This window comes from Balaenoptera borealis, assembly GCF_965194805.1.
Source record: "Balaenoptera borealis genome assembly, chromosome: 1".
Taxonomy (NCBI): Eukaryota; Metazoa; Chordata; class Mammalia; order Artiodactyla; family Balaenopteridae; genus Balaenoptera; species Balaenoptera borealis.
Window position 1 is genome coordinate 182,199,778 of NC_138860.1, and position 101,838 is coordinate 182,301,615.

Genomic DNA, 101,838 nt, shown 5'->3' on the forward strand with positions numbered 1-101,838 from the left:
CCTGGGACTCGAGCTGGTGGCTGCCCTGCCCTGGCCACTGCAGGAAACAGGAAGGAGGGCGAAGGTCCGGCCAAGAAGCCCCCAGGGCCCGAACCCCTCCACACAGTGCGTGCTGGGGGCAGCCGCCAGTGATCTGGACCCCGGTGTGGGCACAGAGCCTCTGATGGAAGAGCATTTGTGGAATGAATGAGGAACGAAGGGCCGAGCGGCCTGAGAGGAGGCGCCGGAGATCCCTCACCTCCACCCTGGTCAAAAAGGGCCAGTGACAAGTCTTGGCAATATAACATGTCTGTTTTATTTTAAAAAACAAAACCCAGGCCACCTGACCCCTTCCCCCAGAGGGCCGTCTTGGGAAGGACCTGGCTCCAGCCAGGCAGGGGACACAGGCTGGTGGGCTTTGCTCCTCTCCAAGCCCTCCTCCCTCCCCTTTGCTCCTGGCAAAAGGAGATGGCCTGATCCCTGGGTCCTACAGGCACTGCCAGGTTTGGAGGAGGGGAGGTAGGGGGCCGTGGACATGCAGGGCCTCCTGGTAGCCAGGGAGGGCCATCCCGGCCCCCTGCAACCCCCCGGGCCCTGGAAGGCAGGGAGCAGTGTGCTTGGGGATGGAGCTAGTGAGGAGAAGACATGCACTGAGACCGCGGTGTTCCAGCTTCCCTCCCAGCCGGGTGAATGTTCAAACATGAACAGGGATGGCCGGGCACTCAGAGCCCCCAGGGCGGCCTAAGCCTCTGCCCGGGCCCCTGACCCAGGGGAGGAAGAGGGGCTCCTGCCCTCCCGGTCCTTCTGCCCCCCTCGTGGAGTGAGGCGGTGGCCCCGGGGAAGGGGGCCGTGCATCTGCAGAGCCCATAGGGCTCGGACCCTCTGCCCCCAGCACTTCCCAGTTGCCACCTGCCGGGCAGGAGGCCCAGGGTGTTGAGCACCCGTTCTGGATCCCTGGGAGGGAGACCTTGTCTCAAGCCCCACTCGGTGGTTCTGCTGCCCGGGAACGAGGGTGGGAGCCTGGCCCCGAGCAGCCGCTCGCCTGCCTCCCTCTCCTGCCCCTCCAGGGCGCCAGCCAGCTCCGCCTCAGCACCAGGGGTCCCGGGAGGCTCTGCCCCGGCACAGGCTGTCGCTCCGCTGCCAGGCGCTGTGGATGAGGCTCAGGGCGTCCTCGAACTTCTTCTTGTTGGAGGCTTCCTGGATGGCCTTACGGGGGAGGTCCACCTGTGTGGGGCGTGCAGGGAACCTGAGGGCTGTACCAAGAGCCCTCAGGGAGCCGAGGGGCCGTGGGGTCCCCCCGCACCAGGTGTAACCTTGCCCTGGAACTATATCCACGCTGCTGAGATCTCCTGCTCCTCAAGGAGGGGCTCAGGCCGACGGGGTGAGGCTCCCTGAGCCGCCTCCTTCCAGGGAAGGCCCCGGTTCTCGGAGGAGGGGGCTGGGGGTGGGGCCGGGAGGCGGGCCGTGGAACTCTGCCCAGGGCTGGTCCGGAGCTTCCGCGGGGCCGCCCAGCACGTGCTCAAACTGTGATCTGTCCAGGCATTCGATGAGGCCCTCTCAGCCTGGTGCTGAGCTCCATGCCCCCATCATCCGGGCACAGCTCTAGCCCCACCGGAAGCACTTAATGCCGGCTTTTTCATGGGAACTGAGAAGGTCAGGAATGGCGTTTCCTGGGCTCTATGCTTAGCTTTAGCCTCACACTCACTGGGAGGTAGGGTCTTGCCCCTTTGGTTTTACACATCCATGTCCATCCCAGAGCTCCTAGTACGGTGCTGCCCTAGGCCCCCAGCTCCTGCCTCGGTCTGTGCCGTGCAGGGCTCCTTCCCTAGGGAATGGCTCCGCTCCGCAGGGGCCTGGGCAGCCGGGTACCTGGTAGATGGTTTTCCACCCGGAGTTCAGTGCAGACAGGAATCGGTCCAGTTCAGATGTGCAGCTCAGGTAGATGACCCAGGGTGGGAGGGGCTGCTGGCTGTCCTGGGAAAAGTCCTGGGGAGAGCGGGGGCCCCAGGTGAGCAGACACAGCGCTCCTTCGGCAGGGCCTGCCTCCATTGCCCACCCCCCCCCCGCCACCGGCTCACCAACACACAGTACTCCTTGCCCGGCTCAGTGGAGACGGCGCTGATGTCGGCCAGCTGGGCGGCGCCCAGGGAGCGGAAGAAGCTGGTCTGGCAGTCCTCGTGGCACGTGAAGAGGCGGTCATCCGTGATCACCAGGCAGCAGGGGATGCAGGGGCTGGGAGTTACCCCCTGGGGGATGACCTGAAGGGCACCGGCAGAGCGGAGGGGAGAGGCAAGCTGGCGCTCTCCAGGGCTGGTCTGCACCAGGACTCCCCGCGTCAGGGGCCAGACAGCCCCTCTGCCCCTCCCTGCAGAGGCCAGGCAGGCTCCGCCCACCTCAGGAGTACAGGGGCCGACAGGGGTGATGGTGGGAATGTCAGGCCACAGGCAGCCCTAACCTCCAGGGTTCACTCCTGGGCTGGCCCCTGGAAGTCCCATCTTGGTCCTCAGAGGCTGCTGCATGACTCGCGTGGGCTTGGGGAAGGGACCCTAGGGACCCGGGGTCGGGTTGGGAGGCAGTGAGCGGTGGGGCAGGAGGCCCTCACCCCTTTGGACACGGCCTGGCAGAGGTGCTGCATCCAGTCGGCCATCTCGGCCTCGCTGCCGGCGCTCAGCTCCAGGCAGGGCCGGTCAGCGAGGATGACCTGGAAGGCGTGGGGCCGGTCCGTGGTGCTGGATCTCCGACAGCCACCGCACTGCTCCCCCCTGGGCCAGAGGCGGAGGGTGAAACTGGAGCAAGGGGGCAGGGGGGCAGGGGGCACGGGCGGAGCCCCTGGGGTTGGCCTGCCCCGGAGTCCCGAGGGCTGGAGGACACCAGAAGGTGGGCCAGACCCCTCCGGCTCAAAGGAGAAGCACAAAGCTGTTGGGCAGCCCTGCCCCTTTTCTGTGTAACACCATTTATCTCCACAATCGCCAAGGTTCATCTAGATACCTGACCAGGGCCAGGTGAGGGGTTGAGAATCAGCTCTTGGCTCCCGCCCTCTCAGAATCAGTGCACATTCATTCCTGCTCCCCTTACGGGCCTGACGTTTCCTCCAAGCGTGTGTGTGTCCATCCTCCCCATCAGGTCAAGTGCTTCCCAGGGAAAGGACCGCCTCCCCTATCAGATCGGGGGACTGCCTCCCCTACCTGACGGGATCCTTTCCGGGCAGGGGGCTCCTCTTGCTTCCCCACCCCCTCCCCGTGCACCCAGAGCTCAGCAGACCCCAGGGCACTAAATGGGGGTGGGGCCGAGGTGGGGGGAGGCTGAACTGACAGGAGGGAGAGCCAGTTCAAGCCAGGGAGGATGGGAGCCCTGAGGCTCAGGCCCAGCCGGAGCCTTGACCTTCAGGCAGCGACACAGGCCCCGACACCTGCCCGGCACCTCCCATCGCCCATGACACTCACCCCATGTTCACCGAGAGCAGGGGGGTGACATCAGTGCGGTCGGGATACTGGTAGAGGATCCCGTTGCTGCAGGGGCACAACGTGGCAGGGGTGAGGCCTGTCCAAGGAACTGGGGGCCGGGTGGAACCCAGATCCCAGGGACCCCCACAAGCTGGGGCCTGAACCCCAGAGGCCAAGGAGCCCGGGGCCTGCCTTCTACGGCAGGGACGGTGGAGGAAGAACTGCAGAGGCACAGCAGGAGCGCGTGCCCCCAGCCCGGGGGACAGCCCGAGTCTTCACCTGGGGCATTCTGGGCTTCCTTGGGCCCCAGATGGCTGGCTCTACAGAGAAGATCTGGGATCCCAGGGGATGTCTACTCCAAAGCCCTTGACGGGGAGGGCGCTGTCCCCCATCCCAACCTCCGGGCCAGAGCTGCGGGGGCTCCCACCTGAGCACCACAAAGCACGTCTTCCAGTGCTCCTTGCCCAGGTAGGAGGTGCCCGCCTTGTAATGCAGCATGCCTTCTTTGGTGATGGCACCCTCAGGGGGTGAGCAGTGGCAGGGGATGCGGCCCAGGGACTCATCCTGGGGGTCCTCCCAGTGCACAAGCCCGTAGAAGCGCACAGTAACGGTGGTCGCCTGGGGAGGGGGCAGGGGACAGAGCGGTGAGGTCTGGGCCAGAAGCAGGAGTGGCCGCTGGTGGGGTAAGGACACAACCCGAGTGGGGAGGGGGACAGGCCGGCAGGGAGAGCCCCTCCCAGGTGGGTGACGGAGAAACGCTAAAGACAGCTATCTGCACCTCTTGACCCTAATACCAGGGCTGTCATCTCGGGGACAACACCCCCTCCTCCCCAGGTGCTTACCTCACACTTAGATTCCTGGGCCACAAATTTGGCCAGTGCCAGCTTCTCCATGGTGGCATCAGTCAGGACGCTGGGGTAGGGTGGTTCCCGACAGCCCTTGATCATGGCTGACTTCAAAGAAGCCAAGAAGAACCTGTACGCGGAGTGGGGTTTGCTGTCAGAGGCCCGAGGCCCCCACCCCTCAAAGGGACATGGCATAGTCCTGGGGACTTCCGGCCTGAAGGGGGTCACAGGATCTTGGGGGGAGGACCTGGCTGGAACCAGAGCTCTGGGTGGTGGGTGGGGCAATGATGCGGCAGCAGTCCATGGTCATCAAACCGTGGCCGGGAAAGGCCTAACCCTTCCCAGTGGCCGAGGGGTCTTGGGTTGTGACCTCAAGGGAAGCAGCAGGACTTGTACGAAGACCTGATCTCAGGACAGACAGTTTCCGTATGGAAGCACAGGGGGCACGTGTGGCCCCAAGGCCCCGCAGCCGGGCTTGTGCTTTCTCTCCTGTGGGGATGACTCCTGCCAGCCCCCTTCCTCTCTGTGGGCCACTGAGGGTCTGAGGGCACCAGTCCGTCAGTGTGCCTGTCACCTCCCTGCTTCTCTGCCCGGCCTGCAGGCTCCAGAAGGAACTTATCTCTGCTTTCCACTCCTTCGTACCCCAATTCCCACCCTCCAGCCCCAAGGGTGTGGCCAGGCCAGTGGCGGATGCTGATTCTCCAGGCCTGCAGAAGGGGGCGTGTCACTCACTCGGCCAGGGCCACGTCTGCCGTGTCCAGCAGAAACTGCTTCCTGCGGTTGGTGCACACCAGCTTCACTGTCTGCTGGTCGAGGCCCACCTGCCAGAAACCACACCCTCACATGCACACGGGGCTTGGCCGCAGCTGCCAGAAGGGGCAGCCGTGGCCAGATTGAGAGCGGGCTGGGGAGGGAGGCAGCGCGCTCTGAGGTCACCACAAGGTGGGGAGGGATGGTCAGATGTACAGCGGAGGACGAGGTACCCTCAAGCCTGCTCCTTATCCCCGGCATCAGGTACAGAAGCTGCTCGGAGATAAGAGCTGGCACCCACCCCCGGGGCTGAGGCAGGGGTCAGCCTTGCTCTGCAGGGCTGAGGCGGGGCGGCCCGAGGAGCCCTGCCCTACAGCACACACCAGTCACCGAGCCTGAACTCACCGACACATAGTCAAGTTCATTGTAAGAAACAGCCTCTTCCACCAGGTATGGCTTCTCTGTGGCCCCTGAGAGAGGAGACCCCAATGTCTATTACCCGCGGTGGCCTCTCTGTCCTCCCGCTGCCCCTTTTTCTAAGACCTTTTCTCCACGAGGACCCGTCCCTGGCCTGCGATCTGAAATGATGAGGTAGGAGAACGACATGGGGTGCTCATGGAGGGGGGCCCCAGGCTCGTGTCCTGGGGCAGCTGGGACTGCTGACAACCCGTTTCATCACCACGTGCCAGGCAGCAGGGAGACACTAGGGGCGGGGGGAAGGGAATGAGGGCGGCGGCCAGTCTCATCCTCCACGTGCCCTCGGCAGCTGCCCTGGCCTAGCCCGGGGGCGGCGGGCACCTTTCCGGAGCAGGTAGACATAGCAGTCTGTGAGCAGCACGTACAGCAGCTGCAGGTTGCCCTCCATGTGCCCTGTGCTCATCCGGATCATCTGAGGGGCCGAAGCAGAGACGTCAGGCACTGCGGCGCCCGCCCTGCCCCAGACCGCCCGCTTCCCCTCCGGAGCGGAGGCGGTGGCCCACGCGGCCTCGCCCTTGCTGTGCCGGCTCTTGCTCAGTCCTGAGACCCTGGGACTTACTTTGAAGAGCTGCTCTTCGTTTTCTCGAAACACGTGGATCATCAGCAGGAGTAAGTGATTGTTGTCTACGCTGCGAGGGGGGCAAGTGCGGGGAGGGCGAGGTGTCAGCCTAGGGCAGGGGCGCGAGAGGCCACACGGGTGCACAGAGACGACACACACGCCCGGGGGCGATGCAGGCACCCCGAGGTCTCATGTTTGCAGTGGCTCTGCCCCCCACCGGGAGCCAAAGTGAGGGAGGGGAGGACCGCACCCCTTCCTACCTCCCAGCCCAGGCTAGGTCTTCCGGGAGTTGTGCTTGGTGTATCTGGAGGGCAGATGCCCAACGTGCCCTGATCAACGACAGGGGCATCTCAGGCAAGCGGCATAGACAGACTGGCTCACCTGAACTCTGCCGAGTGGCTCATCTCAGAAGGGCTTCCCTGCCCCTCATCCACCCCAGAGTCCTCGGCGCTGCTCAGACAAGGGCTGGGCTGGTCTCGCTTGAGTCGGCAAAGGGTTTCCTGGGCCCCAGGCTCCCGCTCAGACACAGGTCCCTCACCGACCAGGGGCAGCCGGGTCTCCAGCTCCTGGGCCTCTGGCTCCTGCGTCTCCCCCGGCGTGTCCTCTAGGGGCCGAGGCGCCTGTCCCGGTCCTCGTCCTCCTCCCTCTTCTTCTTGGCCAGCAGCCGCAGGGCTACCAGGAACATGCAGCGGTTGGCCAGGCCCTGCAGGGTCATGGTGGCCGCCACCTGATGCAACAGTGCTTGGACTCTCGACGGTAAAGCGGTAGAAGTCCATTGGGGCTGGAAGCCCCTCACTAAAGTCGCAAAACGGCGGCCTCTCCGGGGCGTCCCCGGGAGAGCCAGTCCGAAAGGACTGGTTGGGGGGCTCAACGTGGGAGCACCAGGCGCTAGGGTCCAGCTGCCCGTTGAGCTGATCAATGACCTTACTCAGGGGCTGCCCCAAGCGCTCCATGGAGGTGTCCTTCATCTCGGGGATAAGCAGGCCCACCTGGCCGGGCTCTGCGCGCTCGCTGCCCTCGGCTGTGCCGCCGGGCCCCTCCGTCTCCACCCGGGCGGAGGCGAGGGTCTTGTCTGGGGAGACCCGCCCGGGGCCTGGGCTGCTGATGAGGGTGTCACCACTGCCCCGCCTGGCGCATGTGTGCTGGGTAGAGGCCGGGTGGAGTGGACTTGCTTCCTCATCCGATCTGGGCTTCTTCTTCTTGCCAATTTTCTTCTTCTTGGTGACCCTGGATGGTAGTGATGGGGAGAGGTTTGAATCTGAGCACCCCAGTACTGAGGGCAACGAGACGGGCTGGGTCCAAAGAGGTGATCTGGGACTTCCCTGGTGGCTCAGTGGTTAAGAATCCGCCTGCCAATGCAGGGGACACGGGTTCGAGCCCTGGTCTGGGAAGATCCCACCTGCTGCGGAGCAACTAAGCCCACGAGCCACAACTACCGAGCCCGTGTGCTGCAACTACTGAAGCCCATGTGCCTAGAGCCCATGCTCCACAACAAGAGAAGCCACCGTAATGAGAAGCCTGTGCACCGCAACGAAGAGCAGCCCCCGCTCGCCGCAACTAGAGAAAGCCCGTGCGCAGCAACGAAGACCCAATGCAGCCAAAAAATAAATAAAAATTAAAAAAAAAATCATTTAAAAACAATGTCTTTCAAAAGAGGTGATCCTGGGCGAGGGACCTCTGAGAGCGCAGCCAGACCTTCAGTGGTCCCGGGCAGCACTAGGTGGGAGGCCCTGGGCTGGGGGCCGACAGCGGCTCAGGCCCCAAGTACTTCCCACTGCCGGCAGAGGCAGGGCCAGCACGAGGGAGGCACAGACGGCAGCGGCCAGAGGAAGCCCTGAGCGGGTCCTGTGAGTTCTAGCTGATGGCACCACTGGGCTAGCTGTGCTCTAGGGAACAAAAACAGGCCATGGCTGGTCAGACCAGTGGCCCCCCTCTACTCAGCCTCCCCCTAGGATGTGGGCAGCCGACCCTGAGCTGATCCTTCTTTCCGTTCGGGGTCATTATGGAAAATTCAAAAGAATCAAAGCCTTTTGAGCTCAAACTCCTGGCACCTTGGTTCCGAGTTGGCTGGAGTGGGCCTGGCTAAGCAACCCTGGGTCTGAAACCACTCAAGCTGCTCTAGACTCCAACCAGCCTGTGGGAGCTGGACTCCTGGCTCCAGTCACTGGGGAGCAATTCCCCCACCTTGGGCCGGCGAGCCTCTGGGAGGTCTGACGTGCACATCTTCTTATTCAGGGCGGAGAGACTCAAGAGCCGGAGCCGGGGAGGTCAGGGAGCCGAGGAGGCTCGGGGCCGAGAGTTTCCCAACCTGTCATCCACCTCCTCCTTCCCTGTTACGTCCCCAGCAGTATGATGAAGGTGCTCTTTTTTTTTTTTTTTAATTTTATTTATTTATTTATTTATTTGTTTGTTTGTTTGTTTATGGCTGTGTTGGGTCTTCGTTTCTGTGCGAGGGTTTTCTCTAGTTGCGGCAAGCGGGGGCCACTCTTCATCGCGGTGCGCGGGTCTCTCACTGTCGCGGCCTCTCTTGTTGCGGAGCACAGGCTCCAGTCGCGTAGGCTCAGTAGTTGTGGCTCACGGGCCTAGTTGCTCCGCGGCATGTGGGATCTTCCCAGACCAGGGCTCGAACCCGTGTCCCCTGCATTGGCAGGCCAATTCTCAACCACTGCGCCACCAGGGAAGCCCCAAGATGCTCTTCTTTCAGCAAGCCATGCTGAACTAGAATTAGTATGAATCTCAGAAATTGTGCTCTAATGGCCAAGAACTCCCTTGGAACGACGTCCAGGCTGAAGGTGCTTTCTGGATGGACCGGACAAATGCCCCAGCAGTCTGGGCGTGGCCCCAGAAGCCGGCCATGTTGATGCCTGTGTCACCCATCTTCCAGGCTCGGGCCCTCTGTTTCCTCTTGATCAAAGAACTACTGAGCAGGGGAGAGGTACCTAGTCTCCGGGAAGGTGCCCAAATGCCTTCGCGGGGAGGAAGGTCCTAGTCTGCGTGGACTAAAAAGTGATGCTAGGAGTGGACAGGACGGACTCCAGGACACTCACCCAGCTTCTCGAGGCCCCTCCCCACTGACCTGATGACCTCGAGCTCTGTGCAGGTGTCTGGCAAGTCCGGGGTGTGGGGCTCCCCCTTCTCCTGAGAGGCGGTGTGCACAGGGGTGGTGTCGGAGGAGGACACGGTCTCTGCCTGGTCCTCATTGAAGGGGTTGTGGCGCTGGGTGGGACTCTTGGTGGAAGCCTTGCTGCTGGTCGGGTCCGAGGCAGTAGAGCGGGGGCCACTGACAGTGTCTGTGAGGTCTCCATCTGGGAGAACAGGAAACACGAGACAGCCCGTCAGACACCAGCTGGGGAAAGCAGGCCCCCAAAGCATGCCTTATCTCAAGAGGGAGGCAGGTGAGTTCTTTTCAGGGAAATCTGATCGGGGTGGCCTTGTTTTAGGAGTAGAAGCCCCAGGCCAACAGGACACGGGATTTGTGCTTTAAGAGCAACTTGGAGGGATGCCATCACCACCACCACCACTGGGGGCCCCCGAGAGCTCACAACAATGTGGCCAAGTTTGAGTTAAGAGCTCCAAGGTTAAGCAGCCTCCAGGCTTAAGCCCCTTGTGGATGGTGACCTTGATGCCTCAAAAGATGGGCTGCACACCTCTCAGGCTAACCTTAGAGCCTCCTTTAGCGCCAGACACCCCTGACCAGACTGAGATACCCAAAGTCCTCTGAAGGGTCCCCCACAGTGGCAGATACAAAGGAACCAAGGGAGAGAGAAGAGAACCAGGATCAGAGAAAATGAGGGGTACAGAGGCTGCGAGGCCAGGCTAGGTAGTCCAAGGGTGAGGAGCGGGGGGGAGGGCAGGAAGGAGGGCCCAGAGCGCGGTGGAGACGGCAGAGGAAGTAAGAAAGGTGCGCAGAGTGACTGCCCCCTCGCCGCCACAGATGCCTTGTGGGCCCTTCTCCCTCGACATCCCAGCAGGCACCCCTTTAAGGCGGGTGCTGCCAACTCCATTTCATCCAAACCTCAGCTTGCCTACTGGTCCTCTCTGGGCACACTCTCTCCCAGGGCTCTACCCTGGGAGATGACGCAGCCCCTCTAGAGAGAAGCTGGTTTAACGGCTGCCCTCACCTCCAACCGTCCATCCCACGTCACTGGAACGGGACACAGAGGGGAGGGAGTGTCAGCACGAAAGCACATAGGGTGTTCATCCAGGGGCAGATGGGAGGCCGCCCATGCTGGCAGAATAGCCTGGGTGACAGTTAATGGCAAAGCACACAGGATGTTCACGCTCCATCTGCAGCTCACACACATCTTGCTGGCCTGTATCTGCCAAAGGAGACGTGGCAAACATGCTTCCTACCCTCAGCCTCATCTGGAAGGGCCAACCTGCTTAGTGGATCTTGGAAACCACTGGGCAGCTGTCTGCTGGCGCAGCACATCATCAAAAGTACACTGTCTTTTAATATAAGGACAAAGGAGGGGACAAAAAACAACTCCCAGCTCTGCCAGAAAAACACTAGTGAAATATGAGACTTTCTTCAGATGTCCAGGGACCCGAGCCAGAGCCCTAGTTCTCAGAAGCGGAAAAGCCTGCCCTTCAGTCTGAAAGAAGCCTCCTGCCAAGCCCACGCGTTCCTGGTCCAGCCCGAGATGTGCGGTTACATCCCCCTTGGGGAGGGGGTCCCAAGAGGTGGGCAAGCAGATCATCGGACGTGGTGGGGGTCAAGGCTGGGAAACCCACCAGTTCTTTATTTTTTTGGCTGTGCTGCGCAGCAGCCTGCGGGACCTTAGTTCCCCGACCAGGGATCAAACCCGTGCCCCCTGCAGTGGGAGCGCGGAGTCTTAACCGCTGGACCACCGGGGAAGTCCCTACCCACCAGTTATGTAAACGAGCCAAGGACCATGGAAAGGCCTCCCCAATCCCCACCCCAGGGCCCAGAGCTGCCCTCCAAATCCTGCTCTCCTCCAGGTCTGAGGAGAAGACAAAGCCTCCCCAAGTAAGCTTCCAGAACCGGCTCAGGGATTCTTCAGTGCTCTAGGAACTCAGGAAAGCAGGAGATCGCTGCTGGGACAATCTCAGCCGGCCCTGGAGCCTGGCCCGGCCCGCGCAAGCAGTGTGAGTGGGCTGTTAGTTCTCAGGCCACAGGGAGCTCTGGAGGGCTGCAGACGAGGGTCAGGCCCTGCTTGTCAAGTGACTGCAACAGGCAGCAGGTAGCTGGGTCAGGAGGGGGTTAGTTGTTAGATCGGGGGGGGGGGCGGGGGGGGCGGGGGGGCGGGGAATCAATGCCCAGCATGTGCGCTGCGAGAAGAGAGGCTGAAAGGATGAATGATGTTGTTATGATGGAATTCTGGATTTCAAGCTAATCTTAACTTAAAACAGGGGACTCTTCCATGGTACTCTGTTGGCCAGATGACATAATTTATTCTTCCCAATGCGGTATCTTATTTCCCTCAAACTTAAGCTATTGCACACTTGTATTACTTGGGAAAAGATCATCTATCACCCATGACTCAGATGACGGCTCTGACAACACGGGGCTCAGCTCCGAGCAGCAGGGAGAACCGCCGTCCCGCGGCTCCGGGTGACCAGTCGGCACCTCCTCCTCCAGAGGCTGCCCCCGTGCCCCCACCCTGGGTGGAAACGGCCCACAGGGCAAGAGGCTGTTTAGTAAGGGGGGGGTCTGGTTATGGCCTCAGCTTTAAGGAGGAAGGATTAACCTTCTCAGAAACATGTCCCCTGCTTGGGGTGATCCCGGGAATCCTGGGAATAGCTCATGACTGTTCTCAAGCCCAGAAGTGGCGTCACCAGCAGAAAAATGCCCAAGCATTGCTGCCACCTAGCGGACAGGGTGGGAGGGTTGACAGATTTTATTTTAGTCGGCCTTAAAACTTGAAAGAGAATCTCCCTAGAGGGAGTTTCAGTCATGCCAGGGCAATTTCCCTCGTTTGGACCTCAATCTCTTTCAAAAACACCCGAGAGGAAGCCATTAAGAACAGAATCAAGCCCTCTGCCTTTGCTTCCTGATGCTTCTGATACAGAAGTGCATCGGACCTAAATAGGAGCTTACAACCCACGTGTTCCAAGGCAGTGTTTCCCTGCGCACATCTGGTGCGTCGAGTGGCACTGGAATCAGGAAGGGTGATCCGTGTGTCCCCGGAACGCAGACACTTAGCGACTCCACAAGGCCACTGCATAAAGGCAGGAGTCCTGCACTGGGAGAAGGGGTTGGCCTAGGACTCAAGGTCAAGTTCTCCTACTGCAGAATTCCATCCATCAGAACACCAAACTTGGCTTTATTATGATCATTGACAGTATTATAAATAATGAGCTGATTTTGAATCATGCAGCAAGCTTGGTATGGAAACGTGGCAAAACAGGAAAAGAGGGTAACAGCGGACTCTGTCCCACCTTCCCAGTCTGTGCTGGGTACAGACGGCACTGCTGGAAACACATCTCCAAAATCATAATCTATAAAAATGAGGGACAAAACTGAAGATTAGAAACACAGGCAGTGGAAGGACAGGGAGGGTGGGGGCAACAGGGTGGGAGACATTGGGAGAAAACAAGAGAGGAAAAATTAAACTTTCTACATTTTATCTGACAACCTCAGGGGAACTTATGAGGACCCCAGCTCCTTCTCTGCTCCGGTACTGGCCCAGTAGCCTCTGACCAGCTAAAAAGACCTGGGGGCGATCGGTTCCAACCCCGGAAGAACATGGCTCCCCTGTACCTAACCTCCTTTCCTGTCCCTGCTTTCCTTCCCTCCACACCCAGCAGCTGAGATGCGGTGGGCTCAAGGGGACACTTCTTTCCCTGGGCAATCTGGCCGCTCCCTGGAGGCCCGGCCCTCCGGCTTCTCGGCGGCAGCCCCTGAGCCCAACCCAAGGAGACTGAGCTGCCGTCTCCTGCTTCTACAACGAGCAACACAAGCCTTGCTGACAGTGAGTCTATGTCCCTCCCTGGGACACAGCGCCACAGCACAGGCAGAAATAAAGAAAGAAGAAGGTCAAGGTCTCAATGTTAATGCAATTCTAGGGAGTCCCTGGGGCTGAACTTGTGCTTGGAGCCCCTTCCCTGGAGGTGGGGTGGGGTGCCATAAATGAAGAGCTCTGGTTTCCCACAGGGGACGAAGGTGGGAAAACAGCCAGTTTTATTAGATGAACACGGAGGCCGAAGGTTTGGAAGAAATCAGGCTGTCCCAACCAGTTGTTGGACCAAGATAACAAATGACCTACAGGCGTGAGGACGTTCTTTTTCAGTCTTTGATGGCAGGAGTGTGATCACCTCCAACATGCTGGCAGGTATGGGAGGGACTCGGAAGTCGATGGACCCATGGGAAAGGGGGGCGAGTCTTCCTCCAAACTCTAGACCCATCGGGTCCTCCCTTCTCCTTCTAGGGGTTGCATATAGCCTCTTTCCACCTAGAATCGAGGGTAGGATGAACTCCCCCGAAGTGGGTGGCACTCACCCCTGGAATGTCAGGAAGAGTTTCCAGGCTGCCCTGCTAGTCCCCCCCGACCTCAGAGAACTGCCCTGGGCACATGGCTACAGGTTTCTGGAAAAGGGTCTAACATTCATAAGATCTCATTTTGGCTTTTTATCCCCAATATCAGTTTTTGAGCCACCACAGGGACTCTGAGGAAGTGAAGATCTGGGAAACGACTGGCCCCGTTTCACTCCGAATTTCCACCACCGGACCAGAACCAGCCAAGAAAGACTCCCCTCAGCCAGGCTTACGCGGCTCAGAATCCCGTTTCGCCACAGAGACCAGACCCCTCTCTGCCCCGGGCACTCACCCTCACTAGATGGGGCGATGGCACTGTCGTCCCACTCTAGGGTGGTGGAGGTGACAGAGTTGAAGGAGTTGAGGGAGAGGCTGTCCGAACCATGGACCGAGCTGGGGAGGCGGTCTTCAAAGTCCAGCAGGTACTGGGGTTTGTAGTAGTCGGGCATGTAGGGGGCCAAGTCTAAGTAGGGGGCATCCTGGGGAGAGAGGGGGAGAGGCAGGTTTGGGTGACGGGAGGCCTCGGTGGGCCCGAAGGCACGGCCTTCCGAGGATCTGCCTTCACACCCTCCCAGGCTGGTGTTTCTTTGGCAATCTATGTCCTTAAGGTACTAAATCCAGAAACAAGCTGTTAAAAGGAGGACTGTGAACGGCTGTGGTTCATAAGGCTGTGGACTTGGGGCCCAGAGATGACAGTGCCCACTGGGCCTTCTGACCCTCCTTGACCTCTTGTATATTAGAGTCGCTCATTTGCTCCAGTTTCTACTACTTTTCAGTAGCCAAGTTCCTCTTCTGGTCTGTGCTGCTGGGGTTGGGACCTAGGCTGGTGACCCGATTAGGACGGGGCGGCTGCGTGCATCTTGACAAGACCGCAGAGGAGCCTCTGCAGCTCCTGGGCCGCCCTGCACCTCTCCAGTGCGTGACCGTGACCGTGACCGTGGCCGTGAGGGAGGCCGGGAAGCAGGAAGCTGAGAGGCTTGCAGGATCCCGGGAGGCACAGGGGTGAACCCGCCTCGTCTCTTGACGACTCACGTCCTGATCACGAAGGAGAATACTCCAGTGCTAAAATACTCCAGGCAATGCGGCTTTTCTCCAATTTGGGACAGAGAGACAGGAAGGAGTGCCCCAAACCAGGGATTCTGGCCAAGAGAGAATCACCTCAACCCCACACCGTTCCACTGGTCGGACCCTGAGCTGTTCCCTCACCTGAACGAAAAGGACGGCGCTCAGACTCAGCCACACCCGTCAGGCCCCCTGAGCGGGACCACGTGCCCACCGCGCCCACCCCTCTGCCCCCACGAGCGGCGAGAGCCGTGGCGCCTCACCAGGTCCAGGTCGAACCGAATGAACTCCAGCCCAGACACCAAGGTCAGGAAGAGGGTCAGGTGGTCATGGCTGCAGACCAGGGCATTCCTGCGAGACACGGGAAGGGGCGAGGGTAGTTCTGGGTCTGGTTACCAGCGCGGCCCCCCCTCCCCCGCAAGCCAGCTGCGCTGAGGTTCGGCGTGTGACATCCCTCCACCCCAAGCTTGATGCGGCCTCCACCCACCCCCTTCCAGCACTCTCCGTCTGGCTTTGGAGCCATATGACACTTTACTGCCCGTGTCTTCAGATCTGGGGCCCGCAGCAGCTCTCGGCAGCTGCTCTAAATCCTCTGTTCCCGCGGCAACCCCAGCAGAGGCTGAGCGCTCCAGTGAGGACTGAGGCCTGGGTGGGATCAGGCAGGGGCTGACTAGGCACCAAACGGCTCACAGGAGCCCGGCCGGAACCAGCACACCTGGCCAGAGCCGTCACGGGCAAGCTCCGCTGGCCCCCTGGCCATCACTGACGTGTCCTCAGCACGCACCGCCAGGCTAGGCCTCGGGGTGCCACGGTGTGGTGTCTGCGTGTGACAGGAGACTTTGGGACGGGGCTTGGGCACTCTGGAGGGCGTGGGACAGCGCTCCGGACACTCACTTGACGTAGTACTTGTGCAGGAGACCCAGGTTCTCCTGGAACAGCCGCAGGTAGCTCTCCAGGGAGTTCTCGTTGAGGGCCAGGTACAGCCAGGCCCGGCCTGCAGACAAAGGGCAGGAGTAAGGAGAAGGAAGGTCTGGCGGGGTGCTGGCTTCCCTTGGCCCAGCAAGGGCAGGAGGGGCAGGAAGAATGGCCGAGGGGAGCGTGCGCCCCAGCAGCCTTCTCTCCTGACGGAGCGCCGCACCCCGAGATCTTGATTTTCCCCGTCAGACCCTAGCCTGTAACTGGCCAGGAAACTTGGATGAACGGGGCAGATCGCAAACTCCAGATGGGCTGAGAAATGCAAGGACTTTTCACTGATCCTGTAGCTGACACTGACCCTGGCTCAGGGAGAGAGGCGAGACCCCTCACTAGGTGCTCGGGCTGGGATCTGGTAGGAGGCCAGCTCTCTTCAGCGTCTCACTTTCCCTCCTCACAGCCACGATGCTCCGGCCAAATGTCACGTGCGGGAAGAAGAGAGGCCTCGTGGAGGGCGCTGGCGTTTTAACAAGCCTCCGCCATTGGACACCACAAGGCACTCGGCCTCCCAGGCTGGCCCTGAGGTCACACCTGAGCCCCAAGCTGCCCACAGGGAGGGCGGGACCGGTCCCTTCGCCGAGTCCACCTGGTGCTACTCACTGCGTCCCAGGTTGGTGGCCACGTGCTGCAGCACCTCGATCTGCCTGATGGCCTCTCTCCGGGTGAAATGCACCACGAGCACCCAGTAGCCAGATGAGAGGTCTTGCAGTCTGAGAAAATAGGACAGGAGCTGCTATGACCTAAACGGGGCCACCCTGGGAAGCTGCAAGTCGGTTGGTCCACCAGCCTTCGTGTCAGGAGGAAGCTCAAGGCTGAAAGCAAGGGATTCCCAGCGGGACCCATAGGCAACCGCCAGGCCTTCACACCATCATTTCATCTGTCGCTAATCCTTTCCCCAATCATTCATGCCCACTCAGAGACGGATTACTGGGATAACCCCAGACAGTCTGCAGCCCACCCGAGTGAGACAAATCGTTTTCTGCTAAGGGAAAGAAGAAATAAAAGGCAGACAAGGCTAGGGACTTCCCTCTGGAGGCTACTCACAGCCTCAGGGGTCCTGCCCTGCTGCTCCATACAGCCCTCTCCAGAAACCACCTCCTTCTTACCCATAGAGCAGGGCATGGTCCAAGTGCTCACACAGACGCTGCAGGACCTTATCGTGGTTCCGGATGGCAGGGGTCTCATCTTCACATGCAGCAAAGTAGCTCTGCAACTGAAAGGAAAAAAAAAAAAAGTTCCCCCAGATTAGAAATGGATAATAAAGAGGAGGGCCATGGAAGTTCTGGAATCAAGAAGGTAGCTGAGAAAACCAGTCAAAGGATGTATCTGTGTTGACCAACAGAGTCGACCTCAAACTGCCTACACCAACTGCTTATCCTGTACTGCATGTTCCAGAGGGCACAGGAGGACACTTAGAGCCCAGGCCCCACGAGGCACTCAGTAAGTGCTTGGCACCATGACAGCTTGACGCTGGCGAGGAATTCATGGTCTATGATGTGGGTCTCCGGTGGTACCAGGCTTCAAGCCAGGGCCACCGAGCTACACAACTCCAGGGGCACGACCTACAGTGCTATGTACATAAATGAACACTCAGTGCCCAGTGTAAATCCCCCTGCCCCGCCCCTGGAGTTGGCCACACAGTGGCCCTGCCTGGAGCTATCCCTCTGCACAAACTAAGGGCCGATGGACGTGGGCACCTGCTCCGACGGCCTTCTTGCCAGAGGCTGACATGGGACGCTGGACTTACCTGAGGAAGCCGGCCAGGCTGGATATGGATCCAGGTACCTGGCAGGCTCAGGTCAAGCCCCTCACCAAGAAGGACACTGTTCCCAGGCTGGACTAAAAAGAGGAGATCTGGCCAGTAGGCGAGATGAGCTGCAGCGCTGAGGAAACCCCAGCAGGCCGATGGAGGCGAGGGCAGCTCGCTCAGCTCCGTTAAGGCCAAGAAAGCCCAGGTCAGGACTGAGTTCCCTGCAGCCACAGTGAGGAGGGGGCCCTGTCAGGCAAAGCGCCAGGAGCAAAGTCTTTCCCACCTCATTGCGGCCACACTCTGGTCTGCTGCTGCCCTTCTAATGGCCAGAAGGGGGAAGAACACACACAAAAAAGAGCACTCATCCCTGTACACCCGTCTCAGGTTTAAGCTCCTGGCTCTGGGGAGATGCGCTCTCAAGTTTTTTCTGGAAGCAGTGGTAGAGACAGCAGCAGCAGAAAGGACACACCGACCACACCAGCAAGCACGCGCTCTTGGCGAGAAGCCAACAATGCAGCTCCCACAACAAACATAGCTTCGCTTGCTCTGTGGCCCGGAGTAAAGCCCGGCAGCTCTGCTGACCCTGGACAGGCCTCGGTCCTGCAGGGTCTGCCCCTCCCCCCAGGAGGCAGGCAAAACAGAGCCCCAGGAGGAGAGGTTTCTAGAACTGAAAGGAAGAGCAAAGAGCCTACGAAAATTGCAGTGGCCGAAGGTATGCCTGCACGGGTTAGTACGGAGAACCATGACATCGGGGGCCAGCTTTTTTTTTTTTTTTTTTTTTATTTCAAAATCCAAGGAAATCTGAGATCAGAGATTCTTAGATGTTAGAACTGGAAGGATCTTTAGAGAACTAGTGCAACTCCCTTATTAAAGGAGGAAAACAGAGGCTTATTTATCTTCTTGATTATAAAAGTAGCCACACCCACCATGCTTGAAAAACATGGAAAAGTTTAAAATTTTACTGATTTATTTTTAAACGGAGAAGGTGACTAAGGCCAACAAAGGTTAAGTCCTTCACTATGATTTTCAGCTAAGTGAGGGAGCCACAGCTGGAACTCGGACTCCTTTTTCAGGTCAAGATACCTTAAAAAATAAATATTCTGAAAGCAGTATTTGCTCATTGTAAAAGTTTAAGCAACATGGAAGTGTGTATAAATGTAAAGACCTCCTCTCCCTTGTCCCCCACTGTGAACAGCCTGTGTGTGTGCCCTCCCAACTCTTTTCCTGCATACATAGACTTAAAAAAAAAAAGTGAAATGGGATCACGCTGTACTCATTGTTCTGAAACCTTCTTTTTCTTAACAATACGTCAAACGTATACTTCCATATCATTACATACAGATCCACTCCATTCTTTTTTACAGCCGCAAGTGTATTCTAAAATACGCTGTACCATGCCTTAACTGTTGTTAGATATAGCTGTTGTCTCTACTTCTTTGTTATCACACATAATATTGCAATGTACATCCGGGGATGCCTGGGTGGGTATTTCTGTATGGTGGAACAGTATATAGAGTGGAAACACAGAGCTGAAGAACACGCATATTTACAGTTTGGCTGGGTCTTGCCATTTGCCCTTTTCAAATGTTGGATTGATTTACACTCCATCATGCTGGCCAACACTGGATATAATTAGTCTAATTTCTGCCAGTCCAGTTGGTGACAAATAGTATCCAATTGTTTCAAATTGTACTTCTCTGATCACTAATGCAGTGGAACATCCTTATTAGCCATCTGTATTTCTTTTTCTGTGAATTGCCTATTTAGACCTCTGCCCAACCTTCCTTCTCCTGGTTGCTTTTTTTTTTAAAGGGTACAGCCACTCTGGAAAACAGTTTGGCAGTTTCTTTCTTTATTTTTTAATTCGTTAATTAATCAATTAATTAATTAATTAATGGCTGTGTTGGGTCTTCGTGGCTGCGCGCGGGCTTCCTCTAGTTGCGGCGAGTGGGGGTGCTACTCTTCATTACAGTGCACGGGCCTCTCATTGAGGTGGCTTTTCTTGCTGTGGAAAACGGGTTCTTGGCATGCGGGCGTCAGTAGTTGTGGCTCGAGGGCTCTAGAGCGCAGGCTCAGTAGTTGTGGTGCACAGGCCCAGCTGCTGCTTGGCATGTGGGATCCTCCCGCACCAGGGTTTGAACCCGTGTGCCCTGAGCTGGCAGGTGGATTCTTAAACACTGCACCACCAGGGAAGCCCTGCTTGTCTTTTTCTTATTGCTCTGTTGAAGCTCTTTGTTAAAGTTTTAATCTTGTATGTTGCTATGTGGGATGTTTTTGTTTTCATTTGTTTTTGCCCAGTGTCAACTGACCTTTCTTTTTTTCTTTTATTTTTCAATTGGCCTTTAAACCTTGCTTATGGTGCTTTTTTTTTTTCCTATTGAGAAATTCTTACTTTTTTTGTATAGTCAAATCTGTCAATCTTTTCCTTTATAGTTTCCCATTTTTCCCAGGCTAATATTACAAAAGTACCTTTATTCTTCTATAGTTTTAGGACTTTCTTGGTTTCTTTTTTAATGTTTAGATCTTTATGTGTGGCACGAAGTGAGGATCCAGCTTTATTAATTTCTGAATGGATAACCCATTTTCCACATTTATTAGTAGTCCCTTACTGATTTGTGATTTAATAAGCCATTTTTCTAGACTATTTTGTTTAATTGATCGATTGTTTCTTCCACTGCCGGTCCCCTACTTCTAAGTATTTTCACTTTGTTCAACATTTTGATATGGACAGAATGAGGCCACCCCATTCCCCAAGCATTCTTTTTCAAAACTGTTTTGACTATTCTGGCACATTCTTTTAGAATAACATTTCATTACAATTACTTTCTGGATTTGGAGGCGAATTATACTGAATCCAGAGATTATTTGGAGGAGAAATGGTATTTTTGCAAAACTGAGTCTTTCCATCCAGGAACATGGAATTTTTTTTTCCATTTATGCATGTCTTCTTTTACATCCTTTGGTAAGTTTTCCAGCTTTCTCTGGATAGGTCTTGCACATTTGAAGGGGAGAGGCTACATACATACACATGGTACTAAGAGTTAGGAAACAGTCTGTAACCAGGAGACAATTAACCAGGAGACAATTTCTGCAAAAAGTATAATAGAAAGAGTGTATAACATGGTGGTGAAGAGCAAGGGCTCTGGACAGGAAACATGGGTCCAAAGACTGGCTCTGCTTCTATAGAGCTGAGTACCTTTGGCAAATTACTTAACCCTCTGACCCTCACTTTTTTCTCATTTGTAAAATGGATTCAAAAGATTGTTTAGAGCTGAGCTGTCCAATACAGTAGCCACTAGCTACATGTGACTATTTGGATTTAATTAAATTTAAAATTAAACAAAAGTAAAAATCCAGTTCTTTAGTTGCACTAGCCCCATTTCAAATGTTCAGTGGCTAGTGGCTACTGTACTGGACAGTGTAGATATAGATAACAGTCCATTATTGCAGAAAGGTCTATTGGTTTAGGGGATCAAATGATATAAAGCATGCAAAAGGTTTAGCATAGATCCTGGTAAGCAGCGAGTGCTCAGTAAACATTAGCCAAGATTCTTTTATCTATCTATCTATCTATCTATCTATCTATCTATCTACCTATCTATCAGCTGCATTGGGTCTTCATTGCTGCGTGCGGGCTTTCTCTAGTTGCGGTGTGTGTGGGCTACTCTTTGTTGCGGTGCGTTGGCTTCTCATTGTGGTGGCTTCTGTTGCGGAGCACAGGCTCTAGGTAAGTGGGCTGCAGTAGTTGTGGCTCGCGGGCTCTAGAACGCAGGCTCAGTAGTTGTGGCGCACGGGCTTAGCTGCTCCACGGCATGTGGAATCTTCCCGGACCAGGGCTCGAACCTGTGTCCCCTGCATTGGCAGGCAGATTCTTAACCACTGCGCCACCAGGGAAGCCCCTAGCCAAGATTCTTAAGAATAATGAAGCCACGGTGACGGTTCATGCCGCATTATTTACAATAGCCAAGCTATGGAAGAAACCTCAGTGTCCATCGACAGATGAATGGATAAAGAAGTGGTATATATACAATGGAATATTACTCAGCCATAAAACAAAACAAACAAACAAATGTAACAAAACAGAAAGACTCATAGCTACAGAGAACAAACTGGTGGTTTGCTAGAGGGGAGAGGGGTGGAGGGATGGGCAAAATAGGTGAAGGGGACTAAGAGGTACAAACTTTCATTCATAAAATAAATAATTCACGGGGATGTAATGTACAGCAGCAGTCCCCAAACTTTTTGGCACCAGGGACCTGTTTTTTGGAAGACAATTTTTCCACGGACGGGGGCAGGAGGATGGTTTCGGGATGATTCAAGCGCGTTACATTTAGTGTGCACTTTATTTCTATTATTATTACACTGTCATATATAATGAAATAATTATACAGCTCACCATAATGCTGACAGGAGGCGGAGCTCAGGCGGAAATGCGAGCGATGGGGAGCGGCTGTAAATACAGATGAAGCTTCGCTCGCTCGCCCGCTGCTCACTTCCTGCTGTGCAGCCCGGTTCCTAACAGGCCATGGACCGGTACCGGTCCGTGGCCCGGGGGCTGGGGACCCCTGATGTACAGCATAGGGAATATAGTCAATAACACTGTAATAACTTTGTATGGTGACTTATCATGGTGATCATTTTATAATGAATGGAAATGTCGAATCACTATGTTGTACACCTGAAACTAATATAATATTGTAAGTTAATTACACTTCAAATAAATAAATAAATAGAAGGAACAGTGAACCCATATTCTTAGCCACACCAATAACACACCACTTAGCTAAACATAAGTTCAGGGGCAAAGAAGACTCAGTGATGTTCTCTGCTCTCAAGAACCAGTATTCTGTTCACCAGCTCATTAGCAGGTGGTTCCAAAGCCTATTCTTTAACCACTCGTTTACAGCAGGTTGATAAAAATTTTCCATTATCTCAGGGAACAAGGAGACCTTCAATCAATGTGACAACCCAGCACAGTTCTTGAGAGGAGCAGGAAGGCGAAAGGGACTGTCTCTGAGTCAGTGACGGAAGAATTTCAGGAGCTCTGTCAACAGCCTGAGCTCACACTCTGGGAGCTGGTCAGAAAGCACCACATAAAGATGCACAGCTGAAGTCTTCTTCCCCCGCCATGGAGAGGCAGCTGCGAGGAGCCACTCACGGCACCAGGAAGGTCACAGGCTCTGAAAGTGGGAGGAGAGCAAACATCGAGGCCTCATTTGAGGGCCCCTGAGCAAGCGAATCAATGAAATGAGGATAATGGACACAATGCTGCCTGGAAGCACAATTGCCAAATTTTATTCCAAGTTACTCTTCAGTTACACACAATACTTGCCGGTGGAGCTACCACTGGCTGTAATTAGAGCCGTCATTTATTGAGTGCTTGTTACGTGCACTAGGAAGGCGGCAGACAACTTGGATTTGAATGTGGGCTCTGCTACTCACTCACTGTGTGGCCTTGGGCAAGTTACTTAACCTCTCTAAACTCAGTTTCCTGCTCTACAGCCCTATAGGTTGTGTGAGGGTTCAGATAATAGCTGTTTATCAAACAGCACGATGCCTTGGAAACACTTCATAAATGTTAGCAGCTGTGATGACGTACTTCACAAACACTTCTTAACTTAATCATCACAGCAACACCATAAAGTAGGTCACAGAGCTAATAAGTGGCAGAGGCAGATTTTAAAGCCAGGTCTTTTCATCCAACCTGGCTTCAACATCCCCGAGTGAATGACGTATATAAAGTGTTGTTCTAATATGCTGTTCTAATATGTTGTAGGAGAACCCAAGAAAGTGAAACGCAGTCCCCTCTTTTTTAAGTCACAGGAACTAAAAAGCCCATGGTGCACATGAGACCCGTGTCTTCTGCAGCTCTGCTTCTTGGAAGATGGATGGAGGAGAAAGGCTGGTGCGGCTCCTTTAAGAAGAAAGCTTGCCTGCTCTCTCCATCCTTTTGCCCCACGTTGGCCTCTTCCCAGCAGAGACGAAGTGTACTGTTTGGTTAAATCAGCCACAGTTGCTCCAGGAGGAGCTTTCCTCACTTCTGGGAAGAAATTCATCCTCCTGATCAGACTGCCAAGTGGTTTTGAGTGTTTTCTTTATGCCCATGAAAATTTGGGGAAAAGGCTGAAAATTTCAGAATTAGTAGGGATCTAGAGCAGGGGTCAGCAAACTATGGCCAGTGGGTCCACCTCCTATTTTTGTAAATAAAGTTTTATTAAAACACAGCCACACCCATTCGTTTTTATTATCTACAGCTGCTTTTGCACTGTGATGGCAGAACTGAGTAGACGAGACAGAGGCTGTATGGCCTGCAGAGCCTAAAATATTTACTATCCGGCCCTTTACAGAAAGTTTGTCGACCTCTGGTCTAGAGCCTTAAGCAGAGGTGACAAGGAATGCACACCTGTCACAGGCTGGGCCAGGAGATGTCTCTTGCCCAATGCTCAGTTCAGCAGTGGCCAGAAGAGGAGGCTCGAGCCTTGAAGATTCATATATTTCCACAAAGATTTACTGAGCACCCGCTATGTATACACCAGCTGCTATTCTTATACAGAAGTCCCTGCCCTTGTAAAATGTAAATCGTATGCAAATATATAATATAGTGCCAGGGATTAATAATGCTATAAAAAAACAAAGCAGGGATCAAGGGTCTGTTATAAATATGGGGTCAGAGAAGATCTCACTGAGGAAATGACTACTGAGGTAACTAGGGGAAGAGTATTCTAGTTAGGACAGCATGTGCAAAGGTCCTGGGGCAGGGGGCAACTGTAAGGAGACTGGTGTGGCAAGAATGTGAGTGATACGAGCTCAGAGAACAGCCAAGGGCCACATCATGTGCAGCTGTACAGGCTGTGGTAAAAGACTTGGCATTTCATTGCTAGTTTGATGGGAAGTTATTGGAAGTTACTGAAAACAGGGATGTAATATGATCCAGTATGTATGTTATGAGGCCACTCTAGCATCTGTGTGGTATATATACGGACTCTGGAAGGCCAAGGTGGAGGCCGAGAGACTGGCTGGGAGGCTATCACCAGTGCGGATGGATAATGGAGGCTTGGAGCTGGCTGTAGCGGTGGAAGCAAAAAAGGGTTAGATTTAAGAGCTACTCTGCAGGTGGTGCCCCAGGGACTTGCTGATGGATTAGATGTGGGGAAGGAGAGAAAGGAAGCTGCCAAGGATGATTCTAAGGTTTTTGGTCTGAGCAACTGAATGGCAGTGCCATTTCCAGATCAGGTGGAGTTCTGCGCCGGCCATGGTTAAGTTTGAAACATCTATCAGGTATCTAAGTGGAGATGTCAAGGAGACAGTTGTATAAATGGGTCTGGAGTTCAGAGAGAGGTCAGCGCCATCAGCCTTTGGATGGTATTTGAAGTTGTGGAATTGGATGAGATCATCTTAGGAATGCAGAGAGAGGAGCATCTGAGCACTAAGCCAGGGCGCTGCAGTGTCAGACCAGGGGTCCTCCCCGAGTCTGCACAACAGGGCCACTTGGGGGACTGGAGGAAAAGAACAATGGCCCAGGCGCCTCTCCAGATCAACCAGAGCAGAAACTCCGGCGGTGGGGCCCAGGAACCAGCATTTCTTAGTAACACTCCCCAGATAATTCTAATGCCCAGCCAGGGCTGAGGATCACTGCTTTAGACTGAGAAGGCACAGGCAGCAAGGCAGGTGGACAGTCCGGACAGTGTGTGCTCCAGAAGCTACATGAAGACAGTCTGCAGAGGGAGGGAATGATCAGTCCATCGGGTCATGCACCCACATAAAGGGAGGGGCCGGGAACCTTGATGAAAAGCAATCGGGGTGAAGAGGTAGGGAAGAAAGCCTGGGAGGAGTCCGCCAGGGAGAGTCAGAGCTTTTTTGGATCCTGTTTCAAGCAAATGAGGTATTTGTAAACTGACATTGATGAGGCAATTGGAACTTGAAAACGGGAGATGTTTGATGACATGGGGTAAAAATTATTATTCAATTTGGTTAGAAGAGAGAAAAGAAGAGGAGAAGGAAGGAAGGAAAAAAGAGAAGACAGCAATACAGAAAACCCCTTTTACCAGCTTTGCCAAAAAGGTGGCAGGAAAATGGGGGTGGAGTAAAGGAGCCAAGTCCTTGAACAGGAAAGATGGGGTGGGATCCACTGCCCAGGGGAGGGGTGGCCACAGATGGGAGCCCAGGTGGGCTGGTGAGCTTGATGGTGGGAGGATGAAAAAATTCTCATGCGAGGAAAATTTTAAAATAAGCAAGGCAGGGCTTCCCTGGTGGTGCAGTGGTTAAGAATCTGCCTGTCGATGCAGGGGACACGGGTTTGAGCCCTGGTCTGGGAAGATCCCACATGCCGCGGAGCAACTAAGCCCACGAGCCACAACTACCGAGCCTGCACTCTAGAGCCCGCGAGCCACAACTACTGAGCCTGCGCTCTAGAGCCCACGAGCCACAAGTACTGAGCCTGCGCTCTAGAGCCTGTGAGCCACAACTACTGAGCCTGCGCTCTAGAGCACATAAGCCACAACTCCTGAAGGCCACCGCAATGAGACGCCCACGCACCTCAACGAAGAGTAGCCCCCGCTCGCCGCAACTAGAGAAAACCTGCGCGCAGTAACGAAGACCCAACGCAGCCAAAAATAAAGAAATAAATTTATTAAAAAAAAAATTGTTTTTAAAGCCATGGTTTCCTGAGAGTCCTTGAACCCAGGCCTTGTCTCCAAGTCATGCTCCCAGGCCACACCCGGACTGGCTAAGCTGCTCTTCTCTCCCTGTTCCCAGTTCTCTGGGTGCACTTGGGCACCCAGGCCAGGAAGAGCTGGGTTCAGCTCACCCCAGACTCTCACGGCCAGGAGGCCGGTGCTCCCTGCTGAGCCCTCTGGGAAGACTGGCCATCACGAGACTGTGCCAGACCCCGTGGTTGCAGGGACATGGGGGTGGCGCGCTTCCGCAAGCCAAGAAATGCCTGACTCAGGGCATTTTAATTAGGGTTAGTCCCACTCTCCGCTCGGAGCTGCCACAGCCGGGCCCTCTCGGTCTTGTCTCTCTCATGGATGCATAACCATGAAACAATTTCTAGTTCTGTGGTCGGTACCAAGAAATCCTTCCAGAATTGGTCCCTAATAGGTAACTCCACGGCAGCTGTGAAAGATTAAAAATGGCCAAGGGAAAAGGAGCTAGTTCCAGGTGCCCTCCTTTCCTTCTCCCTGGTCAGCTGAGACCAAAGAGGCCGTGATGCTGCTCAGCAAACAGCCGGGGACCTGAAATCTCGCTCTGCTCACAGCCTGCACTGGGGGGGGGGGGAGGGGGGCGGGGGCGGCGGCCGGGTGGGGGGAGGGGGGCGGCGGCGGGGGAGGGGGTCCGCACGCCTAGGTTTACAGAGCAGGAGAAACATCCCTGACCCCAACAAAGGCAGGAGAGTCTGTGAGGCTGGACAGACCCAGGCTGTCGACATGCCCGTGTGAGCCGCCCAACCACCATGGGGCTCACTGCTGGGCCCGCTCCATCCCTGCTCAGCACGCAGAGGACACCGACCTTGAACATGGGAGACTCTCCCGCTGCTCAGGGAGGAGGTCGCCAGGTAACAGCAGCCGCTCTACTGGCTCCACGGAGACCAGATGTATTTAGACGACAGAGTATTTAGAACAGCCTCCCCAGTGCAGGCCTAGGAAGTAGAAATCCAAAAGCAGAAAAGACCCCAGCTGGAGAGAGGTGGACCGCCAGCCGACCTCAGAGCACCTCTTTTACAAATTAAACCAATGATGGCCCCGGTTACACGAGCTCAACTCAAACTCGGAGCCACCCTGAGCTGCAGGACCCACTCGGACACCTCGTCCCCGGGCTGCCTCTCACCGGCTGCAGCTGGGGTGCGGCACGGGCGAGGGACAAGGCCTGCGGGAAGTGGGAGGCCTCTGCCGGCCTTGCCTTCGGAATTCTAGCCACCAGGGGGTCCCTGCTGGGTCAAGCTGCACCTGCGGGCCTCGCGGACGCTTGCTCTTCTTGCTGAGGCAGACCCTCCGAGGACAGGCAGGGGTCAAGCTGTGTGATACCATTTATTACTTTTGGGGTTAGGATGGCTCCAAACCTTGATGCCTGGACGCCCCCAGGGAGAGGGACCCCATGAGGGCTCGTCCATGGCAGACACGGCTAAAGAAGGGCTGGTGCGGCCGCCGAATCAACGTCCCCACCCTGATCCCGCACCAGTAGTTCGCACTGGCTTCAGACACAGACTCTCATGGATCTGAAGAGAAGGCCAGTGCTCATCAGCCGTCCTCTCAGAAATAAATGTAAACAAATAAATAAATACTAAGGCAGGCAGCCTGGACTCTTTTAAATCTTAGCAAAGCTTCTTAAAAACAATAATGCCGGGAATTCCCTGGTGGTGCAGTGGTTAAGAATCCGCCTGCCAATGCAGGCGACGCGGGTTCGAGCCCTGGTCCGGGAAGATCCCACATGCCACGGAGCAACTAAGCCCGTGCGCCACAACTACTGAGCCTGCGTGCCACAACTACTGAAGCCCGCACGCCTAGAGACCATGCTCTGCAACAAGAGAAGCCACCGCAATGAGAAGCCCACACACCACAACGAAGAGCAGCCCCCGCTCGCCGCAACTAGAGAAAGCCTGCACGTAGCAACAAAGACCCAACGCAGCCAAAAATAAATAAATTAATTAATTAATTTAAAAAAAGAGCAATAATGCCTGCTTTACATGATCCAAGGAAAGGAAGGCTACTGTCGACAGCATTTCTGGAAAGACTCTCCGTTGGAATCGAAGACAAGGCTGGGCGCTGGCCAGGATGAAGAATTTCAGAATCTAAGGGCATAAGAGCCCTTAGAAATCACCAGTGGTACGAGGATGGAGTAGAATCCTGTGTGTGGCGTGTTTTTTCAGGCTGTTGCTTGGCTTCCAGGTCTCTGGTGTTTGCGCAGGGACCTCTCTGGAGGGCCTCTTACTGTCTTCCTCTCCTGGAGCCTCTCATTCAGGAGGGTGTGGGGGGCAGTTAGAGTGAGCAAGGGAGAGGCTCTCAGTGAATGGAGCTTTAACCACTGAATGCACTGAAAATCAGAAACATAATCACTTAGCCAGAACCCTCATCTCGTGGGTCTGGGAGGCTGGGGCCCAGGGAAGTGAAGGCACTTCCTGCACCTCCTGGCTTTGTCCAGTGGTCCTTGTGCTTTACTGCAGTGTCTTGGCCCGGTGTGCTCAGATACCACAGAGGTAGCTGTTCCTGGAGCCCCTTCTGTCTGCTTCCATCCTCCCTGGGGATAAAGTGAATGTCAGGGGCACCTGCTGTGACCATCTGAAAAGTGCTCATCCCAGCGTCTTACTGAGGAGGACAGAGCAGTAGGGGTCTTGGGCCACTCCCAGGGCTCTATCGAATGGGAGCTGGGAGTTTAGGGGGGCGATGTCGGGAAGGTTCCAGCCACTTCCTTCCTAGACAACATGAGAATGTCCACAGAAGCTAAGGCCCACTGGGTGTCCAATGCTCCACCAACTCCAGGCAACCGCAATGTTTCTGACTCATTCTCCTCATTTTAAAATCCCTCACCTGAGATCCCACCCTACCTTAGCCTGGAAAATAGCTCATTCCCAACGACAATCAACTATAGTAGATTATAGAACTAGAGAACCCAGCCATCACCTCTGCACAAGAACCAGTCAGAGATCCTGCCATTCAGAAACGACGGGCCTGGTTTCTCGGTGGGCATGAAAAACACAGTCCTGCAGCCAATGCCCCCACCCGGGAAAGGCTTGTGCCCAGACTGGTGGCATCCTGGGACTGACTGGCACCACCACATGTAGGGTTGCCCTAAAGGGTGTGCTGTTTGTTTACCATGGACCTGCACCGTTCCTGAAGCAAGTTGGGTGAAATCAATGCTTCTTAACCATTCATTTGCCACTAAATACACCCAATTATACAGCTTTCTTTCCCACCTCCCAAATCACTGCTCACTAGCCTCTTTGCTGGAGTTGGCAGGCTCTCTGCTTTACTGGCAGCTCTGTTGAAAGATATACAGGGGAAAAGCTGAAAAGAGCAGGTACTTGGGAATTCCCTGGCGGTCCAGTGGTTGGGACTCCGTGCTTCCATTGCAGGGGACCCGGGTTCAAACCCTGGTCAGGGAACTAGGATCCCACAAGGCGCGCGTGGCACGGCCAAAAGAAAAAAAAAAAAAAAGCAGGTACTTGGATTATCCATGGATTTCATTTTTTGCGCTTTCTTTGGAGTGTTGGAACAATGACAGCAGGAGGGGACTAGCCTAGTTGGGCACAGATCTCTTGGTAACTGGGTAATCTGACAGAACATGGTTTCCAAAAGCAGTTAAATGCTCCTCCTTCCTGGCAGGGGAGTGTCCCAGCCCCGAGGTACTACAATTGTTCTGCCTCTGAACTCAGCACAGGGTTGACCTCTGATGGAGGGACCAAGGGGTCCTTTCAGAGTGGAGAGGAAAAATGTAAGAGGCCCTCCCGAGAGGTCCCTGGGCAAACACCAGAGACCTAGAAGCCAACCAATGGCCTGAAAGAACACGCCGCAGGCAGGATTCTACTCCATCCTTGTACCGCTGCGAAGGAAGCAGAAGCTGGCAGGAACGCTGCTCTGTTTTCTGAGCGCTACATTCAGTGCTGTGTGTAGCACCAGCGGGCAGGAGGGAGGGAGTTTTTCAAAGCCTCATTTTACTCAGTCTTCCCAAGCCTGGGAGCCTCCACTGGCTCTGTGGTCATCTTTCACTTCCCTCTTCCTCCGCCGTACCTGCAACGTGACCTCATGAGTACCTCCCCCACCCAGACAACCATACCGTTGCTGAGGAAAAGGGCCATCCAGTCACTGTCTAAATCACGACTTAGGTTGAAAGGACACCCTTGCCTCCTCCCAGGCCTGTGTGAGACAGTCAGAGACTTTAGAAGCTGAAGGTGTAAATACAGGGTCAGGGAGTGTGCCGAGAGCACCATGGATAGGTTCCTGAAGGGCATGTGGGAGGGCCTGGGGCAGGGCACACGCCCCATGCGCTGTGATTTGTTTAGCGCTGGTCTCGCCTTCTGGAGTGTCAGCCCCGAGGGGGCAGGGGCTTGGTGGGCTCTGTTCACTGCTGATTCCTAGTGACGGGAAGGGTGCCCTCATGTATTAAACTGGGGTCATGACCCATCCTGCAAGTCTGTTGTGAGCCTGACTGCAGAAGTGCGTGTGAACAGCAGGTGCTGAGTGCGTTGCGTGTAAGGATTCTTCTATGATCACTCCCCTTCCTGTTAGCGTGTCTGGACGTTTCACGCCTCAGTAGTCTGTAACAGCAAAAATAAAGAACTTAGGGTGAAGTGTGAACACAAGTTGACTACTTTGAATTAAGTGTGGATTTCAAGTCTACATTAGTCCTTCCCTTGCTCTTACATGTTACTGGGTTTCTTAGACTCTTTTAGTTCTAACTCTTAAGTACAGATAGCCGGGGACGAGGGGCGATTATAGGAAAGGACCACTTTCTTCCTTATACATTTCTATAATGTTTGTGACTACTTAGGAGCAAAAGGAATAAAGATGAATTACAAATACGTAAGAGGGGAGAATGTCTCTGTGGCAGAACCAGTTGCTTTGCTAGAAAGACAGAGGAGGTGCTCTTGGCACCCTAGGTGGTCATACCAACCAACTGATCAATGACCTAAACTCTCAGCTCCAGCCAAATGGACTCTCCCAGAAACTGTCCTTATTCTCCTGCCTCAAATGGAAGTTCTAGGACATCCAGACATCAAGCAAGCAGCAGTGAGGAAGAGGACAGGGCTGGAAAGGAACAGTCACCCAAACCAGCCCCAGGGAGGAGAGCTCTGGGCCCAGGGTCGCTCACTTCACCTTGTACCGTGGGGGGGGGGGGGGGGGGTCCCTGCTCCATCAGCATTGAGGTCACCTGGGAAAGCTTTTTATCCAAGGGGGAAAAGCCCAGTTGCTTTCCTTGGACATAAAGGCACTGCCAGCCTCAGTGGCACCACACTCTCCTTGCCATGGTGGCAAATCCTGATGCCAGAGATGAGCACTGAAGACTCGAGGGGGGGAGAACGACCCACCCAGAGCCCCCCCCCAGCACCTACAAACGCCAGCTTTCTCCTCCCACAATGCTCGCACCCAGAATACCAGCTCCTTTCTTGCCACGTGGAAACATCTTGACCACTCCACCCTCATTCAGCATTAGTTTTTAGGCCTGACGTTTCTGTCAGCCATCAGCAGCCTTTCAGTTTTGCCGGGAAATTTCTTTTCCCAATGGGCTCCAGCCGGATGAGTTTTGAGGGGGACCCGCAGGAATCGCCGCTGCTCCCTCCGACACTCCGTGTGTCCACTGTGATTACACAGACGGCTGGGGCCCACCCCGACTGAACGGAGCTGCCGCTGCCTGATGCAGACCTGTTTCTGCCTGGCCTCCAGTCATCAAACGGGGTCCTTCGAGGTGGCTGAGCCTAATGCTAGAGCCAAGGCACGGAGAAAGAGAGGGCCCAGGGTGTCCTCTGATGGGGTGGAAAGGACCACAATGTCACCAGCCTTCCAACAGAGCCCTAACATCAGAGAAGCATCTTGCAAAAGGAGAACCACAGGAAACCTCAGGCAGGGCTCAGAAAAACCAGTGACCAGTTCTCCACCAGCGTCTCATGCTGGGCCTGGGTGGGGTCACTCGGGGGGTCAGGGGCACACCTAAGTGGTTCCCGCTTGGGGGCCCTCAGGCCCCTCACATCCCTCTCTAGGTAGCCTCTGTGATGTGAGAGAGGAGAGGAGCAGAGAGACAGCTCCTGCCAACCTCAGGACTCGGGCAGGGGAGGCGGAGCCCTTAGCACTTCTGTTTATAACATGTGTGTGTGGATATTTATTATTTTATCGAGCTCTTTGCCCGGATGACTCAGGTCATCAGGGGTTTTCAGAACGCTTAAGATTTTAAAACTCTGAAGAGTTTTTCCATGAAGCCAAGAGAACAAAACTATTGACTGAAATCAAATGATGAGTGTAATTCCCACACAGATCTAACTACCAGGCCCTCTCTGGGAAAGAGCTGCCTTAGCTCATTTTTAATGTACTGGCAGATCTAACCTCTCTGGTGGAGTGGAAAAATGGGGGCAAAAAGCCCACCACCGGACCCAGCCGTTTCAGCTGCACTTCCAGGCGAGGTTGAACAGCTCTTAGACCAGCGTCAGCAGACCCCGATCGGGAGACCCCCGCTCAACGCAGGGTATGCCTGGCCAGAAATAGAAGGCCCCTCAGAGCCCACCCCGGTGGGGCAACCCGCCCAGACTGAGGGCGCTGGGGACCTGGGTTGTCCTCGGTGAGAGAAGGTGGTCCCGACCTAGGAACATTCTCTCAAGGAGGGTTACCTTACCAATATACATCTATTCACCCTGTTTAAGGGGATCCAAATTGGGGCTGAGGAGACAGAGAAGTGGGGTCGCTTACTTTTCCTTTTATACACTTCTGAGCTATTTGCGTATTTTTTAAAACAACTCCTCGTCTTCCTAGACTAATGTCTCACTCTCTCATCCTAGCCAGTGTCCCTTGCTGGAAGCAATGTCACCTCTTTGGCAAGTCTTCTCTGGCCACCCCCCTCTGCAGCAGATCCTCTGCCAGCTCACCACCTTTTCCTTACTGAGGCCTTCAGGACACATCACAATCTGAAGGTCTTTGTATCAGTTTGTCTGCTAACTTATCACTTTCTCCTCCTGAAACAGGAGGGAAGGAGGCAGGGCATAACCTTTGAAAGAATAACATAGCCCGAGGACATGACGTAAACTGATTAGAACCAAATGGGTCCAAGATGGCCCACTAGACCCAGAACCTCAGTATACGCTTTACATCAGCATGCTAAATGACACACCCACAGGGGCCATGACAGTTCCAAGACCAACAGTAAGGATCAAAAAGTGGGCGGTAGCCCAATTCCTGGAAATCCCCGCCCCTTCCTAAAATAGCTGGAATACTCCCTCCACTCATTAGCCTATGAAATGACCCACTCCTATAAAAACTGACAACCCCCATACCCTGGTGCCTTTCTCACCTTCTGAGATGGCCCACGCTCTGTCTGTGGAGTGTGTGTCTCTCTAAATAAATCCACTTCTTACCATCACTTTGTCTCTCACTGAATTCTTTCTGTGATGAGACATCGAGAACCTGAGCTTCATTAAGTCCTGAAACCAGGTGTGTGATCTCACTTGGAAGACTGTGGGTTTTGGCCAGGTTCAAGTCCCAGCCTCGTAGGTTCAAGTCCCAGCCTCGTAGGTTCAAGTCCCAGCCTCGTAGGTTCAAGTCCCAATCTGGGTTTGGGCTGGGTTCAAGTCCCAATCTGAGGTGCACAGTTTCACTCCTACTGGAAATATCCACTCCAGAGATCTTATCTGCCTTGCTCACTTCTACCCTTTTAGGGCCTAGGACAGTGAGGACAGAAGGAAGGTGATCAGTAAATGTTTTTGAAAGACAGGATACATGGACACACATCCAGTGGTATTTACGAGTGTCCGTATTCATTCCACAAGCCTGACATAGTGCAAAAACCCAGTGACAATAGAGATTTCGTTAACTATGGGACTGGCCATCACACCAGCTTCTCTGAAAGCGATCCCTAGCCTACCCTGGGGAGGACATTTTTGTGCACAAATACAAAGTCGCTCCGGGCCAAATCCAGCTACATCTATGGATAGTCTGTGGTTGCTTGTGAGCTACAAGGGCAGGACTGAATAGTTTCAACGAAGACCACATGGGCTGAAAATATTCACCATCTGGTCTTTGAAGAAAAAGTCTTGACAAACCACGAGCTTGAAGAAACAGAGAAGTGTAGTGTAAGACTTTGAAAACTGCACAAGAGAAAATGGCAGGGTTCACACAGACACTTGCAAGTGCCTGTGGTAGCTAATACCTTATTCAGGCCTTGTTATGCGTGAGATCTTGTACTCAGTGCTCTGAGTGTGTCATCTCCTGTAATTTCATTCTCATTACAACTATGAGTAGGTTCTGACTGCTGAGGCTAATTGAGGTCCAGTGATTTGCCAGGGTCAACATGGTCAGTGACAAACCCAAAGTTCAAACCCAAATCGAGGTCTGTGTACTTGTATTTGTATCCTGCGTTTGTAACCTGCATTTGTATCCACTGTGCTGGGCAGCTTCCATGGAAAGCACCTTCCAGCCATATCGAGGAGAACCCTCCACACTGCTGAGACTGGTCTGTCTCCTCACTGTCCTCAGAAGGCCACCTGGACGTCCCCACTGCCTTGGGGATGTTGAATGCCCACTACTTTCTATCTTAAATGCCCACTTCTTCTCTGTCTCTGAATTCTACCAGTTTGTCAAGACTCAGTTAAGCTTGCCTTCTCTGAGGCTTCTCTTTGCCTTGGTGACTTTTTAAATCCTCCCTCCAACCAATATATGAACTGTTGGAGGGCAGAGGCTGCCTTCCACTGCACAGAGCCTTTGCTCAGACTGCAAGCATATGCAACAGACACGCTCCTCAGAAACAAAACAAAACAAAACTCTCATGAAAACCACTGCCTCCCCTCCCCTGGAGAAGATGCTATTTAGTAGAACCACATGCCAATTCAAAATGCCAACACTCTTTGACTTGGACGTCTCTCTTTAGCTATTAACAAATCGGCAACCACAAGCTTTATTGTCTGCATCTGGGATGTTTCATATGGCACTTGCCTTTCATTGTTTTCATTATCATTTAACTGTGCTAACTATTAAACTCTCCAATTCTCTCTAACCCCCAGGAATCCTGCCTTCATATCAGAACACGGGTTCCCTGGATCAGCTACTGCACTGGTGTTACAGGACATGTTCAGCATCACAAAATCTAGGTGTGAAAATAGCTGAACTCAACAACGCTGCTTAGGAACAGTGGTTGCACTTGGGGGTGTAGTTTCTGGGATGATGGCTGTGTCTGCTTCTTGCTCTAGGTGCTGGATATGTGGATGTGCTCACTTTGTGAGAACTCACTCAGCTCTACATTTAGGAGTGTACGTATATGCTATTTTCTGTAGATATATTCTATTTCAATAAAAAGTTCTCAAATACCCTTTGCAAACATTAGCTAATACACATGGATCTTTTTTTTTGCAGAAGTTACACCTCATTTTCTTCATGCAACATCCTCATAAAAGGATCGGTTAGACCATTTTACTAGCGGTAGGATGGACGAAAAAGGCGAAGCAACTCTCAAGGTGCCATATAACAAATTTAGGAGGGATTGGTGTTCAAGGTCAAATCCAACCCCAAGATGGCTAGCCCTCAAAGCCTACTGCTGTAGCTGAGCCAATTCCTATTAGAAGCAGATACTCTGACTCAGAAAACCAAATGCCCTTCATACGCCAAAACCATAAAATAGTTCTCTGAAACGCAACATACAAAGGAAGTGGGTAACAAGGCCCAATGGTATTTAGCAATGTCTAGGTGGTAAGGTTGTTAGCCATCTTCAGACCTCGTGAAAGGGAGGAACTGGCTCTACCACAAACAAACAGAAAAAGCGACCACTTATGCTATAGCCTGAATGGTTGTGTCCCCCCCACAAGTTCATATGTTGAAATCCTAACCCCCAGTGCGATGGTGTTAGGAGGTGGGGCCTTTGGGAGGTGATTATGTCATGAGGGTGGAGCCCTAATGAATGGGATTAATTCTCTTATAAAAGAGACCCAGGAGAGCTCCCTCCCTCCACCCCCACATGTGAGGACACGGGGAGAAGTCAACAGTCTGCAACTCAGCCCGAAACACAGCCCTCACCAGAACCCGACCATGCTGGGACTCAGTGTTTTCAGGCTACCAGCCTCCAGAACTGTGACAAATAAATGTATGTTGTTTACAAGCCACCCAGTCTATCGTGGTCTGTTACAGCAGCCCAGAGAGACTAAGACAGCTTATTAAGACTGGGCTAAGCACCACGCTAAACACTGTGCATACATACTCTCATCAAATCTTCACAACATCCCTGCTTTACAGATGAGAAAACTGAGGCATGGAGAGGGTAAGGAACCTACCCAAGGTTACAGGGTTATTCATTGGCAGGGCAGGGATTCTGCCCAGGCCACCAGACTCCAGAACCCATGTTCTTATCCACGACGCTAGTCACGCCTCTTGTTGCGATTCACCCGTGGATGGGTTTCCAGTTTCTAGTGTGCGACATACCTTCTGATGCACCCTTCCTTGTCCAAACGCATCCAATGATAAGCATCTTGTCAAGCACACCCAACTCCTTCATAAATGGCAGGCTGGTTCACAGAGTGGATCGCTGCCCTCAAAAGATTCGTGCTTACACACATGTCCACCCCCTTTCTACCCGGACTTTCCCCATTTATTTATAAGTTGGAAATCTATAGATAAAACACGAGGCCTACGTGAAGCCATAACCAGCCCAGATTAGATTAGAAAGGACAGCAGTCTTCCTTTGTCTTCCATTACCAAAGATGGATTGCTTATTTATTTATTTATTTATTTATTTAAAAAATTTATTTATTTATCTATTTTTTTTTGGCTGCGTTCAGTCTTTGTTGCTGTGCACGGGCTTTCTCTAGTTGTGGCGAGCGGGGGCTACTCTTCGTTGTGGTGCGTGGGCTTCTCGTTGCAGTGGCTTCTCTTGTTGAGGAGCACAGGCTCTAGGCGTGTGGGCTTCAGTAGTTGTGGCATGAGGGCTCAGCAGTTGTGGCTCACAGCCTCTAGATCTCAGGCTCAGTAGTTATGGCGCACGGGCTTGGTTGCTCCCTGGCATGTGGGATCTTCCCAGACCAGGGCTCGAACCCACGTCCCCTGCATTGGCAGGCAGATTCTTAACCACTGCACCACCAGGGAAATCCCTGGATTGCTTTTAAACAAATTATTTGCTCATCCTACACTCCTTGAGTAAGCAAAAATAATACCCCATTGCATTAGCAAAGCTCAGGAAAACTAAATAAAACTTTCGTTGGATGTTTGCAATGTTGCTTTTAGTTGTACTTTTAGAGGAACCTTTTAGTAAGAGCACATTTTGAATCTACTTTTCTTTTTATGCCACACTGATCTTTATGAAAGGTAAGATTGCTTGCCTATGTTGCTTTTGAGGAATTTAAGTGGGGGGAAAACACGGTTATTTAAATACAAGGGTTGATTTGGGACTTCCCTGGTGGTCCGGTGGGTAGAACTCCACGCTTCCATTGCAGGGGGGGCTCGGGTTCGATCCCTGGTTGGGTACTAGATCCCGCATGCATGCCGCAACTAAGAGTTCATGCCGCAACTAAGGAGTCCACATGCTGCAAGGAAGATCCTGCGTGCCGCAACTGGGACCCGGCGCAGCCAAAATAAATCATTATAAAAATAAATAAATAAATATTAAAAAAAAGCAAATATAAGGGTTGATTTAATGAATTCTCTTCATTTTGGTCTGTTGAAGTAATTTAACCAATCTGATAAGCCTCCTCCTACCCATCAAGTCATCCCTGCCTCCACCACCATCTCATAGTTTCTGAGACTATCGGGTGAACTAGGAATTCAAATTAGGAAAACATTCCAACAATATTCCTCAAATGATTATCAATTCTGGTTTGGTTTTAAGTGAATATGAATTCTACCTTTTGCCCCTTACCTGGGACCCTTCCTCAGATAAGCTGACTCCTTCACATATAGTTACATGCCCTTAATAGGTCATATTTTTTCTCTACCTGGAATTGGGACATTGATCTCTACTGCAGGGAGCCCCATACACCGTAGTGTCACCAAGTTCCACAGGTCACTGTCCAAAATGCAAGGTACTTTAGGTTCTCAATCAAAGCTCTGAAATAAGCCTCTTCAAAACTGCCATCCTTAGGCAAGATTTTTCAAGGAACTTCCCAAGACCAGAGGCAGTGTCACCCAGAACTGGGAAGACTGGAAGCTGCTTATCACGGGCCTTCACCCAGACTGCCACTCCCGAGATGCAAACACAGGGGAGATCGAGAAGGCAGCGATGCCGCCCAGAGATGCGCTGCAGGTGGGGCCCTCCCAGAGCTTTTCTGCTGCTACCCCCGGAGTGGGGGGTCCTGGCGGGTGGCGGCCCCTCTAAGTGACTCAGGGCCCCTGGGCCTGGCTTGTAGAAGCTCCCAGGATGCTGACCTCAACTTTGTTTTTTAAAAATAGCTCGGAGGCAGCGGCGCTCACGTGAGCCGCCGGGCTTCCCCTCCAAAATCCCGGGGCTCCCGGCGGCTCCTCGTCCTCGGGGTCGCGGAGGGTAAGGGCGGTGTCCCGAGCCCCGGTGACAGGAGGGACCCCGGCCCGCGCGAGCGACCCGGGGGAAGAAGGGGGCGCTGGATGGGGTCGGGGGCCTGGACAGGGCGGGTCGGGTTGGCCTCGGGGCCCGGGCCGGGGAGGGCAGGCCGCGCTCACCTTCTTCACCGACAGAGAGATGTTCTCCAGGATCCGGTCCTTCACCTCCCGCGGCTCCATGGCGCCGCCGCCGCCACCGCCCCGCCGCCGCCGCTTCCCGCGCCGGGGCCCCGGGGCCGCCAGCAACCGCTGCCGCCGGCCGTACGGGGGCTCCGTCGTGCCGGCCGCGGGGCCCGGCGCCCGCCGCCCGGCCCTCGCCTCGCCCGGCCCCTCGCTCCGCCGCGGCCCGGCGGCTCCGGAGCGCGGCCGGCGGGGAAGGAGGCTGCGGGCTGTGCGCGGCGGCGGCGGCGGCGGCAGGAACTGATGTCAGGCGGGGCGGCGCCAAGGCCGGCGGTCTGGCTGGGACGCCGGCGCCGCGCCCGCGCCCGCGCCCGTAGAGCCGGGACCCCGAGACGCCGTCGGCCCTCAGACCCAGGTGCCCCGGCCTTTCTTAGAGACCCTGGAGGCCCTCCTCCGCTCCGCTCGGGGCCCCCGGAGGCCCCCTCGGACCCCAGGGATCTGGACACCTCGCCTCTCGGAGACCCCCACGGCCCAGACTCCATCGGTAGCGCCCCCTTCCTTAGCCCCGAGGTCCCCGAGACCCCTCAATGCTCAGACTCCGGCTCTCAGGCCCCTTGGCTTTTGGCAGCGCAGAGACCCCCTCCCGGACCTGCCCATAGACCCCAGCCGACTGGTCCCCACCGGCCAGCCTGGCCCTCACCAGCCCAGAGGACCTGGCCACTCCACTCCTCGGTTCCCCACCCTCACCTCCCCGTCCCAAACTTTCAGGCCACTCCGGGTCCTCGGTACCCCTCCCCACCTCCAAAACACACCCTCTTCGCCTCACCTTCATCTTCAGTCCTGATGCCCCTGCCAATTCTCACCCTGATACCACTTCTTCAGCTGGGCCACATATCCTGAGGGCCCCCCACTGCCTCAGCCCTGAAACCCACCGTAACAATTCCCCTTCTCCCCACACAACACTCTCCCCAAATTTCACCATGTTTTGAAGCCACTTAAAGTTCTCAGTCTCCTGCCTGGCTCACTTACTCATTTGGTTCCCAAATAAGTATATACCTGATACATCCATTAGTCCCTCCTTTCTATTCCTTTTTTTTTTTTTGTCAATATATATCATTGTATTTATTTTTTTCCGCTTTTTAAAAGTTGAGATAGAGTCATATAACATATTAGTTTCAGGTGCATGACATGATTCAGTATATGTATATATTGTAAAATGATCGTCGTCCTTTTTATTAAGATACCCCAATTCTGGGCTTCCCTGGTGTTGCAGTGGTTAAGAATCCGCCTGCCGGGCTTCCCTGGTGGCGCAGTGGTTGAGAATCTGCCTGCCAATGCAGGGGACACGGGTTTGAGCCCTGGCCGGGGAAGATCCCACATGCTGCGGAGCAACTAAGCCCTTGCACCACAACTACTGAGCCCACGTGCCACAACTACTGAAGCCCATGTGCCTAGAGCCTGTGCTCTGCAACAAGAAAAAACACTGCAGTGAGAAGCCCACGCACTGCAACTACTGAAGCCCGCACGCCTAGAGCCTGTGGTCCGCAACGAAGAGGTGCCCCCGCTCTTCGCAACTAGAGAAAGCACATGCACAGCAACAAAGACCCAATGCAGCCATAAATAAATAAGTAAATAAAATTTATTAAAAAAAAAAAGATACCCCAATTCTCAGCTATAGCTCCCCAGTGTCTCCTCTTCTCTGCTCAGACTACCCCTCCCTCAGCCTCCCAGACCCAGTCACCCCAGCACTGATCTGAAACACCGATTGTACAGCTTATCCTAGATGGACCCCACCCTATACACACCAGAAAGATACCTCCCCATCCCTCAGTTTCCCAGGAAAGACCCAAGATGGTAGTAGTTATTTTTTGTTTTTATGTGACTGGATAAGGGAACAAAAGTATGTGTCAGGAAAAGGAAGGAGAAACAGATTGCTGCATTCTATTACCACCCAGGATCATGATCAAGGGCAAGAGTTCTTAGTACCAATGATGATGATAATGATGTGTTGAGTATTGACTATGCGCCATGAACTGAACTAAGTGCTTTCCATACATTTGTCTCGTGTATCCTCAAATAACAATTCTTGGGACTTCCCTGCTGGTCCATTGGTTAAGACTCCATGCTCCCAATTCAGGGGCCCTGGGTTCGATCCCTGGTCAGGGAACTAGATCCCACATGCATGCCGCAACTAAGAGTCCGCATGCCGCAACTAAGAAGCCTGCATGCCACGACTAAGAAGCCCACATGCCACAACTAAGACCCGGCGCAGCCAAAATAAATAATTTAAAAACTAATAATATTACTGAGTTCAGGCAAATAGGAGATAACCGCCTCTGTGGAGCCAGGCAGAGGGCAGAAGGACAGGTGGGGATTGAGGCTGCAGTCACTGGACAGGTAGAGAAAAGGCTGAAGGCAAAGGACACGTTACTTTGAATTCGGAAAAAATAGCCTGGTGTCCAAAGGTGTTTGTGGCAAGCAGGAGGAAAGCCGGCTTGAATGACCGGTTGGTCTAACAGCTTTGGTGCACTCCCTTCCCACTCCACCCAGACAGGGTGTCTACAGGCCCCAACTTATCTGATGCAACTCCAGTTTCTGAGAATCCATTCAACCCAAAGTGGAACAAACTAGCTTTGCGATTCCTCCCTGCTGTTAATAGCAAGCCATCTTCTGGGCAGCGTCTTCTGCTGGTCACCACCTTCCTATAAATGGCTTGGGCACAAGACAGCTTCAACAGGTGTTATTATCACTTGTGATTAACAGGTGTGATGCAAGATGGTGGCATTTCTGCCATGTTGTTTCTATCTTCACGCATTGGGGGATGGTCAGATTCAACTTTTTACAACATTCAGGAGGAACTTACGGTCTCACTACCTAGCAAATTCCTAAGGTTTGCATAGGTATGTGAGTGGGTGGGAGAAGTGAGATATATTTTAGTCTCACAAGACTTCTTGCAGGGAAGGGGAGGGGGCCCAGTGTGTGTGTTCATGTGCAGATAATTGCCCCAGGCCCAGAGCTCAAATATGGAATCCATCCCCGCCTATCAAAAACAAGAAAAAGACGGGACTTCCCTGGTGGCGCAGTGGTTAAGAATCTGCCAATGCAGGGGACACAGGTTTGAGCCCTGGTCCGGGAAGGTCCCACATGCCGTGGAGCAATTAAGCCCATGCGCCACAACTACTGAGCCTGCACTCTAGAGCCCGCGAACCACAACTACTGAGCCTGCGTGCTGCAACTACTGAGGCCTGCGAGCCTAGAGCCCGTGCTCTGCAACAAGAGAAGCCACCGCAGTGAGAAGCCCGTGCACTGCAATGAAGAGTAGCCCCCACTCACCGCAACTAGAGAAAGCCTGTGCACAGCACCAAAGAACCAACACAGACAAAAATTAAATAAATAAATAAATAAACAAGAAAAAGAAAGAGAAAAAAACAGAGTGCCCATCAATCTGGGTATTGGGAGTCATTAAGTTCAAAATTGAAACCTATTCATTTATTGCACAAGACTTTGCTGATCATGTGGAAAGTGCACGAGACTCTGAGGCATCAAGATCCTCTACTGAGTCACTCTAGGGCCTCGGACAAATCTGTCTTAGTTTCCAAACCAGTGACACAGGAAAAATGATCTTTTTTTTTTTTTTTAAATATTGTCCGCACCTAAGTCTCCTACGGCTGAACACTATCAGATGAAGGAAGAAGTAGGGAAGGCAGGTAAGGTCGTAAAACTACCACAGACCTGGCCCACCAGGTCTCCTCTACTCTTCTTTCCAAAGGTGTGTACTGCCACAGAGAGGAAAAAAATAAGAACAAATTCCGGCAACTTCATCTTAAAAGATAATTGGAGGACTTCCCTGGTGGCACGGTGGTTAAGAATCTGCCTGCCAATGCAGGGGACACAGGTTCGATCCCTGGTCCGGGAAGATCCCACATGCCACGGAACAACTAAACCCGTGCGCCCTAACTACTGAGCTTGTGCTCTAGAGCCTGTGAGCCACAACTACTGAGCCCTAATGCTGCCACTACTGAAGCCCACGTGCCTAGAGCCCGTGCTCTGCAACAAAGACAAGCCACCGCAATGAGAAGCCCGTGCACCGCAATGAAGACTAGCCCCCGCTAGCCACAACTAGAAAAAGCCCACACGCAGCAACAAAGACCCAACGCAGCCAAAGAAAAAGAAAAAAAGAAAAAGATAATTGGAAGTGGAGGATGGTTTAAGGGACTAATTCCTCCCCTCCCCCCAACTCAAGGCAAATATATTTATAGTTCCAGAGGAGGGAGTAAATATTTCCTTGGCCATCAGCCTTGTGAAGCTGCTCTGCATCTGAGAAGGGGAGGGAGGAGGGGCTGATTGTACAAAACAGCAATGGTCCAGGTTCCCACACCTTAACTCCGGCACCTGCAAATGCCGACAATCTGTAACTCCAGGACTGGGGAAACCAAAACAAGGCAGCTTTAATCTAGGGGATTTTATTTTAAAATGTTGAACGTCCAGTTCCTTCCTCCTTATTGTCCAGCCAGCAAGACGGGTTGGTGAAAATTGGGATATCATTCAACCTCCCTGCTTCAAAGGCTCCAACAGCTTCCTGTCAGAGCATCTGGAATGACATCCACACTCTTCTCTGGCCTCCGAGGCCAGAGCTGATCTGGTTCAGCCTCTCCGCCTGACTCATCTCCTAATCTGTCCGCTGGTTTGTGCCAGCTCCCACCAACCTTCTGTTCCTTAAACAAGCTTGTGTTCACATCTGAGGGCCTCTGCTGGGAAAGCTCTTCCCCAGGGCGGCAGAAGCCTCTAGCCGTTCACCAAAATCTGCTCGCTCCACAGTGACAGCTCTGTGGCCAGGCAGTGCTAGACTGTATTTCCCAGCCTTCTTTGCAGCAGGCCTGGCTACATTATCACGTTCTCGCCAACGGCACGTGAACAGAAATAAAGTGATCCACTTCCAGGCTGGACTGTTAAGCCAGTGGGTATTCCTCCTCCATGCTGGCTCTTCTTCCACCAGGCAGGATGAAGCAAAGGGGATGTCAGACTTACAAAATGAGAAGAGGCTGGTTCCCTGAATACTGCCTGGAGGAGACCTATCAACGAGGAACACTTGTCTTGGACTATATAGCATAGGCAAGATAAAAACTTTGTAATAAATTATTGAAATTTTTGGCCTCTTTGTTCCCTCAGCCTAGCCTGATACAGTGCACCCCAAATCCTTACCTGGTAGGAGCCTAGCCAGCCAGGTCTCAGTTTAAATGTTAGCTTCTCAGAAGACCTTTCTCCTTCATTACTCCACATTTAAATAGCCTCTAATCCCTTATAGCACACCGACCTACTAAATTTTCCTTGTAGAATGTACTACTTTCTGCATTTTCTTGTCTGTTGTCAGTCTTCAGAGAGACTGCTAGAACATAAGCTTCACAGGAATATGCACCTTTGCTTAGTTCATGCAATGCTGCATTCACAGCACCAACTCAGTGTCTGGCACATGATACTCAATGTTTATTGAGTTAGTATCTTCTGATTAATTTTTTTTTAATAAATTTATTTATTTTTTGGCTGCGTTGGGTCTTTGTTGCTGCGGCGGGCTTTCTCTAGTTGCGGCGAGCGGGGGCTACTTTGCGGCGCGTGGGCTTCTCATTGCGGTGGCTTCTCTTGTTGCGGAGTACGGGCTCTAGGTGCGCGGGCTTCAGTAGTTGCGGCGTGTGGGCTCAGTAGTTGTGGCTCACGGGCTCCAGAGCACATGCTTAGTAGTTGTGGCACACAGGCTTAGTTGCTCCACCGCATGTGGGATCTTCCTGGACCAGGGTTCGATACCGTGTCCCCTGCATTGGCAGGCGGATTCTTAACCACTGCGCCACCAGGGAAGTCCCTGATTAATTTTTAATTCAATAGGGATGCAGAAAAATTTTTAGCTGGCCTTAGAAGTAAAAGAACAGAAAGAGAACTAGAGCCAAATATAAGGCTGCTTCTCTTTACATCTGATTTGGGCCTTTTCTATTCTAGGAAGACAATGGATGAGGAATTATGGCCTAAGTCTGTATAACCATTAGCAGAGAGGTGCTGTTTGCCAACATCCCGAATTAGTCTTAGATGTGGGTCTGATAAAAAGTACTAGCTCACATGGAAGCCTGCAAACTTACTAACCTCAGAATGTCATCCGCCTTTTTAAAATTTTTTTTTTTTTTTAAATTATGCTTTGGCCGCACCACACAGCTTGCAGGATCTTAATTCTCCGACCAGCGATTGAACCCAGGCCCACGGCAGTGAAAGTGCCGAGTCTTAACCACTGGACAGCCAGGGAATTCTTTGTCATCTGTCTTTTAAAATCCACGTTAAACTCAAGGTCAACAGTCATCCTGGGCTAGAATCCCTAAACCTGAAAACTGACCTCAGTGACCTGGCTGGGTTTCAGGCCGTTTGTCACTCTACTTATGGGCCTTTGAGATGATAAACTGTGTAAGCATAACGCTGCTCACAGATTTATTACTTCAATACATATCTGAGGGCCTAGTATGCACAAGGCAAAGTTCTAAGCACTGGGAGATAGCAGTGAAAAGGAGACATAAATCCCTACTCTCATGGAGCTTACATTTTAATGGGGGAGAAAGATAATAATTAAGAGACAGAAGTGAAATGCAGAGTATGGTAGGTAGTGTAGGTGTTAAGCAGAAAAATGAAGGGAAGTGACAAAGATAAAGCAGACAGAGAAGGCCTTACTGAGGTGGTATTTGAGTAAAGACCTAAAGGAAGTGAAAGAAAAACCCATGAAGCTGTTCGGGGGGGAAAAGAACATTGCAGACCAAGGAAATAGCAAATACAAAGGCCCTGAAGAGAGAGAGCATGGTGAACTCGAGGAATAAGGAGTTCAGGGTGGCTTAGTGAGTGAGGGGGAGGCAGGCAGGAGGTGAAGGCAGAGAGGTACACAGGGGTCTTGGAGGCATTATAAGGGCTTTGGCTTTCACCCTGAGTGAGATGGGGGCCCATTGAGGGGTTTTAAGGAGAGGTGTGATCGGATTTAACAGAATCATGCTGGCTGTTGTGCTTAGAACATTATGTAGACAAGGGCAGGAGCAAGGAGACTTAATGCGATAACCCAGGTGAGAGGTGATGGTGCCTTGACCACGGTTCTAGAAAGGATCAGATTTCGAATATATTTTGAAGTGGAGCCAACAGGATTTAGGATGGGTTGACGTAGCCATGAAAGAAAGGAGTCAAGATTTGACTGAACAACTGGAAGGGTGAAGTTGCCATTTACTTCTCAGGGAAAGGCACAGAGGAGCAGGTTGGGGCAGTGAAGTATTTCTGGCTCAGGGAACTTCAACTTCAGGTATCTGGAGTCGAAAAGGGAAAATGTTGGCTTTTAGTAACTTTCTAGGAGGAACCTAGCCACCCTAGCTCTAATTTTTTTTTTTCTTTAGGACAAAAATCCATAGTTAAGGACTGGTATAGTTAGTTGGTTAATCCCATTAGAACACTAATAGTTCTGAACAGGGAAGCAGTATCTGGTGACAGTTTAGCACTTTTATGTAAGATGGCAATATGTTCTGCTTAATTCACATTCTGAAATTTAGAACTATGTTCTTTTTTGAACTTTTTTCCCATTTCTCTGTATTTCTATTTTTAAATGTATATCCTACCCTTTTCTTAAATTTTCCTCCTCCAAGCTGTAGATACCTAGATTCCTGCCATAAACCCCCCAATGCATTTATTTCCCTGATACTTTTTAAACCTTTTTTTTTTTTTTTTTTTTAAATAAAGATGCAGTGAATTCCCCTTTCTCTGTGCCAAGGACCCGGAATTCTTTCCACCGATAACTAACGTCTCACAATTTCCTACCACTCTAACAAGTACTAGAAATCTCATTTCAAGTGAACTGATTACCAAAAGATTGAGATCTGAACAATGGTAAAATAATTGGTACTTCTTACCTCCAACTAGAAGTAGGCTTTGCTCTCAGCATTCTTTTTATATAGGCAAGGAAAGATAACAGAACACGGGGGGATTTGTTCAAACTACTCCCTGTATATACAAGCTGATCCATGTACATTGGAAATCCTTTCAAATAAAGGCCCCACAGCACAAACTCATGCACAAAGCAGTAACTCCACACTAGTTAACATCCCAGGGTGTTTCCCACTTACTCACAAACCCCTACGACCACCCCAATAGTCCCCCATTTTATAGACAGGGAAACTGAGGCACAGAAAGTTTAGGGAAGTTACCCAAAGTCACACAGCTAGCAAGTGGCAAAGCTGGAATTCACACCCGAGCAGCCTAGCTCTAGGGACTAGTCTGAACCCCAGTACCCTGTCGCCAGTGTTCTTTCTATTGCTGTGCATCTACTGCTCGTGCAGTCACCAAATGCACACATTTCACATCAGCAGATGGCCATGTCCTCCTGCAGTGTTTATCTGGAGGTGACTAATGGCTTGGAGATGCCCACTTCTTCCGGCATTTAGGCTCATGGCCACAAGTCACAGTGCCTGGGTATAAGTTATTTAAAGGGCAGGGAGACAGAGACAAGGACAAAAGTAACCAACCATCTCAATTGAAAAGAAACTGATCAAACAAGAGTTTATGATAAAAACTTTATTGTCTTAAATATCAAATGTTTTACACATCACTTTTTCTTCAGAAAGTTCCTATTAAAAAAAAGAAAAATAAAATAAAGTGTTTTGATTACTTAGGGCTGACTTACATTTCATTATCTGACAAAAACTCAAACCCAAACGCACCTAGTTCACTCAGCTGCAGAGAGGTCCTATGTCTAGCCCCTAAACCAATGGCACAATGCAACCAACTGTGGGATTCCTGAGTTTGGTTCCCTTAAGTTCTCAGAGTTTTCCCAACTCTCAAAACCAAAGCGTTATGGGAGTAAAAGAGCTACTGATTGGCAAGCCTATTTTGCCAACCTGCCTAGTTGTTCTTGTAAGATGCAGTAGTCTCAAAGCTTAAAGAAAAATCAGGAAAGCAATAAAAGTACAATTGCAAGAACAAAGGGGAAAAGAGGGGTTTCTATTTGCTAAAATTTGCCAAATATGGCTACAAAACTGGTAAACAAACCTTACTTGAGTGCAAAGCCCATTAGCCCAACTTGCCATGGAAATAAAATTTTGAATAAAAATGGGCAAGTCAATGTTCATTGTAAGCGCATAGTAAAAAAAAGCGAATACATTGATCTGAGTATATCACCAGAACTATTTCGAAAGGATGATCAGGAGAATAGAGAATGGAAATATTATCATTCAGAGGGAAAGGTCTCAGATGGGAAGCATAAACTCAAAGCTGTGGGGCCTTCAGGGAAAGAAAAAGAAGTCTAATTAGCATCAGGTAATCTCAGACCAAAGGAATCTAGAAACAAACTGATGTGACTGCCTCTGATAGGAAATTACAGAGGTCTACCTTTCTTTAAGTCACTGATGCATCATTCAAAGTTGTATGTAAAACAAACTCATGGTAAACAAAATAATTTATTAGTCATGCATCTTCCCAGGAAAAAAATATACCAGCATGCCCCTTCCCCAAGTCAGCTAATGAAAACCTTCCTATGGTACGTATTCAAAGAAATATAATTCTGTAAAAATTATTCTAATTCTGTATTCCACACCCCCACCCCAAGTCTTCTGTAGTTTGCTTAACTTTTTTTAGGTAAAAGAAATATCCTCTAACTCCTATGCCTTTGCACCATTTTCTCTGTAGCTTTCATTCCCTAAGATTGTGCTCTGAAACTTATCTGCTATATCTTCTCACCTTTCACAGCCCCCAGAGTGTCTAGATTACCAATCACCAATACATAACAGATAAACCTGTGAGAGTTTTCTAACTGTAAACCTCAGAAGTCACTAGCAGTTAAGGTCCAGAAATTCTACCTGTATCCTTCAGGATTACTATATACGTGGTGATGTTTTAAATAATGGGTTAAAGAATGTCCTTTTGATGGAGCTGTCCTGTAGAAACATTTGGTAGAGCCTTGAATCTTCTTGTAAATAAATTTTGCCCACCATCCAGTCCCAGAACCACTGCTTGCTACATTTTCTGCTCTTGATTCCTATTTTCACATCTTGCACTCAGCTGCTTTAAAACAGCAAATCTTCCAGAATCCTCTGCTAAGTCCTGTTGGCCCAGATGGTTAGTATTCCAGAGCAGCCGTGCTCAGAGGGGGAGTGGGAAGGATGCCGCAGCACACTCCGTATTTCTACCCTGCATGGAAGGAGGTCCTGATGGAAGGAAAAGTTGACTGTCACTGGTGCATATTAGGTCATCTTCCATTTACTTGCACTTGCACTTCTATCCTGCCCAATTCCCCCTCCACCAACAGTACACATTGATTTCTGAATCCTTGATCTCTTCAAGTGCTTCTACCAAATGTTAGAACATTTTTTGTTGGTTTCTCCGAGTCCATTTTTTTAAAAATATTTTTTTTAGAGCAGTTTTAGGTTCACAGCATCTAATTCCATTTTGAGCCTGATTTTCCCAGTTTTCTCTGAATTTGAACCAAATCATCCTAGTATGACTTTTAAAATAAATGATGCTGATAGGCAAAAATAGATCTTGCACTTGAAGCTAAAATTTGTTTCATGTCTCTTTACTAGACTGAAAGCTTCACAAGAGCAGCTTCCAGTCTGTTTTAGTCACTCCTGTATCCCCAGTGCTCACCAGTACCTGGCACACAGGCACTTAATGTTTGAATGAATAATGAACTCTTATTCAAAGATTCAAACTGCATAGCCTTCAAGAGAGTAAACGTTTCCTGTAATATAAGATTTTCTTGAACTTTTGCTCTGCCTTCACCACAATACTGACAGTGCAACAAAGAACATAATAAACACTTAGAAACCATTTTTTGGGGTATACCTGATACAAAAAAGCCATGTCATAATCCTTCTACCTGGGGAAATCTAATGATTTGGTGCAGGACAATTCTCAACCAACAATAAAGGTGAGCCTTAGGACCACTCCATGCATGCCTATCTCCAGGAGAGCTGTTTTCAGACTTCCCCGCTGCCCCCCTCCTTCCACTTTTATTCCCCACCCAAATTTCATGCCTCTGCTATTTGGAGAAACTAAGGCACAAGAGAAAATCAAGCATATCAAAGGTTCCTCCCCTAAGTTCTTTGATTTACTCAGTGAACTCCTAGTAACATCTACCAAGGGACCACAAAGGTAGAGAATTTGAGCCATGATTTTACATCTCTGGTTCTCAAGGACATGCTTTGCGTTTACTTTGTTGTTAACAGGAATTGGCGTTTTTAAATCTTTCAAAAAGAAAGCTATTTTTATTTCACAGAACTAAGTTAACATTCATCTTCTCGGAAGGGAACTCTTGAGAACTCTGTCTCTTTCTAGTTCAGCCGCGGACGACACTAAGTCACCAAATTCAAAGGAGATATTTGGCTTTTTGGTATCTGTGCTAGAGAATGCATAATCCAGTTAGCTTCTCTTATGATATGTTACCACTGATAACAAGTTTGAAATACGCAGCAGTTCAATTATCCTGCTTATACTCTCTGCAGGTGGCAAAGAGATAGGAAAAGGAAATCAGAATGTACTGCAACTCTTCTGGCCAGTTACTTGCAAGGCTGTTTTTTATATACATAAAAACCACCATAACTGAAGACTACATCTGTAGATATAAAAATTGTTTGCTTTTTAATCTATGTAAAATTAACTGTAGGATTATCTGTCTATCACACATGTATATATACACATGAACTGATGGTTAAACCAACTAAATTTTTATGGCTTTTACTAGGGATAGTAAGCTGTGCTAAGGGAAAAACAGGCAGATTCCACCTTAGCTGGTTATCATAGAATCAGTGACACAAAGTCTCATATATCTTTCCATGTAACTCTCTTACTGGAGAAATGCTCTGGGAAAAAAATACAAGGTGTGTGTCTCCCTTCAGTATATATGGAGACAAGGAGCTCTGGAAAGTTCTGTAGGCTGCAAGGCAGAACAGTTTTCATACACACTCACCATCTATGTAGTTCCCATTGCAACTGGTAATCTTTATATGTTAATGGCTAAAACCCAAACTGTGGGATGAAGGCTATTGGCTGATGTCTGGATGCCTAAAGAGGTACGAGTGGAAGTAATTCTTACCAGCTGCAACGGCAAAATCTATAGCCTAGGTATAGCTGTCTGGTTACCAAGCACATTCTTATACACAGGAACCAACCAAAGGGAAACTGCAGAAGTCATACAGGTAAATCTTCTCCTCTCTTTGGTGGATAAACAGATACCACCCTTGGAGGTACCTGCTGACCACAAGGCTGTCCATTACCGGTTATGGCAAAGGAGCTATCCAGTAAAGCAGCCCATTACTGGTTACGGCTGGCCATTATCAGTTCTGTTGGCAACCAGAGGAGTTCACAATGATTTTATCTTATTCTTGGAGAAGTTAATCTCTAATTTCTGCACTCTGAATAAAAATTGAAAACGAAGGTTCACTAGTGTCATGTTCCTGAATTCCTTTTGTGTTTTACAACTGCTAAATTTAAAAATGATTCAAAATCTTGACAATGTCAACAACTTTACTTTCATACAAACGATGGACAGGAAGATTTAAAAAATCAAAAGCAATTATAAGTTGAAAGATAAATGATGAAAAAGGACAAGGATATTTGGCAAGTGGGTTAAGCTCAAAGTATTCCTAATAAGTAAGAATACATGTACAACGATAGGCCTATCCAATTTTCTCCTAGAAATAAATATACATATACATACAATAAAAGCTATCGTAACGAAACCTTTTCCAGATTGATATTCTATATCCCACCTGGGACTGACTCCCAAATCTCCACATTGTGAAAATTCAGTGGCCAAGCCTCTGAACAGTAGCCAGAGGAACTGCTAGTACAGAAAACTCTGAGGCCCATCTTCACACAAGAAGGCCTTTTTGGAGGAGTCTACTGTCATAGACTCACCCCACTTTGTAACCCTACACTCATCCCACTTTGTGACCCTGAAGATTTATAAGCTTAGAATAAATTCCCAAGCATACCCATAACGCAAATCAGGGGCCCATTGCATTGCTACTAAATTTTGCTTCAATCATAGCACCACTACTTAATTACAGTCACAGCTCTAAGAGTCAGTTGACAGAAATCCTATCAGCAGGTTCCTAGTGCATCTTACATCTTTGGTGTAGGGCAGGCAAAAGGATCTACAGCACATGATTGTCTAAAAGAACACTTTAAAGACAATCTGGCTAACTTGTTCTGAGCGCCCTTCTGAACACAGTAAGCTACAACTCTTTCTGTCAACCATTCCCTAACTTCAGAGGGTCATGAGAAATCTATGCAACTTTCCATCGTATCACTCAGGCTCCTAACACACATACAAACCTCACAGCTAAAAGAAAGAACATGGAATAGGGTAAAAGAAATGTCTAAGTGCCCCCAAATCAAAAATTTTAGAACTCCTGAGATATGAGCCTCCATTTTGATTGTGCTCAATGACGTGAATTTTGACAGAAAGAATAAGCTTTTAAAGAGAGTAAGACTTTAGACAAAAATCACTTAAAGTTAAAAGTTCACAAATCACCCTTTTGAAGCTTCTGTATCAAACACATTGCAAATTATAACCTGGAATAGGGAATTATCATTCTCAAAATTCTCTTCAATAAAACCAAGATTTCAGATTCCTGCTAGGTACATAAGAGGGTTTATTTTCCACGAAAAAAAGTATCTAAAATCTACCCAGTAGAATTATTGCACAGTGGGGCCCACAGGACAATGATTTCCAAGGGCTAGTCCTCATATAAAAAAAGGCCACAATAAATACATCTATATACTATGCCCCACTCTAACTTGACATGTGTAAACACAAATATGACGAACCTTGCTTAAAAAAAGAAACTCCTGAGGAAAGAAAGGGATGGAAAACTCTACCAAGGCCACTTGAGTCAGAAACTCCAATTACTATTTCCACTGCCATGAAAGACACTCACCAAATACACTGACCATTCCAAGCACCAAGATAAACCAGTGACAGGGTTATTTATCACACTTGAATATTTCACTCAGATCACAGCTCAAACTGAGCTTTAGAAGAACTTCCTAGAAGAAGATGAGTTTGGAAAGGAAATAAATTGCTGGCAATCAACCCACTAGCCGAACATAAGTTCATCATTAGTCATTAAGGGTTGAGTTGTGATCAGTGAGACGCTACCAAACCCAGTCACTAGTTAATTCCAGTGTTTAGGCCATTATTTTTCACTCACAGTTCTTGAAACATCACCATGACATTTGCAAACGGAATTACAGTTTTTTCTCTCTTTTTTTAAATCTGGGTAGCACCATGGTTCACTCTAATGTTAATTCTCTCACAGTATCCCACCCAAGATATCTGGCAATCCACGCAGCAGCCTGTGATGTACAAAGCAGCCCAAGTTTTAAACCCTCCCAACTCATCCCATTAAAATGTCAAATCCTAACCACACGAATAAAAACATACCACTCTAGGAGATATTCTTCAATTTCCTGTTACAACTGACGAATCATAATACATAAAGCACTAAGTATGATTCCAAACACCAAACCATGTAATCAAGTTTGTAAACCAAAAATTGAGTCAACAAGCCATACCTTGCCTACAGCACAGAAACAGCCAAATTATGAAGTTGATCTGTTTTTAGCTGCATGGGTGGTGGGATTTCTCACGGCTTCTGCTTTTTAAAGCATTCACTCTCATTCTAAAATGGTATGCTATACACAAAACCACCAATTTTATTCCAGAATACATCATCTTAATGTTAATAAAAAGCTTCTGTATGCACATACTGCCAATACATTTAAAAAGGCCCAAATTTTAACAAATAGACAAATTCATCAGACAAGAGATCATAAATTACTTTGGCCGAAAAAAATCTTTAAAAAAAATCTGGCTCAACATTCTGCTTGCAGGTTTCTACATATACGTGTATGTGGTGAGTGTGTATGTGTAGATATATAGCTTTTTTTTAAGGGAATGGAGTATGGTCTAGCCCACTTTTCCATGGTTATGTAGGAACTACAATGTTCTTTGCTAGCAAAACAAGAAGTGCAAGGTCTGCATTTCCACCAACTCGATGCAAAGCCCCAAGAGCTTCCTGCAAAGTAAAGCCGGCACGGAGAATCCGGTTAATGTCCGCAGCAGGAAAAATTAATGGTGCAAGAAAGGAGGGACTTGATGATGGCTGGCTGGTAGGTGGTACAAATTCTAGAAGTGGCCCTGCAGCTTCAGAACAGATATTTTCTCTAGTCTCAGGCCTGTCTGTCACTGGATTCTGTGTGCCCTGACCCAAATCTTTAACCAATGTGAAACTGGATGACAAGGACTCAGTTTGCTCAGAAGTCTGACTGAGTGCATCCTCCTCACCTGCTAAAAGTCCGGGTGAAATTTCTACACCAAAGGTGCAATGTAGTTGGTTGGACGTTTCAGCTGAGGCTTCAGTGACAGAACTGCTCTCATTTATTGACTCCTTAGGCTTGGGGACACCTTCCTTATCAGTTAATACGCCATCACCTGGACCCCTGAAGTTAGTATTTTCTACATCTTCTACTCCAGCGTCAGTTGAAGTGTATGTTAATTCTTCTGTCTTCACTGTTACAGATACGGCCTGATGAAAGGAGACCTGTGAACAGTGTTCACCCTGGGTAGCTGTAAGATGCTCATTTTGGGTCCATCTCTCAGAAAGGTCCTTAATACCTGTTTGGCTCTCAGTTACTGTCTCTGATTGACAGATAACTTCTTCCGATGTGTTTTCTGAAGCTGGTTTACTACTAATGACCAAAAGTTCATGAAGTTCCTTCAAGGCTGCCGTTACAGATGAGCAAGATTCCTCTGTGGACTCTACAGATGGCTGACAACTGCCACAGAGACTTATTAAAGAGGAGGGGCAATTCCCGTATTCTTTACTTGTTCCAGACATTTCAACATTACTTTCTGGAAGCTGTAAATCCTGAGTGGAAATGGAATTACTCAAAATTTCAGAGGAAGGGTTACATTTTGATGTTTCTACTTCCATCAGGGGATTATCTAAGGTGAGATCAGATGCACCGATGTTCCTGACACTGGTATTCTGACCACCTGCTGAATTAAGCACAGCAGCTAGGGACTCTTCAACTATATCTACTTCCATAAGTGTTTCTGAACTTGAGCAGCCAAAGCATCCTGAAGGTAGAATATTTTTCTCTGTACCCGAAAGGTCCACAGCCTGCTGTAGCCTGTCTCCTTTCATTGTAGCTTCCGAACCAATACTTCTTTGTTGATCCTGTTGCCTTTCTCCAAGAAGTTCAAGGTCCCCTGTGTTACAGAGATGTTCTCGGTCATGTAGAGCATTCTGTTGTATAACCTCATGCTGTTCATTCCTTGGTTCTTCATGCTGCTGAAGGCCACTCGCTTGACTCAGGTCCTGATATTCTGGATGCCAACCCTTTTCATCTTTTAGCCTCTGTGGTTCTTGCATCCTAGTGACAGATAAACTAACTTCCTGTCTTGTGTGGAGATGAGATGTGAGGCCCTGGGTGCTTCCTTCAGCAGATTTCTCTAGATTATCTGCCACAATGGCTTCTTCGAGTGAATTCTGCAAAGGCATAGCTGGACTCGGGTCTGCTGGAGCACTGTCTGCTGAAGAAGCACAATCAGAAAGATCCTGCAGAGGAAGATGTTCTTTCTTTTCAGAGGTTACCTGGAATTCAGCTGAAGCCTTCAAAGCCTTCAGAGCTTTAGGTTCAGTGCTGTCTGGGTCGCTGGGCTCAATAGGGCAGACGGAAGCAGAGACAGAGTGAGCAAGACTTGAAGGATTACCGATCTCAGGACTCTGTCCTGAAGGATGGGCTTGATGGTTAAATCCATCTGAAGTTGGTAATGATGACATTCCCAGTGAGGTAGTTTCTTTACCGCTTTTCTCTATATAGAACAACAGTGAAAGGAAAAAAGATTAATTAGCAGGTTACAAAGGCCACTAAATTATCAGAGAACACAAATCTAAACAGGACACAACAAAATCAGGTCCTTAAGCTTGGGTTTGTCTTATATTTATAGACTTTATACAAGAACCATTCTCATCATGGTGGACAATTTAACATCATAGCATCAGGATAAGAGGTAGGCATGTTCTTAACAAAATATGTGTACTGTAATTCAATATTTTTATTTAAGTACCACATAAGGGCTGAGTTAGTGCTCAAGACTGAAGGACATTTATGTATCTTTATTCTCAGTGGGTTCAGAACTCTAGAATAGTTTCTCCAAGTGTGTTCTCTCTATCACTTGCCCTAAAGTCACCTGGGATGTTTCCTAAGCATGCAGATTCTGGATACCATCCTTGGGATAAACCCAGGAATGTGTATTTTCAGTAAGTTCCTCAGGTGATTCTTAAAAGCACAATTCAATCTTGAGGATTTCAGTACTAGAATGATTCTCGTGCCAACTCACTTTCAGAGTGTCAAATGTGAACACTGCGAAGTCTAAACCAGGTATATCTGGGACAGAGCAGGAATTATAAAGAGAAATAAGAGTGTGATACTACTCAGGGACCTTCAGAAGACAGAGGAGCAAACATTCTATTTATTTCTATCCAAACATTCCAAAAACTATGTGAGCTTGACTCAGAACAAAAAAAAGCGCTAAAGATCAAACAGGTTAAATCCCAATTATTATCTTACCAAATAATTCAATTTTAAAAAGGATTATCAGTTACTTTATCACATTAACAACTAAGTAAGAATATTTAAGTACTTTAAGGGCAGGGAAATGTGGGCAGGGGAGGGCAGTGGAGGAATATAGTTCATAAATTTTCCAATAAGCAATAACAATTTAGATCCACTGCAACTTACTGACCACTCATAAAAAATGGAAGGATTAAATACCACACCTCAATGTAAACATCATGATATCTTTAAACATCAGTTCCAACTCTCCTTTTGCCACTAATTCAATTAAAAACTGACCTCTATGCAATTATTACAAGATCTTTAATTAAAAGTCAAAGGCTGGTAACAAAAATGACATCACAATACAAACTATTAGGACAGATGCAACTCAAATGCTTCATGTTGACTGTACCTTAAGAAGTCATGAAGCAATGCAGTTATGATTCAAAAGGCTCTAAATCATTCTAATCCAACATAGGTTAACAGCTTGAAAAGATAAAGCACTATGTCAGGAAGTTACTGACTTCTTGTGAAATAATCTTATAGTTTAGGGATAAACAGGAAAACAGCATGTATCTCAGTGCAAACTATATTCATTAGAGTCTAGAAACACAGTTATTAGTCTTATTTATCAATCTCTAAGGCTGACTCTGAAAGAGGTTCAATTTTGAGTTAATGGGAACACAAAGATGCACTGTAGTGAAATATCCATGTTATTAGCAGCACAGAGGTGGGCAAAGGTAATGGCCTTCTGGCAACGGTACGTCAGTTATAACAGCTGGGGGAGGTGAAGGTGAACATGACCTCAATGTACTCCGTACTCACTATGAAAGCGGCATATAGTCCTCCTGTAGCTGAGATGGTCAGTTTCACTGGCCTAAGTCCTAAATGTAGGGGAGGACTGGGTCAGTACTATAGGACAGGAGAAGAGGATGAGGACAACGGACATTAATAATTAAAGATGGCTGCCTTTAACCCATCCTTACAAGGAAAATGAAAGAAAGAAGCAATTAAATGCTATATATCTAATTACAACCAGCCTGCAAACCCCTATAAAGTCCTAGGTTGATCGTCTAAAAAGACCACTTTTCCTTCTTTTAATAGGTCAGTGCACTCAGGCTGACGCTTATCATATCTGCACTACAGGGATATGGAAGCAGAGAGCCTCCTGTGGAAAACTGTCAGGGTAGGGAGAGAGGGAAAAGCAAAGTTTCAGCTCTTGTTGGAAGGTTAAACTTCAGTCCTGCCTATGTTATTGACTCTGTGACCCTGGCCAAGTCACCTGGCCTGTTTCCATTTCTTCTTCAACAGAATGAAAATTTCAGCCCCTCTATAATGCTGGTAGTTGTGTGCAGTAATGTGAAAAATACACTTTCAGTTTTTCAGAAGAAAGGGACTTATAAAATCCCTAATAACACAGTCATCTCCAACAACAAAGTGCTGTGATGCTAATATTCTTGATTTGATATTCACAATGGTCATTTGCTATCGCTGGGCTTTTTTTCCCCCTCGAACTGTTCTAATGACTGATAAAATTTTAAATAGGAAACCATGCTTAGATATGTATGTATGCCAACATACAAATACACATACAGGCTAGTTGTAACCAGATTAAACAAGGTGAAATGGTGAATGACAGAAGCTAAATTCTAGAACTGCTGCGGATACGAAGTCTTTCAGACCACAGACGATGACTGGGTGGAAGGCTTAACGTGGTGTCTATAAATACCTGGTCTGGGGCCCACTCCAGCTGCAGTACACACACACTACATGCATCATGGCTTCTGACGCTCTGTTTGAATTAGGAAACAGACAAGCAAACTCGGGTTAACAATGCAAACCACACAGCATGCAGGGTTATAGTCTCCATTCCTTTGCCATCTTTAAGATCAGGAACTGGCAGAGTCAAAGTGGGGGAATGTTCCTGTAGTTTGGACATCAAAAAGATTTGCTGGTTGCTTTAATTCTCTCACAATACATAAAGCAATGTGTCAATTTCAACAGATTTTCAACAGAACTTGGAAAGAAATTAATTTTACACACCTACACAGAGAATTCATGGGCAAACATGTGAAATAGGTGAAAAAAAGTAGATCCATAGACAGAATTACATGATATGGAAATCCTATGGAGTAAAGGTGAGCGAACACATATTATAGAAACTTTCAAAATTTCTTTTTCAGTTGAGATTTATTTTTAGAAGAAGAACAAACCTAACCTGATTACTTATCCTGGCTTACCTTGTCTATTTTTTAAAATACTCTGAATTATTACTTTTTTGAATTATTTTTTGATCAATAGAAAAGATAAAGATATTCTGCTATAGAATATCCACCAAAGAGACAGTTTTTAGCAAAAATATGTTCACCTACTATGTCTAGAGGTAGGTGATTTTGATAATAGTGGGAAGATGATGTTCCAAACAAATAGAATCTGATGTTGAAGAATTATCTCACTATTTAAACATTACAAAAATTAGTGTGAGCCATATATTGTCAGTAACAAAAGGTCACATGGGTAAAGAGCCACTTCCTTTTAATCCTTTAAAACTGGTACGCCCCCTTCACTATGGCTGAAAACATCTGTGGTTTCTATTTTAATCTCTTCAACTTTTTATTAAAAGAAAGTAATTACTCAAAGAGGGTAACTGTTAGTAGGTTATAAAGCACTGCTACTGTCAGCTAGTGTTTCTCCAGTAAAAGCACCAAAACTGTGGGGGGAACAATAGAGGTTTCACAAAATGATAACATATCCTCATTTTATTAATGTGTAGTATTATGACTAAGCTGACAAGTTACTAAACAAAACAAAAAGTAAAACCTTCTAAGTAGATATATCAAACTCATTCAAGCTTGCCTTGTGGGTAAGGTTAAAACTATTAATTTATTAGTCTTTCTCTGTCTGGTTGTTCAAAATTCTCCCCTTCCTACCAAATACTTAAATCACAACCCAAACTGTACTTGATATGTAAAACTGAGCCAAAAGGTGGTGGTGGAGCAGATTCTGAACAAAGCCAGCTTGGAAACTCCATCTGCTACTCACGCTCATTCTAAAAAGTCTCAAGGCTAGACCACTGGATGTTCTCTGGTGATACACACTGGCAAAATCTGGCTGCTTATTGCTAAAGCTCTTACCTTTTTTGTCCTTAGGAGAAAGCTATTCCCTGAACTTGTAGCTCTAATACATTTTACTATATCAGCAAATGCAATGTGTGATATTAGTCACTAATGAAGAATTACAGCTCAAGACTTTAAAATAACTCAAACTTAAAAGTTAATTCTCTTTAGCTTCTAGAAAATATATTCCAGAGTCACTGTTCTGTAACAGATGGGGAAAATTTATCCACAGAAGTGGGATTTCGGCATAACTGTGTCCCTCCATTTTACCCAGAAAACTTGGTTTGATCTTTAGAATTAAAGAAGCTACAACAACTGAGACTTAGGAAAAAAAAGTATTAGGTAGCTTCATTTCGGTGGCAGCACTTTCAGTAGGTATTAAAAAGCTTAGTGCTGCTAAGTCACAGACACAATGTCATCCTCCAAAATAAATGGGCCTAAGAAAAGAACAAGAAAATTTCCAGGAAATGTTGAACTCAAAAGGAAGTTTCTGCTTACTGTTATAATTTTCTTCAAGAAAAAAAAACACAAGATTCTTTAGGAATCCTACCAAAATGTGCCTAAGCAAAGAACTCCCCACTCTATCTTGGACACAGCAATGGATTGCTATTTCTGGATCTACTGAAACACGGGAGTTTTTCTGTACTGTATTTAGAGATGGGAGGAGGCAGTAAGAAGGCAAGGAACATACCTACAACAGGACGATGAGACTGATTACGACTGGAAAGGTCCCTATTCCCCTCTGAAGCTCCAACTTCCCTGGCTCACCCACCAATAACGAGTATTATTTAAGAGCTTCGCCACTCCAAATACCTGCATCCTCTACAGATTTTTGAAGGGCTTCTGCTAATTCTTGGTCTGCAATCTCCTCTGGCCGTACTTCCTCTCGCCCGGCCCCATATGCCAACCGGGCACACTCTGGTAACTCCCCCTCAGGAAGGAAGGTGGTCTTTGAGCCTGTGGTGCCGATCACGAGTACATTTTTCTTGAGGTCAATGGAACACTTAGAAAAAGAAACCAAACACTGATGATAGCAGATAGAACACGATGCAGGAAAATTATGATCTTGAATTTAAAACTCCATTCACAAAGAGCAACACTGACAGAGATGGCTCAAAAAACCACTTTTATCTAAAAGTATTTAAACTTTAAGCTATGTGACATTGTTAATTTAGAATCTATATCTATATATATATATTTAAAAATTTAATTTAATTTATTTATTTGTTTTTGGCTGCTTTGGGTCTTCGTTGCTGCGCACTGACTTTCTCTAGTTGTGGCAAGCAGGGGCTACTCTTCGTTGCGTTGCATGGGCTTCTTTCTCATTGCAGTGGCTTCTCTTGTTGCGGAGCACGGGCTCCAGTAGTTGTGGCACGTGGGCTCAGTAGCTGTGGCGCACAGGCTTAGTTACTCCGCGGCATGTGGGATCTTCCCGGACCAGGGCTCGAACCTGTGTCCCCTGAATTGGCAGGTGGATTCTTAACCACTGTGCCACCAGGGAAGCCCTAGAATCTTTTTTTTTTTTTAAATAAATTTATTTACTTATTTTTGGCTGCATTGGGTCTTCGTTGCTGTGCGCGTCTTTCTCTAGTTGTGGCGAGTGGAGGCTACTGTTCGTTGCGGTGCATGGGCTTCTCATTGCGGTGGCTTCTCTTGTTGCGGAGCTCAGGCTCTAGCCTCGTGAGCTTCAGTAGTTGTGGCACATGGGTTCAGTAGTTGTGCACGGGCTCAGTAGTTGTGGCGCACAGGCTTAGCTGCTACGCAGCATGTGGGATCTTCCCAGACCAGGGCTCGAACCCAGGTCACCTGCATTGGCAGGTGGATTCTTAACCACTGTGCCACTAGGGAAGCCCCCTAGAATCTTTTTTAATATTTAAATTGTATAGCAGAATGATCTTTATGGGATACAGTTTACACTTCTTTGTCAAACACAGCAATTGTTCATGTCTGAATTCAAATGCAATACATATTCATTGTACAAAATTTGGAAAACTGCACGCCATAATCAGCAGCCACACCTTTTAGAAACATATCAGTGACTTTTTAAAAACTAAAACTGAGACATACCATTTATATAGGTCTACATTTTTGCTTTTTGCTTAGTGTATAAAGTACAGCTTATATTTAAAGTCTATGCCAATGGTCTCAAAAGTGATGTATGGACAAGACGAGCTCTACAACAGTATTCTGTATTTCATACTTATGCTATCCTCTTTTTCAGTATATTTTTATAATTACTTAATATAGGACAGTTACACACATATATTTTGAATCCGTAAAGCTGGAGACTGCTAGTCTATACCATGACTTAAAAATAGCGATAAATAAATAAATAAATAGGGAGAGATTAGCAACAAGTTAATAAATCAGGTTTTATTTAGATGTGCATTCGCTCATTCCTTCTACTTAAAACTATGCACCTGGATTTGAATATCAATGCAATATATTTCAATGGGAATTTAACATTAAACATTTAAAAGAGTATTAGTGTGCTTGCTTAGGCAGCACATATACTAAAACTGAAACGATGCAGAGATTAGCATGGCCCCTGCGCAAGGATGACACGCAAATTCGTGAAGTGTTCCATATTTTTATATTACTCAGCCATAAAAAAGAACGAAATACTGCCATTTTCAGTGATGTGGATGGACCTAGGGATTGTCATACTGAGTGAAGTAAGTCAGACAGAGAAAAACAAATATATGATATTGTGTATATGTGGAATCTAAAAAAAATGGTACAAATGAACCTATTTACAAAACAGAAACTGAGTCACAGATGTAGAAAACAAACTCATGGTTTCCAAGGGGAAAAGGGTGGGAGGGATAAATTGGGAGATTGGGATTGACATATACACACTACTATATATATATCGATAAGCTAGATAACTAATAAGAACCTACTGTATAGCACAGGGAATTCTATTCAATACTCTGTAGTGACCTATATGGGAAGAGAATCTAAAAAAGAGTAGACAGCTGAAACTAACACAACATTGTAAATCAACTATACTCCAATTTAAAAAAAAGAAAAAAAAGAATATTAGTGACATAAAAATGTTGACTAGATATGAAACCTTGTTGGGAAAATTTTTACTACCCAAGAGCACAATAATTGCTTCTTCAATGAGTGAAGTTTAATCTTTAAACAAATTATTAGGCTTCAGAATGGAAATATAAAAATCACTGCAAATGAAAATATTTATAAATCATTCTCCCTGTACTAAATAAACATTTCCATTCCCAACATCTTATGTACACCTTTTTCCTTAATCTCGAAGCTCTTCTCCCCAAGTATTGTTTGACCAGCTACTAAGGATTTACTAAACTTAGGCTCGCAGTAAAATCATCATTGTGTATTATGTACATCTCCCTACAAACCCATCAAAAAATTACTTGAGGCACTTCCCTGGTGGTCCAGTGGTTAAGACTCTGCACTCCCAATGCAGGGGGCCTGGGTTCAATCCCTGATCTGGGAACCAGATCCCGCATGCCGCAACTAAGAGCCCGCATGCCACAATCAAAAGATCCTGCACTTGGCAGCGAAGATCTCACATGCCACAACTAAGACCCAGAGCAGCCAAATAAATAAATATTTTTTAAAAATTGTTTTTAAAAAATTACTTGAGTTCTAATCAGAAACTAAAAATTACACAAGGGAACCAAATTGTCCATTATAGTCTCAAAACAGATGGCAAGATTCAACAGATTCAGAACGATTTCACAAAAAGGTTCTATTTCTACTGATACAGAATTTCAAACCTTGTATGACAACATCACCAATTAAGGACCTTTCCAGGTTTGAAGTCATGCTTCTTAGTTTTGCAGTATATACAGCCATGATGGAATAACCATTTAACACACAAAAAGCCAACGCAAAAAGAAAGTGAAGCTCTTAATTACCTGATGCCGTTTCAGCATGTCCAGTCCCAAAAGCATGTCCATGGGCTGTTCCTCAAGTATAGAGAAGGAACACGCCAGGAAATCTCCTTCAATTTGAACCTGGGCTAAAGCACACGAAGAAAGGAAGAGGTTACTGATTTTTCCAGGGAAGGTCTGGAAATGTATCTATCATTCTGTGTCTTTCTTCCTGCAATCAGTCAAAGTCAAGCCAAAGCATGCAAACAAGTGAGTTAAGTATGAAAATCCAATAAGACCAATAATCAGGTTAAAAGCCAATGAAGGCACCAGCTCATAAAGTGGATTGGGTAGAACTACTGCCCACAAGACCTGGCTTGATATATGATACATGCTCAGCTGGTGAGGAAAGCTGGCATTAAGAATTTAAAAAAAAAAAAAAGAAAAAAAAAAGATCAAGACCAATTCCTCCAATATTAACCACCTGCTTCCTGTACACTTACAAAAGGCTTTCTAAAAGGAAAATAAAATCAGTACACTTTAAACCTTTTAAATTAAGCTCCAAGAAGTAAACTGTTTATTACTGCCTGTTATAACCAAGTTTCTTTGCTTGAAGTCTCCTGCCTTGCCGCTTTCCTCAATTACTCCTCTTATTTCATATGTAAGATGTTTTTTAAAAAAAAGACTTTGTCATTAATTATGTCTTATGAGCAGAAAAGTATATGAAATATATATATATATATATATATATATATATACTGTATATATATAGTATAAAGCATAATAAAACAAATACCCATGCATCTATTTCCCAGGTTAAGAAACAGAAAACTAAGAAGTTTCCTGTATGTCCTACTGATCATAGCTTATTCTTTGCCTCCTCCAACCCTCCCAACTATCTTGGTTTTTATGTTAATCATTCCCATCTTTTCTTAGAGTTCTTACCATTTTTCTGATTTCTAAGCAACATTTTGGTTAGTTTTGTGGTTTTGAACTATGACTTGCTTCTTTTACCCAAAAGATATTTTGAGATATTTTATTCCTGTGGGTGCACGTGACTATATTTCTTTCATTTATACCACCCCTAAGAGTAAGTACTATAATGTCTAAGACACCACCACTGATTTGTTTATCCATTCTGCTGCTATGGGACTTTTGGGTTGCTTCCAGTTTCTGCCGTTGTAAGCAATGCTAACGTGAGCATTCTTGCACTTGTCTCCTGGTGTGCCGTGAGTTTCTCTAAGGTATACTCTAAAAACATACAGGGTTCTAGGGGATATTAGCTCAGCTCTACTTGATGCTGAATTATTTTCCAAAATGTTTCCAGAGGTTTTTTTTTTTTTTTCCCAGGGGTTTTTGGAAAGTTCCCATTGTTCCACATTCTCCCAACACTCAATATTATTAGATTTAAAATCTGGCAAGTAATTCTCTATTTCCCTGATTAATGAGATAAAGCAATTTTTCACACACTTATTAACCATTTGAGTTTCCTCTTAAAGTGCTTGTTCAAATGTTTCTGCAATTTTTTATATACCAGTTTTGCTTACTGAGTTGGAGGATACACAAACACACAGAATACATATATATTCTAAATATGAATCCTTTATTAGTTATACATGTTACTAAGTTCTTTCTTAGTTTGTTCACTTTCTTTAAGATGTGTTTGATGAAAAGTTCTTAATCTTAATCGGCTGTATTTATCAAATAATTTCCTTCGTATCTTTTAAAGAACCCCTTCCCTACACAAGACATTCTCCTATATTTTCTTCTAAAAGCTCTGACTTTGCCTTGCACATCCAGGCCTTTAATCAACCTTGAATTGACTTTTGTGTGTGATGTGAGACAGGGTCCAATTTCCAATTTATTTTTTCCACATGCATACCCAATTGTCCTAGCACATTTCCTGAAACTTTCCCACTGCTCCATAAGATTTCCCCTCTCATTTATCAAGGTTCATGTTAAGCATGGGTCTGCTTCTGTTCTAGTCCTTTGGTCTTGATATTATCTAGAAGGGGAAGTTATTCCAGAGTATCTTGACTACTCCTGCCATAAAGGGCCTACATAAAATTTAAAATTAACACATCAAGTCTCACAAACAAAACAAAACAAAACAATTTATTGGGGTTTTAAATGTATTACAACGACTCTGTTGACGAATGTGGGAGAACTACCACCTCCAACATACTGAAACTTCCTATCCATGGTGTAGCTCTCCTTTACTTAGACTACCCTTATTGTTATAAGGTTTTCTTGATACCTATCATAGCCAAAGTTGCAAAATGGTACAACTTGTGCAACCAAAAGAAGGACACAAGGGATTGGTATTTTTTGTCTCCTATTATCTTCTCACTAAAAACCATGAGAAATCTAAGAACTCAGACTCTGAAGCAACTGGTTTGTGGTATTCTTACCCAATTTCAGTCCTACTGTGTGTAAGAAAGTACATAAGAGGTAAGGTATTTAAACTATCCTTATTCTATAGAAATCAATAATAGAAAACACGGAGACTTCTAATAATAGACAAATGTATTAAAACAGGAAAAATGAAACAGATATGAAGAGGAAAACAGGTAGAAAAACTACCACTTGCAATGAAAGAAAAGTAATTTACAGTAAAAAAACCACTTTTTTATCTGCAAATTAAAGGGATAAAACTAAAAATACTTGATTGTATAAGGAAATTAAGGTGAATGTTCAATCAGTGCTGGAGAAACTAGATTGGTACCAGTTAACAATATCAAGAGCCTTGAAGGGTATTCATAATCTTGGATTTAGTAGGTTCACTTATGGGAATTTTAACTAAGGAAAAAAAAATCAGTTTGCACAAAACTACACAAAAATGCACTTCCATGTTACAATGACAAAATACTGACAGAAAAATATATCCCAAAGGTTGACCATTAAACCCATACAACAGAATGCTATGCATTTATTTAAGTGATGCTTATGAAATTTATAATGGCAATTGGAAAATGCTCTTACTTTTTCTTAAAGCAAAGTATAAAAATTCTATATAGTATTATATGATCACCTTTTATAAGAAAACAATGCCAGAAAGAGATATGTCCAAATGCTACTACTGATTGATTCTCACCTAAAAGAATCACTTTTGCTTCTTTTCACATTTCTATACTTTCAAAAGTCGCTACAATGAGCAACTAATTAAATGGATAATGAAAGAAAAAAACAAAGAAAAGAACAATTCTGATTAAAGACGAAGGACTGAACACATGTATTTAACTTAACTTACTCCTAAAAAAAGCACAATAAAAAGTCGTTTTCCTTCTAAAATGTACAGATTAATAAGGCCAAAAATAATGGAAGAGATAACTGAAACACAGTTTTGGAACTAGAAAGCAGATGACAATAAGGAAAACTAAGCAGCAACCCTTTTTAACATCACAGAACTCCCAAGAGGCTGATGAGCTCGCTGAAACAAGTACCTCTGCACGCAGGGGTGGCGTGAGCCCAAAGCAGGAGCACTGGTTAAAGGTCTACGGAGGCACAATTGGACCTCGGGGCTCCTCTCCTGCACTCTGCTCAGCCAGGTGACTAGCGCCTCACCCCAACAGTAGACAAGAGGTTTATTTTCTCAAGAGGTTGAAACAGAGGCTCTAGTAAGAGAGGTGGGCATGAAGGAAGACAGAGATACAACAACAAGCACCAAAATGAAAACTAGAGGGGTTAAATGGAAGCTTACTGAGACTCTAGCCTTTTTCTCTGTCCCAACTTCCAGATCACCCACAATCAGCATGGCTGCCCACCCAACTAATCCTCCAAATAGCCTTTTGGTGTCCCACTCTTCAAATATGAGCAGACGCCAAGGATCACCAGACACTTGAGAAAAACCATCTAACATGAAAGAAAACTGTACCAAACAGAAAAGAAAGGTTAGAAGACAAAGTTGAGGAAATCTCGTTAAGAACCTCCCAAAACACAATGAAAGAAAGAGAAAGAAAATAAAACTAGAGGACAAGTCCATGATAGTAGATTATCCTACCTGAATAACAGACATCGCAGAGGGGAGGAAATCATTATCGGAACCATTTTTCCAGACTGAAAGGTATCTAGCACAGTAGATGAAAAGAGATCTACTACACCCAAGTACATCATTGTGAAATTTTAAAACACTGAGGTCAAAGAGAAGATCTATAAGCTTCAGAAAGGGAAAAGAAATCTGACACATAGAAGATCAAGAGTCAGAAGAGCGGCCAGCTTCTCCAAAGTCACACTGACAAAAATCATGACAGAAAGTGATTTTCAACATAGTCAGATGGGTAGAATGTTGGAAAAAAAGACGTGTTCTGATATTTAAGGACTCAATTTACTCCTGTGCACTTCTTCTCAGAAAGTTACTGGAAGATGTACTCTAATAAACCAAGGAGTGCAAAAAAAAGAAAAAAGTATGGGATCCGTATCATCCAACGTAAGACGGAAGTGAAAGGCACCCTTCAGGACCCAGATTCCAAAACAGCAGCTATGAAGCAGCCTTGAACCCCTAGTCCCGGCTGGAAGAAGCATCTTCAATAGGATGACGTGTATAAGGGAGATTTACACACTAGGTAAGTGTTTAGGGATGAGTAACAACCAAAAAACCGAATGACACACACATACAAAAGACAAAAATTTCGAGAAAAAATACTAGACATGAAAGGAAAAATAATCTTTTTCAATTACATGGCTCAGCTCTCAACAGTATTTACATAGTCCTGTCAGTAAATAGCACTATAAATGTGTTACTTAGAAATATGGAGGTAAGCACCACAAGAAATCAGCTAAAATAGTGGAAAGGGATCATCTCTAAAGAGCAGGAAACAGAGGTACATAGGGGACTGGTGTTCTTTTGTAACCAGCTAAACGATGTTACATTATAACTCTGATAGACTATAGCGTTTAAAATTGCTAGGGACTGAGCGTGCTGGATCAGATGCCCCTATCCAAAAGGAATTTTTAAAGTCCACTACCCTACAAAGACTCTCAGTGCCCTGCACTCACCTAGATGTACCCTTCCAATAATCTTCTGGGTGCCCACTCCTTTGGCGATCCCTGCCCACCGACGGTCCACCAGCCTCATTATATTACACCTTTCTGCACAAGCTTGGCTCATAATAGTCATCTGGGCACCTGGAGGTGGAGGGAAACATCAGATAACAAAGACAAAATCCACATGTGTGGGAAGATAAAAAAATGCAGCACTAAGAACAGGGCAGAAAGCAAGTATACTCCCAAGCTTCTGTCTGTGTACAATTATTCCTACCTAGCGGGCTTCCTGCTACACTTAGTTCAACTTTCAGTTTTACATTGCAATCTGAAACACAGTGTAGAAACTTCACATTGAGGGAAATAATATTGTTTAAATGTAATAATTAAATGATATTTTAAAACTTTAAAAAAACAGAAAGCAAAACTACGTGGAAAGGATTTCCAAAAGGTCAAACTATGTCCACAGATGGAAACACTCAATTAAGCACTACTGCACCCTCAGATCAGTTTTCACTGAGTATCTCTAAACATCTTACCAAGTTATTTTTATTTCAAACTCTGGGACACTCTAATTTACCAGTTAAAAAATACATCATGCAGTCTCTCAAAAAACTAGAACTGAACTCTCCATTCTCTGCTCCAACAATTAGACCCTCTTTCCTATCAGGAAGAGGGCACTAAGGTCTTTTCTCTCCTGGTTACATACACTCACCCACAGAGCTGGAGTCAGCCTGTGCAGAAGACAGACGTTTCTCTAATCTTTATCGAGGGTCCTAATCTCTCCCACAGAATCTAGTTCCACATTCCTGTGTGTCTGGACATGTCTATCTCAAAGCCAATAGGTATAAACACTCTTTCTCCCCAAATAATTCTCACTTCGGATTTCTCTCCTTGCCAATGGAATTCTTTTTCTTACAACCATAAAACACAGGCAACTGTTCACTTTCGACCCCTCTTCTTATAGCCTTCTCCCAACTCTCAAACTCAGTTCCAATCCTGTTAATAAATTCTGGGCAATTTCTGACCTTTCTTCTTCTAACCATAGCAATTAACCTGGCTCACACTCTATCCCTCTAGCTAGCGGACAACTTCTCTGGTTTCCAATCCTCTCTGTGGATATACAGTTTAAAGCAAGGAAATAGTTCTGATCCTTAGGGGTACAGAATACTCCAGAACTGCCACTGCCTTCAATCTTCTTAAAATACCACCTTCTTCAGATCCCTTATTCATCTGCTCAAAGGTCCTCAAAGGTTCCTACTGTTTACAAGATCTTCAAACCCACATCACCACAGCCTCAGATCCCACCTCACCCTGGTCCAACTATTTCCAGCTGCTACAGACTGTTTGTGTCCCTCCAAAATTCAGGTTGAAACCTAATTCCCAATGTGATGATATTAGGAAGTGGGGCCTTTGGAAGGTGATTAATTAGGTCATGAGTGTGGAACCCTCATGAATGGGATTTAGTGCCTTTATAAAGGAGACCCCAGAGAGCTCCCTCTCCCCTTCCGTGTGAGGACACAGGGAGATGTTCATCTATGAACTAGGAATCAGGTACCCAATTTGCCAGCATCTTTTTTTTTGGGCCACGCTGCAGGGCATGTGGGATCTTGCTCCCCCACCAGGGATCAAACCCGCACCTGCATTGGAAGTGTGGAGTCTTAACTGCTGGACCGCCAGGGAAGTCCCTCTGCCAGCATCTTGATCTTGGACTTCTCAGCCTCCAGAACCGAGAAATAAATCTGTGTTGTTTATAAGCCACCTGATCTATGGTGTTGTGGCAGCCCAAACAGCCTTAGATACCAGCCTTACAGCCTGACTGCTCTAAACCTTCCACTTTACCCAGAGGAATGTCTCCTTTGTCTCTTACTCACTCTGACCCTCCTGTAGAGTGCCCCTTCCTCTACTTTCGATTTCTTTGAATTCTACTTATGCTTTTAAGGCCCAGCTCAAGACCCATCTCCTCCCCAGCTGACTGTCCTCTCCCAGTGATCTCTCCTCTCATTCAATTCCAACACTTCCTGTTCATATTACCCACAGATAACTTACACTTTATGGGCACTTAAAGCTCTTGGCATTTGAGGAAGGTTAAGAGTCAAGAAGGCCCAGAAATAATGAAGGAAAAGGGAATTTGGGAAGGCAATTCTTTTTTTTCCCCCCTCCTCACTCCACTCCTCATAAGCTAGTTATTGGTGTAAAGTCTGCAAACGCAGGATGAGAAGGGTCCCTTTCACTGCTCTCCTGCCTCTTCTTAAGACTCAGGTCAAAGCCCCCATCTTCTCTACCCATGGAGACAGCTCAGCTCAAACGCCGTCTCTTTGGAGAAGCCACGCCTGAGCGACCCAGTCAGAGTGAGAATGTGGTCTTCATGTTCATCCAACACGCATCTGGCTTTTGCACAGTGGTTAAGAGTTCTGGCTTCAGGCAGATCTGGGGCTGAATCCAAAGTCTACTGCTCAGGAACTCTGTATACCTGGAAGAGTGATTTCCCCCCTCTATATCTAAGTTTCCTCATCTGTAAAACAGGGATAATAGAACATAGCTCATAGGGATAGTCTGAGGATTAAATAAAATTGAAGATGATATACTAAGCACCTAGCATGGTGCTTGGCACACAGTAAGGGCTCAATAAATGCTGAGTGTTATATCAGGGTCTCTTATGAATTTCTCTCTCACTCATAGGAGCCCTATGAAGCTCCAGTCTTACCCCCAAGCACTCAGCACAAGGTCCTGCACATAGCACTCAACAGTAAATAATCAGCAGATTTACTCCTCCCAGGAATATATGCATCTCAGGACACAAACTCTTTTTTTTTTTTTTTTTTTTAATTTATTTAATTTATTTATTTTTGGCTGCGTTGGGTCTTCATTGCCGTGCGTGGGCTTTCTCTAGTTGTAGCGAGCGGGGGCAACTCTTTGTTGTGGTGCGTGGGCTTCTCATTGCGGTGGCTTCTCTTGTTGTGGAGCACGGGCTCTAGGCGCGGGGGCTTCAGTAGTTGTGGCTCACGGGCTCTAGGGCACAGGCTCAGTAGTTGTGGGTATGGGCTTAGTTGCTCCGCGACTTGTGGGATCTTCCCGGACCAGGGCTCGAACCCGTGTCCCCTGCATTGGCAGGTGGATTCTTAACCACTGCGCCACCAGGGAAGCCCAGGACACAAACTCTTAACAGTGGAAACCTAGCATGTGCTCAGGTATTTGTGGATGAACGAGTGGAAGAAAACTACTTGAGCAGGGGTTTTTACTTCTCTAGGAACACACTCTATCTCATGGCCTCAAGAGAGATACCTAGAATGAAGGCACAAGACCACTCGATTACACTCACATGGTGCTGCTCTGTGTGGTCTTACTCAAGAGCAAAGTGTTGTTACTGAGAGAAAAGGTGCCAGTGAGTACAGGCATTATCTGAATGCTCAAGTGGGGAACTCTGGTCTCCTGACCTGGCTGTTAAGTTCTTTAAGGGCAAGAACCATGCCCCATACACCCTTATACTCCTCACAGCTCCCGGTAAAGTGCTGGCACGCAGACCAAGCTGAAATATGTTTGACTTCTACTCTACACGCCTCCTTCTTATAGCTCCTTATTCTAAACCCATTTACTCCTGTTTCTTATAGAGGTATCCTAGAAATTAGGATGCCAATTAAGGGGAGGTAGGAAGATAAAGGAGACACTGCAAAATACAAAACTGGTTAAGAAATAATTAAAGAAAAACCTATTACAAAGAAAAGATTGGCAAGTGAAACAATAACCCCTGGGCTTGTTAGTCAGCTGTCCAAAGGACTACTGCCATCTTTAACAGACACCAGTCTCCCCTTCTCCCTGTGTCAGGTCAGAATGTTGGATGTAGAGATAAAGACACAAAAGATGGAGACATCACCTGAGTCAACAAAGGCTTTCACAGGATGTCCATTCACTTTGCAGTTAATATAAAGCATCACTACTTGGCCAAAACTTTCCGGAGCCTCTTCCATAGCTATTGTCATGTTTTCCTCAATGTTCTGTTGCCTGTAACAAACCAAAACCAGGCACACTAAAAGCATTATTTCCATGAAAAGCAATCTGTTTCAAAGTCACAATATTAAAAACAGACCTGTACATATCTTTTGCTCCAACTATAGCGGCTGAGTCATGGAAATGGAAATTGGTGCTCTATCCTGAAATATGTGATTTAGTAGGAGGAAGTGAGATACATAATTGGCAGAAAATCTAAAGGCATACAAATCACCTTCATGTAAAAACAATTATGTTCCCTTTACAAGCTCAGAAACAGGAAAACAAACTTCTGGAGAGTAAGGGTCACAACCCTTTTTATCCTGTAGAATATCAGAATTTCATCAATGCTCCAATTTAAACTGAGGATTTACTGGGTATCTGGGTACATTTCCTATGTCCACTGCATTAAAAATAGTTTGCAAATATAATACGCAGATGTTTCAACTGCTTGTGTTACATCTGCTGCTTAATTTCCAAATCTGTAAAAAATTAGATTAGTTTCTAATCTGTAAAACGGGAACAATAATTTCTATCATAGGATCGCTGAGAGGTATAAAGCATCTAGTACACAGTGCTAAGGTAAGACCAGATGCTCAAAAATATCTAACTACCTGGCTGTCACTCAGAAAGCTATACACACACATATGTGTCATAGTTCACCTGGTCCATCAAAACATTTCTTCAAAATTGAATGTATTCTAATTCTCACATGAGCAAAGCACATAAAACGGAGTTCCAGCTTACTCCAGCATCTCATGTCTTCCTCCCCAACTCTTCTAAAAACATTATCAAACACTACAAACATTAATTTAAACTAGGGTTGGGGCCAGGCAACTTTGCTGAAGACTGAGACAATTACAGAACAGGGTCCAAGGTGGGATCAATTACAGCTGTAAGCCAGAGGCTGGCAAACCACAGCCCACTGTTTGTTTATGGGAACACATCCACACCATTCACATAGCTGCTTTCACACCGCACTGGCAGAACTGAGTGCTACTGACAGAGACTGCACGACTGGCAAAGCCTAAAATATTCACTACCTGGCTCTTTATGGAAAAAGTCTGCTGACCTCTATTCTAAACTGTAGCGCCGGTCCCTTCTGTAATAATACTTTAGCTCAATTGTACTGATGGCTTTATCAGCCAGTCTATAATAAAATATTAAATTTCTCAGAAAGTCAAAGGTAAACTTGTTTAATTTAGCCCGGCAAATATGCAAGCTACTATATACCTCAGTGTACATGTACCCTGTGTAATCACTGGTGTAGCATACCAAATAAAACTGCTATAGGCATTCTATACAATTACACAGCTTTTCTCCTAGGTCACATTATTAAATTTAAAAATAACCTAAAATTAGTTGTGCACTCCTGGCCTTACATTGACTCCAACCAAGATACACTTCAGCAAAAAATCATCTGAAATAATTCCAGTTACTTTGGCTACCCTGGGCTCTATGTCACTTTACAGGCACAAGGTTTTCTCCTTTAAAAGAACACATGCATTGTCCCAGTTCCCCTACCTCACCCCTGGGAAGAAACATGAGCCCTGTGGATGTGCCTCGTTTCACCTCTCTTCCAATAGCTTGGTGTCATGGTTTGGCTATGACGCCTCCCCACTGCCCCCCGCCCACCCCTCCTGCTTCCTGGCTTGAATGCAACTGTTCTTGAGAGTTATGTCAGGCTCACTTATAGCTGCAATGCGGTCTAGTTCAGAAAACGCAAATATCATCCCATTTCTCTGCGTAGATTTAACTAGAGAGATGTTTCTCAAAGATAGTTATTATTATCCAATACGATTAATGGGAACACTATACAGACAAGAACACAAGTGAACGGCTTAGGGCTATCAATTGATTCTGGTGTATTTACATTTCTCTGATTTCAAATGTACTCAGAGAAATAAGAAACCCTTTATTTGACTTCCAAGTTAACAGTGTAATATAATGACCAAGTTAGGCTTCATTTAAGTAACCAAAGATGACGATCAGGCCCCTGAAAGGAGCAGCCTCACAGTTACTGTGCTTAGTTATACTAAGGCCTTCACAATTAGCCATAAACCGAATCTGGGATGGGGGAAAGCAACTGTTCTTTTATTCAAAGGGACTGACCGAACAGCTTCTTGCTTGTGACTAGTAAGGGGACCAAGGCTGGCACTAGCATCCTTGTACCTGCTTAGGCCCCACCCCTTAAGATTCTATCTATCTATCTATCTATCTATCTATCTATCTATCTATCTATCTATCTATCTATTTATGGTTGTGTTGGGTCTTCGTTGCTGTGTGCGGGCTTTCTCTAGTTGCAGCGAGCGGGGGATACTCTTCGTTGCGGTGCGAGGGCTTCTCATCGCGGTGGCTTCCCTTGTTGTAGAGCACAGGTTCTAGGTGTGCGGGCTTCAGTAGTTGTGGCGTACGGGCTTATTTGCGCTGCGGCATGTGGGATCTTCCCGGACCAGGACTTGAACCCGTGTCCCTTGCATTGGCAGGCAGATTTTTAACCACTGCGCCACCAGGGCAGTCCCACCCCTTAAGATTCTGATTCATCAGATTTGGGAGTAAAGCCTGAGCACCCGCATTTTTAAAAGCTTCTCATATGACTTTAATGCTGCCCCAGGTGAGAACCACAGCATTAGAGAATCTGGAGCTGGAAACCAGTCCTGCAGTCAGTTTATCTGCTGAGGCCAGTACAAGAACTGTGGAAGGAAAACGGACTTAGGACTATAAGGCTCCTCTTTGTACAGTTCTCTCTAATTCAGTCATGTCCCAGCCCTGGATTTAATCAGGGCTCATGCATTATGTCTAAGGAAAGAGAGTCCAATCAGTGTGAGTAGCCAGCCTAGTAGTCTCACCAAACTGGGGGCTTCTGCTCAGTCCTGGGGTCATCTACCTGGAGTTGCCTTAATAATGTGCTGTGGGCTAGTCAGGGAGTCTTTATCAAAATTTTAGAAAGTCATTAAGTTAGGTAGCTGTATTTTTGTAACGTTGAATCAAAACGCAAGGAAAATGGAAGAGGAGAGAATAAACTAGAAGACCGAAGCTACTACCTCAGATGCAAAATAAGGAATCTACCTCAAAGCAGATGCCCAACAAATACAAGATGACCTGGAGTTTGGGAACTCCAGATTCTCTAAATCTTGCTCTTTGGGCAAAGGAGTCATTACCTTATATCTTCTTCTATCTTTGCCTGAGCTTCGAGATCAAAAGGGTCCGCAGAAAAGAGACGAATCCTCTCTTGCTCTCTCCGGGCTCGGTCCTGCTGCTGCTCCACCAGGACCCTAGAAAATTTCTCTGCAACAACAGCGGGCAAAATCTTAAAAACTGTTATATTTTCATTCTTTATTAGTATTTTTCCACACTGAACAATTTCTCAAAATACAACTGTAAGAGATGCAGAAAGGATGGCTAAAGATCATTTAAAATGAGCAATTACGTTTACTTTCTATTCTCTGAAGAAAAGATTACTTCTTCACCTAAATTTAGTGTAAAGAAATACTGTATTTGCTGGGGCTTCCCTGGTGGCGCAGTGGTTAAGAATCCGCCTGCCAATGCAAGGGACACGGGTTCGAGCCCCAGTCCGGGAAGATCCCACATGCCGTGGAGCAGCTAAGCCCGTGCGCCACAACTACTGAGCCTGCGCTCTAGAGCCCACGAGCCACAACTACTGAGTCCACGTGCCACAACTAATGACGCCCGCGCACCTAGAGCCCGTTCTCCGCAACAAGAGAAGCCACCACAATGAGAAGCCCGTGCACCACAACGAAAAGCAGCCGCTGCTCGCCGCAACTAGAGAAAGCCCGCGCACAGCAACAAAGGCTCAACACAGCCAAAAATAGAAACAAACAAATAAATAAATAAATTTATATATATATAAAAAAGAAATAATGTATTTGCAGACATCATCTCAGAGATGATGCCTTTTCAATTTAAATCAGTGTGGCAGATAAATGATGCTACCCCTCCCCTCCCCACTGCCCTTATTATCCTATTACCTAGAAATAAAATAGAGCGCTACTACCCCTCTTTTCCTCTTCTACTTTTGTTTCCTTTAAAACACACTCTGCCTTAAAGCAGATAAATTATAAGCAAACTACTGTTAGTCTGTCTATATTACCCGATGGATACTAAGCAGGAAAATTAGCAAAGAGAAAACATTGCTTGCTGTAAGATGGATGTATGTTACAAGAACCTCCTTTATTTGCTATTTCGTAAATGTGAGTACATTCAAATGTATAAATGTAAAAGTGCCATCATCATGGTCTTTGGCAATTAGATACGCTGCATAAGACATTAAAGAAACCAAAATAATAGTCATATGAACTAATACACACAACATGGATGAATCTAAAAAACACCGAGTGAAAGACGCCTGACACAAGGGAGGACATACTATATGATTCCATTTACATGAAGATGAAAATTAGGCAAAACTAACCTATAAGTATCAGAATACTGGAGCCTATAAGGGGAGGAAACTGACTAGAAGAGAACATAATGGAGCTTTCTGGAGTGAAAGAAATGTTCTATATTGTGATTAGGGTGCTGGTTACATTAGTTTGTCAAAATTCAACGAACTGTATACCTAAAATCTAAGTATTTCTCTGTAGGTAAATATTACCTAAATTTTAAAAATGGTTATTGAGGAATAAGTTATTAAGTATCTTGTTATGTTTTAAAATTTAATCAGTAGGGTTTCATAACCCAGGAGTAAAACTGGAGAAATGTACAGAGAAAACTTAATTCATAAAGATGACTAAAAACAAATGTTCTGTTAAATACAAGAATGGCTAAAATATAGCCCCAAATAAACTGCTGGTAACAACCGCACTACTGTTAAATTTAGGGTGAATGAGAATAAAGGGGTTGCACTTTGCCAAACAGGCTGATGGCACTGGACCTGTTTTCCTGGAACTAAATCATTTTAACTGGCATCAGCTGGTTAACTGATACTCTCTTTAACTGAGGTTCTAACTAAACAGGTTAAAATATCAGTACCTGGTCATTACAAGATATTATCTGCAAAAAAAGAAAAACCACACACACAAAAAAACAAACAAAAAACCCCCTGAATCACTATGCTGTACACCTGAAACTAACACAATATTGTAAATCAATTATACTTCAATTAAAAAAAAAATCTGTACCTGGGTTATACACTGCTAAAATAATTAGGGGAAAAAAAAAAAAAAAGGAAGGAAAGGAAAACGAAGGGGCTGGTTGAGCTGTTTCAGAACTCTACATAGTCCTAAAATTCTGTCACTATTGCCAACTAACTCAGCCTCTGGCATCAGCACTAATTTACCTCTCACAGACCAACTGATATGTTCAATACAACATGTGACACAGTGGGCTGAACACACCAGTTGCTTGAGTTTCTCCACATTTGCTGTGATACAACTATTCACCTCAGGTTAGCTTGACAGCTTTCCAATTTCAGAAGCTTACCAAGATCTCCACTGAGCAGAGCATCTGCCAAGGGTGGATTGCGTTCCTTCAACAAGGACAGCTCATGGGGGTTGGCCAGCAACATGTCTCGGAGCAAGGCTGGATTGTCCAGGCCCTGAGGAGATGAAGCTACCTCTCCAGGAGACGAGTGGGACTGCTGAGCTCCTGCTGGCTGGCGCTGCCGGGTGTTGGACGTGCCAGGCACAGCTATGCTACGGAAGTCTATTCGGGGTAAGTCTGTTGGGGAAAATCGATTCGAAGTTTACTTCAAATGACTCCATAAAAACAAGTATTTGAAGGAAACAGCAGATTTGCACATATGTGGTATGCAATAGTAGTAGATGGTAATCACAGACATTCCGAATGCCCTTTCCCTGGTTCTTTCTCACGCTGACCTTGAATACAAAGACTGCAGTCCGAGAGTGAATAGGTAGGAAAGAACAGAAAAACGGGGTTGGGGAGTAGAGGTAGGGATAGGAAGACAATGGTAATAATCCCAAATTCTTGGCTTATAAAATATCCCAGGATAATAAGTTTTTACTTACTTATGTCTTTAAAAATGCAAAGCCAATCTCAAACATAACCATGCAAAGCTGGATGTGGTTCTTAAGAAAAATCCTAGTCTGCTTTCACATATCCTCCAAAGAGCCCTGACACCTTGGGTAAAGAATACCATACATATCAAGTGAACAGCATAATGTTAGATGTTAACTTCTACAAGTATGTGCCACACTTATTAGTTCTCTGAATTTACACTTTCATCTGTGCATCACTGCTAACTCTTCTCATACCCTGGGAAGCTAGTAGGTGTAATCATTTCACGGGAGAGAAAAAAAGAAAAGAAACCTGCACAGGTTCTCAGTGCTGAGTACACCAAAAGATTTAACAGGTTCACAGGCCACACTCCCAGGTTCCATACTCCAGGGTGAGCTGACGTTATTAAAATGAAAGGAAAATAAAAGGGAACCTTACCCAAAGGACCCACATACTGTATGATTCCATTTATGAAATGTCCAGAATAGGAAAATACAGAGACTGAAAGTAGACTGATGGTTGCCTAGGGCTAGGAGGCATGAGGGAAGATGGGGAATGACTGCTAATGAGTACAGAGTTTCTTGTAAAGATGATGAAAATGTGCTAAAATTGATCATAGTGATGGTTAGGCAATTCTGAATATACTAAAAATCACTGAATTGTACCCTTTAAATGAGTGAATTGTATGGTAGTGAATGATATCTCAATAAAGCTTGTATTGAAAAAAACAACTGTATTTTTAAATAGGAAAAAGAAAACAAAAAACATAAAACCCTAGGTATAACCAGAATGACGGGCTAAGACTGAGTGAATCCACGTTTCTTCAACCCCAAAATGTATCTGATGATTGCACCTGCTCCAAGTCTGGGGCTGTCCTGAAGCCTTTTGGACTTCAAAGAGAAAAAGAAAATGCTTAAACTCAGGAGTAAGGTTTGTGCCTCCTACCATGGGTTCAACTAGGCACTTTTCTTCAAACAGACCTCAGCTGGCAGTGTGTGTGTGTGTGTGTGTGTGTGTGTACGTGTACATGGACATGAACTTCGAACCAATGAAAAAGTGAAGTGAATAAGATGATCTTTGTGAGGTAGTTAATCTAGGTCAACCAGCAAAACATATATGGGTGGGTCTTCCTTATGGGTTGAGAAATTTTTATCTCAACCCTGTTATACTTATCTTGAGAGTCCACTCACTTCGGAATAATTTTGAAAAACTTGTTTGTTTACCTTATAGACCAGAATTGCCTCCCCTCCCCCACCTACTGGCTCTCTTGTCCCTGTGGCACAGCACAGGAAAAGCAAGAAACAGTGAATCTCAGAACTAACAATTTCACCAAATTAACCACAGGAAGATTTGGGCTTTACTGATTGGTTTATCTGAACCCCTTCCCTTTCTAAAGTTTAACAGTAGCCCCAAGGGAATAATGTAATCTGGATCTGAAAGTAACAGGGCTTGATGGTCTCTTATAGCTCCAGTTGCAGGCTGAATGGAAGCACTGTGTTCTAAACTGGAGTCGGTCATCACCCAGACACCTAAACTCCTTTGAGTATCAGAAGCAAGCTATGGACCCTCTCCCCATCAAATGCACAGATGCCCACACAATTCTGCACACTATTTCAAGGACACAGAAACTTCCTAACTCCCAATGCACAGATTCTAGATGTAGCATCTAAGATAAATAAGTTTCTTTTTACATGATTAACAAAGATGGTGGGAAAGAACCAGAATTTGGTGGTCAGCTGCTTAAGGTTCATAAGGCTCAGTGTAACGGGAAAAGCATCAAGTTTTAAATCCTGTGCCTTCACTTACTAGCTATGAAGATATTATTTAAAAATTGTCAAGAGGTATCTCTTCCCTACAACAGTTATGAGATGACTTGAAATGTGGGTGCAAGTGCCTGGCTGACTGCCAAATGTTCAGCAAAGGCCTATCACTGAATGCCAGACACAAAGCAGCAAAAGTCAGCCAGGAAGCACAGGCATATGCAGCCTCTCAAGTCCTTCTCAAGGATAAAATGATCACTGATAACAACAGAAGCTAATATTTACTGACAGCTTGCTATGTGCTAAAGGTTTTACATGCATTATTCTCCCATCAACCCTAGGAGTTACGGTTAATTATAGCACACATCTTACAGATGAGGAAATGGACTTAGAGTGTTAACTTGTCCGAAGTTACCCAGCAAGCAAGTGGCAGAGTCAGGATCTGTACCCTGGCAGTCTGAATCCAAGGCAAATCCAAAACTCTGAACTATGTTATCTACTAATGCTTGCCAGGGCTGTGAAACCATTATGAGATGCCTTACTTGGGAACTGCACCGAAGGGCGAGGGTCTGCATTCTCCTTCTGTCGTAAAATCACAACGTCGCCATCTTTTAAGCCATAAGAAGCCAGTGATCTGTGGTTGTCTGTGAGAGGTCTTTCAGCGTAGACAATCTGCAACCAGAAAAGATTTAATAGTATAAAGCACCGAGAAGTAACATGGCACAAAACAGAAAGACTACAGTCTTCCTCTTCATTAGAGAATGTTACTCCCTGCTCAAAACCCTCCAGTGATTTCCCATCACACCTAGAATAAAAGCCAAAATCCTTCTCATCAACTACTAGGCCCAAACAATTCGGCTCCCTGGCTCCCCCATGACCTCATCTCATACCATGACTGCTATTCCTCAAATAATACCAGCAACTTCCCCCTCAAGGCTGTTTCACTTGTTGTTCTCTCTACCTGAGGAATGTTCTTTCCCGGGTCATTTTTTTAAGGTCTCTGATCACACACTACCTCTTCAGAGTCCTTCCCTAATATTTAAAATGCACCCTCACCTCCCATATTATATATTTTTTCTTCATGGTCTCTCTGTCCCACTAAAATGTAAGCTACGCTGAGGACAAGGACTTTACTTTTTTCACCATATCCTAAATGCCTAGAACAGGGGCCTGGTAGATAAATAATGTCCAAGTATTTGCTGAATTAAAGGACAAATAAATCTATGGGAAGTAGACAATTTTAGATTTAATATTGAGCAGGGAGGGAAATGGGAGTGATTTATTCTGGGGATGACAACTGCAATACTATTAAATGATATGTTCACTCCCCACCCACAAGTTTTAGTGACATATAACTGACATACAACACTGTATTAGTTTTAGTTGTACAACATGATGATTTGATATATGTATATATTGTAAAATGATTACCATGATATGTTTGGTTAACATCCATCACCCCATATAGTTATAAATTTTTCTTCTTGTGATGAGAACTTTTAAGATCTCTTAGCAACCTTCAAATATATGATACAGTGTTAACTCCAGTCACCCTGCAGTACATGACTGTACTGTGTCCACTTTTTTTTAAAAAATTAATTAATTAATTTATCTATGGCTGTGTTGGGTCTTCGTTTCTGTGCGAGGGCTTTCTCTAGTTGCAGCAAGCGGGGGCCACTCTTCACTGCGGAGCGCGGGCCTTTCACTGTTGCGGCCTCTCTTGTTGCGGAGCACAGGCTCCAGACGCACAGGCTCAGTAGTTGTGGCTCACGGGCCCAGTTGCTCCGCGCCATGTGGGATCCTCCCAGACCAGGGCTCGAACCCGTGTCCCCTGCATTGGCAGGCAGACTCTCAACCACTGCGTCACCAGGGAAGCCCTGTGTCCACTTTTAAATGATCTCGCACACTGGAAAGTCTGAAAGGTTCCCAAATACCAAGCTTCCTGAGCTCTTCCTTCTCTTCGACCTTCCCCAAACTTTTATCACTCTTATGTTTATGAGTGGAAGATAAAAGTGGAAGAAATTTAAAAAAGAACAATTAAACACAGATGGAAAAAAGGATCAGGGATGTATTACTAAGGAAAATATTTTTATGATGTGCAATCAAACACTGAAGAAAGCCTGAGAGCATAAAAATAGATGAAACAACGGGCTGTGGAAAGAAAAGGGACAAAGGGCATACTATGATTTCACCATGGAGGAACACAAAACCTAACCTGCATTATGACCTACTCTGTAGAGAGGCATTCAGAATAAACTCTGGCTTTGAAAGGTTTTCTTCCTAACAATTCACTTTCCACGAGGCCACTGGCAAACTGAGGAACCTGAGTTCTGTCCTGGCTCTGACAGGGCCCCCGTCATTCAGCTGGTCCAGGCTTCATAGTTCACATTTGTCAAGCAAGCAGCTGGGGCTAGATAATCATTACACCTATCCTTTCCAAGTCTTTCTGCTACACTACCATTTTACAATGTTTCCTCAAGTGTCCTCATAACTCTCATAGTAAAACTGCCTGACACAGAACCTGAAAAATACAGGATTTAAACTGGAAAAAAAAAAGATCTGTCATATCTGCTCTCAGAATTTGCAATGACATGAGAAATAGAACAGGAAAATCAATTTAGTTCCTTCCAAAATCAAATACTTCTGGGGTTGAACAAAAAGATGATCTGCAGAATTTGTAGGCTGAATTATATTTTTTAAGTTCTATACAGGACTAGAAAAAGTATTGTTAGTTCTTACCCTCACCTGCAAAGTCGAAATATGTTACAATAGATTGCAACTGTCATTCTATCAACCCATTCACTCTCCCTTATTTAAGCATATATCTCATAGTAAAAGTATACCAGAATCAACATAGATGGTTTGCAATACAACCTGAGAGTCATATTATAGCTTCTGGGATTGCTTTAAAAACCACCACAAATCTGAAGTGACAAGTGTCATGGGTTGAGGTGTGCAGCAAGAAAGAGGCATGCAAGAGAAATGCCATGCAGGCAGCTCCTACAAGGGGGCTTCAACTTTGTGAAGCAACCATAATGAAAGTACCAGTGGCCTAAGGCCTACTCCTTAATTTTCCAGGGTCAGGAATTCAACTATCGGTATATTTAGAGACACATGATCAGTCAACGTATTCTAACTGTACTTATAAGAGAACATGTACTTATCTACAACGAGAAATCAAACTCAGGAGAATCAGAATGCTCCTATCCACAAGATCACTGAATTTTCTTCAGGCTGGAAATGCTACCTGGAAAGCCATATTAAAATAGCAGACGGCTACCACTGAGTGAGCTCCTACTGGGAGCCAGCATCTTACTAGGTTCTTACGGTCTTCCACTTAATCCTCATATCCTCTCGTTTAAGTCTCATAATCAATTTATGAAGTAGATATTAACTGTCCCATTTTATGTACAGGGAAACAAATTACAGTTAGGTGACCTGAGGCTCCACAGCTATTGAGAAGAGAACTGGGATTGCAACCACATCTGCCTGACTTCACAGCCCATACTCTTTCCTAGTACCACATACAACTTTCCCAAATATAAGTCCAAAGTGGCATGGTGAATTAGCTGGGTGACCTTTGCAAGAGCTACTAAGCCACCTATCACTACTAAGGGCCTCTACTCACCAGCGGGATCAAACACTGTCCACTGCTCAATGTATCCCCTGCCCTGAACATGAAGAAAGAAGCACTACCAACCCCTCACTCTTTGGATTCCCATTTTACAGATGCCACACATCATTCCATCACTGTTCAGCTGAACAGTTTTTCCTCAGCAGACAACATAATTTTTTAAAAAGAAGGCAGCCTGATCTAACAACAAAACTGTAAGATCCAGGCAGTCAGTACCATCAAACATGTAACATGAAGTATGGAAGGTTGCTATCTGCCCCAATCTCCTAAAAAGACTAGACTGGAGAATGTGGGTAAGGATCAAACATTCTTCATTACTGACAAAGCAGCAGGTATATACCATTCTAGTCCAAGGACATAGGTGAGATAAACAGTAGCTTAGCTGAAATTATAACTGCCAAAAAGAACTGTTTTTTTTTGTTGTTGTTGTTAAAATAGGCTTAAGAATCTAAGACAATTATTCTGCAGCTTAAGTTCCAGAATAAATCTGAATGATTTTCCAACTTAATATGAGTATCTAGTAGACCAATGGTTTCAAATTTCTACCAGTCAAAACAAAATGAGTTTTGTTTATGGCATTGGTGATACTTTCTACCATTCATAATACCCAGCTCAAAGGTTATAAGGCTCAAAATTCAAGTTTTGCCAGTTATAAGAACTTACAACAGGAAAACTTATACAGCTACAAGTCTTAATCTCCAAAACTGGCACAACTGCTAGTACTTCTCCAGAGGAGGCACCCTAGAGACTGAATTCTCATCTTAACCAATATTTAACAATACACTAATTAATACAACTCCAAAGCCTTTAGGCATGATGTCAAATGTTTTCTGGTCTCTGAATGAGAGATTTCAATCAATCAACAGATATCGTAACAGTACATTTCTAGCATTAAGGATCATAAACTGACCACGAAACCCTTGGAATCACATTTGAATGGCTTCATAATAGTATCTACCATTAGCTGAAAGCCCACTATATGACAAGTGATCTACACATACCATCCCATGTAATAGTCAGCTTGACTTTTAAAACCCTTCTGGAAGATAACTTGACAATAGTTACTAAAAGCCTCCCAAAAGACCTGGCAATTCCATATCTAAGACTTTATCCTGAGGAAATAATCAGAAATCGAGACAAAGCCTTAAGTATATAGGTATCCACGGACATGTTACTTGTAACTGCTTCCAAATGTCCCCAATTCAAATGCCCAACAAGGGACTTCCCTGGAGGCAAAGTGGTTAAGAATCCACCTGCCAATGCAGGGCACATGGGTTCAAGCCCTGGTCCGGGAAGATCTCACATGCTGTGGAGCAACTAAGCCCGTGCGCCGCAACTACTGAGGCTGCACTCTAGAGCCCGCGAGCCACAACTACTGAGCCTGCGTGCCACAACTACTGAAGCCCGCGCACCTAGAGCCCGTGCTCCGCAACAACAGAAGCCACCACAATGAGAAGCCCGTGCACCGCAAGGAAGAGTAGCCCCCGCTCGCCCCAACTAGAGAACGCCCACGTGTAGCAACGAAGACCCAATGTAGCCAAAAATAAATTTTAAATAAATAAATAGTATACCATCACAAACTCTCTTGTCTCCCTCCCTCCCTCCTTTCCTTCTTTTTTTTAAAGGTATTTTTAAAAAATTTATTTATTTATTTTTGGCTGTTGGGTCTTTGTTGCTGCGTGCGGGCTTTCTCTAGTTGCTGTGAGCGGGCGCTACTCTTCGTTGTGGTGCACAGGCTTCTCACTGCGGTGGCTTCTCTTGTTGCAGAGCATGGGCTCTAGGCGCCTGGGCTTCAGGAGTTGTGGCTTGCGGGCTCTATAGAGTACAGGCTTAGTAGTTGTGGCGCATGGGCTTAGTTGCTCCGCAGCATGTGGGATCTTTCTGGACCAGGGCTCGAACCCGTGTCCCCTGCATTGGCAGGCGGATTCTTAACCACTGCGCCACCAGGGAAGCCCTCCTTTCCTTCTTTAAAAAAAAAAAAAAAAAAAAAGCCCAGCAAAAGGAAAACAAATAAATTGCAGTACATCTGTATGATGGTATATTATGTGGCCATTAAAACGATAAATTGCAAGAATTTGAAATGTTATGGGAAAACGCTGACAATGCAGTGTTGACTGAAGAAAGATATGAAATTGTTTATTACAGTTCAGGCCATATGTTTTAAAGATATATTTTAACTATATAAGAAGAAAAAAGCTTAGAAAAAAATACATTAAAAAGTAAACTGCAGTTATCTCTGAGTTATAAGGTAATAAGTAATGGTGTTATTTTCTCCTTTTCTATATGTTACAAGTTTTCTATAATGAATATGTGGTATTTATCAGAAAAGAAATACAAGAAAATTACCCGTGAAAATAAACATGGCAAAACCAGCTACAACAGAAATTCTCAGTTTCTACTGGCTTAAAATAGTGTTTTGGGCTTCCCTGGTGGCACAGTGACTAAGAATCTGCCTGCCAATGCAGGGGACACGGGTTCGAGCCCTGGTCTGGGAAGATCCCACATGCCACAGAGCAAATAAGCCCGTGAGCCACAACTACTGAGCCCATGTGCCACAACTACTGAAGCCAACACGCCTAGAGCCCATGCTCCACAACAAGAGACGCCACCGCAATGAGAAGCCCACACACCGCAACGAAGACCCAACACAGTCAAAAATAAATAAATAAATTTACTTAAAAATAATAACAATAAATAAAATAGTGTTTTACAGGGACTTCCCTGGTGGCGCAGTGGTTAAGAATCTGCCTGCCAATGCAGAGGACACAGGTTTGAGCCCTGGTCCGGGAAGATCCCACATGCCGCAGAGCAACTAAGCCCGTGCGCCACAACTACTGAGCCCCCGTGCCACAACTACTGAAGCCTGAGTGCCTAGAGCCCATGCTCCTCAACATGAGAAGCCACTGCAATGAGAAGCCTGAGCACAGCAACAAAGAGTAGTCCCCGCTCGCTGCCAACTAGAGAAGGCCTGTGTGCAGCAACGAAGACCCAATGCAGCCAAAAATAAAATAAATAAATATACAAATAAATAAATAAATAAATAAACAAAATAGTGTTTTACAAACCATAGATCATGCTGTGTGCAGAGCTGCATTTCCAGGATCATACAGTTCCTGCTATTATTTGGTATTTAAATATTCCTTCATTTGAGAGTTCTTATACATTCTGCACACTTTTTTTTTTTTAAAACCACATGCCACCTACAGGGGTAAATTACAACAATCTTTCAAAAATGCAAAGATATTAATTTCAAGTGAAGCTAAGTTCTTAATAATTGTTTGAAGTTCCTCTAGCCAAGTCTGCATCAAAGCATCAAACAGGGCCATGCCTGGCTTCCAAACCCACACTTGTGTTAAGAGATGGAACATGCCCAGCTTCAATCACATGTGCAAGTAGAGATTGTTCCTATTCTAAATTTGTTATCACTGCATTATAACTACTATAATCAGACTAGAGCTGTTAAAAATTAACACCCTTTCCAAGCATATCCTTATGCACAGTCGATGCTGATGTTGAAAGACTGAATTATAAACCAGTGATCCTTAATGAGGGGCAGACATACGACACAGTTCTTTAAGGATGTAGGAAGAAAACAGAAAATAATTAGAATTTGCATTTCCATTTTAGTTCATCCTTCCTTAAATTCTATCCTGTGCCTGTTTATAATGACCTAAGGTATTACTTCATGTATATAATTGATGTTTACAGCTATTACATACATGTAATATACATGCATTTATATTATGCATATGCCATTAGTTCATATATATTATTTATTATATACATCACAAAGATGCATGTTCCAAAACATTTTACTCAGAGGGATACTTGACCGAAAAAGTTTGCAGACCAGTGGTCTGGACACACAGTAACAGGAAAGAATAGCCAGGAACAAGAAAAAAAAAATCCCCGTTAGAAATGGAGTCAGAAATGGAGATGAAGGAACGAGAACAGAGAAGGGAAGTAAGAGGAGTAAAGGTAAAGAGACCAGGAGAACTTTGAGAGGAAGGAGGGGAAGATGAGTAATATGGGAGAACCCTGGGAGGTATAGGAGGGGTGGGGGGAGGCCCCAAGTAAGTGAAAATGATATATTTGTGCATAAAAACTACAATGATGTTTACTATTATGATTTGGTGAAAGGAAATGACTCAAGTGTCTAGGGTGGATCCTGTTCCTGCTTGATGGGCAAGCAACTGAAAGACAACGGACCACCAGACATCCTAAAATAGACACTGTGTTAGGTTACAATGGAGCCAACAGAACAAACTTGAAAAACAGGAGCTGTTTTACCGGCTATGTAATACAGGCTTAACACTAGCTGGAGCCCAGGTTTCCATATGCTAATTTGGCTTGGGAAGGAAGTAAATGCCAAAACATTGACCTAATGAATACGAAAGAATTTGGAGTTAGCCTAACCGTTCAATTAGGAAGGTACTGCTAACCTTCCGCACTGGCAGGACAGTGCCTACCTTACCATACAATTAATCGTCTTTCAATCTGACACCCTCTTTTGGCTACAGCCATCTCAAAAAGTGCAGGAATACAGAAATCACAATCTTTGTCTTCTCCCAAGCCCAACAAAGTCAATTTACATTTTAATTTTTTTATTTCCCTTACCAGCTGGTGATTATAACTAGGGTAAAAGAACAGCCAGAGGGAAGAGAAACAATTGAAAAAGCCACCTTCAAAAATCTGAGTTGATTTTCCCTCCCTACTTAAACTTCTTTTCTAGCTCTCTACCTGAGGGATTCATTGACAGAAACTGGTTCCTGAGTTTTTGTGGATTCTTTTTTTTTACAGAAGTTCCAAGAAATCCCTTTTGCCAGAATGCCTATTTGAGTGACACCTTGTGCCCCCAAATAAATTCTTTCTTGATATTCAGCTTATGCCAAGGTTCTAAAGTTCAAAGTGTAAAGGAATCATACTCACTTCTGAACAAAATATTGACACACTTGTTTACCATAGCACAGGGCAGAACAAGCTGTAGTGAGGCAATAGTTTTTGGAACTATTTCATAACTGCAGTAGGAAATCAAGATTTACCTTCTGGGGCCTTGGACGACTTCTATAATCTTCTTAATGTTTAGACTATGCCCTCCGAGGCCCACTTATCAAGTCAGGATTTACATGTTTCAGTGTGAAGGCCACAGTTATTGCCACCAAATCTGTTTGGTGGCAGCATCAGAGCATTTTGAGAATAAATTACTTTGCTTACTTAAAATGTAAGAGCAGCTTAATTTCTTTCCAGCAGGATAAGGGAAATGAAACAACCAAATCACACTGAGGCCATTTTTAAGCAAATATCCTCATCAAGCACTGAGCTCTGAACTCACCCAAACTCTGAATTGTGACCTGAAAGAAAGAGGGATCTTGGCCTACTACCAGGGAAGAAACCAGAGAAATAGTTTCGGTTGAACTAATAATTACTTAAAAAAAAATAATGATTTAACCAGAAACGCATGCGGTAGGGAAAAGAGCATTTCCAAAGGCTTCAAAACAAGGTGGTGCAAGTCTCAAACTTTTCCCTTCACTTCGAGCGCAAATCTCTACACTTAAAGGTAAATTACGTTTACTTAGGCAAGAGCCCTCTCCAAAAAAGCAGATGAACATCCATCTCCCACAGTGATCCAAACTGGTATTTCTGGTTGGGGAAGCAGAATGTATGAACTCTTGCAGACCTACGGCTTCTTCTTAGGTCTACGCCGACACTCCGAACTCGAGAAATTAGAGAAGGGGTCAAAGAGCCACAAGGTGGGGCGGGCCGCCCGACAGTCCACGCGCTCCTCAGGCTGCAGTGGGTGCGTCTGCGGTCAGGTTCTCCGCTCTCTCCCCCAGCACCCCACCCCACGCTTGGGGCGTATGGGGGCAGCCACCGATTCCAGCTCCCTCCCGGATGCGGGGGTGGGCTGGGAATGGCCATCCTGCTTCCCCTCCACCCCCCAATTCCTCACCAGCAGCAAAAGGAGTGCGTGAGGCCCCGAGGCGGGAGGGCTAGCTCCGGAGGGAGGCCCCACTCGCCGCTCAGCGTACCTGGCTCTCGGCTGCGGGGATGCCGGACTCGAGCTCACACAGCGCGCGGAAGTTGTGCAGCTCGAAGTCGGCGTCGACCTGGAGGGAAAAGGTCACCTCGGAGAGGTCCCTCCGCACACAGTACACGGTGAGCAGCATGGCCCGGGCCCGACCCAGCTCGGCTCGGCCCGGCCTCGGCGCGGGGCGGCGGCGGCGGCGGGGCCTGGATGGTGCTGCAGGCGGACGGCGCGGGCTGCTCGCTCGCCCGCCCGTTCGCTCCTTCCCTCCCTCACACACGCTCAGTGACTCACTCCCTCCCGCCCTCACCAGCAAGTACAGCCACCACCACCCGCCTGCAACTTCGTCTGCCTGCCTGCCTGCCGGCCTGCCTCCCACCGCTGCCGCCAAGCGCGCCAGCCGCCCGGCGCCCCGCCCCGCCGCAACGCCGATGCCGTAAAGCCCGCCTGACCCGCTCCGCCTTCGCGGCGCAGCAGAGGGGCGGAGCTGGGAAGGGGAGGCGGGAAGCAGCAGAGGATTCCAGGGCTCTTGGGACGGGAGAGGGAGGAAGGGCGAGGAGAGGGGAGCGAACGAAGAGAAAGAAATAAGTATTAATTGCTTGATTTAGTAAGTGACGTCGGTGGAGGACTCCAAAATCTCATTTATTCATCCGACAGGCATTTATTGAGCGCGTGTTGGCAAATAGCCACGTGGGTACAAAAATGCGTAAAAATACAGGTCTTTGCCCTTAATGAACTCTCAAGCTGATACAGGAGACTGAGAACCTAGCAGATTATTCTCAGACATATTTTCCAAAGTAGAAATTGAGGCTCAGACAGCTTACTTTTCTTCTTGTTCTGATGATTTAGGGTTAAAATCAAAATCACGACCCTGTCTGGATTATAGAACCCCTGCTCACTGGCCCCTGCCTCGCTCTTCAGCCCTGCCTCCTGAGCCCTGTCTGCACTCTGCCCTCCCTGCCACATTGTGACTTTCAGTTCTTCCTAAGCTCCATTTCCCTGCCTCGTAAATAGTTTTCCCTCTACTTGGACTGCTTCTTTCCTAGTCCTGGCAAACCCCAGCACCTATTGCAGTGTTTTTTATTGGGCACAGCTTAGAATCCACTCGATAAAATATGTGCTACTTTACTGGCCTGTTTAAGGCCACATAGCTGATGAGAAATAGAAGCCCAAAACATGAGGATGAGTCAGAAAACCAAAAGGGAAAGAGGAAGATACAATGGATACAAGATTGGCATCTCCCCATTTACCCCCCACTCCCCCATCCACGGAGTAGGGACACCCTCTTCTATTATAACAGGAGGGAAGGAGGGGTCAGGATGGCTATGGATGCAGGTAAGTGTAGGTAGGTTTGGTGGCAAGAAAGTAAGCGAAAGACCAGCTGAAGATGTATCTCTGTAAAGGAAGAGGGAAGGTTTTCTGCGGAGCATAAAGACAGAAGGTGGAGGAAGGGGGCGGGGTGGAGAAGAGTGGTTGTTATCAGCTACAGAAAGCCTATCAATGGCTTATGCAAGTGAGGGTTTATTTTTCTTACAGGATAGGAAGCCTGGAGGTAGACAGCAGCATTGATTCAGTGACTCAATGATACAAGGGACAGAATTCTGGCAAATCTTTTGGCCTTTCCCTGAGGGTCATGATATAGCTGGTTGCCTCCACCCCATGCACCATTTTCTTGTTCAAGCAAGAGGTTGCCCAGGAGTCCCCCAGTAGGTTTCTGCTTACATCTGGCCAGAACTGTGTCACACAGATGCAAGAAAAGGCCACGAAAAGTGAGTGTTTAGCTTGTCTCACCTCTTTAAAGGGTATGGATGGGGTGCGGGGGTGGGGGGGGAGGCGGGGGAGGGGTTGTAACAGGTTTTAGGTGAGACACACCTACCACCTACTACAGCAGAGAAGGTTTGAAATAACCATTGTAAGTTGAAGCAAATTGAGTAGAGAAATGATGTAGAATTGCCAGATGGTATCAAGGATTCAGCTGAAGTTGGAATCATGAACTGACTGATTTTTGTGTTACATTTTTTTCTATTGGTGCCCAGATGTGACAGATTTTATTTTCCAAAGATGGCCACGGCAATATCTTCCATCTTATATGTTCATCCTATAATGTAATCATGACATTCCTCCCATTAAGAGATGGGGTATATGTCCCTCCATTTGAATTATGGCAGATGGACTTTGGCATAAGTGTCACTGTGTGACTTCTGAGGCTAGTTGATAAAAGGCAATATAGCTTCTGCCTGATTCTCTTGGAACACTTGCTCTTGGAACCCAGCAGCCATGCTGTGAGGAAGCCCAAACTACCCCAGGCAGTGAGACTACATGGAGATAACATGTATAGACGGTTCAGGCAACAACCTAGCTGAGATCAAAGCCAATTACCAGGAAAACCCTCCTAGAACATGAATGAAGACACTTCCAGTTGATTTCAAATCAACCCTAGCTGTTGAATCATCTCCAGCCTTTGAGTCTTCCCAGCTGAGGCCCCAGACATCATGGAGCTGCCTCCACTGTATTCTTTTTGAATTCCTGACCCACAGAATCTGTGAGCATAATGAAATGGTTATTTTACATGACTAACTTTGGGGTGGGTTGTTACAAAGAACAATAATTGGTACACTGAATATAGGCACAGCCAATAAACTCCTAAAAAAAAAGAGAGAACTTTTTATTGCAGCATAATGCACAAAAAGTGCATGCATTTTAAGTGTATATGGTGAGATTTCACAAACTGAACATCTCTGTTCAGAACATTATCAGTACCTCAAAAGCCCCCCTTATCCTTCTTTCTATAATTAATAGTAATCTTTTAAAAAAATATTTATTTGGCCGTGCTGGGTCTTAGTTGCGGCACGTGGGATCTTCATTGCCGTGTGCGAGATCTTTAGTTGCAGCATGCGAGATCTAGTTCCCTGACCAGGGATCGAACCTGGGCCCCCTGCATTGGGAGCTCAAAGTCTTAACCACTGGACCACGAGGGACGTCCCATAGCCTTCCTTCTAATCACTAACTCTCCCTCCCCAAACCCCTCCAAGTGTAACCAGTATCCTAACATTTAACAGCATAGATTCATTTTTTTAAAAAAATTTATTTATTTATTTTATTTATGGCTGTGTTGGGTCTTCGTTTCTCTGCGAGGGCTTTCTCTAGTTGTGGCAAGCGGGGGCCACTCTTCATCGCGGTGCGCGGGCCTCTCACTGTCGCGGCCTCTCTTGTTGCGGAGCACAGGCTCCAGACACGCAGGCTCAGTAATTGTGGCTCACGGGCCCAGTTGCTCCGCGGCATGTGGGATCTTCCCAGACCAGGGCTCGAACCCCTGTCCCCTGCATTGGCAGGCAGATTCTCAACCACTGCGCCACCAGGGGAGCCCAACATAGATTCATTTTGATTGTTTTCCTATCACATATAAGTGGACTCACACAGCATGTAGTCTTGTGTCTGCCTTCTTTCACTCGATATTAAGTGGGTTTTGTCCATATCATTGTATGTAATTATAAGTTGTACATTCTCCTTGTATTTTGTTTGGGAAATACACCATAATTCATCCATTCTGTGGCTGATGGGCATTTGAGTGGATACATTTTTCTTTGAACCATTTTGACTTATGGTTTTCAAAATTCGCAACCAAAAGAATCCTAACTAATATAAGCCCACAGCTTTTTACCAATCAGACCCTTTCCTCTTGGGCCTCACCCCTTCTGCACTCTGATCAGTTGCCTCCTGTGATCTGGTTCACAGTAGCTCCTCCCACTTCTCTCGCACCGCTCTATGAGATGGACTTTGCATCTCTATTACTTGTGACCACAAATAGCTTCAGACATCTCTGGTCCTTAATTCTAAGTCAGGATGGGGTGGGTTGGACAAGGCCTAGACAAGCAGGGCTACCAAGAAGTTCCATGATCATTGCTGTTTGTCAAGAATCTTGCGGATGTTTGCTAACATTTGCAATGCTCACTTCTTGCCAGGCACTCCTCCATGCATGTTATGCGTGTTGAGTCCTTTAATCCTCACAACAATCCTGTGAGGTATTATCTCCATTTTACAGATGAAGAAACTGAGGCATAGAGAGGGGTCAGTCACTTGCCCAAGGACACACAAATAGCAGCTCGAATTCCAGTCAGGCAATCTGACTTGAGTCTAGGGATTTCCCTGGCAGTCCAGTGGTTAGGACTTCATGCTTCTACTGCCGGGGGCGGGGGTGGGGTGGGGTGGGGGCGGGTTCGACCCCTGGTCGGGGAACTAAGATCTCGCAAGCAGCAGGGCATGGCCAATAAATAAATAAATAAATAAATAAATAAATAAGACTCAAGTCCACAGTCTTAACCATTATTTTACACTGCTGAAGGTGAGACCTCATTTTATCCTTCTAAAAGCCCTCAGAGATAGGAACTATTAGTATTCATTCCCATTTCATGGATAAGGAAACAGGTGTGGGGATTTTAATTAACTTACCCAAGTTCACTCAGCTAGTGAGTGGCAGATTCTCCAAACTGGAAGAAACTTGAAGAGTGAAAACATCAGTTTGACTAGAACACAAATGCTCTGCCTGCACTTTAAATGTGGGGAAACCTTGCTGTCCTCCAAAACCCTGACTTTCCTCACCATTTGGTCACCACCAGCAAAGTTGCTGTCTACTTCGAGATTCTTGCCTAATTCTTCTCTATTAAAAAGAGCAAATCAGTAAAGATATCTACCCTAGTTGATTTTAAAAATTCCACACAATAGGAATTAAATCTCCCAAATACTGTAAGTACTTGTTTGATATTTGTGCCTGCTTTTTTTTCGCAGAGGGTGGGGGCAGCGCTTAACAGTAAACCATTTAATTCTCATAGCTCTGGAGATTGGGAAGTCCAAGATCAAGGTGCTGACAAATTTGGTGTCTGGTGAGGTTGCCTTTTTATTTTTTTAAAGCAGGTATTGATATATATTGCTTTTTAAAACTTTTCTTCCTCATCAGCTCCTGGTTGCTCAAAGAGGCCTATCTGTCCTTATTTTTCCTGGCATGTCAACTGATAGCAGATGATGCTCCACTTTTCTCATTTTACCTTAACACAAAAACTCTTTCGGTTTCCTATTTCTTAGGCTGGGATCATGTGCATATGTATAATGCAAAGCCTCCTTCCTTTCCTGCTTATCTTTCCTAAAATCTGATAGCGTTTCAGTCCCACTACATTCTAGGTCAATTCTTCCTCATTGCAGATGCACCTTGTACTCATTGGGCTATCAAAACATTTCAGGTAAATATGGCTGTAATTTCAAGCACCATAATTTGCCTACTCAGAAGTTTGGAGCTAGAGATCAATATATACTTTGATTACTAGAGTCAGCCCTGGGCAAAACTACAAAATAAGCCAAAGTTTGTCCTTGGCAAGCTCAACTTTATGCTCCTTTCTTGGCTTCTGAACTTTCTCTCCACCTGTTCCTCTTACTTCTCATGTGCTCCTACTTTCTTCACTTGCCTTTTCAAAACTTGCTCTCAAGAAAGGATTTGGACTAATTCACACTAAGGTACTAGTGACAGCAGAAACTCAATATGATCTTTCTTAGGGTATTTGCATTTTAACAGGGTATAAATCATCAGCTGCAGATTTCTCAGCTTCAGGGAATTTGTTGGGGAAGGTCAGTTTTCTCAAGAACCTTCTGGATTGACACAAACCTATTTCACCTACTCTGCTGACAGCTGAGCTGGGCTTTGCTGATCCATCCTTGACGTATCTAGTTCAACACTCACCTTGGCAGTTAAACTGCTCTTTTCTATTCTTCTTCCTCTTCAAGAAACTCCTGGTTTTACATGAAAAACTTGAGTGTCTTTCTTCTTGGGATACCACATCACCATTGTGGAGGAATCTCAGGTGTCATGGCTAAAAGTACAGAACCAGCTTTTAAGATACAAAGTGGATACAAAGCTTTCTGAGAGTGGGCACTGCCAATGTCAGAATCATTACAATACTGTGGATATGTTCAAAGTCCTTTAGCCACATGGAGCAACTTTGGTCCACTCACCATAATCAGCAGTAGAACCATATGGGGCATAGACCATTTATTTATTTCTTCAACAAACAATTATTAACACCTACTGCATGCCAGACATTGTTCTAGGTACTAATGGTACAGCAGGAAACAAGGCAAAGTGCCTATCCCCATGGAGTTTACGTTCTAGTAGGGGGTGGCAGACAAAGAACATATAAAAATGTGTTAGGTGGTGATAAGTGCTATATAGAAAAAAAAAAAAAAACAAGCAGCAAGCAAGTGTTCGGGAGGGGTGGGGAATTAGGGCACACAGTGGTTGCTACTTTACACATGGTGGTCAGAGAAAGCCTATATTACAAGGTGACACCTGAGCAAATGAATGAAGTGAAGGCATGAATCATGTGGATATCTGGGGAGAATACTCAGCACAGGCAACAGCAAGTGCAAAGAACTAAATATGGAAGGATACTGGCCCTGTTGAAGAAACAGCATGAAGAATAGCACTTCTGGAGATAAATGAATGAGGAGAAGTGGATAGGAGCCCATCGGAACAGATTATGTGATAAGTAATTGAAAGGACCTTGGCTTTTACTGACTGAAATAAGAAGCCACTGGAGCGTGTTGTGCAGAGATGTGACATGAAAAAAATCACTTTGACTGACTTGTGGAGGAAGGCAAAAGTGGACTAGTTAGAAGGCTATTACTGTAACTCAGGTGAAAAATCATGGGGGAATCTAACCAGTGCAGTAGCTGTGCAAGTAGAGAAAAGTGGAGATAGTCAGATTGTGAACTTATTTTGAAGGTAGAGCCAATAGGACTCATTGATACATCGGATATGGGGTGTGAAAGAAGACCCAAGGACAGCTGCAAGGCATATGCCAGTAATACTTTATTTTTTTGGCATGCAGAACTTCCCCGACTAGGGATCGAACCTCTCCCCTGCAGTGGAAGCACGGAGTCTTAACCATTGGACCACCAAGAAGTCCTGTCAATAGTACTTCAAACCCCTCTGCTTGCTAGAGGGACATTTGTTAGAATGAAAGGATTGCCAACAACCTCCTGGGCAGTTTTTAAAAAGAAGAGCTGGGCCATCCCAAGTTCTCTCTTCAAATCCCTTTCAAATTAGATTTCTTTTTTTTCTTTTTGGCCAGGCCTCACCGGCCTGTGGCAGGGTGCCCACACATCCTGGTCTGCACGCTGGGACCTAGACTTCATGAACTGACGTGTGGATAACTAGGCTCCGCCCCTCACTCACGAGAAGCTTTATTAGTTCTCTAAATTCACAATGTAAGTTCTACCTTTTCAACAACTACTTCAGCAAGACAGTCTCTCTACCCGCCCCCCCCAAAAAAAACTCCTCTTGCCCCAGATGCAGTATCTCTCTTTTAGCCAGCGCTGAATATACTGCCCAATTTAGTATCCTTTATATCCCTAATTTTCACCCCTTATTTGTCACGAAACTTCTTGGCATCCTAACATTCGCTCGTGTTAAACAGGTTGGTCAGAACTGTCTCTGTTTCGGAAGGCACATTTCAGCATCTGACAAGTCTTATTCTCAGGAAATGCTCCTGCACGACCAAACTAGACCCTTGAGCCCAATTCAGCACCGTTTCACCGCTTCGCTATAGCCGGCGCAGAAATGCCTCAACTGCCGGTTGCGTTTCTCTTCGGTCACGGGAGCCAAAGCCAGGACTTCTTACGACGCCAGGGCGGAAACCCCAAGAAACGACCCTCCAACTCCATCACCACGCCCGCCGTCCCAGAGCCTTGCGGAAACGCGCCTGCGCCGCATCACGTGCCTGCTTTGTGATCTCCCAGTGGGCAGTGGCGTCTGATCACGTGACGCGCGTGACCAATGTCTGGCGTCCGCGCTCTGGGCTGCTGGTTGCTAAGTGACCCCAGATCTCGCTAGTTTGCGCTGCTTGGCTTTATCCCGGGAGGCAGTGGTGGAAGCTTCAGACCTGGCCCAGGCTCTTGGACGCGCCAGTGGAGGGTCTTTTGCGGCTGCTGCCTTCTCTCTGGCGGGATCCCAGATGGTGGCCCCCACACCCTCGCGCCTTCAAGGCTTGAACCTGGGCTTCCGGGCATCCGCGATCAGGCGGGCTCCGGTTCTTCTGGGACTAACCCGGAGGCTGGGGTGCCGCAGGGCCGCACTGGGTGGACCCGGTCCACACTGCCTTGGCCACCTCAGCCTAGAGAACCGGCTCAGACTCTAGTTCCGGCAAGGGTGTGACTGAGGCAGTGGCTGGCTGAGAGACTAATGCCTGTTAGTCCCTGGCGTGGCTTCCTGTAGTTTCCTCCTTCCTTGCGGCTTATGTGAAGACTTAGGCCTGTTGCTTTGTCCAGAAAAGAGAAATAGGAGCTCTGTGTGCTGTGCTTTCCTGAAACAACTGTGTCTTGAGTACTTGTAGACTGAAGGATAACAGATTTCGATTAAAAAAAAAAAAAAAAATTTACTCCCAGAAGTCAAAAGAGTCAAATACTTTTAAAAAAGTTTATATATTTAACATTTTTTTAAAAAAGCCTTGTCTTTGGGATATCTAGTAACATTGGCAGTCTTTTTGCTGTTCAGCATTTTTAATCCAGAAATACTATGGTGTGCCTGGGAGTTGTGTGTACTGCTTGTTAGAAAGTTTGATATTTCATGTGTTCCTAACTTATATTTGGATTGGGTTTCACTTATTTCATTCTAATCATCAACTTGTGAAATAAGGTGGGCAGGTTTTGCTTTTTTTTTTTTTTTTTTCATGCATAAGGAAACATGATCAGAGAAACTATTTGCCAGACACCAGTGCTTCTCAAAGTTGAATGTGTATAGCAACCACTTGGGGATCTTGTTAAAATGCATATTATGAGTCTTCAGGTCTGGAGCAGGGCCTGAGAGTTTCTGCATGTCCAGGAAGCTCCCAAGTACAGAAGAAGCTGTTGGCCTGATGCATTGTTCGAATAGCAGTAGTCCTAGGTAATTGCTATTCCTAGTTAATGGCACAACTGCCTCCTTTCTGTATCTGATTTTATGCCAAAACAACAACTTCTTAACATCTGTGAACTTTCAGTACATATGAAGGGAAAATCATAGGATGGACATGACAAACAGCAGATAGTCTACATAGAATTTCTATTCAGTACGCATTTTAGTTATTTTGTTAGTTTGATCTTCTGAGGATTTAAAATATTTGAGAGAAAGGGCTTAAAACTATCAACCTTTTTGTTACTAAAAAGGCTTTTAAAAAGAGAAGGTGAAATTTCTCCTGGCATTGAAGGACGTATTTAACTAGGAGGACCCATATCCAGAGTTGACTCCCACTGACTCACCACGCATTCCTAGTCCTTTGTTTCTTTTAAAAGCTTCATCAAATTAGAACACACGTGCAGTTCTGAACACAGAGACTAAGCAGTGAAGACTAGCCAATTTATCCTCTGGTTAAAAGAGAAGAAATTTTAAATGGAATAAGAAAAATTAGATATCCAGGAACCTAGCACAATGATTTTTAAAATTAATTAATTAATTAATCTATTTATTTATGGCTGTGTTGGGTCTTTGCTGCGTGCGGACTTTCTCTAGTTGTGGCGAGTGGGGACTACTCTTCGTTACCGTGCGCGGGCGTCTCACTGCAGTGGCTTCTCTTGTTGCGGAGCACGGGCTCTAGGCTCGCAGGCTTCAGTAGTTGTGGCACGTGGGCTTAGTTGCTCCGTGGCATGTGGGATCTTCCCGGACCAGGGCTCGAACCCATGTCCCCTGCATTGGCAGGCAGATTCTTAACCACTGTGCCACCAGGGAAGTCCCCACAATGATTTATAGAATTGATGGTGCTTCATATATGTAAAAATTAATGAAAATCATTATGTTGTCATTAATGAAAGATTTGAATGTCCCAAGTAGGCTCTTTGACTCAGGTATGGTGCTGTGGTTTTCTTAATGTTTCTTGTGCTTGGGGTTTATTGAGCTGCTTAGATCTACGGTTTTCATTAAATTTGGAAAATTTTAAAAATATTTATCTATTTGGCTGCACTGGGTCTTAGTTGCGGCACGAGGGATCTATTTCCCTGACCGGGGATCGAACCCTGGCCCCCTGCATTGGGAGCTTGGAGTCCTAACCACTGGACCTCCAGGGAATTCCCAGTGCTGTATATGTTTGTATTCCTATAAAACTTGAGCTTTGTTCTGGGGTGTAGTTAAGTTACTTTGGAATTAGTTTGATTTTTTTGCGTCTTGCTTTTTTAAAGATTTGTTAGATAGGATGAGAGCAGGGCTGACTCTAGGACTGATTATTCCCCCTGAGGCAGGACCTCTATGAGTACTCTTCCCAATGCTCCGTAAATTATGAATTTTTCTTTTCTTTTTTTTTTTGGCCTCGCCACGCAGCTTGTGGGATCTTAGTTCCCCGACCAGGGATTGAACCCGGGACCCTGCAGTGAAAGCTCCAAGTCCTAACCACTGGACTGCCGGGGAATTCCCAAACTATGAATTTTTCTAATCTGGCTAGTGGGAATAGGCACTATTCCCAGCCGGCTATAAGAGTCAAGCACCTTTCCCTCCAATCCTTTCAAGTGGTTCTTTCCCCAGCCTTGGGAAATTTTCTTGTGCACAGGTGCTAAGCAGTACCTTGGTGAATACTAGAAGAAATCTCTGGGGTTTTTTCTTTCTCTGAACTGCTCCACCATCTCTGTCACTCTGTCCTATGAACTCTAGCTGCTTTGGTCTTCCTGGACTCAGCTCTGTATGCCGGACTCAGGGACTCCACTGAGCTCTGCTTCCGTTTTCCGTTCTTGCACTGTAGCCTGGAAACTCAGGCAGTTCTGGGGCAGTACCGGGGCCCATCTCATTTGGTCCTTTCTCAAGGATTACTGTCCTTTGTGGTATGATGTCCAGTGTATTAAAGACCATTGTTTCATAATTTTTTGTTCCTCCTTTGGTTGTTTTAGGTGGAACAGTAAGTCTGGTCCCTGTTTCTCTATCGTGACTTCTGGAAATGGAAGTCCAAATATCACACCAATTTTACCACTTTTATCACTCAAACCCATTGGCTATTGAAACTCTTAAGTTAGGTTGCATACTGTTGAACTCACATCCAGTTGATTCCAGGAGAAGACAGCTATTCTCGTTTTTATATTCCTACAGACTTAACCAATAGCCTGGCACTTGGCTGACACTCAGTAAAAGCTGGAGTGGATGAATAAACTATTTTGAGCAAACAGCTGTCGATCAGCTTGTGGTGTTTTCTTCCAACATGTGTTGATGGGCTTTTGCAATTTTCTTCTTGCCTGCCAGCAGCAAATGAAAGCTAGGCAAAGTGGAAATTTCTGGGACTTGTTATTCATGATTGTAATTATCCACAAAAACGCACCCTTTAAAAAAGCTTATTAACAAGCATGAGGGAAGTTTTTGGGGGTGATGGACGTGTTCTAGAAGTGGGTTGTGGTGGAATGGCTGCACAAGTTTGTAAAAGAAATCACTGAATTGTACACTTAAAAAGAGGTGATTTTTGTGGCATATAAGTTACACCTAAATAAAACAGTTTTTAAAAAAAAACGCTTATGTTGAAGATTCCCAAGGCATTTTAAGGTGAAAAAAGGAAGTTGCCAACCAATTTATACAGGCTAAACCCAATTTTGATATTATCTTTTTAAAAAGTATTTATTTATTTATTTGGCTGCACCGGGTCTTAGTTGTGGCACTTGGGATCTTCATTGCGGCGCGTGGGATCTTTAGTTGTGGCATGCGGGATCTAGTTCCCTGACCAAGGATGGAACCCACGCCCCCTGCATTGGGAGCTCAGAGTCTTAACTGCTGGACTACCAGGGAACTCCCAGTTTTGATATCTGCAAAAGCTGCATATGCATTGAAATGTAACCTTGAGCAGGTAGGGATAGACTATGGTGGACTTTCACTTTGTACCATACACATGTATTAGTTTTGTAATCAGAAAAAAATAAAGATTTTGAAAGGAAGATTGTATTTTTTCATTAAAGGAGAGAGAAAATCAAGTAAAAGGCAAGAAAAAAAAATGTGTATTTGACCCATCTACAAGGTAGTAGACAGGCTGTTAGATTAGAAATCAGAAAGCCTGATAATAATTCTTGTTCTGTTTTTGAACTCCAAGCTACGACAGATTATTTAGCTGCTGGCTATTGTTCCAGAAACCAGGTTTAAGTAATGAAGTGCATATTTGGAGTCTGGATCTTAAGTGTCAAAAGTGGAGCTCTGAAATGAGTTTGAAAGTAGCTATGGGAATAATGTCAATGCAGGGGAATCCTTTTATCCTCTTAG

At 46.6% G+C, this 101,838-nt stretch overlaps 2 protein-coding genes and 2 long non-coding RNA genes across 18 annotated transcripts; 2 read left to right on the forward strand and 2 right to left on the reverse strand.

Moving 5' to 3' along the window:
* Positions 1–272: 272 nt before the first annotated feature.
* PLEKHM2 (pleckstrin homology and RUN domain containing M2) lies at positions 273–38,844 on the reverse strand. Of its 2 annotated transcripts, XM_082381032.1 has the most exons (20): positions 38,641–38,844; positions 16,692–16,798; positions 16,186–16,295; positions 15,508–15,607; positions 14,877–14,964; positions 13,844–14,030; positions 12,456–12,515; positions 9,130–9,358; positions 6,435–7,280; positions 6,054–6,123; positions 5,816–5,906; positions 5,423–5,487; positions 5,000–5,088; positions 4,265–4,397; positions 3,850–4,040; positions 3,423–3,488; positions 2,582–2,741; positions 2,058–2,237; positions 1,849–1,965; positions 273–1,203 (listed from the first exon to the last, which is right to left on the reverse strand). In XM_082381032.1, exons 1-20 carry the CDS (start codon positions 38,698–38,700, stop codon positions 1,066–1,068), a joined length of 3,087 nt encoding a protein of 1,028 aa, XP_082237158.1. In that variant the 5' UTR covers positions 38,701–38,844; the 3' UTR covers positions 273–1,065. The 2 variants fall into 2 exon arrangements, with proteins under 2 accessions (XP_082237158.1, XP_082237159.1); XM_082381033.1 differs by lacking the exon at positions 12,456–12,515.
* On the forward strand, positions 22,522–25,976 carry LOC309624529. The gene is made up of 2 exons (XR_014242001.1): positions 22,522–25,217; positions 25,621–25,976. It is a non-coding gene; the product is annotated as an uncharacterized lncRNA (long non-coding RNA).
* An 8,355-nt stretch (positions 38,845–47,199) lies between the features above and the next one.
* On the reverse strand, positions 47,200–89,907 carry DDI2 (DNA damage inducible 1 homolog 2). 13 transcript variants are annotated; one of them, XM_082381047.1, is made up of 10 exons: positions 89,605–89,875; positions 80,484–80,613; positions 77,648–77,884; positions 75,367–75,493; positions 72,093–72,220; positions 68,234–68,362; positions 63,284–63,387; positions 60,195–60,384; positions 55,299–55,519; positions 47,200–47,267 (listed from the first exon to the last, which is right to left on the reverse strand). In XM_082381047.1, the coding sequence occupies exons 1-10, from the start codon at positions 89,740–89,742 to the stop codon at positions 47,223–47,225; spliced, it is 1,449 nt and encodes a 482-aa protein (XP_082237173.1). In that variant the 5' UTR covers positions 89,743–89,875; the 3' UTR covers positions 47,200–47,222. The 13 variants fall into 13 exon arrangements, with proteins under 13 accessions (XP_082237173.1, XP_082237172.1, XP_082237178.1 ...); XM_082381046.1 differs by having other exon boundaries at positions 47,200–48,842; XM_082381052.1 differs by having other exon boundaries at positions 53,987–55,519.
* Positions 89,604–101,020, forward strand: LOC309624523. Of its 2 annotated transcripts, XR_014241994.1 has the most exons (3): positions 89,621–89,731; positions 91,137–91,369; positions 91,637–101,020. It is a non-coding gene; the product is annotated as an uncharacterized lncRNA (long non-coding RNA). The 2 variants fall into 2 exon arrangements; XR_014241993.1 differs by lacking the exon at positions 91,137–91,369 and having other exon boundaries at positions 89,604–89,731.
* The last annotated feature ends 818 nt before the right edge of the window (positions 101,021–101,838 follow it).

Coding starts and splice junctions, on each gene's coding strand:
- PLEKHM2 (XM_082381032.1), bottom strand. CDS start 38,700: ATGGAGCCGCGGGAGGTGAAGGACCGGATCCTGGAGAACATCTCTCTG. Junction 16,799..38,640: donor TCTCTCTGTCGGTGAAGAAG/GTGAGCGCGGCC, acceptor TTTTCCTTTCAG/TTGCAGAGCTACTTTGCTGC. Junction 1,204..1,848: donor GGTGGAAAACCATCTACCAG/GTACCCGGCTGC, acceptor CGCCCCACACAG/GTGGACCTCCCCCGTAAGGC.
- DDI2 (XM_082381053.1), bottom strand. CDS start 89,742: ATGCTGCTCACCGTGTACTGTGTGCGGAGGGACCTCTCCGAGGTGACC. Junction 72,221..75,366: donor AAGATAGAAGAAGATATAAG/GTAATGACTCCT, acceptor GGTTTGTTACAG/GCAACAGAACATTGAGGAAA. Junction 68,363..72,092: donor GAAAGCCTTTGTTGACTCAG/GTGATGTCTCCA, acceptor CTCCACCTCCAG/GTGCCCAGATGACTATTATG.